The sequence below is a fragment of the Panthera pardus genome, unplaced genomic scaffold (assembly GCF_024362965.1).
Source record: "Panthera pardus isolate Hobbes unplaced genomic scaffold, ASM2436296v1 HiC_scaffold_24, whole genome shotgun sequence".
In the NCBI taxonomy this organism is placed as follows: domain Eukaryota; kingdom Metazoa; phylum Chordata; class Mammalia; order Carnivora; family Felidae; genus Panthera; species Panthera pardus.
The window spans coordinates 138,896,485-139,040,663 of NW_026526810.1; the positions used below are offsets into that span (position 1 = coordinate 138,896,485).

At 43.4% G+C, this 144,179-nt stretch overlaps 3 gene segments (V, D, J or C); all 3 read right to left on the reverse strand.

The window, feature by feature from the left end:
* Window positions 1-216: 216 nt before the first annotated feature.
* On the reverse strand, window positions 217-1,249 carry LOC128772517 (immunoglobulin heavy variable 3-74-like; the record flags this gene model as incomplete). The annotated part of the segment is given in 2 exon segments: window positions 217-252; window positions 941-1,249. Coding segments are annotated over 2 exon segments (345 nt in total), but the record flags the coding sequence as incomplete, so codon positions are not given.
* Window positions 1,250-13,746: 12,497 nt separating this feature from the next.
* On the reverse strand, window positions 13,747-15,715 carry LOC128772851 (immunoglobulin heavy variable 3-48-like; the record flags this gene model as incomplete). The annotated part of the segment is given in 2 exon segments: window positions 13,747-13,871; window positions 15,367-15,715. Coding segments are annotated over 2 exon segments (474 nt in total), but the record flags the coding sequence as incomplete, so codon positions are not given.
* Window positions 15,716-33,878: 18,163 nt separating this feature from the next.
* On the reverse strand, window positions 33,879-98,807 carry LOC109261859 (immunoglobulin heavy variable 3-74-like). The segment is given in 3 exon segments: window positions 33,879-33,989; window positions 35,547-35,857; window positions 98,718-98,807. Coding segments are annotated over 3 exon segments (468 nt in total).
* Between the last annotated feature and the right edge of the window lie 45,372 nt (window positions 98,808-144,179).

The following is a 144,179-nucleotide window of genomic DNA, read 5'->3' on the forward strand; positions in this document are numbered from 1 at the left end:
ATGGGTGCCCAGATTCACCACTGTTTCTGTGGATGTCTGTGATGTGTTTCCAGAAGAGACTGGCATTTCCTTCCATGGTTTCTGTCTGGGCATCACCCATTCCATTAAGGTTGTGAATAGAATCTGATGCAGAGGGAGGAAGAATTACCTCATTTTTACTTCCCATGTGCTTGTTTGAACTGGAATATTGGTCTCCTCTGGCCCTTTTTCTGAGAGTTACATCATCAGCTCTCCACGTTCTGAGACTAGACACTAGTCAGAATCAGACAAGAATTACATCACTGGTTTTCCTGGGTCTTCAGCTTGTGACAGTAGATCATGGGACTTCTCAACATATTTAGTTATGGAAACCAATGACCTTTGGGTTGTGTTCCTCAGGAGAATCTTGACTAATACATGGAGATTGTTTGTCTCTCCTTTAGAGTAATTGAATAAAGCTGTAGCTCATTTAAAGTCCTGAGTAGCAAAGGGCTATGAAGAAAGTGTCACGTTGTTTGACTGGGACAAGGGCTGGGTGAGGATAAGGAGGAGCTGTGGGATCCTGTGGTCCTGGCTGCACAGGGAGCGCATCTGGGAATCCTGTAAAAGTGCAGCTGTTGTGCCTCAGGAAATCTGTAAGTCACTCATATTGAGGGACCAGAGTAAGCAAGTGCAAACAACTGTGTCTTTGTACATGTTCGTCTAGTTTCCCGATGACAACCCAGTAGCTAATTCAGAGAGTTAATAGGTAAACACAGAATCATATAACCAGGGAGGCTCCCTGGGGAAACTGCTGTGTGGAGAGGAAGCCCCAGACCCTGACAGGAAACCTGATTGTAACCTCCATCTGCACCTGCGCCTGGGAACACAAAGGAGAATTGTGCATAGTGTGCGCCCCCTGGTGGTGCTGATCCCCCCTGCAGGGAGGTTTGTGTCTGGGCTCCCAGTGAGGTCCCCTCACCGTGTCACTTGCACAGTAATATGTGGCCGTGTCCTCGGTCTTGAGGTTGTTCATCTGCAGATACAGCGTGTTCTTGGCGTTGTCTCTGGAGATGGTGAATCGGCCCTTCACGGAGTCTGGGTAGTTTGTGCTACTTCCATCAGCATTAATATATGCGACCCACTGCAGCCCCTTCCCTGGAGCCTGCCGGACCCAGTTCATGTCGTAGCCACTGAAGGTGAATCCAGAGGCCACACAGGTGAGTCTCAGGGACCCCCCCGGCTTCACCAGGTCTCCCCCAGACTCCACCAGCTGCACGTCACACTGGACACCTGCAGACACAAGACATGTTGGTCAGGAAACTGTCACACATCCACTCTTTCACTCATATCCATTCACAGACTCAGTGTCCCTCGTTCACCATGAATTACCTTTGAAAAGAGCAACCAGGAACACCCAGCCCAGCACAAACTCCATGGTGAGGTGTGTGTGTTCTGTGCTGATCACAGAATGGGAACACCTGGGACTCCTGGGGCTGGGGCTCGTCTCCCAGCTGCACGGTCAGGCTGGGTTGGTTTTATCAGCATAGAAAGGGCCCCATTTGCATGTCCTCTGACATATATATCAAGTCCAGACTTAGATTTGATTGTGTAAAGGTGAATGACAGGGTTAGGGACGCACTTCTATATTAGTTTGTGTGGATGGCGGTGTGACAATATGAAGAATTCTTTTTTTTTTCAGTTTTGGATCTTTATCTTTATTAATGGAGGCTTCGGCATAATCTTTAAGAAATATTTACCTCAACAGCATGATCACGCATTATTTTCTCTTAAAATATTTTAATTTTTTTATTATTAATTAGTATTTATTTTTAGTTTTAAAAATTAACATCGAAATTAGTTAGCATATAGTGCAACAATGATTTCAGGAGTAGATTCCTTAGTGCCCCTTACCAGTTTAGCCCATCCCCCCTCCCACAACCCCTCCAGTAGCCCTCTGTTTGTTCTCCATATTTATGAGTCTCTTATGCTCTGTCCCCTCCATGTTTTCATGTTATTTTGGTTTCCCTTCCCTTATGTTCATCTGTTTTGTCTCTTAAAGTCCTCATATGAGTGAAGTCGTATGAGTTTTGTCTTTCTCTGACTGACTCATTTCACTTCGCATAATACCCTCCAGTTCCATCCACATAGTTGCAAATGGCAAGATTTCACTCTTTTTGATTGCCGAGTAATACTCCATTGTGTATATTTACCCCTTCTTCTTTATCCATTCATCCATCAATGGACATTTGTCTCTTTCCATACTTTGGCTATTGTTGATAGTGCTGCTATAAACATGGGGGTGCATGTGTCCCTTTGAAACAGAACACCTGTGTCCCCTGGAGAAATGCCTAGTAGTGCAATTGCTGGGTCATAGGGGAGTTGTATTTTTAGTTTTTTGAGGAATCTCCATACAGTTTTCCAGAGTGGCTGCACCAACTTGCATTGCCCCCCAAAATGCAAAAGAGATCCTCTCTCTGCATCCTCGCCAACGTCTGTTGTTGCCTGACTTGTTAATGTTAGCCATTCTGACATGTGTCAGGTAGTATCTCATTAGGGTTTTGATTTGCATTTCCGTGATGATGAGTGATGTGGAGCATTTTTTCATGTGTCGGTTGGCCATCAGGATGTCTTCTTTGGAGAAGTGTCTATTCATGTCTTTTTCCCGTTTCTTCACTGGATTGTGTTTTGGGTGTTGAGTTTGATAAATTCTTTATAGATTTTGGATACTAACTCTTTATCTGAGATGTCATTTGCAAATATCTTCTCCCATTCTGTCAGGTGAATTTTAGTTTTGCTGATTGTTGCCTTCACTATGCAGAAACTTTTGATTTTGATGAGGTCCCAGTAGTTCATTTTTGCTTTTCTTCCCCTTGCCTCCGGGGACGTGTTGAGTAGGAAGTTGGTGTGGCCAAGATCAAAGATGTTTTTGCCTGCTTTCTGCTCGAGGATTTTGATGGCTTCCTGACTTACATTGAGGTCTTTCATCCATTTTGAGTTTATTTTTGTGTATGGTGTAAGAAAGTGGTCCTCGTTCATTCTTCTGCATGTTGCTGTCCAGTTTTCCCAGCACCACCTGCTGAAGACACTGTCTTTATTCCATTGGATAGTCTTTCCTGCTTTGCGAAAGATTAGTTGGCCATACATTTGTGGGTCCATTTCTGGATTTCGTATTCTGTTCCATTGATCTGAGTGTCTGTTCTTGTTTTTTTTTTAATTGTTTTTGGCATTTATTTATTACTTTTCAGAGACAGAGACAGAGCATGAGCGGGGGAGTGTCAGAGAGAGAGGAAGACACAGAATTCCAAGCAGGCTTCAGGCTCTGAGCTGTCAGCACACAGCCTGATGTGGGATCTAACTCACGAACTGCCAGATCGTGACCTGAGTCAAAGTCGGATGCTTAACAGACTGGTCCACTCAGATGCCCCTGAGTGTCTGTTCTTGTGCCAGTACCATACTGTCTTGATTACAGCTTTGAAGTATAGCTTGAAGTCTGGGATTGTGATGCCTCCTGCTTTGGTTTTCTTTTTCAAGATTTCTTTGGCTATTCGGCGGCTTTTCTGGTCCTATACAAATTTTAGGATTATTTTTTCTAGCTCTGTGAAGAATGCTGGTGTCACTTTGATCGGGATTGCATTGAATATGTAGATTACTTTGGGTACTATCAGCATTTTAGCAATATTTGTTCTTCCTATTCAGGAGCGTGGAATCTTTTTCCATATTTTGTCTTCTTCAATTTCTTTCATAAGCTTTCTATAGTTTTCAGTATAAAGATTTTTCACCTCTTTGGTTAGATTTATTCCTGGGTATTTTATGGTTTTTGGTGCTACTGTAAATGGGATAGATTCCTTGATTTCTATTTCTGTTGCTTCATTGTTGGTGTATAGGAATGCAACCGATTTCTCTGCGTTGATGGTATATCCTGCCACTTTGCTGAATTCATGAATCAATCTGTAAATTCACTCATGTTGAGGGACAGGAGAAAGCAATGCAAACAACTGTGTCTTTGTGCATGTTAGGGTAGTTTTCCTAGGAAAACAATGATCTAATTCACACAGGTAATGGTAAACACAGAATCCTGTGTCCAGAGAGGCTCCCTGGAGAAACTGCTGTGTGGACAGGAAGCCCCAGACCCTGAGAGGAAACCTGCCTGTAACCTCCATCTTCACCTGCTCCTGGCAACACAAAGCAGAATTGTGCATAGTGTGCGCCCCCCGGTGGTGCTGATCGCCTCCTGCAGGGAGGTTTGTGTCTGGGCTCCCAGCGAGGTCCCCTCACCCTGTCTCTTGCACAGTAATATGTGGCCTTGTCCTCGGCCTGCAGGTTGTTCATTTGCAGATACAGTGTGTTCTTGGAGTTGTCTCTGGAGATGGGGAGTCGGCCCTTTACCGAGTCTGTGTAGTACGTGCTACTTCCGTCATCATAAATATATGTGAGCCACTACACCCCTTCCCTGGAGCCTGGCGAACCCAGCCCATTGCATAGCTACTGAAGGTGAATCCAGAGGCCACACAGGTGAGTCTCAGGGACCCCCCAGGCTTCACCAGGTCTCCCCCAGACTCCACCAGCTGCACGTCACACTGGACACCTGCAGACGCAAGACATCTTGGTCAGGAAACTGTCACACATCCACTGTTTCGCTCACATCCATTCACAGACTCAGTGTCCCTCGTTCACCATGAATTACCTTTTAAAAGAGCAACCAGGAACACCCAGCCCAGCACAAACTCCATGGTGAGGTGTGTGTGTTCTGTGCTGATCACAGAATGGGAACACCTGGGACTCCCGGGGCTGGGGCTCCTCTCCCAGCTGCAGAGTCTGGGATGGGCTGGTTTTATCAGCACAGAGAGGACCCCATTTGCATGTGCTCTGACATATATATCAAGCTCCAGTCTTAGATTTGATTCTTTAAAAGTGAACTACAGGGTTAGGGACGCACTTGTAGTTTAGTTTGTGTAGATGGTGCTTTGACAATATGAATAATTGTATTCAGTGAGTACAGGTGTATTTGCAGTCCTGTGTGCATTTTTACAGGTCTTTCATCAACATAGATCATTTTCACTCTACAAGTATTTTACATACTTTTTGAAGTTTAACCCAAAATACTTTATTCTGCCATTTTCACTTGTATAATTTTGTTATTTATTTTGCATGTATTTTCATGCTGGTGTGTAGAATCACAGGTGGTTTGTTTTTATTTATTTTCTTTGTTCATTTGGCATCCTGCTCTTTTCCTCATTTAAAAAAACTGGTTCTAATATTTTTCGTGGTATCTCTAGGGTTTTGTTATGTTTAAGATCAATGTCACCTGCAAACAAGTAATTTTCCTTCCTCCTTACTGATTTAAATGTCTTTTATTTTTTTTATTCCCTATTTTTTTCTGGTTACGTCTTCCAGTGGTAGGAGAAGAAAGCTTTTCCCTCTTTTTTTCTGGGATTTAGCCAGTGTAAGGATTCAATTGACATAAGACCTATCTACAGGAGAGAATAAATTTCATTTTGTAAGTGCATGGCCTTCCTATAATGACATGACACCCAGAGAAAGGACAAAGCAGGTGGTACTTGTGTCTTTCAGACAAAAAAAAACATTGGGTTTGGCAAGAGTTAAGTTTGGGGTATTATGTTAGTCACCAAGTAAGTAGGTTTGTTTGCATAGCCTTCTTGTCCCTGTATTCTTTATTCTGGTTCTAACGATGGTTCTTCCCTCTTGGTACATGGGAGGGAGCTTTATATCCTGCTGACAAGGGACGATGGAGAGTCTGAGTGTATTTGGACTCTTTTTCAAGTGACTTTCACCCAAATAAGCAGTGTGACAAGATGACATAGTTTGAGGTGGCATATGTATTCTTCACGTTATCATGGGGAACACTTATGTTAGGGGTGACCATCATTGCCTGGCTCCTGATTTGACAGGAAAGCCTTCAGCATTTTACCGTTCAATATGCTGTCAGGTGTGGGCTTTTCATAGTGGCCATGATCATGTGGAGGTAATTTCCTTCAGTCCCTTTTTAATTGGGTTCTTTTTAAATGATGAACATGTGTTGAATTTTGTCTAATGTTTTTTTGAATCAATTAATGATGGCTTTGATTCAGTCATTCCCTCTGGTAATGGAGGACATCACATTTATGCATCTGTGTATGTTGAAGGATCCTTGCATCCCTGGAGTGAATCCCACTGGATTATGTTGTATGATCCTCTCAATGTTCTGTTGAATTCAGTATGCTCAGATTTTGTGAAGGAATTTTGCATGTATGTTCATTTGAGATAGTGACCTGTAGTTTCCCTTCTTGTGGTGTCTTTCTTTGGTTTTGGTGTGAAAACAATGCTGTCCTCACAAATTTCATTTGGGAGTGCTGTTTTTTTTTTTTATCAGTGTTCTGTAATAGTTTGAGAAATATTAGCATTAATTCCTCTTTAAATACTTAGTAGAAGTTTTAATAAAGCCATGGACTCCTAGGCAGATTTTTTGGAGGGTGAGGTTTTAGATAGAGAAATGTTATTAATTTTTCTTTTGTTCCTTTTGTATTTTTCCATGAAGCAGTCTTGGTGGCCTACATTATGGCATAAAATGTGTAATTTGTTCCTGGTGATCTAATTGTTGGCCTATAAATACCTAAGTTTTTCTTTAATGATCCTTTTCATGTCTTTATTTCAGTTTTGTCTCCATTTTCAATTCTGATTGCATTTGTTTGAGTCTTCCTTATTTCCCCAGGCTACCTATTTGTTTCAAATTTTACATACTTTTCCAAATACAAATTTTTATGTAATTGATTTGTTTTCTGTATTTGTGATAGTCTCTATTTTCTGTCTGCTTTATCTTTTTATGGTATTTTTATGTTTATCTTTTTATGTCAATAAAAATGCCAATGAGTTTTTTAAGGAACCTGAAAAATATACAATTCATGTGAAAGCACACAACACATGGAAGCAACAAAACAATCATGATGTCGAGAGAACCTGGAGACATCACACTTCTCTCTTTCTAAATATATTGCAGAGGTACATTAACCACAACAGTGTGCCTGTGGCATCAAATGAGATATTTAGACCAGTGGTGCTCATTAGGGAGCCCAGAAGTAGAAGTTTGCAGATGCAGTGAGCAAATCCTCCACGAGATTTCGAACAATGCACAGTGGGGAGAGGATAGTGTCTCTTAAACGTGGTGTTGACTAGGGGCACCTGTGTGGCTTGGTAGGGTAAGCATCCCACTTCCACTCAGGTCATGATCTCATGGTTTGTGGGTTCGAGCCTCACATCAGGCTCCTGCTGACAGCTCAGGGCCTGGATTCTGTTTCTGCCTCTATCTCTGTGCCTCCCTACTCATGATCTGTCTCTCCCCCTCAAAAACAAAGTAAAAATTAAAAAATAGTATTGATATATACATGCAAAATAATAACATTTGGCCATAATCTTGCTTCATACATATATGTCGACACAAAAAAAAATCTCAAAATGGATATAGGATTAAGAAGAACACTTGAACCTAAATGCCTTCAAAGAAAACATGAAAGATGAATATGATGACATTCACTTGAGAATGATTGATTTGATATAAAAGCAAAGTCACAGAGAACAAAGCATGCAAGGGGGACTACACCATACTAGAAAAGGGGCAAGCAAATATTTGTAGAGCTAGAAGGAAGTCTATGGGCGGGTAGCCCCTCCCTGCCCACTGGGGCTCTCCAGATGGATTTGACAAATTGGCTTCCTCATTGGTAAATGGCTGCTTGTTTGGTGGATGGACTGATGCTGTGTGACTGGACATGCCATTGCCACGACTGTGGTAAAGAATGTAATGCCTGAAATGGTTCCTGGATTTGCCATTCCATTATGGATTTAGCCAGACCAAGGAACTCACTTCAGCACATAGACAAACTACGTACTTGCAAAGACTTGGGGGTGATAATTAGAATTTTATACCCCACATCATCCTTAATCATCACAGAAGCAGACGATGAGGATATGTGGATTAGGGGAACAGATATGGAACATGAAAAACTAGACACAAAATTCCTTCAGGAAAAATCCACCTGGAAACTGGCCTGGAACATCCAGAATCATTGTCCTTGGCCCTTAATGAGATTTGGAATGCTCCAAATAGCAGGCAGGGACTGACCCCCTTTGCAACAGTATTTTAGAAAGGAGTCCTTAACCCTTTCTTCCCTGATTGAGTGAAATTTATGATAACTCATATGACCAAGTTGATGGCATGCATAGCCATGTCCAAGAAGTAACAGGTGCACTTGGGTTATATCATCCATAGACAATAGGAACATGGCCTCTGCCGCTGCCTAGCCATGCAACCCTTTCTACAGAATATGGGACGCTCATCAGGTCTTCAGAGAGCACCCAGTGCCACCTCGCTGAGAAGGACCTTATGACGAACTGCTAACCGACTACACTGCCATCAGAATTAGGGAAAGATTCTTCTGGATTCATGCCAGCTGCACAAAATAGTTCCAGAAAATGCCATCGTCAAGATCCTGGATGGCCATCCCCACAACGACCATAGGTAAGGATTCCCAGAGCCAATTCCCAGGCTCCGGAACACATGGCATCACATAGTAGGTCATGGATCAAAAAATTGCATTTCTACCTAGTTTCATTTTCCGGCTCTTTCCTGTCAGGAAAAAAAAAAAAACTTTTTAAAATGGAGCCTACCCTTTCCCCCACTATTAAAAGACTGACTACATTTCCTGCTCTCCCTCTGAACCTCTATGACTGTCTGTCTTCAGACTGCATCTGCCCCATTCACCTGTGTAGTTATCTCAGCAGGTCAGACACAGACCCTTACAGCAGTTTTCCAAGTCCCGTCTACAGTAAATAATCAGTCTGATTGTCAATTGTTTTGACATCAGGATAGCAAGTAAGCCCCCAAAGTAGTGGTATTTCCTGCCAATGCAAGCAGGTGAATGCACCATGTGGATGGACAAATGGAAGGGTGTGGTATCCACAACCAGAACGACAATGTCACTCTGCCTTTCCTTCCACTGCATTGATTGGGACCACAACTTTGATGGAAGCTTCAGGATGATCCTTTGCTCAGGTGAAGTATTGGGAGAGAATACTTCCCTTTGTATGAAGACAGTCATGGTGCTAGGTTCTCTCTCTTGGTGACATAGCAAGGCAATCTGTTGCCAGGTGGTCACAAGGTGCTCCAGCATAACCCCCATGGCACAAACATTTTTCAGATCCCAAAATGTTTCATTGGCACTCAGACTACCTGTGCATCAAGTGACATAGCTCAGCCACTTCCAGGTAAGTCTTCCTAACAGCACAAGTCATATGAGAGTAGACCGAAAATCTGGAGTAGCTCAGTCAGGTGACAAAACCCACCTTATAGCTGCTGAAGGACTGCAGGCCTGCCATGTCTCACAAACTTTCAGGAATGCATGATAATTGACCAGTGACAGTGACCCTCAATTGCCCAGACCAGTGGGAACTCATGACAGGCTCTACATGAGCTGGTCAGCCTAACATCTTGGCACTCTTTGGCCTGTTAGGAATTCCCAAGGCAGCAGGGTAGAGATGTACAGGTTGAGAGCAGACTGTGGCTGGGACTCCTTGGTCATCGATGCTGAATGGGACATACTGGCTAGCTCAGTCATGACAGAGTCTCCCCTGTGGCCCTTTAGATACCCTCAAATGCCTAGACAGTCTTGGGAATGTGAGCCATCTTATGGACAGCTGGGCATTTACATTTCAGTAGTCAACTGTAAAGCACCACCTGTTAGGAGGGGCTTTAATGCCCGTCAAGTGGGCAGACTGAAAGGAGAAATGGTGTGTTTAATGTCCCCCCTCCTTCAGCAAATCTTGAATTATGGGGTGCAATTACTCAGTCCTCTATTTCACACAATATTGATGTGCATATACTGTCTTAATTGGATGTAGGGGGGTGCAATTTGCAGTCCTACAGACTCCTGATCTGTAGTTCCCCCCAGGAAAGCCAGGCACTGGGTTTGTTCCCACTGGCCTTGATGGCATGTGAGGGCATCCACATCATTAACAAGACAATGCACGGTCAAAGGGGCCACCATTGCTTAAAGGGATTCAGTAAAGATTCTTCCAATAGTGACATCAAAGGGATGTTGAGACCCTTCTACTATCCCTCCCTTTATACCTAGTAAGCTAAAGGGCACCACACTTATATTTGGAGGGGTTTCTGGGAAGCACTGTACCTTGGCTTCAGGGTCAATGAGAGAAATAAAGTGTTGTCTGTGTCTGTGTCCTACACGGTAATTACAGAAGTATACAGGCAGTTGTCCCAGGAGGAAGGACATACTCCACAAACCTCTGGGTCCCTAGGCAGCGGCCTTGGCATCTCCCCAACCACTGGGATCCCAGATCCCCACTACCAGGGCTTTCATGTCCAGAGAAGTGATGGCACCCACCCAAAGGGTAGGAACAGCATTCTCTTGAAGATCCCAAAGTGTCTGATCAAAGTTTCTGACTTGTGTTCAGGCTGTCCTGAGATTAAGTCACTAGGGACCCCTCTTCTCAGAGCTGTGCATAAAGAGAAGTGTGGGCATCATCTCTAGAGCAAGAGATCTGGGTTGAAGTTCCACCCCTTGAATGGGGCACTGCTGGGACCCTCCTGTGGGCTTCTATCTATGGAGGTGGTGATCCCATCACCATTTGCAGCAAAGAAGTCTTGGGCTTCTTGAAAATTCTCCTTTTCACATCTGACTATGGCATGCATGCTAATGCCTGCTACACTACAGCTGGTATTTCCATGAATTGTATTGACACAAGGCTTAAGGTCAGAGTGGACCTTCAAGAAGAACTCCTTAGATTCTGTTGTCAAGTGCCTCTCCTCCAGGTGGAAATGGACAAGGGCTCATGGGCACATGATATAAGGGAAACAAAACAAAACAAAACCCAAATCCCACACCCATTGAATTGTCCCCATTCTATCTTAGAGTTGGATTGCATCACCTGGCCTTGACCTCTCCCAGTGGGCCTGTGCTGTCGTGCCATAAAAATCCAAGTCCGGAGAATCAGAGCTTCTTTCTTCCTACCTCTGTGGGCTCTGGGGCCCTAAGGAGCCTCTTCCTCAGAGCCTTCCCCTTTTTCCTTGGTGTGTGTCTCTTGCCATGTGCCTTGGGGTGATTGTCAGAGCCTTTTGATACAGTGAAAAGACTGGAAGCTCCGTAGGTTGTCTCTAAGTAAACAGGCCCTTGATACCTTGAGCTTTTCAGTGATTTATGAATCTGGGGCACTTGGACCAATCCAGACAGCTGTAGTATGTCAAGCGCTTAAAGCAACAGCTTGGAGCCAATTGTGAAGACCCACTAGAGCCAATCAATATCCTTGTCTCCCTCCCTTTTGACAAATGATTCCAGGAAACCTTGCATTTTCATGATGGTGTAGTGCCTGTCACCATTTCTCTCTTTCACACTGGTCCTTGGATATGTTGGTGTAGTGAAGACCTGGGATAGAAGTTAACTCTTCCCAGACACGTGTGATTAGGCCTCCCACGCTGCAGTGTCCCCCTCAACACCTGTCAAATAGGGAGCCATTGTCAACAGCAGTGACGAATACAGCCAGTAGGGGGAGGTTGCCTTGGCTGTGTTCTCCGCCCAGGGAGACATGATGCTCCTGGTAGAGTTGCCTCTGTCACTAGGTAGGCATGGCTAAGCAAACACATCACCAGGGTACTGGCTGCAACACAGTGGACCCAGCAGCTGGCGTCTTCTTCGACACTAATCTAGGCATATGGTCTTCGGTGTCCAGCAATATCTCACTTGGAGATGAGTAGGAAATACACACCTCTGGAACCCCAGGACGGTGCCTGATTGTTGGTCTCTGCAGGGAGTCTGACCTTTTATGGCACTGGTAACTTAGGGTAGGGGTTTCTGGCAACACCTGGCATCAGCCCAAAGCAAAGCTACAGACCACCGGCAAGCTCCAGCTCCTTCCCAGAGCAGCTGAGATGTGGGGGTGAGGAACGAGTGAGCCATTCTCAGTGCTAACACATTGTTGGAGGGCACCACCTAGGCCCCCAATCCCATCCCTGGGGACAAATGTGTTGTGGACCCCAGCTGTTGTACAAAATGAAGAACATGTAGACTGTATCCTGATGAAGGAATAGGGAAGAGCCATTGCTCAGGGGGTGGATAGGCAGCTCCCTAGGCATCTGAGCTCTGGCTTTGGATACATGAGATGCATGGGGCCCTCCTGACTCAAGGTGGGGTTTCCGTGCACCCCCAACAAAGGAAATGGAGGCACAGGATTTATGACTCACAGGGCCCAGAAGCAAGGGTACACAAGGACCTTGGGAAGGGCAGGCCTCCTTCCCACAATCCCAGTGATCAGGGCACAGAAAACAGGGTAGCAAGTACCTGATTACTTGAGAATGGATGAGGCTGAAGTCCCTAACTTTTCACAGGCTCACCTCTGTGTGGGTATTCGAGAAGGCTCTCAGAAAACCAGTGGGCATCCTAGGCAGATCCTTATCTAAGGTTAAACTCACTGAAAAGTAGGCAAGAGAAAGAGAGCAGGGATTCACATTGATCGGGCTCCAACTGGATGCCAGAGTCATCCATAGGCACTTTGCCTGCCTTTCTGATTCATTTCATTGGGTGCTCCGTTCAGTCTCACGGTCTCAGTCTCCCACATTTGGAAATTTTGTCTCCAGGGAGGCACAGCTTTTGCTAGGTGGAACCTAATGCCAGTCCCCTTCCCTCACAGCCCACAGACACCCCAGTGTGGAACAGGAGGGTGGTAGCCCTCCATTATCCTGAACCCACATTGGGACTGGGGGAAGACAGATTACCTGGAGAATGAGAAAATGTTAAGTGTGCAAGAGCACAGTTTTGGAGACAACTCATGAATTTGTCCCTGAAAGAGCTTGTGTGAACGTCTCTTAATTCTGGAAGCATATACCTCAGTTCAAGACACAGATGCTGACTCAGGTCCTCTGCACATAATCTCGGTCTCAGTTTGGGCTCTTGGAAGCTTAGATATATACGTAGAGGCCACAAGCATGCAGTGTTTAAGTTTTATTTCAGCGTTCTGGTCAGTGAGCCATGAGAGATGTGTGTCAGAGCCGTGATGTGCCTGTGGACCCCTGTGTCTCCTGCAGACCCCCGAAACGTGGATGTCAGCTCTGCAGCCTCATTACTGTATTTTCACACATGTGCCAGTTGGATTGTCTATACTTGTTCAGCAGTCAGGAGGCTAATTATGGATTGTCGTCAGCAACAATCAGTCCCTTAACTTTCTCGGGGTTGATAATTTGACATTTGTGGCGACACCACAAGGAATGCTGCTATTTTGGCTTAAATGGGACCAAATACTGCTCTGAGATATAACAGGGATTCATCACTTTGCCTCACTGGCCGCATTCTTGTTGGAGGGGTCCACTGCCTGTGCTCCCACCAGTGCCTTTTCTGTGCACCATGGAGGATCCCAGCCTGTGTGGCAGTGGCAGTTCCTGTTATTGTCACCCGACCCTCTGTGACTGCATTTCTCCGGAATACAGTCATAGTTCAGCTGAGCCACACTTCCAGTGCAGTAGGTGTCCTGACAGAGCTTTCCAGAAGCATAGGGGGTACCAGTTCTCACATGACCAATCTCGGTTGTTCCTGTGCTACTATGTGAATTCAGCCGCAAACACCAGAACCCTGAGATCTCAGATGGATGGAATCCAACATGCTCTTGCAGCTGAGGGAGATGTGTGACGATCCTACACTGCAGCCTTCCACACGGCTCGTCTGTGTGGGAACAGGGTTCAGCGTTGAATTCCCCAGGATCTTCTGCAGTGTCCATATCGGCTGCTTTTTTGATTTATGGCATAGCAGACATCTTCACATTTCCAGAATTTTGCAAAGATTTCTTGGCAGCGCATAGTGCGGTCAGTGCAGTTCCCATGATAGCAGCATCCCTCTTCAGTGCATGAGGTTCCATCTTGCCTATGGAAGTCATCAGGGTACGCCAAGGACACCCCACAACCCTGCCTTCATCCTGTCTGTGTCGAAACCATTGGCCCTCCTGGCATCTCAGGGCTCTTATGTTTTATCTCAGGAGCTCTAGCTGGGTTTGAATACACCACATCGTATGAACTCAGTATGACAGTGATCTCACTGATCCTCTGGGAGAGCATCTCGCTATGCTGTGGTTGGAGCTGGTTATCCCAGAAGGGCAGTTGCATGAACACTAGGGCTTGGAGTTCATGGTGAAGAACAACAAGAAGCAGCGTCCATTTAGCTGCTCTCAGCAGAGGCTCCTATGCTAATGACCAGGGCAGTGCAACGGTGCCTGTCAGCTCTCCTGCCCCATGAAAATGCACTCCAAGAAGGTAACTGTCTCACCCGATGTGACTCAGGGATCCTCAAACTATAGCACTCCCTATGGGCCACGGGGCTGCTTCTCCCCAGGAGCACTGCTATGCCCACCAAGTTCCACCCCAGTGATGGCATGGACTTCTAAACCTTCAGTCTTTGAACTGCACATTTACAGAAGGTTGACTTGTCTTGATTACCTTTATGTGTCATCTTGACTGCGTCATGGGTGCCCAGTTTCCCCACTGTTTCTGTGGATGTCTGTTAACTATTCCAGAAGACACTGGCATTTCTATCCATGGTTTCTGTCTGCCTCGGCATCACCCACTCTGTTAAGGTTCTGAAGAAAATCTGATGCAGAGGGAGGAAGCATTCCCTCATTTTTACTTCCCATGTGCTTGTTTGAACTGGAACAGTGGTCTCCTCTGGCCCTTGTTCTGAGAGTTACATCATCAGCTTTCCACGTTGTGAGACTAGAGGGTAGTTCAGAATTAGACGGGAATTACACCTCTGGTTTTCCTGGGTCTCCAGCATGTGAGAGTGGAAGGTGGGGCTTATCAATGTATTCAATCATGTAAACCAATGTGCTTTGGGCCCTGTGCCTCGGGAGAATCCTAATAAATGGAGATGAATTATCTCTTCTTTAGAGGAATGGAATAAAGCTGTAGCTCATTTAAAGTCCTGCGTAGCAACAGCCAGGTGGGAAGTGTCATGTTGTTTTATTGGGACAATGGCTGGGTGAGGATCAGGAGGAGCTGTGGGATCCTGTGGTCCTGGCTGCACTGGGAGTGCATCTGGGACCCCTGTAAATGTTCAGCTGTTGTGCCTCGGGATATCTGCAATTCACTCATATTGAGGGACAGGAGTAAGCAATGCAAAGAACTGTGTCTTTTGTGCACGTTAGTGTAGTTTTCCTATGACAACACAGTTGCTAATTCAGAGAGTTAGTAGGTAAACACAGAATCCTGTGTCCAGAGAGCCTCCCTGGCGAAACTGCTGTGTGGAGAGGAAGCCCCTGACCCTGACAGGAAACCTGCCTGTAACCTCCATCTGCACCTGCCTCTGGAAACACAAACCAGAATTGTGCATAGTGTGTGCCCCCCTGGTTGTGCTGATCCCCTCCTGCAGGGAGGTTTGTGTCTGGGCTTCCATTGGGGTCCCCTCTCTGTGTCTCTTGCACAGTAATATGTGGCCGTGTCCTCGGTCTTGAGGCTGTTCATCTGCAGATACAGCGTGTTCTTGGCGTTGTCTCTGGAGATGGTGAATCGGCCCTTCACGGAATCTGCATAGCTTGTGCTCCTTCCGTCATATCTAATATATGCGACCCACTGCAGCCCCTTCCCTGGAGCCTGGCGGACCCAGTTCATGTCGTAGCCACTGAAGGTGAATCCAGAGGCCACACAGGTGAGTCTCAGGGACCCGCCCGGCTTCACCAGGTCTCCCCCAGACTCCACCAGCTGCACGTCACACTGGACACCTGCAGACACCAGACATCTTGGTCAGGAAACTGTCACACATCCACTGTTTCTCACTCTTATCCACTAACATACTCAGTGTCTCCCGTTCACCAGGAATTACCTTTTAAAAGGGCAACCAGGAACACCCAGCCCAGCACAAACTCCATGGTGAGGTGTCTGTTCTGTCCTGATCAGAGAATGGGAACACCTGGGACTCCTGGGGCTGGGGCTCCTCTCCCAGCTGCAGGCGGCAGAGGGCCTACCGAGGGCTACAGAGAGGGCAGTATTTGCATGTCCTCTGACATATATATCAAGATTCAGACTTAGATTTGATTCTGTAAAAGTGAACGACAGGGTTGGGGACGCATTTCTACATTAGTTTGTGTGGATGGTGCTGCGAAAATATGAATAATTTTAATTGGTGAGCACAGGTATATTTGCAGGCACGTGTGCAGTTTTACATGTCTTTCATCAACATTGGTCATTTTCGCTCTACAATTATTTTACATCCTTTTTGATATTAATCCCAAATACTTTTTTCTGTGAAATTTTCACTTCTACAATTTTGTTATTTGTTTTGCATATATTTCCACGCTGGTGTGTAGAATCACAGGTGGTTTATTTTTTATTTATTTATTTTTGTTCATTATGTATCCTGCACTTGTCCTCATTTTTAAAAACTGGTTCTAATATTTTTTGTGGTATCTCTAGGCTTTTGTTATGTTTAAGATCATGTCATCTGCAAACAGGTAATTTTTCTTCCTTCTCACTGTTTTAAATGTCTTTTATTTCTTTTTATTGCCAAAGTTTGTGAGTAATTCTTTCAGTTGTAGGAAAAGAATGCTTTTCCCTTCTTCTGGGGTTTTACCTGCTGTAAGGATTCAATTGACATAAGACTGATCTCAAGGGGAGGATAAATTTCATTTTGCAAGTGCATGGCCTTCCTAATGATATGACACCCAGAGAATGTACAAAGCAGGTGGCACTTGTGACTTTCAGACAACAAAACATTCGATTTGGCAAGAGTTAAGGCAAAGGTGTGGGTTTGGGGGTATTTAATTCGTCAACAAGTAACTAGGTTTGTTTTCACAGCCTTCTTGTCCCTGTGTTCCTTATTCTGGTGCTAAGGATAGTTCTTCCCTCCTGGAACAGGTAAGGGAGTTTTCCCAAGGGAGATTTATTTCGTGCTGTCAAGGGACAAAGGATGGTCTGAGTGTCCTTGGACTGGCTGTTTCTCATGTGACTTTCATCCAAATCAGCAATGTGACACGTTGATATGGTTTGAGGCAGCATGTTTATTCTTCACGTTATCATGTTGAATACTTACGTTGGGAGTGATCATCATTGTCTGATCTTGATGTAGGAGGAATGGTTTTCGTATTTTTCTGTTCAATATGCTGTCAGATGTCGGCTTTCATAGTGGACATGATCATCTGGAGGTAATTTTCTTCTCCTTTTTTTTTTCATTACCATGTTTGTTTTTTTATGTTTTTTAATTTATATCCAAATTAGTTAGCAAATAGTGCAACAATAATTTCATGAGTTGATTCCTTAGTGCCCCTTACCATTTAGCCCATTCCTCCTCCCACAACCTCTCCAGCAACCCTCAATTTGTTCTCCGTATTTATGAGTCTCTTCTGTTTTGTCCCCCTCCCTGTTTTTATATTATTTTTGTTTTCCTTCCCTTATGTTCATCTGTTTTGTCTCTTAAAGACCTTATATGAGTAAAGTCATATGATTTTGTCTTTCTCTGACTGACTCATTTCACTTAGCATGATACCCTCCCGTTCCATCCACATAGTTGCAAATGGCAAGATTTCATTCATTTTGATTGCCGAGTCATACTCCATTGTATTGATATACCACATCTTCTTTATCCATGATGGATTTTTTTTTGAGTGTTGAGTTTGATAAGTTCTTTATATATTTTGAATACTAACTCTTTATCTGATATGTCATTTTCAAATATCTTCCCCCATTAGTCAGTTGCCTTTAGTTTTGTTGATTATTTCCTTGCTGTGTAGAACCTGTTTATCTTGATGAGATCCCAATAGTTCATTTTTGCTGTTGTTTCCCGTGCCTCTGGGGACAATGTTTAGTAAGAAGTTGCTCTGGTCAAGGTCAAAGACGTTGGTGCCTGTGTCCTCCTCTAGGATTTTTATGGTTTCCTGTCTCACATTTAGGTCTTTCATCCATTTTGAATTTATTTTTGTGTGTATTGTACAAAGTGGTCCAGTTTCATTACAATTCCATGTTGCTGTCCAGTTTTCTCAACACCACTTGTTGAAGGGACTCTCATTTTTCCATTTGATACTCTTTCTTGCTTTGTCGAAGATTAGTTGACCATATAGTTATGGGTCGGTTTCTGGGTTTTACAATCTGTTACGTTAATCTATGTGTGTATTTTTATGCAGGTACTATACTGTCTTGCTGACTATAGCATTGTAATATAGCTTGAAATCCAGAATTGTGATGCCTCCAGTTTTTTTCTTTTTCATGATTGCTTTGCGGATTCAGGGTCTTTTGAGTTTCCATGATAATTTTATTTTTGAAATGTTTTTATTTATTTTTGAGAGAGAGAGAGCATGAGCATGGGAGTGGCAGAGAGAGAGGGAGACACAGAATCTGAAGCAGACTCCAGGCTCTGAGCTGTCAGCACAGAGCCCAATGTGGAGCTCGAACTCAGGGACTGTGAGATCATGACCTGAGCCGAAGTCAGACGCTTAACCAACTGAGCCACCCAGGGGCCTCAACCATTATAAGTTTAGAATTCTTGGTTCTAGCTCTGTGAAAAATTCTGGGATTAGTTGAGAGGGATATTTGCTTTGAATTACTTGCATTGAATGTCTAGATTGCTTTGGGTAGTATAAACATTTTAACAATGTTTTTTTTGAGAGAAAATGGGAGGAGGGGCAGAGGAAGAGGGAAGGAGAATCCGAAGCATTTTCTGTGGTGTCAGTACAGGAACCAATGTGTGGCTCGATCTCAGGAACCATGAGTTCAAGACATGTGCCCAAATCAAGAGTCATGGCTTTAACCCATGGAGCATGTAAGCACACCAATTATACTCTTAAGTATAGAGAACAAACTGATGGTTACCAGAGGGAAGGTGAATGGAGGGTTTGGGGAAGTAGGTGATGGGGATGAAGGGGTGCACTCATAATGAGCACTGGGTGTTGTATGGGAATTTTGAACCACCATATGTTACACATGAATCTAATATTGCATTGCATGTTAACTAACTTGAATTTGAATAAAAAATCAATGTATTTTAAGTGTCTACAAATGGCCTTGTTGGCATACAGCCCACTAGGAATCATTTATTCCAAAAACTATACTGACAAAAGGAACAGCTAGAATTTTGAGCTAAGGTATGTTCCTTTCCTTCCCCACCCCACCTCAGCAAATGGAGAATCCAGTGCAAGTACCTGGGACTATAGGCGTGTGCCACTGAGTCTGGCTGCAACCCCCACGCCAGATTGTTGTAGCCAATACACAGGGTTCCTGGTGCCCAGCTCCTGTTCAGAGGACTCTTTTCCAGAGGGACAGAATGTCAGTGACCCCAAGCTGTTTGCTGTTGACGCCAAGCCCCTGCAGGTGCCACCGAGATGTGGGACTCATTGTATGCAGCCCCACTTCCAGGATGGAGGCTTTGCCCTGGGCACAGTCCACTAGGGATGCTGGGAGCCTGTTCGCCCCAGACCTGACTTATATGGCAGGAGTCTCATGCCACCAGGACAAGCAAGCCACAAGGAAATGAAGGTGCCACCCACCCCTAAACCGATCCCTCCTTTTGTCCCCACCTGCAGCTTCAGAGTTTTGCTCAGGGCAGGGGGGACCTGGAGCAATCCACTAAACCAAGGTGAAAATCTGTTCTGGTACAACCGAGTTCATTTCCAGCTGAGTGTGAGGAAGGTCTGGGCCTCATGTTGTGGGAGAGTCAGGTGCAGGAGACAAATGGCTTCAGTGGAGGATTCCTAACCTACTCCTGCTCACCAGCAGGAGAGAGCAAGAGCCAGGGACAGTGGAGGGAACAGCTGCTGTCAGAACACATTTGAGATTCTGTTCTCAGCAACTCTCCACTCAGAGGAGTCCGAGGTGGTGAGGTTCAGTCTGTGGAGACTCCATACATCAGAGCATTGTTGAACATAGGACAACATTCAACATGCAGCAGAGGAATTTGTCATGTGGGGGTGGGTCAGAAAGTGATAAAGTCTAACCAAACACTGTCGCCTAGGCTGTCACATCTAGGCTGGCTGTGTGAATGTCTCAGGCCACACCACCTCTGTAGTCTTTGAGACTACTTTCATTCCCTCACATCATGTCTTTGAGGTTATCCTAGTTTCAGGTCTGCATCAATAGTGTCACATTTCTGTGGAAAAGCATCCCATTGATGGAAGTTTTATACTTGGTTTATTCCTTTATATTTAGAACGACTTTTGACTTATTCTTAGCTTCTAACACTAAGAAAGATACTATACATATGTACACACCATTTATTTTCAGAGCATGGGATTTCATTCTGGAGAAAATTCTCGGGAGTGGTATTTCCAGGTTACATGTTAAGTCATCCATGTATAATTTCATGAGTAACAGCCAATGATTTTCCAGATCTGGTGTTCATTTTTTATTCCTACCTGCAGTGTTTGAGACCCCCAGAGTGCTGGATGCTCACCTGGATGGTGTTGCCAGTGTTCCCTTCATACCTGAGCCCTCAGGGTGTGTGCATAAGGCATCTATTGCATTCTTGATTAGAATTTCCTTGCCAATCGATGGTGTGAAGAGACTTTTCCTGTCCTTACCAATGTGTCTACAACCTCTAGGATGGGATGTTTACTACGCAAGGCTGTGCTTGTTTTATAGAGGGTTGTTTCCTTTCTTCCTATTGACTGTCGAGGGTTCTTAGCATATTCACGATGCAGGTCCTTGGTGGTTATGCAATTTGTGAATATTGTCTCTTCCTATGTAACTTGTCTTACTGCTATTTCCTCATTGGCAGAAAAAAACATCCGATTTTCACAAAATGTAATTATACCATTTCTTCTTATGGGTCTTGTGTTCTGAGCTTTAATTTTGGTTTTCATGATGATTAATTGTGATTAATATCTATTTTGTAATGTTTATACTTGAGAGAGAGACCGAAGGTGAGTGGTGGAGAGGCAGAGAGAGGGGAGACACAGAATCTGAAACAGGCTCCAGGCTCTGAGCTGTCAGCAGAGAGCTTGACAGGATGCTCAAACTCTTGAACTGTGACATCACGACCTGAGCTGAAGTAGATGCTTACAGTGACTGAATCACCCAGGCACCCGACTTATTTCCTGATTTACAATGTAAATAAAAGCCTTTTTTTCTGGTTTCTCTCAATGTTGACTTGTTCCCTAAGTGGTCTCTGGTGACTTAGTGTTTTGTTGTTTCAGTTTATGGACTCCAGTAACTCAGTTTCATGGCATGGTTTTTTGATAACTATATGGTCAATTCTGTTGTCATGCTGTAATTGAACTTCAAATTTCATAAGAGATTCTGTGCGTGTCTCTTTGGACAGATTGCTCATCACATATGATAGATGTGCTCCTGGGGTCAAAAACGCGTTTACCTTTCCAGGTGTTGGGCTTTCTCTATGTCTCAGGAGCCATTGAGCTCTGTGCACACAACCTAGTTCTTGACACAGGATTTTCCCTTCACAATTCTATGTAAAACCCTGAAAATTCATATTATGCATTGTCACTGTCAGACACTTCATGAATAGAACACACTGCAATGTTATGTCATTTCCTGAAACTATTTCCTAAAATTATTTTACTCTTGCATGTTTGGGGGTATGATTTTTCTTTCTCCTTCAAAGGGGAGTTCATATCTGAATTTGTGGAATTCTTCCAGCCTCCTCATCCCCTAATGCTTTTCCAACGTGCTGTACAGTGTTTCACTAAGTGCATATTTAGGTTTATTTGTACTCTGCCACATTCGGTGATAGGAGTGTAAGACAGGCTGAACCATATAGCTGGGTTTTGGTTTTTTTGTTCGTTTCCCATGTAAGTGATCTGTCATATTGAATGTTTATAGAAAAGATAGCCCCTCACTTTCATACACCACTAACAGGGGACATGGTCCTTTTTAAAAGAAAAGGCAAAGGAAGACAAGGGAGCTGAGACACAAGGTTGGGGAAAGAAACCTACAGGCTGGCAGGAAGGGTCATCTCTCCAGACTTTCCAGTTCTGCAGATGTGGGTCCCTGCTGAAGCCCAACTTGGGTTCTTGTGCAGGTGTCTGGACAAGTGGCCCATGACATATGTGCACATAGGATTTGGAAAGGGTTGCTGTAGTTTGAGTTCCAGCCCGCCTGGCACTGCTGTGAAAATTCATGCATATGTTAACTTATGTCCACGACCAGTTAGGGATAAAATGGGTAAATTCAGGAAGTTAGGCTCACTACCTTAGATTCCATGTTCATGAAAATTTGTGACAACATTTCTCCCTTCCTTTTTTTTTTTTTTACTACTTTAATTATTAAATTTGTGTTTAAATTTTGGTTAGTTAACATATTGGGTGATATTAATTTCATTAGCAGAATTTACTGATTCATCACTTACATTAACACCCAGTACCCATCACAACGCATGGCCTACTTAAACCCCCTCACCCATTATCCCATCCCCCACACACCTGGCCTCTAGCAACCCTTAGTTTGTTCTCTAACATTAGAGTCTTTTATGTTTTTCTTGCTCTTTTTTCCCTTCGCCTATGTTCCTCCGTTGTGTTTCTTAAAATCCCCATATGAGGAAATCATATGATGTTTGTCTTTCTTTGACTGACTTACTTCGCTTAGCAAGATACCCTCTAGCTACATCAACATCTTTGCAAATGGCAAGATTTCATTCTTATTTCTGACTGAGTAATATTCTAGTCTATACATATAGCACATTCATCACTCGGTGGACTTTTGGTCTCTTTCCTCACTTTGGCTCTCATTGGTAATGCTGCTGTAAACATTGGGGCGCATGTACCTCCTCAAATCAGAATTTTTGTATTCTTTGGGTGAATACCTCATAGATCAATTGCTGGAGTGTAAGGTCGTTTCATTTTTAAGATTTTGAACTGTTTTCTGGAATGGCCACACTATGCATTTTCACCAAGAGTATAAAAGTGTTTTCTTTTCTCCTCAGCCTCATCAATATGTCTTGTTTCCAGTTGTTAGTTTAAGACTTTCTGACAGTTTGAGGTTGTTTCTCATTGTAGTTTTCATTTGTATTTCCCTGATGATGAGTGATGTTGAGCATCTTTTTGTGTGTCGGTTAGCCATCTGGATGCTTTGTTTGGAAAAGTGTGTAGTCATGTCTTCTGCCCATTTCTTCACTGGATTAGTTGTATTTTTGGTGTTGAGTTTGATACATTATTTATAGATTTTGGATAGTAAGCCTTTATGAGATTTGTCATTTGCAAATACCTTTTTCAATTCTGTAGTTTGCCTTTTAGTATAGTTGTTTGTTTCTTTAGCGCAGAAGCTTTTTATTTTGATGGAGCCCCAGTGTTGAATGTTTGCTATTGTTTCCTTTGCCTTCTGAGATGCGTCTACTAAGAAGTGGCGATGTCCAGTGTCAAAGAATTTGCTGCCTGAGTTCTCCTCTAGGATTTTGATGGTCTCTTGTCTCACGTTTAGGTCTTTCACCCATTTTGAATTTATTTTTGTGTATGGGGTAAGAAAGTGACTCGGTTTCATTCTTCTGCATCTTCTGGTCTGGTGTGCCCAACACCATTTGTTGACAAAATTGTCTTTTTTCCATTACATACTCTTTCCTGTTTCAGCCAAGATGAGGGGACCATACATTTGAGAGTCCATATCTGGGTTAACCTTTCTGTTCTATTGACCTGTGTGTCTCTTTTGTGCTTGTAGCATACTGTCTTGATGACTACAGCTTTGTAATATAGCATGAAGTCTTCAATCACGAAGTCTCCTGTTTCTTTGTGTAGCATAGACATGTCAATAATATTTGCTCCTTCAATCCTTAACATTGACTGTGTTTCCATTTCTTTCTGTCATCCTCAGTTTCTTTCATCATGTTATATAGTTTTCAGAGTATAGATCTTTGAACTCTTTAGGTATCCTATTATTTTTCGTACAATAGTAAACGGGATGGATTTCTTTTTCTTTCTTTCTTTTTCTTTTTTTTGATTTGTCTTTCTGTTTCTTCACGATTGCTGTATAGAAATGCAATAGAATTCTGTATGTTGATTTTTTATCTTGTGACTTTGCTGAATTGGTGTATCAGTTCTTGCAATGTTTTGGTGGAGTCTTGTGTTTTCTATGTAGAGTGTCATGTCATCTGTGAAGAGTGGAAGTTTGACTTCTTCCTTTCCAATTTGAATGTCCTTGTTTCTTTTTGTTGTCTGTTTGTGTGGATAAAGCTTCCAGGAATATGTTAGGTAGAATTATGAGAGTGGGCATTCTTGTGCTCGTGACATTAGAGGAAATTTGTTTTCCCAGTGAGGATATTAGCTGTGGGGTTTTCATATATGGACTTTAGGGTGTCGAGGTATTTTTCCTCTATCCCTTGTTGAGGGTTTTTATCAAGAAAGGATGTTTTACTTTGTCAAAAGTTATTATTATTTTTGCCTCGATTGAGAGGGTCATCTAGTTGTTATCCTTTCTCTTATTACTGTGATATATTACAGTGATTTATTTGTGAATATTGAACCACCCTTACAGCCAAGGAGTAAATCCCACCCTATCATGGTAAATGATATTTTAATGTATTGTTGGATTCGATTGGAAAGTATTTTCTTGAGAATTGTTGCATCCATGCTCATTAGGGCTAATGGCCTGTAAGTCTCGTTTTTAGTGGGGTTTAATCTGGTTTGGAACCATGGTCATACTGACCTTATAGAATGAGTTTGGAAGTTTTCTTTCCGTTTCTATTATTTGGAATAGTTTGAGAAGACTAGAATATTCTATTCTACTTAAATAGAATATTTACACTCTAATTATCCGGTAGAATTCACCTGTGAAGCCATGAAGCCCTCGACTTTGTGTGTCAGTAGGTTTTTGATTACTGATTCAATTTATTTTCTCCTTTCAGTCTGTTCAGGTTTCCTATTTCTTCACATTTAAGTTTAGTTAGTTTATATCATTCTGGTAATTTATCCATGTCTTTCAGACTGACCAATTTTTTGGCATATAAATTCCAAAATATTTTTTTATAATTGTATTTCTCTGGTGTTAGTTGTGATCTCTCCTCTCAAATTTGTGATTATATTTACTTAGTCCTGGAGGAAGATGGCAGTGTAGGAGGACGTTGGGCTCACTGGGTCCTGCTGATCACTTAGATTCCACTCACATCTGCCTAATTTACCCAGGAAACCACCAGAAGACTAGCAGAATGGACTCTCTGGAGCCAAGCATAGACGAGAGGCCCACAGAAGTGGATAGGAAGGTTGGAGAGGCGGTCCACGCTACATGGACTGGGTGGAGGGAAAAAGGCAGTGGAGGTGCAGCCAGCCCACCCAGCAAGGCAGAGCCCCCGAATCTGGCTTGCAAAAGCAGAGGGGCTGGATGGAGTGTGTTCTGACAGCCAGTGGGAATTAACATCTGGAATGTTACAATTCAACCGCGCTGCTCAGAGAGCGGGAGGGCTAAAGGACAATGGGAGAGAGAGTTGTTGAGCCCCACAGGATAGAGCTCAGCTTGGCGGGGAACAAAGGCACAGGGAAGAGCCATTTCCCTTGCCCATCCCCCAGCCAAAATCCCAAAGGGAACCAGTTCCTGGCACGAACTTGCTTGCACCGCACAAATACCCAACGCTGTGCTTCTGCGGATCCATCCCTCCAATGGGTCTGCCTCCCTCCCAGTGCCACAGGGCTCCTCCTGAAGTGGACCACCAAAGGCAAAGCGAGCTGAACCTGCCTCTCCCGCCCCTGTGCATCTTGTGGATCCATCCAGGCTAATATGGCAGATCCCATCAAAGCAGCGCCCAAGCCTGGAAGTGTGCAAGTAGCCCAGAGGCTACACCACTCCACAGTGAGTCCTGCCCCTGGGAAAGGGGAAGATAAGGTACACAGTAGTCTGACTGTGGCCCCAGTGGTGGGCTGGGGGCAGATATCCGGTCTGACTGCAGCCCCGCCCACCAATGGAAGTTACTCCAGACAGCACAGGGGAAGAACCCTGCAGTTCTGCGCCACTCCAGGGACTCTCCAAAATGATGAATCGGAAGAATTCTACCCATCAGAAACTACAGGAAATAGCGACAACTAATGAACTGATCAAAAACAATTTAAGCAGTATAGTAGAAAATGAATTTAAAATAATAGTCATAAAATTAATCGCTGGTCTTGAAAAAAGTATAGAGGACAGCAGAGAATCTACTAATACAGAGATCAAGAGACTAAGAAACAGTCAGGAGGAGCTAAAAATGCTATAAATGAGCTGCAAAACAAAATGGAGGCGACCACAGCTCAGATTGAAGAGGCAGAGGAGAGAATAGGTGAATTAGAAGATAAAATTATAGGCAAAGAAGAAGCTGAGAAAGAGAGATCAAAAAATCCAGGAGTATGAGGGGAGACTTAGAGAACTATGTGACATAATTAAATGAAATAATATATGCATAATTGGGATTCTAGAGGAGGAAGAGGCAAAGGTGCTGAAGGTGTACTTGAAGGAATTATAGCTGAGAACTTCCTTTATGTGGGGAAGGAAAAAGGCATTGAAATCCAAGAGGCACAGAGAACTCCCTTCAGATGTAACTTGAATCGATCTTCTTCATGACATATCATAGTGAAACTGGCAAAATACAAGGAGAAAGAGAGAATTCTGAAAGCAGCTAGAGATAAACATGCTCTAACATATAAAGGGAGACCAAAAGACTAGTGACGGATCTCTCTACTGAAACGTGGCAGGCCAGAAAGGAATGGCAAGAAATCTTCAGTGTAATGAACAGAAAAATAATGCAGCTGAGAATCCTTTATCCAGCAAGTCTGTCATGTAGAATAGAAGAAGAGAAAGAGGTCTTCCCAAACAAAGAGAAACTGAAGGAATTCATCACCACTAAACCAGCTCTAAAGAGATCCTAGGGGGGATCATGTGAGACAAAGTACCAGAGACATCACTACAAGTATGAAACCTACAGATATCACAATGACTCTAAACCTATATCTTTCTATAATAACGCTGAATGTAAATGGACTAAATGCTCCAACCAAAAGACATAGGGTATCAGAATGGATAAAAAAAACAAGACCCATCTATTTGCTGTCTACAGCAGACTCATTTTATACCTGAGGATACCTTCAGATTGAAAGTGAGGGGATAGAGAACCAACTATCATGCTATTGGAAGTCAAAAGAAAGCTGGAGTAGCCATACTTATAACAGACAGACTAGACTTTAAAGGCTGTAACAAGAGATGAAGAAGGGCATTATATAATAATTACAGGGTCTATCCATCAGGAAGAGCTAACAATTATAAATGTCTATGAACCAAATACGGGAGCCCCCAAATATATAAAACAATCACAAACATAAGCAACTTTATTGATAAGAATGTGGTAATTGCAGGGGACTTTAATACTCCACTTACAACAGAGCATAGATCATCTAGACACAGGATCAATAAAGAAACAAGGGCCCTGAACGATACACTGGATCAGATGGTCTTGACAGATATATGTAGAACTCTGCACCCCAAAGCAACGGAATATACCTTCTTCTTGAGTGCACATGGAACCTTCTCGAAGATAGATCATATACTGGGTCATAAAAGAGCCCTTCATAAGTATACAAGAATTGAGATCATACCATGCATACTTTCAGACCACAATGTGATGAAATGAAACTTGAAATCAACCACAAGAAAAAGTCTGGAAAGCCTCCAAAAGCATGGAGGTTAAAGAACACCCTACTAAAGAATGAATGGATCAACCAGGCAATTAGAGAAGAAATTTAAAAATATATGGAAACAAATGAAAATGAAAATTCAACAAACCAAACACTTTGGGATGCAGCAAGGGCAGTCCTGAGAGGAAAATACATTGCAATCCAGGCCTATCTCAAGAAACAAGAAAAATCCCAAATACAAAATCTAACAGCACATCTAAAGGAAAAGAAGCAGAACAGCAAAGACACCCCAAACCCAGCAGAAGGAGAGAAATAATAAAGATCAGAGTAGAAATAAACAATACAGAATCTAAAAAATCTGTAGAGCTAATCAATGAAACCAAGAGTTGTTTTTTTTTGAAAAAAATAAACAAAATTGATACACCTGGAGCCAGTCTTCTCTAAAAGAAAGGGAGATGACCCAAATAGATAAAATCATGAATGAAAATGGAATTATTACAACCACTCCCTCAGAAACACAAGCAATTATCAGGGAATACTATGAAAAATGATATGCCAACAAACTGGACAACCTGGAAGAAATGGACAAATTCCTAAGCACCCACACACTTCCAAAACTCAAACAGGAAAAAATAGAAAGCTTGAACAGACCCAAAACCAGCGAAGTAACTGAATCAGTTATCAAAAATCTCCCAATAAATAAGAGTTCAGGACCAGATGGCTTCCCAGGGGAATTCTACCAGACATTAAAGCAGAGATAATACCTATCCTTCTCAATCTATTCCAAAAAATAGAAAGGGAAGGAAAACTTCCAGACTCATTCTATGAAATCAGCATTACTTTGATTCCTAAACCAGACAGAGACCCAGGAAAAAAAGAGTACAGGCCAATATCCCTGATGAATATGGATGCAAAAGTTCTCAATAAGATACTAGCAAATCGAATTCAACAGCATATAAAAATAATTATTTATCATGATCAAGTGGGATTCATCACTGGGCTGCAGCGCTGGTTCAACATTCGCAAATCAATCAATGTGATACATCACATTAAGAAAAGAAAAGATAAGAACCATATGATCCTGTCAATCGATGTAGAAAGAGCATTTGACAAAATTCAACATCGTTTCTTAAAAAAAAAAACCCTCAGGATACTCGGGATAGAAGGAACCTACTTAAGCATCATAAAAGGCATTTATGAAAATCCCACAGCTGATATCATCCTCATTGGGGAAAAACAGAGCTTTCTCCCTGAGATCAGCAACACGACAGGGATGTCCACTCTCACCGCTGTTGTTTAACATAGTGTTGGAAGTTCTAGCATCAGCAACCAGACAAGAAAAGAAAATCAAGGCATCAAAATTGGCAAAGATGGAGTTAAGGTTTCGCATTTTGCAGATGACATGATATTATATATGGAAAACCTGATGACTCCACCAAAAGTCTGCTAGAACTGATACATGAGTTCAGTAAAATCTCAGGATACAAAATCAGTGTACAGAAATCAGTTGCATTCTCATCCACTAATAATGAAGCAACAGAAAGACAAATAAAGAAACTGACCCCATTCACAATTGCACCAAGAATCATAAAATACCTTGGAATAAACCTAACCAAAGATGTAAAAGATCTGTATGCTGAAAACTATAGAAAGTTTATGAAGGAAATTGAAGAAGATATAAAGAAATGGAAAAACATTCCGTGCTCATGGATTGGAAGAATAAATATTGTTAAAATGTCAATACTACCCAAAGCTATCTACACATTCAATGCAATCCCAATCAAAACCGCACCAGCATTCTTCTCGAAGGTAGAACCAGCAATCCTAAAATTTGTATGGAACCACGCAAGGCCCCAAATAGCCAAAGTAATTTTGAAGAAGAATACCAAAGCAGGTATCACAATCCCAGACTTTACCCTCTACCACAAAGCTATAATCATCAAGACAGCATGGTATTGGCACAAAAAGAGACACATAGACCAATGGAATAGAATAGAAACCCCAAAGATAGACCCACAAAACTAATCTAGACCTGCGAACTAATCTTTGACAAAGCAGGATACAATATCCAATGGAAAAAAAAAGAGTCTCTTTAACAAATGATGGTGGGAGAACTGAGCAGCAACATGCATCAGGATGAAACTAGACCACTTTCTTACACCATTCAAAAAAAAAAACTAACAATGGATAAAGAACCTGAGTCTGAGACAGGAGACTCAGACTTTCTCCTAGAGGAGAAAGCAGGGAAAAACTCTGACCTCAGCTGCAGCAATTTCTTACTTGACCCAACCCCAAAGGCAAGGGAATTAAAAGCAAAAAGGAACTATTGGGACCTCATGAAGATAAAAAGCTTCTGCACCACAAAGTAAACAATCAACAAAACTAAAAGGAAACCAATGGAATGGGAAAAGATATTTGCAAGAGACATATTGGACAAAGGGCTAGTATCCAAAATGTATAAAGAGCTCACCAAACTCCCACCTGAAAAACAAATAATCCAGTGAAGAAATGGGCAGAAAACATGAATAGACACTTCTCTAAAGAAGACATCCAGATGGGCATCAGGCACATGAAAAGATGCTCAAAGTCACTCCTCATCAGGGAAATACAAATCAAAACCACACTCAGATATCACCTCATGCCAGTCAAAGTGGTCAAAATGAACAAAACAGGAGACTATAGATGCTGGAGAGGATGTGGAGAAACGGGAACACTTTTGCACTGTTGGTGGGAATGCAAACTGGTGCAGCCTCTCTGGAAAACAGTGTGGAGTTTCCTCAAAAAATTAAAAATAGACCTACCCTATGACCCAGCAGTAGCACTGCTAGGAATGTACCGAAGGGGTACAGGAGTGCTGATGCATAGGGGCACTTGTCCCCCAACGTTTATAGCAGCACTGTCAACAATAGCTAAATTATGGAAAGAGCCTAAATGTCCATCAACTGACAAATGGATAAAGAAATTGTGGTTTATATACACAATGGAATACTACGTGGCAATGAGAAAGAGTGAAATATGGCCTTTTGTAGCAACATGGATGGAACTGGACAGTGTTATGCTAAGTGAAATAAGTCATACAGATAAGGACATATGTTTTCACTCCTATGTGGATCCTGAGAAACTTAACAGACGACCATGGGGGTGGGGAAGGCAAATAATGGTTGGAGAGGGAGGGAGCCAAAACAGAAGAGACTCCTCAAGACTGAGAACAAACTGAGGGTACATGGTGGGTGGGACGAGGGGAGGGTGGGTGATGGCCACTGAGGAGGGCACTTGTTGGGATGAGCACTGGGTGTTGTATGGAAACAAATTTGAAAATAAATTTCATATTAAAAAAATTTACTTCGTCCTTTCTCTTTTGTTTTTGCTAAGTATGGCCTCGGTTTATCATTTTTAGTTATGCTTCCAAAACCCAGCTTATAGTTTCATTGATCTGTTCTACTGTTTTTGTTTGTTTCTTTATCATTTATTTCTGGTCTAGTGTTCTTTATTTATCTTCTCCTGCTGGCTTCAGCGTTCATTTTCTGTTCATTTCCTAGCTTGTTTAGGTGTAACATGGTTGTGTGTTTGAGATTTTTCTTCTTTCTTGAGTTTGGCCTGTATTGCTATATATTTCCCTCTTCCAACCAGTTTTGCTGCATCCAGATGGTTTGGCACTGGCATGTTTCCGTTTTCATTTGCTTCCATGTATTTTTTACTGTTTCCTTAATTTCCTGAAAATCTCATACAATCTTTACTACAGTGTCTTTAACTTCATGTATTAGTGGTGTTGCCAAAGGTTTCTTGTGGTTGACTTCAAGTTTCATAGTGTCCTGGTCTGAACATATGCTTGGTATTATGTCAATCTTTTTGTACTTGTAGAGGGCTGATTTGTGACATAGTATGTGATCTGTTCTGGGGAATGTTCTATGTTCACTCAAAAGGAATGTGTATTCTGCTGTTTAGAATGGAATGTTCTGAATATATCTGTTAAGTCCATTTGGTCCAGTGTGTCTTCCTTAGCCGTTGTTTCCTTATTGATTTTCAGCTTAGATGATGTGTCCATTGTTGTAAGTGGAGCGTTAAAGTTCTCTATTATTATTATTGTATTATTATCAATTAGTTTCTTTATGTTTCTTATTAACTGATTTATATATATCAGTGGTTACAATTTTAGCATATAAAGATTTAAAGCTTTGTATCTTCTCATTGGATAGACCAGTTTATGATGATATACTGCCTTCCTCATCTCTTGTAACAGATTTTGGTTAAAATCTAGTTAGTGTCATACGTGTATGGTACTACAACTTGCTTTCGACGTCCGTTAGCATGATAAATTGCTATCCCTCCCCTCACTTTCAATCTACAGGTGTTTGGGTTGAAGATGAGTCTATTGTATGCAGTGTATAGAAGGTCTTTTATTTTTTTATCCATTCTGTTTTCCTATGCCTTTTGATTGGAGCATGTTGCCCTTTTACATTCACAGTGGTTATTGATAGATATAAACTTAGTGCCATTGTGTTACCTCTCAAGTCACTATTTATGGAGATTTTCTCTGCTAATTTCTAGTCTTTGTTTCTTTTAGTCTTCCTTACCCACTCAAAGAGTCCCATTTAATATTTCTCAAAGGGTTGGTTTAGATGCCACGAACTCCTTTGGTTTTTGTTTGGGAAATTCTCTCTCTCCTTGTATCTGAATGACAGCCTTGATGGGTAAGGATTCTTGGCTGCATATTTTTGAATTGGGCATGTTGAGGATATCATGCCACTCCTTTCTTGCCTGCAGGTTTCTGTGGAGACATCTGCCATAATCTTTTATGTCTTCCCTTTTTAGTTAGCGACTTCTTTGGACTTGCTGCTTTTAGTGTTTTTCTTTCTATGTGTATTTTGCTAATTTTACTGTTATATGTCTCTCTGTTGCCTGCTTTTTTTAATTTTAATGGGAGTTCTCTGTGACTCATAGATGTGGACGACTGTTTCTTTCCCCAGTTTGTGGACATTTTCCACTATAATGCACTCAGATAAAACTTTTCCTTTTTTTTCTCCCTCTCGTTTTGCTCAGGGACTCCTTTTTTTTTTCACTATATGAAGTTTATTGTCAAATTGGTTTCTATACAACACCCAGTGCTCATCCCAAAAGGTGCCCTCCTCAATACCCATCACCCACCCTCCCCTCCCTCCCACCCCCCATCAACCCTCAGTGTGTTCTGTTTTTAAGAGTCTCTTACACTTTGGCTCTCTCCCACTCTCACCTCCTTTTTTTTCCTTCCCCTCCCCCATGGGTTTCTGTTAAGTTTTTCAGGATCCACATAAGAGTGAAACATATGGTATCTGTCTTTTTCTGTATGGCTTATTTCACTTAGCATAACACTCTCCAGTTCCATCCATGTTGCTACAAAAGGCCATATTTCATTCTTTCTCATTGCCACGTAGTAATCCTTTGTGTATATAAACCACAATTTCTCAGGGACTCCTTTGAAAAGAATTTTATTTCACTTTTTGGAGTTGCTGAGTTCCCGAAGTATACGTTTGAGATGCAATATTTAGTTTTCCTCTTCTTTCCTGCTTCATTTCCCCCATAATTTTATCTTCTATGTCACTTACTCACTCATCTGCTTCTTTCCACCTTAGGTCATTATATACAATCAGTTTCACATCCCGTTTATAGCATTTGTAACGTTTCAGACTGACAAGTTTTTAGGTCTTTTCTATATGTAGACAGGGTATCCTCCTGTCTTGTTTGCTTTCTTGAAGCACAGCTAGTGTCCTTATGATAGTTTTTAAAAATTCTTTTTACTTATTATAGTTTTTAAAAATTCTGTTTGAGGCATATTTGTTATATGTGTTTTAATTATATCCGTTACAATGACCTTTTATCGTTTATTCTTTTGGAATGCATTCCTCCATCAGTCTGTATGTCTGTCTCTGCTTTCTTAAGTTTTTCGGAAAATCCTGTTAGGTTTTCTGCTTCTAGAGTAGTGTCTTCATGAGAAGTGTTTACATACTGTTGAGGACCTGATATTCTGGAAGCATTTCTTGCATGTGCTGTGTGCACTGTGCTGTCATGTATTGGCTGCTGTGTCCCTCAAGTCAGTCCTCTGCAGGTTTCTCCTTGCCTCCAGTAGGGAGTTTTTCAACTTTGTCCAGTGTTGTGTATTAACTAAGTGAGTTTTCTCTGACTGTTAAAAGAGGCTAATTCCTATCTCCCCTAGAAGTGAAGCTTTGCCTCACTCTATGGTCAGTAGACTTGGTGCCTGTGGGGGTATATGGTGGTCTTTGGAGGGAGGGGCGTGGTGCTGGTCTGGGTTCCAGGCAGTCTTTTCCTAGTAAGGAAGCATCTGAGTAAGACAAGGGGGGTGGATCTTGGTGTCAGTGGCTCAGCTTCTACTGGGGGGTGCTGTGCTGCTCACTGAACTCTGTCCATGCTGATTGGCGGGAGGAAATATTGGCATCAGCAACCCCTCTAGTCCCTGCAGTTGGAGTTCCCAGCCGCCCCTGTTCAGGAAGCCCTCCCACAGAGAGAAAAATCTGTACTCATTGGTCCCAGTCAGAACCCTGCCTTCACCCTGCCTGTGTCCAAGCCATTGGCCCACCTGGTGGCACAGAGCTCTTATATTTTATATCAGGAGCTCTAGCTGGGTTTCAAAAGTCCAAACTGTATGAACTCAATATTATAGGGACCCCACCGATCCTGTGGGAGAGGGTTTTTCTGTGCTGTGGCTGGAGCTGGTTATCCCAGAAGGGCAGTTGCATGAACATTAGGGGCTTGGAGTTCATGGTAAAGAACATCAAGAAGGCAGCGTCCAGTTAGGTGCTCTTAGCAGAGGCTCCAATGCTAATGACCAGGGCAGTGCAATGGTGCCTGTCAGCTCTCGTGTCCCATGAGAGGCAATGCCCCCTCTCACAAATGCACTCCAAGAAGGGACTGTCTCTCCCTATGCCAGCCAGGGGACCCTCAGATCGCAGTGCCCCCCCATTGGTCTCTGCTCTCCTTCTTCACAGGAGCACTGCCATGCCCACCAGGCTCCACCCCCGTGACAGCATGGACTTCTAAATCTTTAGTCTTTGAAGTCCACATTTACAGGAGGTTGACTTCATGATTACCTTATTTTAATCTTGACTGCGTCATGGGTGCCCAGATTAACCACTCCTTCTGAGTATGTCTGATATGTGTTTCCAGAAGAGATTGGCATTTCCATCCATGTTTTCTTTCTGCCTAGGCATCACCCATTCCATTATAGTTCTGAGTAGAACCCGATGCAGAGGGAGGAAGAATTCCCTCATTTTTACTTCCCATGTGCTTGTTTGAACTGGACATTGGTCTCCTCTTGCCCTTGTTCTGAGAGCTACATCATCAGCTCTGCAGGTTCTGAGACTAGAGTATATCATAATCAGGTGAGAATTACACCATTGGTTTTCCTGGGTCCCCAAATTGTGGCAGTAGATCATGGGACTTCTCAACATATTTTGTCATGGAAACCAATGTGCTTTGGATTCTGTTGCTCAAGGGAATCCTGACTAATACATGGAGATGATTCATCTCTTGTTTAGAGGAATTGAATAAAGCTGTAGCTCATTGAATGTCCTGAGTAGCAAATGCCAGGAGGGAAGAGTCACGTTGTTTGATTGGGACAAGCGATGGGTGAAGATAATGGGGAGCTGTGGGATCCTGTGGTCCTGGCTGCACAGGGAGTGCATCTGGGACTGCTTTAAGGTTCAGCTGTTGTGCCTCAGGAAATCTGTAATTCACTCACGTTGAGGGACAGGAGTAAGCAATGCAAACAACTGTGTCTTTGTGCATGTTAGTGCAGTTTTCCTATGACAACACAGTTGCTAATTCAGAAAGTTAATAGGTACGCACAGAATCCTGTGTCCAGGAACTGCTGTGTTGAGAGGAAACCCCAGACCCTGACAGGAAACCTGCCTGTAACCTCCATCTGCACCTGCTCATGGGAACACAAAGGAGAATTGTGCATAGTGTGCGCCCCCTGGTGGTGCTGATCCCCTCCTGCAGGGAGGTTTGTGTCTGGGCTCCCAGTGAGGTCCCCTCACTGTGTCTCTCGCACAGCAATATGTGGCCGTGTCCTCGGTCTTGAGGCTGTTCATCTGCAGATACAGCGTGTTCTTGGCGTTGTCTATGGAGATGGTGAATCGGCCCTTCACGGAGTCTGCGTAGCCTGTGCTACTTCCATCAGTGTAAATGCGTGCGACCCACTGCAGCCCCTTCCCTGGAGCCTGGCGGACCCAGTGCATGTAGTTGCTACTGAAGGTGAATCCAGAGGCCACACAGGTGAGTCTCAGGGACCCACCAGGCTTCACCAGGTCTCCTCCAGACTCCACCAGCTGCTCGTCACACAGGACACCTGCAGACACAAGACATCTTGGTCAGGAAACTGTCACACATCCACTGTCTCACTCATATCCACTCACAGACTCAGTGTCCCTCGTTCACCATGAATTACCTTTTAAAAGAGCAACCAGGAAAACCCAGCCCAGCACAAACTCCATGGTGAGGTGTGTGTGTTCTGTGCTGATCACAGAATGGGAACACCTGGGACTCCCGGGGCTGGGGCTCCTCTCCCAGCTGCAGGGATGGAGCTGGACTGGTTTAATCAGCACAGGGAGGGCCTTATTTGCATATCCTCTGACTATATATCAGGCTCCAGACTTAGATTTGTTTCAAATTTAAAACCAGTGTTTGAGAGGCACTTCTAGATCACTTCTTGCAGAAGGGACTGTGACAGTATAAATAATCTAATCTGTGAACACAGTGATCTTTTCATCTGTGTTTGCCATTTTACATGTCTTTCTCCCAGCACGTCATGTTTGGTATGCTATTTTACTTTTTAGTGAAATTTAATCCTAAATACTTTATTTTGTGCCATATATTTTAATGTGTGTTTATTTTTTTGTGACAGATAGAGGGAAGGAGAGAGAGATCAGAGAGAGAGAAGGGGACAGAGAATCCCAAGCAGGCTCTGCACAATCATTGCAGACCCTGCCTTAGAATTAAACTCAGGAACCATGAGATCATGACCTGAGCCAAAATCAACAGTAGGCCCTTAACGGATTGAGCCACACAGATGCTCCATTTTGTGCCATTTTCAATTGTGTGATTTTGTTATTTTTTTTATATACTATGTTTTAGGTGTGTGGAAATACAACATATTTTTGTATGTTGATTTGTACCCTGAACTTTTCCTGAGTTTATTAGTTCTAATACTTTTTTTATGGAGTTTCTAAGATTTTACTATAAGTTCATGTGATTCTCAAACAAATAATTTTCTTCCTACTGATTTGCATGTCTTTATTTCATTTTCTTACCTAATTTTTATGGGTACACCTTCAACTTCTAGGACCAGAAAGGGTTTTCCTTCTTTGCTTCTGTGTTCTTTGTCTGGCCTAAGGATTCAACTGACATAAGACAGATCTAGAGAAGAGAATAAATTTCATTTTGCATGTGCACAAGCTTCCTAATAATATGACACCCAGAGAATGAAGAACGTAGGTGGCACTTGTGCCTTTTAGAAAAAAAAAAAAAACAATGGATTTGTGAAGAGTTAACAAGACAGAGATTTGGGTTTGGGCAAGTCAATTAGTGAGGAATTAACAAGGCTTGTTTGCACAGCTTTCTTGGTGCTAAAGTTCCCATTTCTGGTGTAAGGATGGTTCTTCCATTCTGGTAGAGGGAAAGGAAGTTTCCCAGAAGAGATTTATTTCCTGCCCCCAAGGGGACAAAGGAGGGTCACAGTTTCCTTAGACTAGCTGTTACTCAAGTGACTTTCCTCCAAAGAAGCCATGTGACAAGATGACATACATTGGGTGCCATATTTTACTGGTCTTCATGTTACCATGCGGAATACCTATGTAGGGAATGAGAATCCTTGCCCGGCTCCTAATATGACAGGAAAAGCGTCAGTTTTTCACTGTTAAATATGCTGTCAGCTGTGGGCTTTTCATCTACGGCCACAATTTTGTGGAGGTAATTTCTTTCTTTCCCTCAGTTGCTGAGATTTTTTAATAATGACAATTTGATGAATTTTGTCTAGTTTTATATATATCAATAGATGATGATATAGGTGATCAATAGATGTGACTGCATTGTCACATATGACCCTTTCATTGTGCTGTTGCATTCACTATGCTAGGAGTTTTGCATGTATGTCCATCTGAGATATTGGCCTTTAGTTTCTCTTAAGGTGTCTTTTGATTTCACATCATAGTAAGGTTGGTCTTGTAGATGAGTTGGGGCCTATTCCTTTCTTTTCAGTTTTTGGTAAGAGTCTGAGAGGTATTGGCATTAAATATCCTTTATATTTTGATACAATTCATAGATAAAGTCCTCCGTTACCAAGCTGAATTTTTTCCTTTAGGGGCGGGATATGATTAGATTATAGATTCAATCTTACTTGCTTTAATTCTGTTAATTTTCTATTTCTTCATGTACAGTCTTGTGGATTGTATAACTCTAGAAACTGCCTAGTTGCCCCTTAGTAATCAAATAATGGGTCTATAATTATCTAGGCATTTTCTGTTATTGTTCTTCACTTCTTTGGTATCAGTTATGTCCCCTCCTTAATTCTGATTGTATCTGTTTGAGTTTTACTTATTTCCTAGTAGAGATGCTTTTTCAATTGCATTTAGCTTTCCAGATATCAATTTCGATTTGTTAATTTTTTGTATTATTACACTCCTTATTCCTTTTATCTGTTCTAATAATTTCTAATGTTAGTTGAGTTAATAAAAATGCCAATGAATGTATCTGGGAAATTCTTATTTATATGGTACCACAAAGCACACAGAAGTGAGAAAACAATCCTGAGAAAGAAGAACAAACCTGGAGACAGCACACATCCTCCTTTCTAAGTATATTGCAGAGGTACATTGTCTATAACACTGTGCTGCTGGCACAGAGTCAGACACACAGACCAGTGGAGCAGATTACAGAGACCAGAGTGAAATGTGTCTGGATGCAGTCAGCATCCAGGTGGTGTCAGGTGGTGTAGACCAGTGGAACAGCCCATGTAAACATGCATCCTCAAGGCTGAGCTTGTTCCCTAGTGAGGAATGGGAAGTACAAGGAATGCCAGCTGACACTAGTCTGTGCTTTCTGAGTACCCAGCAGACGTGGGTGAACGGGCCTGTTCCAGGAGCAAGAACTTCTACACACAGGCAATACATAGATGCCAGCTGTTTAGACAGACTGCCCATGAGATGTGGTCACAGAGGAGCTGGGAAGGGAAGCTGGGGTTTGAATTCCAACTTACGTGGCACCAACATTGGGAATCATGAGTATGTTTGTTAATTAATGTCCACTACCAGTTAGGGATAAAATGGGTAAATGCAAGTTGTTAGACTCACTGCCCTAGATGCCATTGGTTATGACCATTTGTAACATTTGTCCCTTTCCTTTTTTTCCCCTGTTTTTTAATGTCTGAAGATTTTATTTATTTACATCTTTGTTAGTTAACATGTAGTGTAGTTTTAGTTTTGGGAATAAAATTTAGTGATTCATGATATACATTAACACCCAGTGCGCATCACAACAAGTGACCTACATAATCTCCATCACCCGTTTAGCTATTGAATCAGAATTTTTGTGTCCTTTGTGTAAATACCTTGTAGAGAAATTGGTGGGACATAAGGCAATTCTATTTTAACTTTTTAAACTCTTCTCCAGTGTGGTCACACCACTTTGCATTCCCACCAAGAGTATAGGAAGGTTCCTCTGTCTCCACATCCTTGCCCATATCTGTTGTTTCCTGAATTGTTCATTTTAGCCATTCTGACAGGTGTGAGGTGGTATCTTATCATGATTTTGAATTGATTTTCCCCAATGATGAGTGATGTTGAGCATCTTTTCATGTGTCTCTTAGCCATCCAGATGTTTTCTTTGGAAAAGTGTCTGCTCATGTCTTTTTATCATTCACTGGATATTTGTTCTTCTGTGTTTGTTAAGTTCTTACAGATTTTGGATACTAACTCTTACCACGTATGTCATTTTCAAATATCTTCACTCCTCTGTCAGTTGCTACTTAACATTGTTGATTGTTTCCTTCACTGTGCAGAAGCTTTTTATCTTGATGAGGTCCCAATAGTTCATTTTTTGCTTTTGTTTTCCTTGCCTCTAGAGGCATGTCTATTAAGAAGTTGCCGAGGTCAAGGTCAAAAAGTTTTCTGCTTGTTTTCTCTTATAGATGTTGATGCTTTTTGGTCTTACATTTAGGTTTTTCATCCATTTTGAATATATTTTTGTGTTTGCTGTAGGAAAGTGTTCCAGATTCATTCTTCTGCATGTTACTATCCAGTTTTCCCAGCACCATTTGCTGAACAGACTGTTCAGCAAATCTGGTTCTCTATTCTGTCCCATTCATGCATGTGTCTATTTTTGTGCCAGTACCATACTTTCTTGATGATTACAGCTTCATAATACAGCTTGAAGTCTAGAATTGTGATGCCTCCAGCTTTGGATTTCTTTTTCAACATTGCTCTGCCTATTCGGTGTTTTCTGGTTTTATACAAATTTTAAAATTCTTTGTTCTTTTTCTGTGAAGAATGTTGGTGTTATTTTGGTAAGGATCACAATGAATGTGTAGATTGCTTTGGGTAGTGTTGATATTTTAACAATATTTGTTTCCCAATCCATGACCATGGAATGTTCTTCCTTTGTGTCTTGTGTAATTTGCTTCATATGCTTTCTATAGTTTTTAGCATACAGATCTCTAACATGTTTGGTTAGGTTTATTCCTAGGTATGTTATGATTTTTGGTGCAATTGTCAATGGGTCTGATTCCTTAATGTCTCTCTTTTCTGCTTCATTTTTGGTGTATGTATATAGTGCCAATAACTTGATGTTGTCTTTGTATCCTACAACTTTTCTGAGTTTTGTCTCCGTCCTAGAAGTCTTTTGGTGGAATCTTTTGGATTTTCCACAGAGTATCATGCTATCTGCAACGAGTGAAAGTTTGACTTACTCCTGTCACATGTCTATGCGTTTTATTCCTTTTCCTTGTTTGATTGCAGAGGCTAAGCCTTCTAGTACTACGTTGAACAAAATTAGTGACAGTGGATATCCCTGTCATGTTCCTGACCATATGTGGAGAGCACTCAGTGTTTCCCCTTTGAGGATGATGTTAACAGTGTGTGTTTTGTATATGGCCTTTATGTCGTTGAAGAATTTTCCATCTATCTTTACTTGCTTGATGGTTTTTATCAAGAAAAGATAGTGTAGTTTATCAAATGCTTCTCTGCATTTATTGAAAGGATCATTTGGGTCTTATCCTATTATTGATATGGTGTATAACTTTGATTGATTGTTAATATTGATCCATCCTTGCACCCCAGGAATAAATCCGACTTCATCCTGGTAAATGATTCTTTTAATGTACTGTTGGATTCAATTTGTAAGTATGTTGTTGATAATTTTTGCGTCCATGTTCACTTGGGCAATTGGTCTACCCCTACCTGCGCCTGCTCCTGGGAACACAGAATAGTGCATAGTGTGCACCCCCTGGCGGTCCTGATCTTCTTCTACAGGGTGGTTTGTGTCTGGGCTCACAATGACAACCCCTCACTGTGTCCTTGCACAGTAATACATGGCCGTGTCTGCAGACCTCAGACTGCTTAGCTCCATGTAGGCTGTGTTTGTGGATGTGTCTGCCGTCAGAGTGAGTCTGCCCTGGAACTTCTGTGCATAGCTTGTAGCACCATCTTCAGGGTCAATGCTTCCCATCCACTCAAGCCCTTGTGCAGGAGCCTGTCGCACCCAGTACATATAGTAATCAGTGAAGCTGTGTCCAGATGCTTTGCAGAAGATCTTCACTGATGCCCCAGGCTTCCTCACTTCAGCCCCAGACTCCACCAGCAAAACCTGGGAGTGCACGCCTGTAGAGAGGGGACAAGAGTGGATGAAATCAATGTTGACTGGTCCTGGTCCTCTCCTGTGTCCAGGGACTTGGCTGACCCTTACTGTAGCCACCACCACCAGGTAGAGGATTCTCCAGCTCCAGTCCATTGTGAGGAAATGTGTCTCCGGGTCTCCGGTAGAGGATGGCGTTTTAGGGTGATGCTCTCAGGGCACAGACACACCCATACTTAACCTAGTGCTCTGAGGACTATTTGCATAGCCATGAGACAGAGTATTTCATACACAGGACCAGAACCATCTGGAGACGGTCCCAGAGACCGTGTACATTGTGACTCAGAGAGCACCAGTCTAATCCTTGTTTGAGGACATGGGTCCTTGGCCAGGTTCCTGAACTGTGTGCAGACTGAGCTCCTGCCACTGAGTGATAAGACCTTACAGAAAATTCTCCCCATTGTGGAGCAGTATTGAATGAGGCAGAGACCACCTGAACCTGTTGTTGGCTCTGATATCTGTACGTCTTATTCCTGGATAAGCATGACTCCAAACTGTTGCACAAAATGGGGTAATAAATGCATCCTGGCTTCCATCCCTTAGATGAAGATATCTAAAAGCCCTGGACTAGCAGCGTCTTCAAGTGTCTTCTCACTGCCTGAGTTCATTAAATGCTCTGATGGAACAGGATATTTAAACACCCTTTAGCATCCATCATCCTGCTCATATTTTAGATTGCTTTCTGGAAAAGGAAACACTGGCTTCTACAGAAAAGCCTTCCTCACCCCTTGTGCACCTACTCACCTGGGGTAGCAGCCTGGTGCTGGGTAGTACTGAAAGCTCCCTGCAGTCTAGGCCCGGCCCTGCAGGGAGGTTCCTGTCAAGACTCACAGGGCATTTATTCCCGTGTCTCTACTCCAGCATTACATGGTGGAGGGGAGCAGAATGTGCCACCCCAAATATGCCGCTGGAATGAAACATGCTTGAGAAACAGCCAGTGCAGAGATGCACTGACCATCCTTTGTTCCCTAAACAGAATATAAATCTCCTATGTGAAATACACCCTTTGTGTACCAGGAGGGGAGAAATGTCCTTAGCACCAGAAAAAGGAATTTAGGCCCCAGAATGCTGTGCAGAGAAACCTTAGTTCTTCACTATTGTAGTAACACTAAGCACATTGAAACTCTCACTTTTTCCCCATTGAGGATGATATTAGTGTTGGGTCCTTCATATATGGCTTTTATGATCTCGAGGTGTGCTCCTTCTATCCCTACTTCTTGAGGGTTTTTATCAAGAAAGGATGATGTATTTTGTCGAATGCTTTCTCTGCATCTATGGAGAGGATCATGTGGTTCTTGTCCTTTCTTTTATTGATGGGATGAATCACGTTAATTGCTTTGCAGATATTGAACCAGCCCTGCATCCCAGGTATAAATCCCACTTGGTCGTGGTGAATAATTTTTTTAATGTATTGTAGTATCTGGTAGGCTAATATCTTGTTGAGGATTTTTGCATCCATGTTCATCAGGGAAATTGGTCTATAGTTCTCCTTTTAATGTGGTCTCTGTCTGCTTTTGGAATCAAGGTAAATCTGGCTTCAGAAAGAGTCTGGAAGTTTTCCTTCCGTTTCTATATTTTGGAACAGCTTCAAGAGAAGAGGTGTTAACTCTTCCTTAAATGTTTGGTAGAATCCCCTGGAAAGCCATCTGGCCCTGGTCTCTTGTTTTTGACAGACTTTTGATTAGTAATACTATTTCCTTACTGGTTATGGGTCTGTTCAAATTTTTATATTTCTTCCTGTTTCAGTTTGGTAGTGTGTATGTTTCTAGGAATTTGCCCATTTCTTCCAGATTACCCATTTTATTGGCATATAATTGCTCATAATATTCTCTTATTATTGTTTTTATTTCTGTTGTGTTGGTTGTGATATTTCCTCTGTCATTCTTGATTTTACTTATTTGCATCCTTTATTTTTCTTTTTGATCAAACTGGCTAGTAGTTTATAATTCAGTTCATTTTTTCAAGGAACCTGCTTCCGGTTTCATTGATTTGTTCTTCTGTTTTTTTTTTTTTGTTTTTTTTTTTTTGGTTTCGATAGCATTAATTTCTTTTGTAATCTTTATTATTTCCTGTCTTCTGCTGGTTTTGGGTTCTATTTGCTGTTCTTTTTCCAGCTCCTTAAGGTGTAAGGTTAGGTTGTGTATCTGAGATCTTTTCTTCCTTCTTTAGGAAGGCCTGGAATGCTATATACTTTCATCTTATGACCACTTTTGCTGCGACCCAGAGGTTTTGGGTTGTGGTGTTATCATTTTAATTGACTTCCATATACTTTTTAATTTCCTCTTAACTGCTAGGTTAGCCCATTCATTCTTTAGTAGGATGTTCTTTAGTCTCCAGGTATTTTTTACCTTTCCAAATTTTTTCTTGTGGTTGATTTCCAGTTTCATAGCATTGTGATCTGAAAATATGCACAGTATGATCGATCTTTTTGTACTTTTTGTACTTTTTACTTACTTAGGGCTGATTTGTGTCCCAGTATATGGTCTATTCTGGAGAACGTTCCATGTGCCCTGGAGAAGAATGCATATTCTGATGCTTTAGGATGAAATATTCTGAATATACCTGTTAAGTCCATCTGGTCCAGTGTGTCATTCAAAGCCATTCTTTCCTTGTCGATTTTTTGTTGAGATGATCTGTCCATTGCTGTGAGTGGGGTGTTGAAGTCTCCTAATATTATGGTATTACTATTGGTGAGTTTCTTTATGTTTGTGATTAACTGATTTATATATTTGTGTGCTCTCCCATTTGGCGCATGAATGTTTACAATTATTAGGTCTTCTTCATCTATAGACCCCTTGATCATGATATAATGCCCTTCTGCATCTCTTGATACAGTATTTTTAAGTCTAGATTGTCTGATATAAGTATGGCTACTTGGGCTTTCTTTCGTTGACCATCAGCATGATAGATGGTTCTCCATCCACTTATGTTCAATCTGAAGGTGTCTTTAGGTCTAAAGTGGGTCTCTTGTGAACAGCATATAGATGGATCTTGTTTTCTTATCCATTCCGTTACCCTATGTCTTTTGATTGGGGCATTGAGTCCATCAAGGTTTAGAGTGAGTGTTGAAAGATATGAGTTTATTGCTATGATGATGCGTGTAGAGCTGGAGTTTCTGATGGTGTTCTCTGGTCCTTTCTAATCTTTCTTGCTTTTGATATATATATATATATATATATATATATATATATATATATATATATATATATATTTTTTTTTTTTTTTTTTTTTTTTTTTTTTCATCTTTTGTCCCCTGAGAGAGTCCCCCTTAAAATTTTTTTCAGGGCTGGTTTAGTGGTCAAAACTTTTAATTTTTGTTTGTCTGGGAAACTTTTATCTCTCCTTCTATTTTGAATGACAGCCTTCCTGGATAAAGAATTCTTGTCTGCATATTTTTTCTGATTCAGCACACTGAATACACTCCGCCACTCCTTTCTGGCCTGCCAAGATTCTGTGGATAGGTCTGCTGCAAACCTGATCTGTCTTCCCTTGTATGTTAGGGACTTTTTTTGTCCTTTCTGCTTTCATGATTCTCTCCTTGCCTGAGTATTTTGTGCATTTGACTATGATATGCCTTGTTGCTGGCCAGTTTTTGTTGAATCTAATGGGGGTCCTCTGTGCTTCCTGGATTTTGATGTCTGTGTCTTTCCCCAGATTAGGAAAGTTTTCCGCTATGATTGGCTCACATAACCCTTCTACCCCTATTTCTCTTTCTTCCTCTTCTGGGACTCCTATGATTCTGACGTTCCTTTTTAATGAGTCACTGATTTCTCTAATTCTTAAATCATGCTCTTTTGCCTTAATCTCCCTCTTTTTTCTGATTCATTATTTTCTATAAGTTTGTCCTCTATGTCACTGATTCTCTGTTCTGCCTCATTCATCCTTACCACAGCTGCATCCATCTGTGATTGCAGTTCAGGTATAGCATTTTTAATTTCATTCTGGCTATTTTTTTTTACTTCTTTTATCTCTTCAGAAAGGGATTCTAATCTATTTTTGACTCCAGCTAGTATTCTTATTATCGTGATTCTAAATTCTGGTTCAGACATCTTTCTTGTACCTGTGATGGTTAAATCCCTGGCTGTCGTTTCTTCGTGGTTTTCTTTTGGGGTGAATTCCTTTGTTTTGTCATTTTGAAGAGAGAAAAGGAATTAATGAAGTAGAAATATTGAAATAAAACAATAAAATTACAAAAATATCAAAATTAATAATTAAACATACACACAAATCTAATAGTTAATGCTAGATCCTAGGTATGTTTTGTTTGGGTGTTGAAAGTGGTTTGACAGATTAGGGGGAAAACAGGGGGCAAAGTAAATCATTTGAGAATTTGAAAAAATGAATACACTGAAGTAGAGTAAATAGGGTAGATGGGAGTAAAATAGAATTTGAAAATAATATACACAAAAGTAAAGAATATAGTAGAAAAGATTAAAGAAAATATTTTTAATAAAAATTAAAAATAAATATGAATTTTTTGTTCTGTAATTAAGAAAAAGGTAAAGAAATGAAAAAGAGAATAAAGATAACGAAAAGAAAAAAATCATTTGATAATTTGAAAAAGTGAATATACTGTAGTAGACTAAAGTAAAATGATGGAAATAAAATAGAATTTGAAAAATTTTACATAAAACTAAAAAAAAAACATAGTAATGACAATTAAATGAGATTATTTTGTAAATATGAAATTTATTGTCAAATAGGTTTCTATACAACACCCAATGCTCATCTCAACAGGGGCCCTCCTCAATACCCATCACCCACCCTCCCCTCCCTCCCAACCCTCATCAACCCTCAGTTTATTCAGTTTTTAAGAGTCTTTTACGGTTTGACTCCCTCCCTCTCTAACTTTTTTTTTCTTCCCCTTCCCCATGGTCTTCTGTCAAGTTTCTCAGTATCCAAATAAGAGTGAAAACATACGGTATCTGTCTTTCTCCATATGACTAATTTCACTCAGCACAACACTCTGCAGATCCATCCACGTTGCTGCAAAAGGCCACATTTCATTCTTTCTCAATGCCAGGTAGTATTCCATTTTGAATAGATCCCACAATTTCTTTATTCATTCATTAGTTGATGGACATTTAGACCCTTTCCATAATTTGACTATTGTTCAAAGTGCTGCTGTAAATATTGGGGTACAAGTGCCCCTATGCATCAGCACTCCTGTATCCTTTGGGTGAGTTCCTAGCAGTGCTATTGCTGGGACATAGGGTAGACCTATTTTTAATTATTTAGGAACATCCACACTATTTTCCAGAATGGCTGCACCAGTTTCCATTCCCACCAACAGTGCAAGAGGGCTCCCGTTTCTTCACATCCTCTCCAGCATGTATAGTCTCCTGATTTGTTCATTTTAGCCACTCAGACTGGCGTGAGGTGGTATCTCAGTGTGGTTTTCATTTGTATTTCCCTGATGAGGAGCGACATTGAGTATCTTCTCATGTGCCTGTTGGGTGTCTGGATGTCTTCTTTAGAGAAGTGTCTATTCATGTCTTCTGCCCATTTCGTCACTGGATTATTTATCAGGTGTGGAATTTGATGAGTTCTTTATAGATTTTGGATACTAGTCCTTTGTCTGATATGTCATTTGCAAATATCTTTTCCCATTCCATTGGCTGCCTTTAATTTGGCTGATTGTTTCCTTTGCAGTGCAGCTTTTTATCTTCATGAAGTCCCAAGAGTTCATTTTTGTTCTTAATTCCCTTGCCTCTGGAGATGTGTCAAGTAAGAATTTGCTGTGGCTGACGTCAGAGGTCAGAGAGGTTTTTTCCTGCTCTCTCCTCTAGGGTTTTGATGGTTTCCTGTCTCACATTCAGGTCCTTTATCCGTTTTGAGTTTATTTTTGTGAATGGTGTAAGAAAGTGGTCTAGATTCATTCTTCTGCATGTTGCTGTCCAGTTCTCCCAGCACCATTTGTTAAAGAGACTGTCTTTTTTTCCATTGGATATTCTTTCCTGCTTTGTCAAAGATTAGTTGGCCATACATTTGTGGGTCCAATTCTGGAGTCTCTATTCTATTCCATTGGTCTATGTGTCTGTTTTTGTGCCAATACCATGCTGTCTTGATGATGACAGCTTTGTAGTAGAGGCTAAAGTCTGGGATTGTGATGCCTCCCGCTTTGGTCTTCTTGTTCAATATTTGGCTATTCTGGGTCTTTTGTGGTTCCATACAAGTTTTAGGATTGCTTGCCCTAGCTTCGAGAAGAATGCTGGTGCAATTTCGATTGGGATTACGATTTCGATTGTGTAGATTGATTTGGGTAGTATTGACATTTTAACAATATTTACACTTCCAATCCATGAGCATGGAATGTTTCTTCATTTCTTTGCATCTTCTTCAGTTTCCTTCATAAGCTTTCTATAGTTTTCAGCATACAGATCTTTTACATCTTTGGTTGGATTTATTCCTAGGTATTTTATGAGTCTTGGTACAAGTGTGAATGGGATCAGTTTCTTTATTGGCCTTTCTGTTGCTTCACTGTTACTGTATAAGAATGCAACTGATTTCTGTACATTGCTTTTGTATCTTGCGACTTTTCTGATTTCATGTATCAGTTCTAGCAGACTCTTGGTGGAGTCTATTGGGTTTTCCATGTGTAGTATCATGTCATCTGCAAAAAGTGAAAGCCTGACTTCATCCTTGCCAATTTTGATACCTTTGATTTCCTTTTGTTGTCTGATTGCTGATGCTAGAACTTCCAACAGTATGTTAAACAACAGCAGACAGAGTGAACATCCCTGTTGTGTTCCTGATCTCAGGTGGAAATATCTCAGTTTTTCCCCATTGAGGATGATATTAGCTGTGGGGTTTTCATAAATGGCTTTTATGATGTTTAATTGTGTTCCTTCTATCCCGAGTGTCTTGAGGGTTTTTATTAAGAAAGGATGCTGAATTTTGTCAAATGCTTTCTCTTCATCAGTTGACAAGATCATATGGTTCTTATCTTTTCTTTTATTAATGTGATGTATCACACTGATTGATTTGTGAATGTTGAACCAGGCCTGCAGCCCAGGAATGAACCCATTGATCATGGTGAATAATTCTTTTTATATGCTGTTGAATTCGATTTGCTAGTATCTTACTGAGAATATTTGCATCCATATTCATCAGGGATATTGGGCTGTAGTTGTCTTTGTTGTAGGGTCTTTGTCGGGTTTAGGAATCAAAGTAATACTGGCTTCATAGAATGAGTCTGGAAGTTTTCCTTCCCTTTCTATTTTTTTGGAACAGCTTGAGAAGGATAGGTATTATCTCTGCTTTAAATGTCTGGTAGAATTCACCAGGGAAGCCATCTGGTCCTGGACTCTTGTTTGTTGGGAGATTTTTAATGACTGATTCAATTTCTTCACTGATTATGGGTCTGTTCAAATTTTCTATTTCTTCCTGTTTGAGTTTTGGACGTGTGTGGGTGCTTAGGAATTTGTCCATTTCTTCCAGGTTGTCCAGTTTGTTGGCATATAATTTTTCATAGTATTCCCTGATAATTGCTTGTATTTCTAAGGGTTTGGTTGTAATAATTCTATTTTCATTCATGATTTTATCTATTGGTGTCATCTCCCTTTTCTTTTTGAGAAGGCTGGCTAGAGGTTTATCAATTTTGTTTATTTTTTCAAAAAACCAACTCTTGGTTTCATTAATCTGCTCTTCAGTTTTTTAGATTCTATATTGTTTATTTCTGCTCTGATCTTTATTATGTCTCTTCTTCTGCTGGGTTTAGGGTGTCATTGCCGTTCTGCTTCTATTTCCTTTAGGTGTGCTGTTAGATTTTGTATTTGGGATTTTTCTTGTTTCTTGAGATAGGCTTGGATTACAATGTATTTTCCTCTCAGGACTGCCTTTGCTGCATCCCAAATCATTTGGATTGTTGTATTTTCTTTTCTTTTAATGTTTATTTATTGTTGAGAGAGACAGAGACAGAATGCGAGTGGGTTAGGGGCAGAGAGGGAGGCACACAATCTAAAGCAGGCTTCAGACTCTGAGCTGTCAGCACAGACCCGGACGTGGGGCTCGGACTCACAAGCTGGGAAATTGTGACCTGAGCCGAAGTTGGAATCTCAACCGAGTGAGCCACCTAAGTGCCCCTGGAGTGTTGTATTTTCATTTTCATTTGTTTCCATATATTTTTTAATTTCTTCTCTAATTGCCTGGGTGACCCATTCATTATTTAGTAGGGTGTTCTTTAACCTCCATGCTTTTGCAAGTGTTCTAGACTTTTTCCTGTGGTTGATTTCAAGTTTCATAGCATTTTGGTCTGAAACTGTGCATGGTATGATCTGAGTTCTTTTATACTTATGAAGGGCTGTTTTGTGACTCAGTATGTGATCTATCTTGGAGAATGTTCCATGTGCACTCAAGAAGAAAGTATATTCTGTTGCTTGGGATGCAGAGTTCTAAGTATATCTTTTAAGTCCATCTGATCCAATGTATCATTCAGGGCCCTTGTTTCTTAATTGATCCTGTGTCTAGATGATCTATCCATTGTTGTATGTGGGGTGTTAAAGTCCCCTGCAGTGATCACATTCTTATCAATAAGGTTGCTTATGCTTGTAATTATTTTATATATTTGGGTGCTCTCATATTCGGTGCATAGACGTTTATAATTGTTAGCTCTTTCTGATGGATAGACCCTGTAATTATTATATAATGCCCTTGTTCACCTCTTGTTACAGCCTTTAATTTAAAGTCTAGCTTGTCTGATATACGTATGGCTACTCCAGCTTTCTTTTGACTTCCAGTAGCATGATAGCTATCCATCCCCTCAATTTCAATCTGAAGGTGTCCTCAGGTCTCAAATGAGTCTCTTGTAGACAGCAAATAGATGTCTCTTTTTTTTATCCATTATTATACCCTATGTCTTTTGGTTGGAGCAGTTAGTCCATTTACATTCAGTCTTATTATGGAAAGTTATGTGTTTAGAGTCATTGTGGTATCTGTAGGTTTCATGCTTGTAATGATGTCTCTGGTTCTTTGTGGTCCTTGCAACATTTCACTTACAGAATCCCCCTTAGGATCTCTTGTAGGGCTGGTTTAGTGGTGATGAATTCCTTCCATTTTTGTTTGTTTGGGAAGACCTTTATCTTTCCTATTCTGAATGACGGACTTGCTGGATAAAGGATTCTTGGCTGCATTTCTGTTCTTCACATTGAAGATTTCGTGCCATTCCTTTCTGGCCTGCCAAGTTTCAGTAGATAGGTCTGCCACTACTCTTATGGCTCTAACTTTGTAAGTTAGAGCATGTTTATCTCTAGCTGCTTTCAGAATTTTCTCTTTATCCTTGTATTTTGCCAGTTTCATTATGATATATCGTGCAGAAGATCGATTCAAGTTACAACTGAAGGGAGTTCTCTGTGCCTCTTGGATTTCAATGCCCTTTTCCTTCCCCAGATCAGGGAAGTTCTCAGCTATGATTTGTTCAAGTACTCCTTCAGCCCCTTTCTCTCTCTCTTCCTCTTCTGGAATTCCTATGATACAGATATTGTTCCATTTGATTGCATCACTTAGTTCTCTAATTCTCCCCTCATACTCCTGGATTTTTTTCTCTCTCTTTTTCTCAGCTTCCTCTTTTTCCATAATTGTATCCTCTAATTCACCTATTCTCTCCCCTGCCTCTTCAGTCCATGCTACGGCCACCTCCATTTTATTTTGCACCTCATTTATAGTATTTTTTAGCTCCTCATGACTATTTCTTAGTCCCTTGATCTCTGTAGTAATCGATTCTCTGCTTTCTTCTGTGCTTTTTTCAAGCCCAGTGATTACTTTTATGACTATTATTCTAAATTCTTGTTGTGTTGTAGTGCTTAAATCGTTTTTGATCAATTCGTTAGGTGTCGCTACTTCCTGGAGTTTCTTTTGAGGCGAGTTCTTCCGTTTCACCATTTTTGGTAGTCCCTGTGGTGGCTCCAAACTGCAGGGCACTTCCCCTGTGCTGTCTGGTGTCACTTGTGTTGGTGGGCGGGGCTGCAGTCAGACCCAATGTCTGCCGCCAGCCCACCACTGGGACCACAGTCACACTGGTGTGTACCTTATCTTACCCTCTCCCAGGGGCAAGATTCACTGTGGAGTGGTGTGGCCCCTGTCTGTGCTGCTTGCACACTTCCAGGCTTGGGGTGCTGCTTTCATAGGATCTGGCATATTAGCCAGGGTGGATCCGCAAGGTGCACAGTGGTGGGAGGGGTAGGCTTAGCTCGCTTTGCCATCAGTGGTCCCCTGTGGTAGGGGCCCTGAAGCACCAGGATTGAGGCAGACCCGTCAGAGGGATGGATCCATAGAAGCACAGTGTTGGGCGTTTGCCTGAGGCAAGCAAGTTTGGTGACAGGAACTGGTTCCCTTTGGGATTTCAGTTGGGGGATGGGAGGGGAGATGGCGCTGGCACTGCCTTTGTTCCTGCTGAGCTGAGCTCTGTCTTCCGGGACTCATCAACTCTGCCTCCAGGTGTCCTCTTACTCTCCCCGCTCTCTGAGAGTAGAGCTGTTGACTTTTAGCATCCCAGATGTTAAGCCCTGCTGGCTGTCAGAACTCATAGAGTCTGACCCCTCAGCTTTTTCAAGCCAGACTTTGGGGGCTGTGCCTTACCGGGCGGTCTCCCCCTCCACTGCCCTGGCTCCCTCCCTCCCGTCCGTATAGCATGCACCTCCTCTCTGCCCTTAATACCCTCTTCCGTAGGCTTCTTGTGTGTGCTTGGCTCTGGAGAGTCCATTCTGCTAGTCTTCTGGAAGTTTTCTGGGTTATTTAGGCAGATGTGGGTGGAATCTAAGCGATCAGCATGATAAGGTGTTCTCCTAAGCTTCCATCTTCCCCTCTCTCCCCAAATAGGAATATTTTTAATAGAAATTGAAAGTAAAAATGAAGTTTTGTCTCTTGCCCCCCAAACGCAGGCTATCGGACAGCCAGCGAGGCATCTGAATGCCCTTGCTGTGGTTCAGCTCCTTTTTGGGAAATACCACCTCAGAGGAGATGTAGCGCCATGAGGGACGACCTTGAGAACCTTGGACAAGAGCCAGCACTGCCCAGAGTGCAAAAAGCAAGAGGGACACCTCAGGGTGACCTGGCCCTCTGCCAGCCTCATGCCCCTGCTCAGGGACATCTGCCAGTGAGAATGGATAAATGGAGGATCGTCAGCAAAGCCAGATCTAGACCATCTGACAGAACAGAGGGCTGTACCAGGTGGCCAGCACCCTTCACCTCGGGGCCACCTGTGGGGTTAGGTAACAGTCACAGGGTGTGGCATTGGGTGACACTGCTCATCAGTTCACCTGGGGTGGATGTGGGAGAGTCAAGTGGGCCATGGTCAACAGTGCTCACATGGACATGGGTAGGGACTTGGACCCAGAAACACGGCTCTATTCAACACATTCCATCTTTTCTCCTTCTACTTGGATACGGGATATGCAATTATAACACAGTGAACTTCTCTACCAATTCCATGTCCTGTGGTACTGCTGGGTCACTTTCTCTGGATGACTGCTTTTCCTCATTATGGAGACCAATGCTTCCTACTTCCATGGGATATGGAGGTAGACTGTCAATTTTACCTTTGTACGTATTGAAAAACATCGCTTTGTAATTTTACATGTCTTATTCTGGTTGGCTATTAGTTTGCAAGCCATTTGATCCTTTTGGTTGTTGCTTTGAAGCTTCCTCTGAGTTTACTGAGGAAATTTTTCCCAGTATTCTGTGTCATGATTGGTGAAGTACAAGGTTATATTTTAGTTTTTTCTTATGCCATCTGGTGAGAACAGAAAGTACTGCTGAACATGTGTGAGCCCCAGGGGATTTCCCCTCTAATCCCTTATTGTGGTTCTTTCCTGGCCTCTGGCAGTCTTCTCCCATGCCTGTGAGTTTCTCTCCTCAGGTGGAGATAGATGCAGGGGAGTTGAGGTTACCTTGGCAGCTTGCACCATGGAGGCTGCACATGATCGAAAATGGTATCCACCATGGAACTCCCTTGTTTAAGTACCGTCTAGTCCTTTAAAACCCCCTGAGTTGGGTAGAAACCCTCAGAGTTGGCTTTTGGAGAAGAGTCTGCCTTTTCTCCGGGAGGCTGGCCTCCTAAATAAAGCTCAACTTCTTTTCCCACCAAAACTAAAACTTTGAACATTGACCTTTCCAGAAATACTCAGCTGAATTTGGGATTTGATAACAATAAAATGGAGAGTGGAATGGCAGTTGTCTGGGGCTGGCAGGGTGGGGCAATGAGGAGTAGATCTCAAGGGCTATGATTTTCTGTTATGCAAGATGATTAAGTTCTAGAGGTGTCTCCACAACATTACCCCTGTAATTAACAGTACTGTACTGTATGGTTCAAATTTTGTGAAGAGTGTTGGTCTCATGTTCAGTGAGATCCTAACACAAAACACAAGTGGAAGACACGAATTTTGCTTCTCACATGACAGTATGCTGAACTGCATGGACACACTCTCTACTGATAATGTGAAAATAATTTAAAAACATTTGCATAGTTTGAATACTAACCCTGAGGATATGTCATTTACAAATATCTTCTTCCATTCCATAGTTTGCCTTTTACTTTTGTTGATTTTTTCCCTCACGCAGAAGCATGCTATTTTGAGGTAGTCCCAATAGTTCATATATGTATGTATTTAATTTTCTTGTTTTATTTTTAATTTAAATTCAAGTCTTCAGGCTTTGAGCTCCACGTTTACAGGAAGTTGACTTGTCATGATTAACTTTATGGGTTATCTGGACTGAGTCATGGGTGCCCAGATTCACCACTGTTTCTGTGGATGTCTGTGATGTGTTTCCAGAAGAGACTGGCATTTCCTTCCATGGTTTCTGTCTGGGCATCACCGATTCCATTAAGGTTGTGAATAGAATCTGATGCAGAGGGAGGAAGAATTCCCTCATTTTTACTTCCCATGTGCTTGTTTGAACTGGAAGAGTGGTCCCCTCTGGCCCTTGTTATGAGAGTTATATCATCAGATCTCTACGTTCTGAGACTAGACCCTAGTTCAGAATCAGACCTATTACACCACTGGTTTTCCTGGGTCTCCAGCTTGTGACAGTAGATCATGGGACTTCCGAACCTCTTTAGTCATGGAAACCAATGTGCTTTGGGTTCTGCTCCTCAGGAGAATTCAGACTAATACATGGAGATGATTTATCTCTTGTTTAGAGGAATTGAATAAAGCTGTAGCTCATTGAACGTCCTGAGTAGCAAGTGCCAGGAGGGAAGTCTCACGTTGTTTGATTAGGACAAGGGCTGGGTGAAGATAATGGGGAGCTGAGGGAGCTTGTGGTCCTGGCTGCACAGGGAGTGCATTTGGGACTCCTCTAATGGTTCGGCTGTTATGCCTCAGGAAATCTGTAATTCACTCATGTTGAGGGTCAGAAGTAAGCAATGCAAACAACTGTGTCTTTTGTGCATGTTAGTGCAGTTTTCCTATGACAACAGGTATCTAATTTAGCGAGTTAATAGGTAAGCACAGAATCCTGTGTCCAGAGAGGCTCCCTGGGGAAACTGCTGTGTGGACAGGAAGCCCCAGACCCTGACAGGAAACCTGCCTGTAACCTCCATCTGCACCTGCTCCTGGCAACACAAAGCAGAATTGTGCATAGTGTGCATCCCCTGGTGGTGCTGATCCCCTCCTGCAGGGAGGTTTGCGTGTGGGCTCCCAGCGAGGTCCCCTCACCCAGTCTCTTGCACAGTAATATGTGGCCATGTCTTCGGCCCTCAGGTTCATCTGCAGATACAGCGTGTTCTTGGCGTTGTCTCTGGAGATGGTGAATCGGCCCTTCACGGAATCTGCGTAGTATGTGCCGCCTCCATCAGTATCAATCCGTCAGACCCACTGCAGCCCCTTCCCTGGAGCCCGGCGGACCCCGTTCATGCTGGAACTACTGAAGGTGAATCCAGAGGCTACAACGGTGAGTCTCAGGGACCCCCCCGGCTGCACCAGGTCTCCCCCAGACTCCACCAGCTGCACGTCACACTGGACACCTGCAGACGCAAGACATCTTGGTCAGGAAACTGTCACACATCCACTCTTTCTCAGTCATGTCCACTCACATACTCAGTGTCTCCCATTCACCGTGAATTACCTTTTAAAAAAGCAACAAGGAAAACCAAGCCAAGCACATACTCCATGGTGAGGTGTCTGTGTTCTGTCCTGATCACAGAATGGGAACACCTTGGACCCCTGGAGCTGGGGCTCCTCTCCCAGCTGCACGGTCGGGCTGGGCTGGTTTTATCAGCACACAGAGCGCCCTATTTGCATGTCCTCTTACATATATATCACACTGCAGACTTAGATTTGATTCTTTCAAAGTGAATGGCAGGTTTAGGGATGCACTTGTACATTAGTTTGTGTGGATGGTGCTGTGACAATATGAATAATTCTAATCAGTGAGCACAGGTATGTTTGCGGAACTCGTGCATTTTTACATGTCTTTCATCAACAAAGGTCATTTTCGCTCTACAATTATTTTACATAATTTATGAAGTTTAATCCCAAGTACTTTATTCTGTGCCATTTTCAGTTGTATAATTTTGTTATTTGTTTTGCATATATTTCCATGCTGGTGTGTAGAATCACAGGTGGTTTATTTTTATTTATTTTCTTTGGTCATTGTGGTCACTGTGCATCCTGCACTTTCCCTCATTTTAAAAAACTGGTTCTAATAGTTTTTCTGGTATCTCTAGGGTTTTGTTATGTTTAAGATCATGTCATCTGCAAACAAATAATTTTCCTTCCTCCTTACTGAGTTAAATGTCTTTTATTTCTTCTTATTGCCAAAGTTTGTGGGTACTTCTTCCAGTTGTAGGAGAAGAATGCCTTTCCCTTCTTTTCTTCTGGGTTTTCACCAGGTGTAAGGATTCAGTTGACATAAGACTGATCTAAAGGGAGAATAAATATCATTTTGCAAGTGCCTGGTCTTCCTAATAATATGACACCCAGAGAATGAACAAAGCAGGTGGCACTTGTGACTTTCAGACAACAAAACATTGGATTCGGCAAGAGTCAAGGCAAAGGTGTGGTTTTGGGGTATTTAATTAGTCAACAAATAACTAGGTTTCTTTGCACATCCTTCTTGTCCCTGTGTTCCTTATTTTGGTGCTAAGGATGGTTTTCTCCTCCTGGAGAGGGAAGGGAGTTTTCCCAAGGGAGATTTATATCCTGCTGTCAAGGGACAAAGGAGGGTCTGAGTGTCCTTGGACTGGCTGTTTCTCCCATGACTTTCATCCAAATAAGGACTGTGACACGATGATATGGTTTGAGGCAGCATAGTTATTCTTCACGTTATCATGTGGAATACTTATGTTGGGGATGATCATCAATTCCTGGCTCCTGATATGGCAGAAATGGTTTTAGTATTTTATGTTCAATATGCTGTCAGGTGTGGGCTTTCATAGTGGCCATGATCATGTGGAGGTAATTTCCTTCTCCTTTTTAATTGAGTTATTTTTAAATGATGAACATGTGTTTTTTGTTCATGAAAAAACTTTCTCTAATGATTTTATGCATAAATTATGGATGGCTTTGATTTAATCATTCCCTCTGTTAATGGAGGACATCACATTTTTGCATTTGTGTATGTTGAAGGAAACTTGCATCTCAGGGATGCATCACACTGGATTATCATGTGTGATCCTTTCAGTGTGCTGTTGAATTCAGTAGGCTCGGACTTAATCAAGGAATTTTGCATGTATGTGTATCTGAGACACTGGCCTGTAGTCTCCCTTCTTGTGGTGTGTTTCTCTGGCTTTGATGTGAGAGTAAAAGTGTCCTCATAAAGTGCATCTGGGAGTGGTCTTTTTCATCAGCAATTTGTAGTAGTTTGAGAAGTATTGGCATTAATTATTCTTTAAATATTGTGGAATTTTAATAAAGCCTTGTTTTTTTTGGAGGGTGAAGGTTTATATTAAGGATATCTTCTTACTAATTTTTGTTTTGTTCCTCTGTATTTTGCATGAAAGAGTATTGGTGGATCATATAATGCTAGAAAATGTGTAATTTGTTCTTGGTGATCTAATTGTTGACTTCTAAATACCTAAGTTTTTCATTTATGATCCTTTTCATGTGTTTAGTTCAGTTATGTCTCCTTTCTCAGTTCTGATCGTATTTGTTTAAATCTTACCTATTTCCCTAGGCTACCTATATTTTTTAAATTTCACTTATCTTTCCAAATTCAAATTTTAATGAAGTTGATTTGTTTTCTGTATTTGTGATAGTCTTTTTTTCTCTGTTTTTTCTCTTTATGTTAATTTTATATTTATGTTTTTATCTCAATGAAAGTACCAATGCCTTTTTTTTAAAGGAATCTGAGAAATATACTATTTCATAGGGAACCACAAAACACATGGAAGTAAAAAAAACTCATGAAGAGGAGAGAACCTGGAAGAAGGAGAACACTTCTTCCTTCTAAATATATTGCAGAGGTACATTAACTCCAACAGTGTACTGCTGGCATGAAATGAGGCATATAGACCAGTGGAGCTCATTATGGAGCCCAGAAGTAGAATTGTGTAGATGCAGTCAGCAAATCTTCTATGAGATTTCCAACAATGCACAGTGGGGAAAGGATTGTGTCTCTTAAACATGGTGTTGACTAGGGGCGCCTGGGTGGTTCAGTCAGGTAAGCATCCAACTTCCAGTCACGTATTGTTGTCATGATTTGTGGGTTTGAGCCCCACATCAGGCTCTGTGCTGACAGCTCAGAGCCTGGATTCTGTGTCTGCCTCTATCCCTGTGCCTCCCCTGATCATGATCTGTCTCTCTCCCTCAAAAATAAAAGAAACATTAAAAAATGGCATTGATATACACATGTAAAATAATGACATTTGGCTTTAATCTTGCATCATACATATACATCAACACAAAAAATCTCAAAATGGATTCAAGATTAAGCAGAACAGCTGACCCAAAATGCCTTTGAAGAAAACACACAGGATAATCATCATGACATTCTCCTGACAATGATTTATTTGATACAAAAGCAAAATCACAGAGAACCATGGCAGACAAGGGGGACTGCATCAAACTAGAAAGGGGGAAAATCAAACAGTAGCAGGGTGAGAAGGCAGTCTATGAAATGGGAGACATTACAGTAAAAATACTGAAAAGGAGTTAATATCCAAAATACAGGAGGGAGTCCTTCACATCAATACCAAAAATCACAATTATAATCATAACAATAAACACATCACCTGATTAAAATTTGGGTCAAACATGTAAATATCCATTTTGCTATTAAGGTTGAAAAAATGTCCATCCAGCATATGACTTGCTGTTCATCATCACTAATCATCAGAGAATTCCACCCCCGATCCACTGAGATATCACCTGACAACAAAAGGCTATTATAAAATAAGGCAAACACAACGAGAACATCTCAAGTGTTGCTGAGGATGTGGAGAACAGGCAATCCTAGAATTCACCTGATGGGAGTGCAACATAGTGTAGCTACTTTGGATAACTGTGGTGAAATAACTCACTAAACTGAGTTCCTAATCTGCTCCCATACAGTTGACTTCATGTCCAGCTGAGTGTGAGGAAGGTCTGGGCCTCATGTTCTGTGGAGAGGAGGTGCAGAGACAGGTGGATCCAGTGGATGATTCCTTAACTACTTAAGTAGAATGGACCCCTGGCTGACCGTTTTGTAAGACTTGACTCAGTGTGCCTCCCCACTGGTTGTCTCTGGCTTCCTGAACTGGATAGAGAACAAAGGGAGTGAAGGGTAGAAACTACTCTTTTCTCTCACAGGAACGTGTATATACTGAGAATCCTTGAGAGAAAATCGTGGAGTTGATGAAGACGCTGTGGGGTTTCAACAACCACAAGGGTCTTTACTCATGGTCTCTCTTCATGGGCATCAAAGGAAAACCTTAAGGAAAATAAAAGGAGAGAGGAGCTGCTCAAATATATTAAATTTAGATCACTTGAATGAGTCAGTCTCCTCTGTTTGAAAATCACTTACATGTATCTTAAATGGTGGCCCGTGTACTTGTGAGGCACAGGTCTGATCATATGAGAGTTAATTTATCCCCGAGCTTGGTCTCTGTCAAGGTCGGCACTACTATATGACTGTTCACTCTAAATGTTAGAAGACATCTGTGTTTGTAAATGGTTTAGGAAACAGTGTGTACTGTTTGCTGGTCAGGTTGAAGTTTGCAGGGCCTGATGAGAAAGATGCTTCACAGGAAACCTGACCCTGTAACTCTGGTTCTGGATATGAATTCTGAGATCTTGGGTGCCCCCTGGAGACCTGTGAACCTCCAGGTTCCCTACATGGCTCCTGGTGTCTTGTGTGTTCCTGATGACCTGAGTGCCCCCAGGTGAACTGAGTGGCAACTAGTGACCTCAATGCCCCATGGAGACCTGAGCATCCCCCTGGAGGTCTGAGTGCTCCATGCAGAACTGAGCGATCCTGGTGTCCTCAGCTCCCCCTGGTAACCTGAGCACCCCAGGAGATGTCAGTTACCCCTGCTGTCCTGAATGCCCCCTCGTGACTTTTAGGTAACCTAAGGGCAAATTGCAATTTTTGGGCCCATGCTCAGCTCTCAGAAGTCCTTTGTGGTGTTTGAGCCAGCTCTGTGGCTAGGCCTATTCTGTCCTGTTCACCCTTAGAGGGGGTTCTGATTGTGTTGCTGTTAATCCTGGGAGAACCTCCAAGGGGGTGGCCAGCACCTGCTTTATCCCTCATCCTCTTGCCTAACAAACTGCCTAACTCTTGGACATGTGGCTCTTGTGGTCTGGACCCTAGTATGTGATATAGAATATATGATAGTATGTGAACCATCCACTGCATCCACTCTGCTGGGGTCGGTGGATCCAATTCCACCAGAAATTACTGGTTGAGATGGAGAACCCCAAGATGCTGCTAGTGAGGTGCAGAGTGTGCAAGGCACTCACCAGTTGGGCACAACCCCTGCAGCTGCACCTGGGACAGGACCCCTGGGGACAAGGAGACTCAGCCTGGGCCAGTCACCAGCAGTCACAACCATTCCCATCATCCCACATCTGACATCTGAAACCCTCACCTTTGGGACCTCTCACCAGGCACAAGGAAGGCCCTGCAGTCTCTTCTGTTTCTCGAATACAGTTCTGCCTTCCTTAGGGACTTCAGCCGTGTCTGAGGAGACAGCTGTGGGCTCCCACACCCTGAGATTGGAGTTCACTCTAGATCTTGAGAAGTTTGCCTGTGTGGGAGGGAGCATGTCCTGATGAGTGGACAAAAATTGAGTCAGGCTCCCCTTGTCCTTCCAGGTCCACCTGTGGGCATCTCTTTGTGGATCCACAGGCTTGCAGTCCTCGGTCAAGGCAACACTTGGTCTATGAATTGTGTTGGAGGCAGGTCAACTGATGGCCTCACCTTTCTGATCAGATAGTGAACAAATGAGTGGACCACAATTCACTATACTCTATCTGTCCGAAAGATATTTGAAGGGATCCATATTTTCTCCAGAAAACTTTCCAAATCAAGTCTTTAAGTACATTCCATTTTCACAGTCATTCCACACATAACTGCATAGGAAAAATCTATATTGATGTCCAGTCTGGTGTAAATATAACAAGGAAAGGACACTTGTTCCCAGGATCATATTTCTTTTAGTTTCCACACTGATGTATTAACCTCACCTGACAACCACCTGCAAAGCATGGGCACACCTGGAGACTTCTGATCTTGATGGTTCTCTGCTGAGAGGGTTTGCTTCCTCAGTCATCTGCAAAGCTTGGAAGCAGTGCCAACATCTTTAAGTGCACAGACACCAAGACATGGACACCTTTCTGTCACCTGCAGATATGATTCCCATGCATGGCTGTTGTCTCCATCTCCTGAGAAATCCCCATCCAACACAAGGGGCTGTTAACTCAGGGAGGAGGCACAGATGTCACAGAAAAGTGGGGGACTCTTCACTGATATGGACAGAGACCATCAGTATCTGAGGTAGGAAGTTATTGGCACTAAAACAACCACATTAATGAAAATGGATTGGCTGACCTGGACATCATTGGAATCTAAATATCCGGAGCCTAAAGAAATGGTAGAAAATGTGTTCATAGTCCTGAAGGCATGTGCCAAGAGGATAAATGCTGAGTTAGCTGAATAGACTTCAAATAGAGATCAGAATGCTAGATAGTAAATAGATGATAAGTGGATAGGTGATGGATGATAGAGGGTAGATAGATGATAGATAGATAATAGATACTTTTATGTTATATAAAAGTCATTATAGAGGATTCCCATCATTATGAATGTATTTGAATGAAATAACCCACTATTGGCAATATTTTTTAAAAGACCATAATTTCATACGGAAAAGAATATTTGACACCAACTTGGGTTATAGAAAAGAAATAATTATGACTTCAATATTTTCTGAATACAGCTTCCACATAGGGTAGCACATGCCTGCTTGTAGATTCCTCCTCCCTCTGGGGCTTTGGCTTCCACTCCCATTTGTTCCCAGGGTCTCCTTTCCCAGGATGTCCTGAGCTCTGGGATGTGCAGGGACAAGAGCTCTGTCCTGCATCTGGACCATGGTCCCTCTGGCCTAACATTTACAGCTCCTTCCAGGCCCTTGCTCAACCACCAGGCTTCTACCCACCAGGCTCCCTCCCTGCCTCCACCACCTGCCAGCTTCCTTCTGGACTCTTCCATTCATTTCCTGTGGATTTAACAACAGTTTATTAGGTTGGCAGGTCTCCTAATAATAATTCGCATTGAGGAAAGAACTGTATAGGTAAAACATGACAGACTCTCTCCACAATAGCCTTGAGTTCATTCCCATGATGTTATTATTTTGCACCCCATCTCAGCCCCTTGACCCCACAGTCTTGCCTTAGAAACTGTCACTTTCATGATCGGAACTAAATCTGTCCCCCCTACACAACTGGTCCATCCTATCTATCTACTCTATATGGTCATCAGACAACCACCAAGCTAAGAAGGAACACAATACAGAGTGTGAAGACATAAGTATTTATAGAAATAATTTTATAAAATTTTATCTAATAATCAAAGTAATGAGATATTTACAGAAGTAACTTAAATATGGTAAATGACCATGTTTATTATAAGATTCTATGAGTTTAGATGAACATAATCAAGTTACAGGACAACCGAGTAACCACAGGTCAAAGAAATGTATCCTTCTCAGGTCTATCCAAACCCTTTCCTTTGCACACCAATCAGTTTCCTATCTCTCCCTTTCTCTCTGGGCCTTGCATGTTCTCTGTCTCAAAAATAAATAAACATTACAAAATAAAGACACGTACAGATCAGTGATATTTAATGGAGAACCCAGAAATAATCCCCTTCATCTTTAGTCAACTGAATTTTGACAAGAGCAGACAACATGACATTGGGGAGCAAATGGTCTTTTTAATAAAGGGTGCTAGACAGCTGGCTATCCATGTGCAGAGGAATGAAATTGCGTCCATATCTCACACCATATACAAACATCAAATCAAAATGGATCAACAGTTTAAATGTAAAATTATGACCTCTGGAAGCAATATATCGAGATAAATCTTCATGACCATTGGGTTTAGCAATGCTGTTAGAGATGACACCAAAGCACAAGCAAGGAAAGAAAAGAAGATAAATTTAGTTTTCTCAACATTAGAAACCTTTGTACACCAGAAGATGCTATCCCCAAAGTGAAAAGCCAAAGCCTAATGGAAGACAATATTTCCACAGTATTTGTCTGGTAAGAGCCTGTTATGCAGAATGTATAAAGAGTTTTTACAACTCATCAACAAAAACACAACCCAATTTTTAATATGGACAAAGGATTTGGATATATCTTTCCCCAGTGCAATCATACAAATGGTGAATACCACTTGAAAAGATATTAAACATCAATAGTCCTTATGGAAATGGAGATTAGAACCACAGTGAGATACCCTTTTACACGCACTAAAAATGCTCTAATCAATACAACTATAAAATAACAAATGTTGGTAAAGATGTTGAGAAATTGGAACCCTTCAACCTTGCTTGTGGAAATGTAAAATGGTGGAGACTATGTGTAAAAGAGTTTGACAATTCCCCCCCCCCAAAAAAAAGATAAAAACATAGAATTACCATATGGCCCAACAATACTACTCCTAGATGTATATCTCGAAGATTGAAAACAGTTGTTTAAACAAAGTGCATGTGCACATACATAGCAGTACTGTTCACAATAGCCACATTGTAGAAACTATGCAAATGCCTATCGGTGTGTGAATGGATAAACAACCTGGGGCAGACCCTTAAACAGGAATATTATTCTGTCATACAAAGAAATAAAGTAAAATGTTGTGGCTGTAGAGAATACTGGTTTCTCAGAAAGCTATCACAGAACTCCACATCTGCACTTACATCTGGAAATTTAAAGCAAAGCCTTGAGCAGGTATTCATGTTCCCGTATTCATAGCAGCTTCTTCACAACAGCCAAAAGATGGAAGCAACCCAAGTAAGTATTCACAGGTGAGTAAATAAACAAAATGTAGTATATACACAATGGAATATAATTCAGCCTTCAAAAGGAAGAGAGTTCTGACACACACCTGCACACCGACTGAACTTGGCAGTCATTATGCTGAGTGAAATGAGCCAGTGACAGAAGGAAAATACACTATGGTTCCACTTAAGTGAGGTGTCCAGAAAAGTCATACTCAGAGACACCAAGTAGAATATGGCTGTAGGGGCGGAGGGGAAAAGGGAATTGGGATTTAGGGTTTAATAGATACACAGTTTCCCTAGGGGAACATGACAACGTTCTGGAGATGGATGTACAACAGTGTGAATGCAGTTAATGCCAGACAACTGTATGCTTAAAGTGACTTACGTGGTAAGTGTTATGTTACATACATTCAATCAGAATTTAAAAAGGAAGGACTGATACACGTCACAACATGGGTGAATGCAGAAAACATCCTCAGTGACAGAAGCCATCCAGAAAAGGCCACTCAGGAACCATTTTGCTCTTTTTTTTTTTAACATTTATTATTTATTGTTGAAAAAGAGAGACAGAGACAGGTCATGATAGGGGGAGGGGTTAGCAAGAGGGAGACACAGAATCTCAAGCAATCTGTAGGCTCTGAGCTGTTAGCACACAGCGAGAAGCAGGTGCTCCTACCCATCAACTTCAAGATCACGACCTGATGTGAACTCGGCGTTTAGCAGACTTGAGACCCCAGGAGCCCCAGGAACCACCTTGCTCTTTAAATCCCCCCAGGTTACACAGATAGGGGAAAGTCTCAGGAGCACTTCCCCAAAAGAACCCAGATCAGATTGGGAAAAGACATTTCACAGTGGGGCAGGTGGGGACACTTGAAGTGGGCGTGTGGTCTGGGGTCTAATGTGGAAAGGCAGGGATTTCATCATTTGGGGTTCTGTGGTGGTTTCTCGGGAGGGTGTCCCTGTTTGGGGTAAAACGCACCAAAGTATCTCGTGTGAAGTGGCAAACGCGGTAAAGAAACGAGCCTCCAGGTAAAGCGTATTTGCGCTGCTGAGACACGTTCACTGCACGTCTGAAATCACAGAGTAAGGTACTCCTGCAAACAACAGTGTCAGCCCCACACGATAGAAGCAAGAGAGGGGTCAAACGCTGTGACGTAGGCCCACGCCCAGACCCAGCTCACCCAGGCGGAGAGGCCACGGGCCCTGCAGGAGGCAGCACGTGAGCCAGAGGCACGTGGGAGGGTTCTATTGGTGGCCACGTGTCTTGGGTGCAGCGGAAGCAGTGGGATTTGGAATTCCCGTTGTCCACAAGACGCCACTAAGAAGCTGTTAGAACTGCGAAAACCAATGAAGGGACATCTCCCGGAAGTGGACTCGGGAGGCGGGGAGGGGAGGCTGGAAGGCGGAGCCCACCACCCAGGGTCAGGCTCTGGAACAACCCACCTCTGCAGACCCAAGATTAGAACCCTCCGCGGAGAGAAGCCCCAGGCTCAGGCCCCACCAGGGGAAGCCTTGCCCTGCGGCCCCTGCAGGAAACCCACCGCGCCTGCAGCTGGGCCCGGGAGGCGCCTGCTTGCCCTGCAGCCCTGCTTTCCTCCTGCGGACTTCGCTTCAAAACCACGCTCCCAACTTCCTCTTCTCCGCGAAACAGCGCTCCTCTCCGTGTGCTCCCCGCTCGGCCGCGGTTTTGCCACAGCTTGCTGGGCCCGGATGGCAATTCTCCGCTACTCCTGAAGAAACCCACTTTGGCTGGTAACATAACTGGCGGGTTATTTCCAAGGGCAACGGAAGGAGCAACGAGGACACTCGCAGGATAGGAGAGCAGCACACACACACCACGTGCACGTCTGCACGCTCCTGACGACCCGTCGGAAAGAGAAAGGAAGAGACGGTGCCATTTGCAAGCGCGGCAGAAGGAACGACGTGCCCCAGAGGAAATCTCAGCAAGGAGGTGGCAGGCCTGCTGTCCCAGGACAGGGCACTGGGGACAGAAACGGAGGAAGACGCACGGGGGCGGAGAGCTGCTCTGTGCTCCTGGCCGCGGAGGAACCGCCCCTGTGAGCACGTCTGTCCTGCCCGGAGCCATCTGCAGCTCCGGGGTGTCGCACAGAAGTCCCCACGGCGCCGTCGCAGACTCGGGAGGGACACCCCGCCCCGCGCGGAGGCCTAAGGGACCCGCGAGGCCAGAGCGGCGGGAGTGCGAGCTCCGCCAGGGGAGCCCGCTCCTGGACCGCGAACCGCATGAGGCAGCGGCGGGAACCGAGTGGGCGCGGAGCAGGAAGACGGCCGCGCGGCCCCGCCGCCCGGCGCCGGTGAGGTAAGCCCCGCGGGGGACACAGTGTCACCGCGCACGAAGCCGCGCAGGGTCCTTTCCCCCCAGGGTCTGGCGAACAGCGCCCCCCTCAGCCTCCAGGTTCCGGAAGCTCCTCTTCCCGGGGCCTGGCTTTCTCCTCGCCTGCTTCTCCCTTGGCGGGACCTGAGGGGACCGGGTTGTTGTCAGTGTGGACGCGGGGCCACGTCCCCCTGAATCCTCCACAGTGGGTCCTGAGGAGACCGGGTTCTTGTCGGTGTGGACGCGGGGCCATGTACCTCTGAATCCGCCACTGCGGGTCCTGAGGAGACCGGGTTCTTGTCAGTGTGGACGCAGGGTCACGTCCCCCAGTGTGGACGCAGGGCCACGTCCCCCTGTATTCTCCACAGTGGGTCCTGAGGAGACCGGGTTCTTGTCACTGTGGACGCAGGGCCACGTCTTCCTGAATCCTCCACAGTGGGTCCTGAGGAGACTGGGTTCTTGTCAGTGTGGACGCGGGGCCACGTCCCCCAGTGTGGACGCAGGGCCACGTCCCCCTGTATCCTCCACAGTGGGCCCTAGGAGACCGGGTTCTTGTCAGTGTGGACGCGGGGCCACGTCCCCCTGAATCCTCCACAGCGGGTCCTGAGGACACCGGGTTCTTTTCTGTGTGGACGCGGGGCCACGTCCCCCTGAATCCTCCATAGTGGGTCCTGATGAAACCGGGTTCTTGTCGGTGTGGACCTGGGCCCTCGTCCTCTGGAATCCTGCACAGGGGGTCCTGATGAAACCGGTTCTTATCAGCATGGATGCATGCCCTCCTCTCCCCAAATTCTCCACAGTGGGTCTTGAGGATATCAGGTTCTTGTCACGTGGACAGGCACCTATGTCGTCCTGTTCCCCCACTGTGAATGTAATGGCACAGACTTAAGGTCGAGTGGTCCTTCATGAAGAGCTCCTTAGATGGTGTTGTCAAGGGCCTCTCCTCCAGGTTGGAAATGGTCAAGGGTCTTGGGCGCATGACACAAGGCAAAAACAAAAAACAAAAACCCCACACTCCTTGAATTGTCCCCATTCTATCTTAGAGTTGGATGGCGTCACCTGGGCTTGACCTCTCCCAGTGGGCCTGTGCTGCCATGCGATAAAAATCCAGGTCCCAGGAATCAGAGCTTCTTTCTTCCTACCTCTGTGGGCTCTGGGGGCTTGGGGAGTGTCTTCCTCAGAGACTTCCCCCTTTTTTTTTTTTTGCCTGTGTCTCCTGCCCTGTGCCTTGGTGTGCTTGTCATGGTCTTTTGATAGAGTGAAAAGTCTGGAGGCTCCTCTAAGGTGTCTCTGTAAACAGGCTGTGGATACTTTGAATTTTTCAGTGAATGATGACTTTGGCGGTCTTGGACCAATCCAGCGAGCTGCAGCATGTCAAGTACTGTAAGCAACAGCTCGGAGCCAGTGACGAAGACCCACAAAAGCCAATCAGTGTCCTTGTCTCCCTCCCTTTGGACAAATGATTCCAGGAAGCCTTGCATTTCCATGATGGTATAGTGCCTGTCACCCTTTCTGTCTCTCACGCTGGTCCTTGGACATGTAGGTGTAGTGGATCGTGACAGGGAAAATCTGGGATAGAAGTTATTTCTTCCCAGACTCGTGTTCTGTGGCCTCCCACACTGAGGTGTCCCACTCAACACCTGACAAGTGGGGAGCCATTGGTGACAGCAGCGAGGATTGCAGCCACTAGGGGGAGCTTGCCTTGGCCAAGACCTCCACCCTGAGTGCCATGATGCTCCTTGTAGATTTGCCTCCATCACTAGCTAGGCCTGGCTAATCAAGCACAACACCACGGTGCTGGCCGCAACACAGTGGACCAACCAGCTGGCGTCTTCTTCGACACTAATCTAGGAACACTGTTCTCGGTGTCCACCTCCTTTGGAGGTGAATAGGAAGTACACACCCCTGTACCCCCAGACTGGTGCCTGCTTGTTGGTCTCTGCAGGGAGTCTGACCTTTTATGGCACTGATGATTTAGGGTGAGGGTTTCTGGCAACACCTGGCATAAGCCCAAATCAAAGCTACAGACCACCAGCAAGCACCAGCTCCTTCCCACAGCAGCTGAGACGTGAGGGTGAGGAATGAGTGAGCCATTCTTAGGTCTAAGGCATTGTGGGGGGGCATCAGCTAGGCTCCCAATCCCATCCTTGAGGATAAATGTATTGTGGGACTTCAGCTTCTGGACTGAATTAAGAACATGAAGACTGTGACCTGCTGAAGGAAGTGGCAACAGCAAGTCACAGTGGGTGACAGGCAGCTCCCTAGGCATCTGAGCTCTCGTTTGGGGTACATGAGATGTGTGGGCCCCTTGTGACTGAAGGTGGGGTTTCAGTACACCCCCAACAAAGGAAATGGAAGCACAGGATTTATAACTTACAGAGCCTGGAACAAGAGGGCACAAGGACCCAGGGAAGGGCAGGCCTCCATCCCACATTCGCCATGATCAGGACATAGAAAACAGGGTAGCAAGTACAGGATTTCTTGGGAGCGGATGGGGCTGAATTCGCTAACTTTCACAGGCTCACCTCTGTGTTATTGTAGAAGGTGCTTGGGAAACCAAAGTGGGAACCCTAGGCAGATTCTTATCTACGGTTAAACTCACTGAAAAGTAGGCAAGAGAAAGAGAGCAGGGATTCACCTTTCCCGGTCTCCCTCTGGATGCCAGAGTCATCCATAGACACTTGTGCCTACCTTTCTGATTGATGTATGGGGTGCTCCTTTCAGCTTCATGGTCTCCGTCTCCCACATTTGGAAATTTGCTCTCCAGAGAGGCACAGCTTGCGCTAGTGGAACCTAATGCCAGTCCCCTTCCCTCACAGCCCGCAGACACGCCCGTGTGGACAGGCAGTATGGGTGGGTGGTAGCCCTCCATTATCCTGAGCCCACATGGGACTGGGGGAAGACAGATTACCTGGAGAATGAGAAACTTTTCAGTCCACAACAGCGTAGTTTTGGAGAAAACTCATGAAGTTGCCAATAAAGGAGCTTGTGTCAACTTCTCTTAATTCTGGAACCAGACACTTCTGCTCAAGACACAGCTCTGACTCCGTTCCTCTTCCCAGAAACTAAGGCTCAGTTTGGGCTCTTACAGGCTTAAAAACTACATAAAGGACACAAGCATGCAGTTTTCAAGTTTTATTTCAGAGTGCTGGTCGGTGACCCATGAGAGACCTGGTGTCAGAGCTGTGATGTGCCTGAGGACCCCTGTGTCTCCCGCAGACCCTTGGAAACATGGATGTCAGCTGTGCCGCCTCAATACTGTATTTTTACAGATGCACCAGATGCATTGTGTATAGTTGTTCAGGGGTCTGGAGGCTAAATTATGGATTGTCTTCTCCAAAAATCTCTTCCTTAACTTTCTCTGTGTTTATATTTCTGACATTTCCAGAAACAACAAAGAGGAATGCAGCTATTATGGCATAAATGTGACCAAAACCCACTCTGAGATATACCATGGATTCATGACTTTGCCTGACTGGCTGAATTCTTCTGGGAGGGTCCACAGTCTGTGCTCCCACCAGTGCCTTGTCCGTGCACCATGGAGGATCCCAGCCTGTGTGGCAGTGGCAGTTCCTGTTATGGTTGCACATCCCTCTGTGACTGCATTTCTCTGGGATACAGTCATAATTCAGCTGAGCCCCACTGCCAGTGCAGTAGGTATCCTGACAGAACTTTCCAGGAGCACAGGAAGTACCAGTTCTCACATGACCGATCTGGGTTGTTCCTGTGCTACGATGTGAATCCAGCCCCAAACATGAGAACCCTGGATCTCAGACAGATGGAATCCAACATGTTCTTGCAGCTGAGGGAGATGTGTGACATTCCTACACTGCAGCCTTCCACACGGCACGCCTGTATGGGAACAGGTTCAGCGTTGACTTCCCCGGGGTGTTCTGCGGTGTCCATGTCGGCTGCCTTTGTGATTTATGGTATAGCAGACATCTTCACCTTTCCCAGAATTTCTGCCAAAGATTTCTTGGCAGTGAATAGTGCGGTCAGTGCAGTTTCCATGATAGCAGCAGCCCTCTTCAGTGCACCCGGTTCCATCTTGCATATGGAAGTCACAGGGTACGCCAAGGTCACCCCATGGCAGAACTCTGGAAGATCACGTATATTTTGGATTGGTCTGCAGAGTGTCCTAGCAGCGGAGTTGGTGCAGTCTGTATAGCATCTGCCTGTATTCCATTTGCCCCCAGGGGTTCAGATACAATCACGCATACAGCCTAGATTGCTGTAGCACTGGTTGAATGAGCCGCAGTCACACTGCTTTCCTGGATCCACTATGTAGTTTCCATAATGATAGTGGGTCAGGCTTTTATTTAAATGCACCCTTTCATTGTTGAACATGCACTTGCCTGTTCCACAATTCATTATGTGCTGCATATGAATGAAGGAACAGTTACTGAAAGCTTCCATTATACCAGTTATTTGGGTCCTAAGGCAGCTGGACCTTTTTTGGCAAGCACATTCATCAGTGTCAATGCACGAGCCACAATTTCTTGCCATCTGATGTGTTACTATGACAGACAAGAGTAAATAATGTCTGCCTAAATAACCCAGAATGATGGCATATAAGCCATTGGTGGATGGCATATAGAATATACAACTGGACTGCCATGAACCTCATGGGGCCCATCTCAAATCACATTAAGGGTGAATGTGTTTTAAGAAATCGAAAATACTTTCACTCATACTATTGAAGAGGAAAAAAAAGGGGCTCTGATACAACACATTATTGCCTGTGTGAGCTTGATGTCTCTCACTATAAATGACCATGAAACCAATAACTTACATCAATAGCATGAAATATGGACTCAATTAAGCTAACTAGCCTTACTAGGAATTGGGCACTTTTTTCCACGTGGTTAACACACTATACATTGTTTTGAAACTGAAAGCAAGTCCTTTGAAAATTCTGTGATGGGATGAACAGCACTTACTAGAGATCCTTGGGGCTGCACTGGCATTTCCTTGAGGAACAGGGGGTCCCCTGTCCTCCTTATATCCCAGGTTATAAGTAGTTCCCATTGCACAGATGTCTGCGACTATGTGAGAAACAAACTGTTCAAACCATTGGAAGTCACTGAGGGGTCTCATATCATAGGCAAGTTAATCCAGCTTCATGATAGCTTCAAGGCTGCCATAACCTAGGTCAATTGTGACCATGGAAAAAGGAATCTCCTCCAGGTAGCTGAGGTAGTAACAGTCTGGACACATGAAGGGGTAGTCCACCTGCAAGGCTCCCTGAGCATCCTGAGTCATCATCAGCAGAGTCTGGACCAAAAGAGTTTCTTGTGCCACATGTACATAACATGTCTCTTGCCCCAAAACGCAGGCTATAGGACAGACAGCCAGGCATCTGAATGCCTTTGCTGTGGTGCGGCTCCTTCTTGGGAATTACCACCTCAGAGGAGATGTAGCGCCATGACGGATGCCCTTGAGAACCCTGCACAGGAGCCAGCACTGCCCATAGTGCAAAGAGCAAGAGGGGCGCCCTCAGGGTGACCTGGCCCTCTGCCAGCCTCATGCCCCTGCTCAGAGACATCTGCCAGTGAGAATGGATAAATGGAGGATCCTCAGCAAAGCCAGGTCTAGACCATCAGACAGAATAGAGGGCTGTGCCAGGTGGCCAGCACCCTGCACCTGGGGGCCCCCTGTGGGGTTCGGCAACAGTCCCAGGGTGTGGCATTGGGTGACCCTGCACATCAGTTCGGCTGGGGTGGATGTGGGAGGGGCAGGTGGGCCATGGTCAAGAGTGGTCACATGGACATGGGTAGGGATTTGGACCCAGAGGCATGGCTCTAGTCAACACCTTCAATCTTTCCTCCAGCTACTTGCATATGGGCTATGCAGTTATAACACCCTGAACTTCTCTACCAATTCCATGTCCTGTGGTACTGCTGGCTCACTTTCTTTGGATGACTACTTTTTCTCATTACAGAGACCACTGCTTTTGCTTCCTTGTGATGCGGAGGCAAACATTGTCAATTTTACCTTTAGGGGTGATGCTAAAAATCTCTTTGTAGTGTTGTGTGTCTTATTCTCCTTGGCTATTAGTTTACAAGCCATTTGATCCTTTTGGTTTTTGCTTTGAAGGTTCCTCTGAGTTCACTGAGGAAAACATTTGTCAGTATTCTGAGTGATGATTGGTGAACTACAAGGTTGTATTTTAGTATTTTCTTATGCCAGCTGGGGAGAACAGAAAGTACTGCTGACCATGTGTGAGCCCCAGGGGATTTCTCCTCTAATCCCTTATGGGGGTTCTTTCCTGGCCTCTGGCAGTCTCCTCCCATGTAGTTTGGTTCCCTCTTCAGCTGGAGATGGAGGGGAGTTGAGGTTACTTTGGCAGCTTGCACCATGGAGTCTGCCCATGATCAAAAGATGGTATTGACCATGGCACTGCCTTGCTTGTTTAAGTACCCTCTACTGCTTTCAAACGCCCTGGGTCAGGGAGAAACCTCAGAGGTGACGTTTGGACAAGAGTTTGCCTTCTCCCCAGTGGCTGGCCTTCTGAATATAGCTCAAATTCCTTTGCCACCCAAACTAAAACTTTGAACATTGACCTTTCCAGTAACAGGCAGCTGAATTTGGGTTTTGATACCAATGAAATGGAGAGTGAAATGGCAGTTTCCAGGGCCTGGCAGGGAGGGTCAATGAGGAGTAGATCTCAAGGGCTATGATTTTGTGTTATGCAAGATGACAAGTTTTAAAGGGGTCTCCACATCATTACCCCTGTAATTATCAATACTGTAATGTATGGTTAAAATTTTGTGAAGAGTGTGGGTCTCATTTTCAGTGAGATCTTACCACAATATAAAAGTGGAAGACACGAGTTTTGCTTCTCACACAACAGTGTGCTGAACTGCATGGACACACTCTACTGATAATTTGAAAACAATTAAAAAAAACTTATATGTTTTGAAAACTAACCCTGAGGATATGTCATTTACAGATATCTTCTTCCATTCCATAGGTTGCTTTTTTGTTTTGTTGATTGTTTCCTTCACTGTGCAGAAGCTTGCTATTTTGAGGCAGTCTCTCTCTATATATAATTTTCTTGTATTATATTAATGTAAATTCAATCTGTTAACATACAGCGTAGTACTCATTTTAGGGGTAGAATATAGAGAACCATCGCATACATATAACACCCAGTTCTCATTTCACCCCGTGCCCTCCTTAATGGCCACATGCCATTTAGCCCACCTCCCCCACTTCCCCTCAGTTTGTTCTCTGTATTTAAGAGTGTCTTCTGGTTTCCTCCCTCTCTGTTTTCATTTATTTTATTTTTCCTTTCTGTATGTTGTGTTTCTTATATTCCACTAATGTGTGAAATCATAGGATATTTGACTTTTTCTGACTGACTTGTTCCACTTAGCATAATACACTGTAGTTCCATCCACATTATTGTAATTGGCAAGATGTCATTCTTTTTGATGGCTAAGTAATATTGCATTGTATATATTTACCACCTCTTCTTTATGCATTCATGTGTTGATGAATATTTGGGCTGTTCCACAATTTGTTTTTTGTTGATAAGGCTGCCATAAAGATTGGGATGCACGTGCCCTTTCGAATCAGCATTTTGGTATCCTTTGGATACCTTTGGTATCCTTGGATAAATGCAATTGCTTGATCACAGGATAGTTCCGTTTTTCATTTTTTGAGGAATCTCCACACTGTTTTCCAGAGTGGCTGCGCCAGTTTGCATTACCATCAACAGTGCGAAAGGGTTTCGCTTTCTCTGCATCCTTGCTGACATTTTGTGTGTTCTGAATTGTTAATTTTAGTCATTGTGACAGGTGTGAGTTGGTATCTCATTGTGGTTTTGCTTTATATTTCACTGATGAAGAGTGTTGATGAGCATCTTTATTCGTGTCTTTTTGCCATCTGGATGTCTTCTTTGGAAAAATATGTATTCATGTCTTCTGCCCATTTCTTCACTGGATTATTTGTTTTTTGAGTGTTGAGTTTGGTAAGTTCTTTATAGATTTTGGATACTAACCCATTGTCTGAGATGTCATACAAATATCCTCCCCCATTTTGTCAGTTGCCTTTTAGTGTTGTTGATTTGTTCTTTGCTGTGCAGAAGCTTTTTATCTTGATGAGATCCCAATAGTTTATTTTTGCTATTGTTTCCCTTGCCTCTGGGGACATGTCTAGTAAGAACTTGTTCTGGCCAAGGTCAAAGAGGTTGGTGCCTGTGTTGTCCTCTAGGATTTTGATGGTTTCCTGTCTCCCATTTAGGTCTTTCATTTAATTTGTATTTATTTTGGTGTGTACTGTAAGAAAGTGGTCCAGGTTCATTACAAGTTCACGATGCTGTCCAGTTTTCTCAACACCAGTTTTTGAAGGGAATTTTTCCATTTGATAGTCTTTCCTGCTCTGTCAAAGATTAGTTGATCATATAGTGATGTGTCCATTTCAGGGTTTTCTAATCTTTTCCATCAATCTATGTGTCTATTTTTTGCCAGTATCATCCTGTCTTGATGACTACAGCATTGTAATATAGCTTGATATCCAGAATTGTGATGCCTCCAGGTTTTTTTCTTTTTCAAGATCTTTGGTTATTTGGGGTCTTCTGTGGTTCCATGATAATTTTAGAGTTATTTGTTCTAGCTCTGGGAAAAATGCTGGTATTATTTGACAGGAAATTGAATTATTTGCATTGAATGTCTAGGTTGCTTTGGATAGTATTGTCATTTAACAATGATTTTTCTTTTGATCCATGTGCATGGAATATTTTTTTCCATTTCTTTGTGTTTTCTTCAATTTCTTCCATAAATGTCCCAGACTTTTCAGAGTACAGATCTTGTACCTCTTTACTTAGGTTTATTTCTAGTATATTATGGTTTTGGTGTAATTTTAAATGGGATTGATTCCTTGATTTCTCTTTCTCCTGCTTCATTATTGGTGTATAGAAATGTAACAAATTTCTATATGTTGATTTTGTATGCTACAAATTTACAGGTTTATTGTACCAGTTCTAGCGGGGTTTTTTTTGGTGGAGTCTTTAAGGTTTCTATATATGGTATAAAGTTCAACTCCAGAACTGAATAATCCTATTAAAAAATGGCCACAAGACATGAATAAGCATTTTTCCAAATGTGACCTATAGATTGTCACTAAACACATGAAAAGATGGTCAACATGACTCCTCATCAGGGAAATATAAATCCAAACTACAATGAAATATCAACTCACACTGGTCAGAAAGGCTGAACTCAACAGCACAAGAAACAACAGGTGTTGGTGAGGATGCAGAGAAAGAGGATCCTTTTGGAGGTGCTGGTGGGAATGCACACTGGCACAGCCACTATGGAAAACAGCATGGAGGTTCCTTAGAAAGCTAAAAATACAACTACGTTACGATAGAACAAATGCACTACTAGGTATTTACCCAAAGCATACAAAAATGCTAATTTAAGGGAATTGTACTTCTATGTTTATAGCAGCTATGTCACAAACAGCCCAGCTATGGAAACAACCCAGCCGAAGTATGCATTGATTGATGAATGGGTATAGAATACGTGGTATATCTACATAACCCCATCCACGCACACTGGAATTTTTCTCAGCCGTAAAAGGAATGACATTAGCTATTGTTAAGGACAGGGATGGGCCTAGAGAGTATTATATTTATGGAAATAAGTCAGAGAAAGACAAATATATGATTTCATCCATATGTAGAATTTAAGAAACAACAAATGGGCAAAGGGACAAATAAGAGAGAAGAGGCAAACCAAGAAATAGGCGATTTTTTCAATGTTCACTTATTTATTTAGAGAGAGAATGGGAGGTGGGGCAGAGGCAGATGGGAAGAGAAATCCAAGGAAACGTCGTGCTGTCAGTGCAGAAACCAAAGTGGGGCTCGGTCTCAGGAATGATGAGATCAAGACAAGAGCCCAGATCAAGAGTCGTGGGCCTAACCCATGGAACCATGTAATCCCCACGAAACAGATACTTAACTATTGGGGAAAAACTGATGGTTACCCTGGGGAGGGTGTGTGGAGGCATGGGGAGGTAGTTGATGGGGATTAAGGGGAGCGCTCATCACGAACACTGGGTGCTGTATTGCAATGTTGAATCACTATATTTTACACCTGAAAGTAATAGTACATTGCATGTTAACTAACTGGAATTTGAAGAAAAACTCAAATAATGTATTTATAGTGCCTGCAAATGGCCATGTTGGCATACAGCCCATGAAGAAGCATTTATTGCAGAAAATATACTACCAGAAAGAATACCTAGACTATTTGAACTAAGGTATGTTCTTTTCCTTTCCCACCCCAGATCAGCAAGTAGAAACTCCAGTGCAAGTAACTGGGACTATAGGCATGTGCCACTGAGACTGACTGCAATCTCCCCTCCAGACTGCTGTAGCCAATACACACGGTTCCCAGTGACCAGCTCCTGTTCAGAGGACTCTTTCCCAGAGGGACAGGATGTCAGTGACCCTAAGCTGTTTGCTGTTGAGGCCAAGCCCCAGCAGGTGCCACTGAGATGTGCGACTCACTCATTGTTGGCAGCCCCACTCCCAGGAAGGAAGCTCTGCCCTGGGCACAGTCCACTAGGGATGCTGGGAACCTGATCACCCCAGATCTGACTTGTATGGCAGGAGTCTCATGCCACCAGGACAAGCAAGCCACAAGGCAGTGAAGCTGACAGCCACCCCTAAACAGAGCCCTCAGTTTCCAAAATGTTTGGAATCCTGTTTGTCCCCGACACCCCCTGCAGCTGCAGACCTTTGCCCAGAGTATTGCCCAGGGTAAGGGGGAGATGGAGTAATCCTCTAATCCAAGGAGCAAATCTATTCCTATAGAACTGACTTCATTTCCAGCTAAGTGTGAGGAAGAAGGTCTGGGCCTCATGTTGTGGGAGAGTCAGGTGCAGGAGACAGATGGTTTCAGTGGAGGATTCCTAACCTACTCCCCCTCACCTGCAGGAGAGAGCCACAGCCAGGGACAGTGGAGGGAACAGCTCCTGTCAGAACACATATCAGACTATGGTCTCAACTACTCTCCATTCAGAGGAGTCCGAGGTTGTAGGGTTCAGTCTGTGGAGACTCCATACATCAGAGGGTGGTTGAACATAGGAGTGCTGTCAAATGAAGCAGAGTATCTCATCATGTGGTTTGGGAAAGAAAGAGATAAGGAATGCCCAACCAAACCACTGTCACCATGGTCTGGCTGTGTGAATGTCCCAGGTCACACCACCTCTGTAATTATGGGACTACCGCCCTTCCCTCCACATCATGTCTTTGAGTTTCACCTGATTTCAGGTGTGCATCAGTAGTGTCACAGTTCTCTGGCAAAGCATCCCATTGATGGGAGTTTTGTAGTTGGTTTATTCCTTTATATTTAGAAAGACTTTTGCCTTATTCTGAGCTTCTAACACTAAGAAAGATGCTGTAAATATTTACACACCATTTATTTTCTGAGCATGGGATTTCATTCTTCAGGGACAAATACTCGGGAGTGGTATTTCCAGGTTCCTTTTTATGTCATCCATGTATAATTTCAGAAGCAACAGCCAACGGTTTTCCAGAGCTGGTGTTTGTTTGTCAACCTTCCTGCATTGTTTGAGGCCCCACGTATGCTGGATGCTCACCTGGATGTTGTTGTCAGAGTTGTTCCTACCTGAGCCATTGGGATGTGTGTATAGGGCATCTATTGCGTTCTTGATTTGAATTTCCCTGACAGTCGATGGTGTGAAGAGTCTTCTCCAGTCAGTAACTAATGTGTCTATAACCTCAAGGATAGGATGTCTACTACACAAGGCTGTGCTTGTTTTATGGAGGTTTGTTTCCTTTCTTCCTATTGACTGTTGAGGGTTGTTAGCATATTCAAGATGCAGGTCCCTTGGTGGTTATGCAATTTGTGAATGTTGTCTCTTACTCTGTAACTTATCTTACTATTGGTATTCACGTGGGCAGATAAGCGGAATTGATTTTCACAAAGTCTATTTATACCATTTCTTTTTATGGGTGTTGTGTTCTTAGCTATAGTTTTCATTTTCTTGATGATTGATTGCTTATGACTAATATTTTATTTAAAATATTTATTCTTGATAGAGAGAGAGAGAGACAGAACGTGAGCGGGGAAAAGCAGAGAGAGAGGGAGACACAGAATCTGAAGCAGGCTCCAGGTTCTGAGCTGTCAGCATAGGGCCTGACAACGGGGCTCAAACCCTCAAATTGTGACACCGAGACCTGAGCTGAAGTGAGACACTTAACTGACTCAACCATCCAGGCACCCCACTGATTTCTTGACTTACAATGTAACTAAAAGTCTTGTTTTTTTTTCTGGTTTCTCTCAATATTGACATGTTCCCTATTTGGTCTCTGGTGACTTAGAGTTTTGTCGTTTGTTTTTAAATTTATAGACTCTAGCAAATCATTTTCGTGGCATGGTTTTTCCTAATATATGGAAATTAAGTGGAAATATAGGAAATTGAAGTTCAAATTTCACAAGAGTTGCCATTCTGTGTCTCTTTGGCCAGACTGCTCATCAGATTTGATAGATATGCTCCTGGGGTCCAAAAACACGTTTACCTTTTCAGGTGGTGGGCTTTCTATATGTCTCAGGAGCCGCTGAGCTCTGTGCACACAACTGCGTTCTTGACACAATTTTTCCTTCGCAATTCTATGTGAAACCCTCAAAATCCATTTTTTGCATTGCCAATTTTAGACACTTCATGAATAGAATGCATTGAAGCTCTTGTATCATTTCCTAAAATTATTTTACTCTTGCGTGTTTGGGACTGTAATTTTTCTTCTTCCTCCCAAGGGGAGCTCATATCTGCATTTGTGGAATTCTTTCAGGCTTCTCATCTCTTAATACTTTCCCAACGTGCTGTGCAATTTTTGACCAAATGAATACTTAGGTTTATCTGTACTCTACCACATTGGGTGATAGGAGCCGCGAGAGAGGCTGCATCATATGGGTTTTTTTTTTGTCCCCTTATATGTTACCTGTCATATTGAATGTGTATAGAACATCTAGCCCCTCACTTTCATGAACCACTAACAGGAGACATGGTTCTCTTCAAGAGACAGGAAAGGAAGACCAGGGAGCTGAGAAAGCAAGTCGGGGAAGGAAACCCAGAGCTTCTCAGGAAGCGTCAACTGTCCACACTTTCCAGTTCTGCAGATGTGGGTCCCTGCTGAGGCCCAACCTGGGTTCTTGTGCAGGTGTCTGGACAAGCTGCCCATGATGTGTGGGCACAGGGGAGTTGGGAAGGGCAGCTGTGGTTTGAATTCCAGCCCACCTGGCACTGCTGTGAAAATTCATGAGTATGTTAATTTATGTCCACCATCAGTTAGGGATATAATGAGTAAATGCAAGACGTTAGACTCACTACCTTAGATTCCATGTTCATGACAATTTGTGACAACAATTCTCCCTTCCTTTTTTCCACTTTTTAAATTTTTCAAGTTTGTGTTTAAATATTTGTTAGTTAACATATTGTGTAATATTAATTTCAGTAGTAGAATTTATTGGTTCATCACTTACATTAACACCCAGTACTCATCACAACACGTGGCCTCCTTCATCCCCAACACCCATTATCCCATCCCCCACACACCTGCCCTCCAACAACCCTCAGTTTGGTCTCTAACCCTAGAGTTTTTTTTATTTTATGATTTCTTGCTCTTTTTCCCCTTCCCCTAGATCTAAATTCCCCATATGAGGAAATCATATGGTGGTTGTCATCTTTGACTGACTTACTTTGCTTAGCATGATGCCCTGTAGCTGCATCAACATCTTTGCAAATGGCAAGATTTCATTCTTTTTTATGACTGAGTAAAATGCCATTCTATACATATAGCAGATTAATCACATGGTAGACTTTTGGTCTCTTTCCTCAGTTTGGCTGTCATAGTTAATGCTGCTGTACACATTGGGGTGCATGTACTTCCTCAAATCAGAAGTTTTGTATGTTTTGGATGAATTCCTAGCAGAGCAATTGCTGGAGTAGAAGGTTGTTTAATTTTTACTTTTTAAACTGTTTTCTGGAATGGTCCGGGCACTTTGCATTCCCACCAAGAGTGTAAAAGGGTTCCCTTCTCTCCTCATCCTCATCAATATCTGTTGTTTCCTGAGTTGTTAATTGTAGCCATTCTGACAGGTGTGCAGTCATCTCTCATTGTAGTTTTGATTTGTAATTCTCTGATGATGAGTGATGTTGAGCATATGTTCGTCTGTGTCGGTTAGCCATCGGAATGCTTTGTTTGGAAAAGTATCTCCTCATGTCTTCTGCCCATTTCTCCACTGGATTCTTTGTATTTTGGGTGTTGAGTTTGAGAAGTTTTTTTAATAGATTTTGGATAGTAAGCCTTTATCAGATATGTGGTTTGCAAATACCTTTTTAATTTCTGTAGAATGCCTTTTAGAGTACTTGACTTTTTCTTTAGCTGTGCAGAAGGTTTTCATTTTGATGAGGTCCCAGTAGTTCAAGTTTGCTGTTGTTTCCCTTGCCTCTCTAGACACGTCTAGTAAGAAGTTGCTATGTCCCAAGTCCAGGAGGTTGCTGCCTGTTCTCCTCTAGGATTTGATGGTCTCCTGTCTCACATTTAGGTCTTTCACCCATTTGGATTTATTTTTGTGTATGGAGTAAGAAAGTGGTTCAGTTTCATTCTTCTGCATGTTCTGGTCCAGTTTTCCCAACACCCTCTGTTGACAAGGCTGTCTTTTTTCCCATTACATAGTCTTTCCTACTTCATCCAAGATGAGGTGGCCATACATTTGTGAGTCCATATCTGGGTTTACTCTTCTGTTCTCTTGATCTATGTGTCTCTTTTGTGCTTGGAGCTTACTGTCTTGATAAGTACAGCTTTGTAATATAGCATGAAATCCATAATCATGAAGTCTCCCCTTTCTTTGTGTAGCATAGACATTTCAACACTACTTGCTCCTTAAATCCATGAACATTCAAGGTGTTTCCACTTCCTTGTGTCATCCTCAGTTTCTTTCACCGTTTTTAGAGTGTTCAGAGTATAGATATTTTAACTCTTTAGGTATCCTATTATATTTGGTGCAATTGTAAACGGGATGGATAGTTTTTTAATTTTTCTTTCTGTTTCTTCATTATTGCTGTGTAGAAATGCAGCCGATTTCAGTATGTTGATACTGTATCTTGTGACTTTGCTGAATTTGTGTATCATTTCTTGCAATATTTTGGTGGAGTCTTGAGTTTTTTATATAGAGTGTCATGTCATCTGTGAAGAGGGAATGTTTGACTTCTTCTTTTCCAACTTGTATGCCTTTATTTTTTGTTGTTGTCTGTTTTTGAGGATAAGACTTCCACTGCTGTGTTAAGTAGAATGATGGGTGTGGACATCCCTCTTGTGTTCCTGACAGTAGAGGAAAAGGTTTTTTTTTCCCCACTGAGGATATTAGCTGTGGGGTTTTCATGTACGGACTTTATGATGTTGAGGTGTGTTTCCTCTACCCCTTGTTGAGGGTTTTATCAAGAAAGGATGCTGTACTATGTCAATTTTTTTTTTTGCATCTATTGAGAGGGTCATATCATTCGTATCCTTTCTCTGATTGATGGTATGTATTACATTGATTTATTTGTGACTATTGAACCACCCTTACAGCCAAGGAATAAATCCCACCTGGTCACGTTAAAGGATCCTTTTAATGTCTTTTTGGATGCAATTTGCAAGTATTTTCTTTCTTTTTTTATAACGTTTATTTATTTTTGAGACAGAGAGAGACAGAGCATGAATGGGGGAGGGCCAGAGAGAGGGAGACACAGAATCTGAAACAGGCTCCAGGCTCTGAGCTGTCAGCACAGAGCCTGACACGGGGCTCGAACTCACGGACGGCAAGATTACGACCTGAGCCAAAGTTGGACGCTTAACCGACTGAGCCACCCAGGCGCCCCTGCATGTATTTTCTTGACAATTGTTGTATTCTTGCTCATTAGGGCTAGTGGCATGTAAGTCTCATTTTTAGTGGGGTTTAATCTGGTTGGAACCGTGATCATACTCATCTTGTAGAATGAATTTGGAAGTTTTCTTTCCATTTCTATTATTTGGAACAGTTTGTGAAGACAGGAATATTCTATTCTACTTAAATAGAATATTTTACACTCTTCTTAAATATCTGGTAGAATTCACCTGTGAACCTGTCGGGCCCTGGATTTTTGTATGTCAGTAGATTTTTGATTAATGATTCAATTTCTTTGCTCATTATCAGTCTGTTCACGTTTTCTCTTTCTTCCTTTTTCAGTTTAGGTAGTTTACATTATTCTGGGAATTTATCCATTTCTTCCAGATTGCCCAATTTGTTGGCATATAAATCTCCAAACTATTTTCTCATAGTTGTATTTCTGTGGTGTCAGTCGCGATGTCTCCTCTCAAATTCTGATTATATTTACTTTCGTCCCTTCTCTTTTGTTTTTGCCAAGTCTGCCCATGGGTTTATCATTTTTATTTCTTCTTACAAAAACCAACTTATAGTTTCATTCATCTGTTCTACTGTTTTTCTTTGTTTCTATATCATTTATTTCTGCTCTAATCTTTTTTGTTTACCTGTTCCTGCTGGCTTTAGGGTTCATTTGTTCTTTTTCTAGCTCCTTTAGTTGTAAAGTGGTTGTGTGTTTCAGACCTTTCTTCTTTCTTGAGTTTGGCCTGTACTGCTATATGTTTCACTCTTCCATCAACTTTGCTGCATACAGATGGTTTGGAACTGGCATGTTTTCATTTTCATTTGCTTCCATGTATTTTTTATTGCTTCCGTAATTTCCTGAAAATCTCATTCCGCTTTTACTACAATGTTCTTTAACCTAATGTATTGGCAGTGTTGCTCAAATTTTTCTTGTGGTCGACTTCAAGTTTCATAGTGTTGTGGTTTGAAAATACGCATGGAATGATCTCAGTCTTTTTGTACTTGTAGAGGGCTGATTTGTGACATAGTATGTGATCTGTTCTGGAGAATGTTCCATGCACACTCAGAAAGAATGTGTATTTTGGTGCTTTAGGATGGAATATTGTGAATATATCTGTTAAGTCCATTCAGTCCATGTGTCTTTCAAAGCCATTGTTTCCTTATTGATTTTCAGCTTAGATTGTCTTTCCATTGTTGTAAGTGGAGTGTTAATGTTCTCTATTATTACTATTGTCTATTATCAATGAGTTTCTTTATGTTTCTTATTGAGTTATATATTTCAGTGCTTACATTTTTGGGGTATAAATATTTAAAGCTTCAGATCTTCTTGTTGGATAGACCCCTTTATGATGATATACTGCCTTCCTGATCTCTTGTAACAAACTTTGGTTTGAAAACTAGTTAGTGTGATATGAGTGTGGTACTACAACTTTCTTTTGACGTCCGTTAGCATGATAAATTGTTCACCCTCCCCTCACTTTCAATCTACAGGTGTTTTAGGTTGAAAATGAGTCAATAGTATGCAGTGTATAGAAGGATCTTGTATTTGTTTTTATCCATTCCGGTGTTCTATGTCTTTTGATTGGAGCATTTTTCCCATTTACATTCACAATAATTATTGATAGATATAAACTTAGTGCCATAGTGTTACCTCCAAAGTCATTGTTTCTGGAGATTTTCTCTGTTTATTTCTAGTCTTTGTTACTTTTAGTCTTCCTTTCCCACTCAAAGAGTCCCCTTTAATTTCTCGCAGGGCTGATTTAGAGACCATGAACTCCTTTGGTTTTTGTTTGTCTGGGAAATTCTATCACTCCTTGTATCTGAATGACTGCCTAACTGGAGAAAGTATTCTTAGCTGCAAAATTTTCAATTGCGCATGTTGAGGATATGATGCCACTCCCTACTTGCATGAAGGTTTCTGTAGAGACATTTGCCATAGTTTTTTTTTTTTTTTAATCTTCCCTTGTTAGTTAGCAACTTCTTTTGTGTTGATGCTTTTATGGTTTTTCTTTATCTGGATATTTTGCCATTTTCCTATGATATGTCTCAGTGTTGGCCTGCTTTTTTTTTTTTTTTATTTTAATGGGTGTTCTCTCTGCCTTCTAGAGGTGGATGTCTGTTTCCTTCCCCAGCTTGTGGAAATTTTCACTATATTCACTCAGCTAAATTGTATCCCCTTTTTCTCCCTCTTATTCTTTTGGACTCCTTTCAAAAGAATGCTATTACAGTTTATGGAGTTGCTGATTTCCCTAAGTGTATGTTTGTGATGCAATATTTTAATTTTCGTCTTCTTTCCAGCTTCATTTCCCCCATACTTTTATCTTCTATGTCCCTTCCTCATTCATCTCCTTTTTTCCGCCTTGAGGTCATTATATCCAATCAGTTTCACATCTCGGTTACAACATTTAAAATTTCATCCTGACTAGTTTTTAGGTCTTTTCTGTTTGCAGTAAGCATATCCTTCATGTCTCATATATTTTCCTCAAGCACAGCTAGTATCCTTATGATACTTTTTGAAAATCCTGTTTCATTATGAGAGTTTTTAGAAATTCTGTTTGAGCCACATTAGTTTATGTGTTTTAATTATATCCTTCACAATGACCTTTTATCGTTTTTTCTTTTAGGATGAGTTCCTCCATCATGTTGTTGTCTATGTCTCTGCTTTCTTAAATGTTTTAGAAAATCCTGTTATCTTTTCTGCTTCTAGGGTAGTATCTTTATTGAGCAGTGTTCACATACTGTCCAGGGCCTGACACTTCATGAAGCATTTGTTTTATGTTCCGTGGCACTGTGCTGTCGTGTTTTGGCTGCTCTGTCCCTCAGGAGAGTGCTCTGCAGATTTTCTCCTTGCCTCCAGTGGGGAGTGTTGGACTTTGTGCCCAGTGTTGTGAGTTTTAACTAGGTGAGTTTGGTCTGCTTGTTAAAAGAGGCTAATTCCTATCTCCCCTAGAGGTGAGGATATGCGTCACTGTATGATCAGCTGACTTGGTGCGTGTGGGGGTTTACAATGGTCTTTGGAGGAAGGGGTGCAGTGGTGGTCTGGTTGCCAGGCACTCTTTCCTAGTAAGCAAGCACTTGATGGGGGCTGGAGTAGGTGGAGCTTGGTGTTAGTGGCTCAGCTTGCACTGGGGATGCTGTGCTGCTGAGTGAAATCTGTCCATGCTGATTGGTGGGAGGAAATATTGGCATCAGCTCCCTCTCTAGTCCCTGGAGTTGGAGTTCCCAGCCTCCCCTGTTCAGGAAGCTCTCACACAGAGAGAACACTTGTGGGTCCCAGGCTTCCATCAGAATTTCTTTCACCCTCTCTGTGTCCAAGCCATTGACACATCTGGTGGCACAGGGCTCTTATGTTTTATCTCAGGAGCTCTAGCTGGGTTTGAAAACTCCAAATTGTGTGAACTCAATATGACAGGGACCCCACTGATCCTCTGGGAAAGGGTCTTGATGTGCTGTGCCTGGAGCTGATTTACCCCAGATGGGCAGCTGCATCAATACTAGGGGCTTGGAGTACATGGTGAAGAACAACCAGAAGGCAGTGTCCAGCTAGCTGCTCTCAGAAGAGGCTCCTATGCTAATGATCAGGGAACTTTAATGGTGCCTGTCAGCTATCCTGTCCTATCAGAGGCAATGCCCCGTCTCCCAAATGCACTCCACGAAGGGAATTGTCTCTCCCCATGTGACCCAGGGGCTACTCAGACCACAGTTCCCCTTATGGGCCTCTGCCCTCCTCCACAGGAGCACTGCTGTGCCCACCAGACTCCACCCCAATGATGGGATTGACTTTTAAATCTTCAGTCTTTGAGCTCCACGTTTACAGGGGGTTGACTTGTCATGATTAACTTTATAGGTTATCTTGACTGTGTCATGGGTGCCCAGATTCACCACTGTTTCTGTGGATGTCTGTGATGTGTTCCAGAAGAGATTGGCATTTCCATCCATGGCTTCTTTCTCCCTGGGCACCACCCATTCCATTAAATTTGTGAATAGAATCTGATGCAGATTGAGGACGAATTCCCTCATTTTTACTTCCCATGTGCTTGTTTGAACTGGAATATTGGTCTTCTCTGGCCCTTTTTCTGAGAGTTACATCATCAGCTCTCCACGATCTGACACTAGACACTAGTCAGAATTAGACAAGAATTACGTCACTGGTTTTCCTGGGTCTTCAGCTTGTGACAGTAGATCATGGGACTTCTCAACATATTTAGTTATGGAAACCAATGACCTTTGGGTTGTGTTCCTCAGGAGAATCTTGACTAATACATGGAGATTGTTTGTCTCTCCTTTAGAGTAATTGAATAAAGCTGTAGCTCATTTAAAGTCCTGAGTAGCAAAGGGCTATGAAGAAAGTGTCACGTTGTTTGACTCGGACAAGGGCTGGATGAGGATAAGGAGGAGGAGCTGTGGGATCCTGTGGTCCTGGCTGCACAGGGAGCGCATCTGGGAATCCTGTAAATGTGCAGCTGTTGTGCCTCAGGAAATCTGTAAGTCACTCATATTGAGGGATCAGAGTAAGCAAGTGCAAACAACTGTGTCTTTGTGCATGTTAGTCTAGTTTCCCTATGACAACCCAGTTGCTAATTCAGAGAGTTAATAGGTAAAAACAGAATCATATAACCAGGGAGGCTCCCTGGGGAAACTGCTGTGTGGAGAGGAAGCCCCAGACCCTGACAGGAAACCTGCCTGTAACCTCCATGTGCACCTGCGCCTGGGAACACAAAGGAGAATTGTGCATAGCGTGCGCCCCCTGGTGGTGCTGATCCCCTCCTGCAGGGAGGTTTGTGTCTGGGCTCCCAGTGAGGTCCCCTCACTGTGTCTTTCGCACAGTAATATGTGGCCGTGTCCTCGGTCTTGAGGTTGTTCATCTGCAGATACAGCGTGTTCTTGGCGTTGTCTATGGAGATGGTGAATCGGCCCTTCACGGAGTCTGCATAGTATGTGCTACCTGTACTACCAATTGCTGCGACCCACTGCAGCCCCTTTCCTGGAGCCTGGCGGACCCAGTGCATGTAGTAGCTACTGAAGGTGAATCCAGAGGCCACACAGGTGAGTCTCAGGGACCCCCCAGGCTTCACCAGGTCTCCTCCAGTCTCCTCCAGCTGCTCGTCACACAGGACACCTGCAGACACAAGACATGTTGGTCAGGAAACTGTCACACATCCACTGTTTCGATCATATCCATTCACAGACTCAGTGTCCCTCGTTCACCATGAATTACCTTTGAAAAGAGCAACCAGGAACACCCAGCCCAGCACAAACTCCATGGTGAGGTGTGTGTGTTCTGTGCTGATCACAGAATGGGAACACCTGGGACTCCTGGGGCTGGGGCTCGTCTCCCAGCTGCACGGTCGGGCTGGGTTGGTTTTATCAGCACAGAAAGGGCCCCATTTGCATGTCCTCTGACATATATATCAAGCTCCAGACTTAGGTTTGATTGTGTAAAAGTGAATGACAGGGTTAGGGATGCACTTCTACATTAGTTTGTGTGGATGGCGGTGTGACAATATGAAGAATTCTTTTTTTTTTCAGTTTTGGATTTTTACCTTTATTAATGGAGGCTTCGCATAATCTTTAAGAAACATTTACCTCAACAGCATGATCACGCAATATTTTCTCTTAAAATATTTTAATTTTTTTATTATTAATTAGTATTTATTTTTAGTTTTAAAAATTAACATCGAAATTAGTTAGCATATAGTGCAACAATGATTTCAGGAGTAGATTCCTTAGTGCCCCTTACCAGTTTAGCCCATCCCCCCTCCCACAACCCCTCCAGTAGCCCTCTGTTTGTTCTCCATATTTATGAGTCTCTTATGCTCTGTCCCCTCCATGTTTTCATGTTATTTTGGTTTCCCTTCCCTTATGTTCATCTGTTTTGTCTCTTAAAGTCCTCATATGAGTGAAGTCGTATGAGTTTTGTCTTTCTCTGACTGACTCATTTCACTTCGCATAATACCCTCCAGTTCCATCCACATAGTTGCAAATGGCAAGATTTCACTCTTTTTGATTGCCAAGTAATACTCCACTGTATATGTTTACCCCTTCTTCTTTATCCATTCATCCATCGATGGACATTTGGCTCTTTCCATACTTTGGCTATTGTTGATAGTGCTGCTATAAACATGGGGGTGCATGTGTCCCTTTGAAACAGAACACCTGTGTCCCGTGGAGAAATGCCTAGTAGTGCAATTGCTGGTTCATAGGGGATTTCTATTTTTAGTTTTTTGAGGAATCTCCATACAGTTTTCCAGAGTGGCTGCACCAACTTGCATTGCCCCCAAAAATGCAAAAGAGATCCTCTCTCTGCATCCTCGCCAACGTCTGTTGTTGACTGAGTTGTTAAGGTAGCCATTCTGACAGGTGTCAGGTGGTATCTCATTAGGGTTTTGATTGGCATTTCTATGATGATGAGTGATGTGGAGCATTTTTTCATGTGTCGGTTGGCCATCTGGATGTCTTCTTTGGAGAAGTGTCTATTCATGTCTTTTTCCCGTTTCTTCACTGGATTGTGTTTTGGGTGTTGAGTTTGATAAATTCTTTATAGATTTTGGATACTAACTCTTTATCTGAGATGTCATTTGCAAGTATCTTCTCCCATTCTGTCAGTTGAATTTTAGTTTTGCTGATTGTTGCTTTCACTGTGCAGAAACTTTTGATTTTGATGAGGTCCCAGTAGTTCATTTTTGCTTTTGTTTCCCTTGCCTCTGGGGACGTGTTGAGTAGGAAGTTGGTGTGGCCAAGATCAAAGATGTTTTTGCCTGCTTTCTGCTCGAGGATTTTGATGGCTTCCTGACTTACATTGAGGTCTTTCATCCATTTTGAATTTCATTTTTGTGTATGGTGTAAGAAAGTGGTCCTGGTTCATTCTTCTGCCTGTCGCAGTCCAGTTTTCCCAGCACCACCTGCTGAAGACACTGTCTTTATTCCATTGGATAGTCTTTCCTGCTTTGCGAAAGATTAGTTGGCCATACATTTGTGGGTCCATTTCTGGATTTCGTATTCTGTTCCATTGATCTGAGTGTCTGTTCTTGTTTTTTTTTTTTATTGTTTTTGGCATTTATTTATTACTTTTCAGAGACAGAGACAGAGCATGAGCGGGGGAGTGTCAGAGAGAGAGGAGGACACAGAATTCCAAGCAGGCTTCAGGCTCTGAGCTGTCGGCACACAGCCTGATGTGGGACTCTAACTCACGAACTGCCAGATCGTGACCTGAGTCAAAGTCGGATGCGTAACAGACTGATCCACTCAGATGCCCCTGAGTGTCTGTTCTTGTGCCATTACCATACTGTCTTGATGATTACAGCTTTGAAGTACAGCTTGAAGTGTGGGATTGTGATGCCTCCTGCTTTGGTTTTGTTTTTCAAGATCGCCTTGGCTATTCGGGGTCTTTTCTGTTCCATACAAATTTTAGGATTATTTTTTCTAGCTCTGTGAAAAATGCTGGTGTCACTTTGATCGGGATTGCATTGAATATGTAGATTGATTTTGGTAGTATTGGCATTTTAACAATATTTGTTCTTCCTATTCAGGAGCATGGAATCTTTTTCCATATTTTGTCTTCTTCAATTTCTTTTATAAGCTTTCTATAGTTTTCAGTGTAAAGATTTTTCACCTCTTTGGTTAGATTTATTCCTGGGTATTTTATGGTTTTTGTGCTACTGTAAATGGGATAGATTCCTTGATTTCTCTTTCTGTTGCTTCATTGTTGGTGTATAGGAATGCAACCGATTTCTCTGTGTTGATTGTATATCCTGCCACTTTGCTGAATTCATGAATCAATTCTAGCAGTTTTTTGGTGGGGTCTTTTGGGTTTTCCATATAGAGTATCATGACATCTGTGAAGAGTGAAAGTTTGACCGCCTCCTGGCTGATTTGGATGCCTTTTATTTATTTGTGTTTTCTGATTGCAGAGGCTATGTCTTCCAATACTATGTTGAATAAAAGTGGCGAGAGTGGACATCCCTGTCTTGTTCCTGACCTTAGGGAGAAAGCTCTTAGTTTTTCCCCATTGAGGATGATATTAGCATTGGGTCATTCGTAGATGGCTTTTATGATCTCGAGGTATGGTCCTTCTATCCCTACTTTCTTGAGGGTTTTTATCAAGAAAGGATGTTGTATTTTGTCAAATGCTTTCTCTGCATCTATGGAGAGGATCATATGGTTCCTGTCCTTTTATCAATGTTATAAATCACGTTAATTGTTTTACAGATATTGAGCCAGCCCTGCATCTCAGGTATAAATCCCACTTGGTCGTGGTGAATAATTTTTTAATGTATTATTGTTTCCGGTTGGATAATATCTTGTTGAGGATTTTTGCATCCATGTTCATCAGTGAAATTGGTGTATAGTTGTCTTTTTAAGTGTTGTCTCTGTCTGTTTTTGGAATCAAGGTAATGCTGGCTTCATAGAAAGAGCTGGGAAGTTTTCCTTCCATTTCTATTTTTTGGAACACCTTCAAGAGAATAGGTGTTAACTCTTCCTTAAATGTTTGGTAGAATTCCCCTGGAAAGCCATCTGGTCCTGGACTGTTGTCTTTTGGCAGATTTTTGATTACTAATTCGATTTCCTTACTGGTTAGGGGTCTGTTCAAATTTTCTATTTCTTCCTGTTTCAGTTTTGGTAGTGTATATGTTTCTTGGAATTTGTCCATTTCTTCCAGATTGCCCATTTTATTGGCATATAATTGCTCATAACTTTCTCTTATTACTGTTTTTATTTCTGTTGTGTTGGTTGTGATCTCTCCTCTGTCATTCTTGATTTTATTCATTTGGGTCCTTTCCTTTTTCTTTTTGATCAAACTGAATAGTGGTTTATCAATTTTGTTAATTCTTTCAAAGCACCAGCTTTTAGTTTCATTGATCTGTTCTACTGTGTTTTGGTTTCAATAGCACTAATTTCTGCTCTAATCTTTATTATTTCCTGCCTTCTGCTGGTTTTGGGTTTTATTTGCTGTTTTTTTTCCCAGCTCTTTAGTCATAAGGTTAGGTTGTGTATCTGAGATCTTTCTTCCTTCTTTAGGAAGGCCTGGATTGCTATATACTTTCCACTTATGACCGCCTTTGCTGCATCCTAGAGGTTATCATTGTGGTGTTATCATTTTCATTGACTTCCATATACTTTTTAATTTCTTCTTTAACTGCTTGGTTAGCCCATTCATTCTTTAGTAGGTTCTTCAGTCTCTAATTATTTGTTACCTTTCCAAATTTTTTTCCTGTGGTTGATTTGAGTTCATGGCATTCTGGTCTGAAAATATACATGGTATGATCTCGATCTTTTTGTACTTACTTAGGGCTGATTTGTGTCCCAGTATATGGTCTATTCTGGAGAAAGCTCCATGTGCACTGGAGAGAATGCATATTCTGTTGCTTTAGGATGAAATGTTCTGAATATATTTGTTAAGTCCTTCTGGTCGAGTGTGTCATTGAAAGCCATTGTTTTCTTGTTGATTTTTTGATCAGGTGATGTGTTCATTATTGTGAGTGAGGTGTTGAAGTCTCCTACTATTATGGTATTCTTATAGGTGAGTTTCTTTATGTTTCTGATTAATTGGTTTCTATATTTGGGTGCTCTCACAATTGGCCCATAAATGGTTACAATCGTTAGGTCTTCTTGGTGGATAGACCCTTTGATTATGAATGATGTAATGCCATTCTGCATCTCTTGATGCAGTCTTTATTTTAAAGTCTAGATTGTCTGATATCAATATGGCTACTCCGGCTTTCTTTTGTTGAACATTAGCATGATAGATGGTTCTCCATCCCCTTATTTTCAATCTGGAGGCGTGTTTAGGTCTAAAGTGGGTCTCTTGTAAAAAGCATATAGATGGATCTTGTTTTCTTCTCCATTCTGTTACCCTATGTCTTTTGATTGGGGCATTGAGTCCATTGACGTTTAGAGTGAGTACTGAAAGATATGAGTTTATTGCTATTATGATGCTTGTAGAGTTGGAGTTTATGTTGGTGTTCTTTGGTCTTTCTAATCTTTGTTGATTTTGGTATTTATTTATTTATACAGATATATTTTCATCTTTTCTCCCCTCAGAGAGTCTCCCTTAAAATTTCTTGCAGGGCTGGTTTAGTGGTCACAAACTCATTTAATTTTTGTTTGTATCAGAATCTTTTCATGTGCCTTCTATTTTGAATGACATCCTTGCTGGATACAGAATTCTTGGCTGCATATTTTTCTGATTTAGCACACTGAATACATCCCGCCACTCCTTTGTGGCCTGCCAACTTTCTGTGGATAGGTCTGCTAAACCTGATCTGTCTTCCCTTGTAAGTTATGGACTTTGTTTCCCTGTTGGTTTTATGATTCTCTCCTTGCCTGAGTACTTTGTCAATTTGACTATGATGTGCCTTGTTGATGGTCGGTTTTGGTGGAATCTAATTGGAGTCCTCCGTGTTTCCTGGATTTTGATGTCTGTGTCTTTGCCCAGGTTAGAAAAGATTTCCGCTATGATTTGCTCACATAACCCTTCCACCCCTATTTCTCTCTTCCACTTCTGGGACCCCTATGATTCTCATGTTGTTCCTTTTTAATGAGTCACTGATTTCTCTAATTCTTAAATCTTGCTCTTTTGCCTTAATCTCCCTCTTTTTTTCTGCTTCATTATTCTCTATAAGGTTGTCCTCTATCAAGCTGATTCTCTGTTCTGCCTAATCTATCTGTGCCACCGCTGCATCCATCTGTGATTGCAGCCCAGTTATAGCATTTTAAATTTCATTCTGGCTATTTTTTACTTCTTTTATCTCTGCAGAAAGAGATTCTAATCTATTTTTGACTGCAGCTAGTATTCTTATTATTGTGATTCTAAATTCTGGTTCAGAAATCTTGCTTATATCTGTGTTGGTTAAATCCCTGGCTGTCGTTTCTTTGTGGTCTTTCTTTTGGGGTGAATTCCTTCGTTTTGTCATTTTGAAGGGAGAAAAGGAATTAATGAGGTCGCAAAAGTGAAATAAAAAGATAAAATTACAAAAATATTAAAATTAAAAATTAAACACACGGAAGCAAATTGAATGGAATATGCTAGATCCTAGGTGTGTTTTGTTCTGAGTGTTGAAATTGGTTTGACAGAGAAAAATATGGGAGGGGGAGAAAAAAAAGGAAATAATTAGAGAATTTGAAAAAATGAATACACTGAAGTAGACTGAAATGAGAGGATGGGAGTAAAATATAGTTTGAAAAAATATAAAGAAAAGTAAAGAATATAATAGAAAAAATAAAGAAAAATATTTTTAATAAAAATTAAAAATAAATGTGATTTTTTTCTTTTTCTGTATTCTAGAAAAAAGAGAGGAATCAAAAAAGAGAAAAAAGATAAAAAAAGTAAAAAAAGGAAATCATTTGAAAATTCAAAAAGTGAATACACCATAGTAGACTAAAATAAAATGATGGAAGTAAAATAGAATTTGAGAAAATTTACATAAAAGCAATCAATATAGTAAAAAAATTAAAATATTTTTAATAGAAATTGAAAGTAAAATCAAGTTTTTCTCATTTTGCATTCCAGAAAAACTACAGAAACGAAGAAGAGAAAAAAAGAAAAAGAAAGAAAAAATAAAAAGGAAATTGTTTGGAAATTTGAAAACGAGAATACACTGACGTAGGGTAAAATAAAATGATGGAAGTAAAATAGAACTTTTACTAAAATTCAGAAATGTAAAAAATATAGTAATAAAAATTAAAGAAAATATTTTTAATAATAATTGATAATAAAAATAATTTTTTCTGTTTCCACATTCAAGAAAAAGAAAAGTGTATAAGAGAGAAAGAAAAAAAAGAAAAATTGACTAGATGAATCGGCTAACAGATTGAAGTAGGACTGAAATTACTTCCTTATCCCCTAGATGTCAGTCTATGTAGCTCTTTATAGTCCATAAAGTAAGTGGCAGTGAGACTTGTATTCCTGAAGAGCCCTGTTGGCCCAGTTGGGCGGGGTTCAGTGTAATGGCTCTGCTGTCCACTAGATGGCGCTTTCAGGCTCCTTGGGTGGATTGTTGCGGCGCTTGTAGGTGCGAATGCACATGCGCGGGAGAAGTGAAAATGGCGCCACTCAGGTATCCAGTCTCTTCTCCTGGATCAGCAATCGGCACCCATCCTCTGTCTTCAGCCCTTGTCCACTCCCTGCTCCTTCACTCTCCGTGACCAGGCCCCAGGCCGCACCTCTGTCCCAAGTTTTGTCACAGACGCGGCTGTTTTCCCCGGTCCCTTACGTCCAAAGGACCGCAGCTTTGACCTGTTCTGCCCCTCTGTGGGAGGGTCTCACCAAGCAATGTCCGAATGAGCAATGGCCGAGTATCAGCAGCACCTAGGAACGCTTGCTGGACCCTGTTGTTGTCAGTGCCCCGAGACTTTGGCCAGGTGCAAGCCCGCCCCAGAAAAAATTCGCAAGAGAGTGTAGCAGCAGCGTTTCATGGATTATGGAAAATCACAACACACGTCTGGCATCAGGCTTCACCCTAAACGACCTTGTTCCAGCAGCAGCGAATGTGGCCGTTTTCCGGGGTCTGCTGGGACCAGATGGCTTTGGCAGTCTCCTCCAAATGTCCTTCCAGCAGTGCAACTGCCTCTCCCCGTGTGGCCTGAGAACATCCCGGACCCCACTCTGTTCCTGGGATTCTCCCTTCCCACCAGAGCACCTCCAGGTATCGAGCTGTGGAGTTGCAGCCTTTGCACTCCCCTTGTTTACAGTCTTAGTGGAATTTACATACTCTCCTTTCTCCTTTCTCCCTTTTTAGTTTAGTCCCTGTGGCTGTTTCCAATTTTCCACGTCCTCTCCAGCTGCTTTTGGGGAGGGGTGCTTTTCCTTTATTCTCCCCCACTCCCCAGTCTCCGTCCTCTCTCCGCCTGCAAAAGCACCTCCCTTCCTGCAGCTTCGTGCTCCCCAAGGTCCCCTCTCCACGCCACGTACTTGTTGAATTCTGTGGTTCAGGTTGTGCAGATTGTTGTGTTAATCCTCAATCAGTTTTCTAGGTGTGTAGGATGGTTTAGTGTTGGTCTGGCTGTATTTCATGGACGCGAGACACACAAAAGTCTTCCATGTTGTTCCGCCATCTTGTCTCCTCCCCCATTGACTGCCTGATTTTCATTTGAACATTTGAGGATATTATGCCACTCCCTTCTTTCCTGCAGGTTTCTGTGAACACTTCTGCCATAATCTTTTATCTTCCTGTATTCATTAGCAAACTCTTTTGTCTTCATGTTTATAGGTTTTTTTAATCTGTGTATTTTGTGAGTTTTACTATGTTATGTCTCAGAGTCAGCCTGCTTTTTTTTTTTTAATTTTAATGGGAGTTCTCTGTGACTCATAGATGTGGACGTCTGTTTCCTTCACCATTTAGTGGAAATTTTCCACTCTAATGCACTCAGACAAAACTTCTCCCCTTTTTCTCCCTCTCTTCTTCTTCTGGGACTCCTTTGAAAATAATTTTATTACACTTTATGGAGTTGCTGATTCCCTAAGTATACGTATGTGATGCAATGTTTTAATTTTCCTCTTCTTTCCTGCTTCATTTCTCACAAAATTTTATCTTCCATGTCATTTACTCATTCATCTGCTTCTTTCTGCCTTGAGTTCATTATATCCAATCAGGTTCACGTCTCGGTTACAGCATTTTAAATATTTCAGCCTGACTGGGTTTTAGGTCTTTTCCATCTGTAGTCAGCGTATTCTCATGTCTTCTAGACTTTCTCAAGCATAGCTAGTATCCTTATGATAGTTTTTAAAAGTTCATTTTCCTTATGATAGGTATTAAATTTTGTTTGAGGCTTATTATTTATATGTGTTTTAATTATATCCCAGGCAATGTCCTTTATGGCTTTTTCTTTTGGCATGAATTCCTCCATCATTCTGTATGTCCATGTCTCCGCTTTTTTTTTTTAAACATTTTATTTTTATTTTTGAGACAGAGACAGAGCATGAATGGGGGAGGGTCAGAGAGAGGGAAACACAGAATCTGAAACAGGCTCCAGGCTCTGAGCTGTTAGCACAGAGCCCGACGCGGGGCTCGAACTCACGGACCGCGAGATCATGACCTGAGCCGAAGTCGGCTGCTTAACTGACTGAGCCACCCAGGTGCCCCTCTCCGCTTTCTTAAGTGTTTTAGTAAAATCCTGTTATGTTTTCTGCTTCTAGAGTAGTGTCTTTTTTGAGAAATGTTTACATACTGTTGACAACCTGACATTCTGGAAGCATTTCTTGCATGTGCTGTGTGCACTGTGCTGTCATGTATTGGCTGCTCTGTCCCTCAGGTCAGTCCTCTGCAGAGTTCTCCTTGCCTCCAGGGGAGAGTTTTTCAACTTTGTCCATAGTGTTGTGAGTTTTAACTAGGTGAGTTTGGTCTCCTTATTAAAAGAGGCTAATTCCTATTTCCCCTAGAGGTGAAGCTATGCCTCACTCTATGGTCAGTAGACTTGGTGCCTGTGGGGGTATATGGTGGTCTTTGGAGGGAGGGGTGCAATGGTGGTCTGGGTTCTAGGCACTCTTTCCCTAGTAAGGAAGCACCTGAGGAAGGAAAGGTGGGTATGTCTTGGTGTCAGTGGCTCAGCTTCTACTGGGGGGTGTTGTGCTGCTCACTGAATTCTGTCCATGATAATTGGTGGGAGGAAATATTGGCATCAGCTCCTTCTCTAGTCCCTGCAGTTGGAGTTTCCAACCACCCCTGTTCAGGAAGCCCTCACATAGAACAATCTGTACTCATGGGTCCAGGGCTTCCTTCAGAACCCGGCCTTCACCCTGCCTTTGTCCAATCCATTGGCACACCTGGCAGCTCAGGGCTCTTCTGTTTTATCTAAGGAGCTCTAGCTGGGTGTGAGTACACCAAATTGTATGTACTCAATGTGACAGGGACCCCACTGATCCTCTGGGACAGTGTCTTGGTGTGATGTGGTTGGAGCTGGTTATCCCAGAAGGGCAGTTGCATGAACACTAGGAGCTTGGAGTTCATGGTGAGGAAGAACAAGAAGGCAGCATTCAGTTAGCTTCTCTCAGCAGAGGCTCCTATGCTAATGACCAGGGCAGTGCAATGGTGCCTGTCAGCTCTCCTGCCCCATGAGGGGCAATGCCCTGTCTCCCAAATGCACTCCAAGAAGGTAACTGTCTCACCCGATATGACCCAGGGGATCCTCAAACCGCAGCAGTCCCTATGGGCCTCGGGGCTCCTTCTCCACAGGAGCACTGCTATACCCACCAGGGTCCACCCCAGTGATGGCATGGAGTTCTAAATCTTCAGTTTTTGAACTGGACATTTACAGCAGGCTGACTTGTCATGATTACGTTTATGTGTCATCTTCACTGCGTCATGGGTGTCCAGATTCACGACTGTTTCTGTGTATGTCTGTGATGAGTTTCCAGAAGAGATTGGCATTTCCATCCATGGTTTCTTTCTGCCTGGGCATCACCCATTCCATCATAGTTCTGAGTAGAATCCGATGCAGAGGGAGGAAGATTTCCCTCATTTTTACTTCCCATGTGCTTGGTTGAACTGGAACAATTGGAATTGGTCTCCTCCTGCCCTTGTTCTTAGAGTTACATCCTAGGCTCTGCAGGTTCTGAGACTACACACTAGTTCAGAATCAGGCGAGAATTATACCACAGGTTTTCCTGGCTCCCCAACTTGTGACAGTAGATCATGGGACTTCTCCACATATTTTGTCATGGAAACCAATGTGCCTTGGGTTCTGTTGTTCGAGGGAATCCTGACTAATACATACAGATGATTTATCTCTTGTTTAGAGGAATTGAATAAAGCTGTAGCTCATTTAAAGTCCTGAGTAGCAAAGTGTCATGAAGGAAGTTTCACGTTGTTTCATTGGGACAAGGGCTGGGTGAAGATAATGGGGAGCTGTGGGAGCTTGTGGTCCTGGCTGCACAGGGAGTGCATCTGGGACTCATGTAAAGGTGCAGCTGTTGTGCCTCAGGAAATCTGTAATTCACTCATGTTGAGGGACAGGAGTAAGGAATGCAAACAACTGTGTCTTTGTGCATGTTAGGGTAGTTTTCCTAGGAAAACAATGATCTAATTCACACAGGTAATAGGTAAACACAGAATCCTGTGTCCAGAGAGGCTCCCTGGAGAAACTGCTGTGTGGACAGGAAGCCCCAGACCCTGAGAGGAAACCTGCCTGTAACCTCCATCTTCACCTGCTCCTGGCAACACAAAGCAGAATTGTACATAGTGTGCGCCCCCCGGTGGTGCTGATCGCCTCCTGCAGGGAGGTTTGTGTCTGGGCTCCCAGCGAGGTCCCCTCGCCCTGTCTCTTGCATAGTAATATGTGGCCTTGTCCTCGGCCTGCAGGTTGTTCATTTGCAGATACAGCGTGTTCTTGGAGTTGTCTCTGGAGATGGGGAGTCGGCCCTTTACTGAGTCTGTGTAGTACGTGCTACTTCCGTCATCATAAATATATGTGAGCCACTACACCCCTTCCCTGGAGCCTGGCGAACCCAGCTCATTCCATATCTACTGAAGGTGAATCCAGAGGCCACACAGGTGAGTCTCAGGGACCCCCCAAGCTGCACCAGGTCTCCCCCAGACTCCACCAGCTGCACGTCACTCTGGACACCTGCAGACACAAGACATCTTGGTCAGGAAACTGTCACACATCTACTGGTCACTCATATCCACTCACAGACTCAGTGTCTCCCATTCACCATGAATTACCTTTTAAAAGGGCAACCAGGAACACCCAGCCAAGCACAAACTCCATGGTGAGGTGTCTGTTCTGTCCTGATCAGAGAATGGGAACACCTGGGACTCCGGGGGCTGGGGGTGTTCTCCCAGCTGCAGAGTCTGGGATGGGCTGGTTTTATCAGCACAGAGAGGACCCCATTTGCATGTGCTCTGACATATATATCAAGCTCCAGTCTTAGATTTGATTCTTTAAAAGTGAACTACAGGGTTAGGGACGCACTTGTAGTTTAGTTTGTGTAGATGGTGCTGTGACAATTTGAATAATTGTATTCAGTGAGTACAGGTGTATTTGCAGTCCTGTGTGCATTTTTACAGGTCTTTCATCAACATAGATCATTTTCACTCTACAAGTGTTTTACATACTTTTTGAAGTTTAACCCAAAATACTTTATTCTGTGCCATTTTCACTTGTATAATTTTGTTATTTATTTTGCATGTATTTTCATGCTGGTGTGTAGAATCACAGGTGGTTTATTTTTATTTATTTTCTTTGTTCATTTTGCATCCTGCTCTTTTCCTCATTTAAAAAAACTGGTTCTAATATTTTTTGTGGAATCTCTAGGGTTTTGTTATGTTTAAGATCAATGTCACCTGCAAACAAGTAGTTTTCCTTCTTCCTTACTGATTTAAATGTCTTTTATTTTTTTTATTCCATATTTTTTTTCTGGTTACATATTCCACTTGTAGGAGAAGAAAGCCTTTCCCTTTTTTCTTCTGGGATTTAGCCAGTGTAAGGATTCAATTGACATAAGACATATCTACAGGAGAGAATAAATTTCATTTTGTAAGTGCATGGCCTTCCTAATGACATGACACCCAGAGAAAGGACAAAGCAGGTGGCACTTGTGTCTTTCAGACAACAAAACATTGGATTTGGCAAGAGTTAAGTTTGGGGTATTATGTTAGTCACCAAGTAAGTAGGTTTGTTTGCATAGCCTTCTTGTCCCTGTATTCTTTATTGTGGTGCTAAAGATGGTTCTTCCCTCTTGGTACACGGGAGGGAGATTTATATCCTGCTGTCAAGGGACGATGGAGAGTCTGAGTGTACTTGGGCTCTGTCTCAAGTGACTTTCACCCAAATAAGCAGTGTGACAAGATGACATAGTTTGAGGTGGCATATGTATTCTTCACGTTAGCATGGGGAACACTTATGTTAGGGGTGACCATCATTGCCTGGCTCCTGATATGACAGGAAAGCCTTCTGCATTTTACCGTTCAATATGCTGTCAGGTGTGGGCTTTTCATAGTGGCCATGATCATGTGGAGGTAATTTCCTTCAGTTCCTTTTTAATTGGGTTCTTTTTAAATGATGAACATGTGTTGATTTTTGTGTAATGTTTTTTTGAATCAATTAATGATGGCTTTGATTCACTCATTCCCTTTGTTAATGGAGGATATCACATTTATGCATCTGTGTATGTTGAAGGATCCTTGCATCCCTGGAGTGAATCCCACTGGATTATGTTGTATGATCCTCTCAATGTTCTGTTGAATTCAGTATGCTCAGATTTTGTGAAGGAATTTTGCATGTATGTTCATTTGAGATAGTGACCTGTAGTTTCCCTTCTTGTGGTGTCTTTCTTTGGTTTTGGTGTGAAAACAATGCTGTCCTCACAAATTTCATTTGGGAGTGCTGTTTTTTTTTTATCAGTGTTCTCTAATAGTTTGAGAAATATTAGCATTAATTCCTCTTTAAATACTTAGTAGAAGTTTTAATAAAGCCATGGACTCCTAGGCAGATTTTTTGGAGGGTGAGGTTTTAGATAGACAAATGTTATTAATTTTTCTTTTGTTCATTTTGTATTTTTCCATGAAGCAGTCTTGGTGGCCTACATTATGGCATAAAATATGTAATTTGTTCCTGGTGATCTAATTGTTGGCCTATAAATACCTAAGTTTTTCTTTAATGATCCTTTTCATGTCTTTATTTCAGTTTTGTCTCCATTTTCAATTCTGATTGCATTTGTTTGAGTCTTCCTTATTTCCCCAGGCTACGTATTTTTTTCAAATTTTACATACTTTTCCAAATACAAATTTTTATGTAATTGATTTGTTTTCTGTATTTGTGATAGTCTCTATTTTCTGTCTGCTTTATGTTTTTATGGTATTTTCATGTTTATCTTGTTATGTCAATAAAAATGCCAATGAGTTTTTTAAGGAATCTGAAAAATATACAATTCATGTGAAAGCACACAACACATGGAAGCAACAAAACAATCATGACGTCGAGAGAACCTGGAGACATCACACTTCTCTCTTTCTAAAGATATTGCAGAGGTACATTAACCACAACAGTGTGCTGCTGGCATCAAATGAGACATTTAGGCCAGTGGAGCTCATTACGGAGCCCAGAAGTAGAAGTTTGCAGATGCAGTGAGCAAATCCTCCATGAGATTTCCAACAATGCACAGTGGGGGGAGGATAGTGTCTCTTAAACATGGTGTTGACTAGGGGCTCCTGTGTGGCTCCGTAAGTTAAGCATCCCACTTCCACTCAGGTCATGATCTCACGGTTTGTGGTTCGAGCCTCACATCAGGCTCCTGCTGACAGCTCAGGGCCTGGATTCTGTTTCTGCCTCTATCTCTGTGCCTCCCTACTCATGATCTGTCTCTCTCCCTCAAAACCAAAGTAAGAATTAAAAAATAGTATTGATATATACATGCCAAATAATAACATTTGGCCATAATCTTGCTTCATACATATACGTCGACACAAAAAAATCTCAAAATGGATGAAGGATTAAGAAGAACACTTGAACCTAAATGCCTTCAAAGAAAACATGAAAGATAAACATGATGACATTCACTTGAGAATGATTGATTTGATATAAAAGCAAAGTCACAGAGAACAAAGTAGGCAAGGGGGACTACATCATACCAGAAAAGGGGCAAGCAAATATTTGCAGAGCGAGAAGGCAGTCTATGGGAGGGTAGACATTACAATAAAAAATATTGAAAAGGAGTTAATATCCAAAATGCAGGAGGGACAATAAGGTGTTCTCATTTCCCTGCCATGAGACCACACCTCAAGCTTCCCCCTTTCCCTGTTGGAGACCCACCTCCATTCAAAGTGCTCCTCAGAGGATGAGTCTTAAAGATGTGCCCACTGGTGTCTGGGCCTCACATGCACAAGAGGATGGATTGCCCCAATTGCAGAGCCTGTGCTCAGGGGGCCTGAGAAAGGAACTGCCCCCACCCATCAGTAGCCAGATGCCCTGTCTTGCAGCAGAGGGAGGACCTGACCCTGTAATAGACTCTGTTACCGCAGGATGTTCTTGCTTTACCTCCTCACCGTGTAACACCCCGATCTTGTGAGTAAAGAAAGAACAGAATTTGATTCAGATGGAAATCAAAGCTACTGATTTGTACAATGTAGGAACCATAAAGTCTTTTGTCATCTATTACCCCCCCCCCATCTTTTGTCCCTAACCAGGCTGCCGCTCATGCCTCAATTCCTGGTGATGAAGATGCATTCCTGGGATGAACATCTGCTCAACTTTCTTGTCAATGCCATTGCACTCTGATTCACAAGTTCTCTTTTCATGTATGCTTGGGGAAGGCAACTAAGTTGGGCTCAATAGTACTCCTAGTTCTTGAAGCCAACTTACATTCTGTGCCTTCACCCAAGGCTGCACTCTTGTTTCGTATGTCTGTGACTTGTCACTCTATTACCAAAGGAGTCAGAGAGCCCTTGCAGACTCCCCCACCCTCCTAAAGCACCAGCCGGTCAGGGCCATACACCCTCCTGTCTTCTTAATGTCCATGGTTGCAAACAGCTACTGCCAACGAGGACTATGTCACAGTGCTTCGAAAATCACCACAAAGTGTCTTGTCAGTTTTTCACATCCCTCTCACCTGTACAAAAATGCAGTTGCATAAGCTTCTAAGGAAACCTGGCTACTGCTTCCCAAGGACCCCTAACTTCACTGCCTTTGTCTCTGTGAGCCCCTCACCCCTACCTGATGCGGCCACAGATTTCTTTTCGTGGCTTTCAGAGTCATTAACCTATTTTAAAGTGTTAATATTAGCTCTGTGCACACCCCAAACTCTCAACTGTATATCAACAACATGTTTCACCTTTCATTCCATGGAAATGGAGTGGCTGCAGGTATCCTGTGACAACCTGTGCCTCTCAGATATGTCCTATAACTTTCTTCCCATGAAAATTAGACCTTGGGCCATCAGGCCCCACTGCATGCTTGGGGTCTGGATACATTTGGATCCCCACTCACCTCTGTATTCCTCTCTGACAAGTTTGTAATTTCCAGGCCCACCACCTACCTACCAGCAGGCCACTGACCAACCCCTCCATCATCTTGTGTCATGTTAACAGTTTAAGTTGGGCTATCCCACTCCCCTCCCTAAAAAGGGAGACCCAGGACACCTGGGTGGCTCAGTTGGTGGGAATCCTACATCAGCTCAGGTCATGATTTCGTGGTTTGTGAGTTTGAGCCCTGCATCGGGCTCTGTGCTGTCAGCTGAGAGCCTGGAGCCTGCTTCAGATTCTGTGTCCCCCTCCCTCTCTGCTCCTCCCAACTCACACTCTTTCTCTCAAAAATAAATAAACATTAAAAACATTTAAAAGGGGAGACCCTACTTCATTCCACATGATTGCCCTCAGCTACAGGAATGGTTTCCGGGACATCTGGTGGTCAACCCTGAGTTCTATTTTTTAAAAAAAAATTTTTTCTTTAACATTTATTTCTTATTGAGAGACAGAGAGACACAGAGCGTGAGCAGGGGAGGGGTAGAGAAAGGGGGAGACATAGAATCTGAAGTAGGCTCCAGGCTCTGAGCTGTCAGTACAGAGCCCGATGTGGGGCTTGAACTCACAAACTGCGAGATCATGACCTGAGCTGAGGTCCATAGCTTAACCAACTGAGCCACCCAGGTGCCCCACCCTGACTTCTGTTTTGTGACAGCTTCTGTATGTGGGGAAACATAGGAGCCACTCAGGCCAGTGTCCCTACTAGAAGTACTCCAGGCGTCCTCTCTGCCTGCTGTGAAATCAGCCTAAGCCACTGCACTCCCAGGTTTTCCCAAGCTTGCACATCTGCAAAGGGAAAGACCGCCACTATTCACAGCCATTCCAGACATTCCCTGGAGTCTTCAGGGCTGTTGGCACCCTCTGGAGATCCCACAGGTCCTAACCGCCATGAGTACCAGAGGACAGAGGACATTTTTCCAGCAGGCCTATAATTGCTGCCCTATTATACGCAACTGATCTTTCTGCTAAAATTGCTAACAGTCACTCTCCAGCCCAAACCGTGAGGAGACTGTCACTATCTCTCCAGCGACTGACAGAGCTCACAAGGCTGTCAAATACACAGCGAAGATCAGAGGCCCCTGTCCTTTCCTTCATTTTAGAAGCCTGCCTTTTTCCCTGACTTGGACTATTGTTTATCATGTAAGTTCCTCACAATGGGAAAAGACAGGTGGACAGATAATGATCAGATGGGGTGTACATCGGGGTTGAGTGGGCCTCCTGAGGCCCCTTTCTTCTCTCCTTTGGTCTTGCACCAGCCCCATCAGATGGGATAATTAAGAAACAGAGAGACAGCGGGTTCTTCCCAGGCATCCACTAAACCTCTGACTAAATTATTTCCCAGGGCACTACTTGTAAATCTCTCCAAGTTTTGTATAATATCAGCAGGCCACAGGGAGTCCCTCTATCCCCTCCCTGCCCCCGGGGCTCTCCAGATGGATTTGACAAATTGGCTTCCTCTTTGGTTAATGGCTGCATGTTTGGTGGATGGATTGATGCTGTCTGACTGGACATGCCAATGCCACGACTGTGGTAAAGAATGTAATGCCTGAAATGGTTCCTGGATTTGCCATTCCATTATGGATTTAGCCAGACCAAGGAACTCACTTCAGCACATAGACAAACTCGGGGGTGATACAAAGACTTGGGGGTGATAATTAGAATTTCATACCCCACATCATCCTTAATCATCACAGAAGAGGATGATGAGGATATGTGGATTAGGGGAACAGATATGGAACATGAAAAACTAGACACAAAATTCCTTCAGGGAAAATCTGCCTGGAAACTGGCCTGGAACATCCAGAATAATTGTCCTTGGCCCTTAATGAGATTTGGAATGCTCCAAATAGCAGGCAGGGACTGATCACCCTTTGCAACAGTATTTTCGAAAGGAATCCTTAACCCTTTCTTTACTGATTGGGTGAACTTCATGATAACTTATATGACCAAGTTGATGCCATGCATAGCCATGTCCAAGAACTAACAGGTACACTTGGGTCATATCATCCACAGACAATAAGAACATGGCCTCTGTCACTGACTAGCCTTGCCACCCTTTCTACAGAATATGGGACGCTCATCAGGTCTTCAGAGAGCACCCAGTGCCACCTCACTGAGAGGGACCTTATGACGAACTCCTAACCGACTACACTGCCATCAGAATAAGGGAAAGATTCTTCTGGATTCACGCAAGCTGCACAAAATAGTTCCAAATCGCCATTGTCAAGACCGTGGATGACCATCCCCATGATGACCATTGGTAAGGATTCCCAGAGCCAATTCCCAGGCTTCAGAAGCACATGGCATCACATAGTAGGTCACGGATCAAAAAACTGCATTTCCACCTAGTTTTATTTTCTGGCTCTTTCCTGTCAGGAAAAAAAAAAAACTTTTTAAAATGGAGCCTCCCCTTTCCCCCACTATTAAAAGACTGACTACATTTCCTGCTCTCCCTCTGAACCTCTATGACTGTCTGTCTTCAGACTGCATCTGCCCCATTCACCTGCGTAGTTATCTCAGCAGGTCAGACACAGACCCTTACACCAGTTTTCCAAGTCCCGTCTACAGTAAGTAATCAGTCTGATTGTCAATTGTTTTGTCATCAGGATAGCAAGTAAGCACCCAAAGTAGTGTTATTTCCTGCCAATGTAAGCAGGTGAATGCACCATGTGGATGGACAAATGGAAGGGTGTGGTATCCACAACCAGAACGACAATGTCTCTCTGCATTTCCTTCCACTGCATTGATTGGGACCACAACTTTGATGGAAGCTTCAGGATGGTCCTTTGCTCAGGTGAAGTATTGGGAGAGAATATTTCCCTTTGTATGAAGACAGTCATGGTGCTAGGTTCTCTCTCTCGGTGACATAGCAAGGCAATCTGGTGCCAGATGGTCTCTAGGTACTCCAGCATAACCCCCATGGCACAAACACTTTCCAGATCCCAAAATGTTTCATTGGCACTCAGACTACCTGTGCATCAAGTGGCATAGCTCAGCCATTTCCAGGTAAGGCTGCCTAACAGCACAAGTCATATGAAAGTAGACCGAAAATCTGGAGTAGCTCAGTCAGGTGACAAAACCCACCTTATAGCTGCTGAAGGACTGCAGGCCTCCCATGTCTCACAAACTTTCAGGAATGTATGATAATTCACCAGTGACAGTGACCATCAATTGCCCAGACCAGTGGGAACTCATGACAGGCTCTACATGAGCTGGTCAGCCTAACATCTTGGCACTCTTTGGCCTGTTAGGAATTCCCAAGGCAGCAGGGTAGAGATGTACAGGTTGAGAGCAGACTGTGGCTGGGACTCCTTGGTCATCGATGCTGAATGGGACATACTGGCTAGCTCAGTCATGACAGAGTCTCCCCTGTGGCCCTTGAGATACCCTCAACTGTCTAGACAGTTGGGAAGCTGAGCCATCTTATGGACAGCTGGGAGTTTACATTTCGGTAGTCAACTGTAAAGCACCACCTGTTAGGAGGGGGCTTTAATGCCCGTCAAGTGGGTAGACTGAAAGGAGAAATGGTGTGCTTAATGTCCCCGCTCCTTTAGTAAATCTTGAATTATGGGGTGCAATTACTCAGTCCTCTATTGCACACAATCTTGATGTCCATATACTGTCTTAATTGGATGTAGGGGGGTGCAATATGCAGTCCTACAGACTCCTGATATGTAGTTCCCACCAGGAAAGCCAGGCACTGGGTTTGTTCCCACTGGCCTTGATGGCATGTGAGGGCATCCACATCATTAACAAGACAATGCAGGGTCAAAGGGGCCATCATTGCTAAAAGGGATTCAGTAAAGATTCTTCCAATAGTGCCATTAAAGGGATGTTGAGACCCTTCTACTATCCCTCCCTTTATACCTTGTAAGCTAAAGGGCACCACACTTATATTTGGAGGGCTTCCTGGGAAGCACTGTACCTTGGCTTCAGGGTCAATGAGAGAAATAAAGTGTTGTCTGTGTCTGTGTCCTACACGGTAATTATAGAAGTATATAGGCAATTGTCCCAGGAGGAAGGACATACACCACAAACCTCCGGGTCCCTAGGCAGGGGCCTTGGCATCTCCCCACCCACTGGGATCCCAGCACCCCACTATCAGGGCTGTCATGTCAAGAGAAGTGATGGCACCCACCCGAAGGGTAGGAACAGCATTCTCTCGAAGATCCCAAAGTGTCTGATCAAAGTTTCTGACTTGTGTTCAGGCTGTCCTGAGATTAAGTCACTAGGGACCCCTCTTCTCAGAGCTGTGCATAAAGAGAAGTGTGGGCATCATCTCTAGAGCAAGAGATCTGGGTTGAAGTTCCACCCATTGGTGGGGCACTGCTGGGACCCTCCTGTAGGCTCCTATCTATGGAGGTGGTGATCCCATCAGCATTTGCAGCAAAGAAGTCTTGGGCTTCTTGAAAATTCTCCTTTTCACATCTGACTATGGCATGCATGCTAATGCCTGCTACACTACAGCTGGTATTTCCATGAATTGTAATGTCACAAGGCTTAAGATCAGAGTGGTCCTTCAAGAAGAACTCCTTAGATTCTGTTGTCAAGTGCCTCTCCTCCAGGTGGAAATGGACAAGGGCTCATGGGCGCATGACATAAGGCAAAAACAAAACAAAGCAAAGCAAAACCCAAATCCCACACCCATTGAATTGTCCCCATTCGATCTTAGAGTTGGATTGCATCACCTGGGCTTGACCTCTCCCAGTGGGCCTGTGCTGTCGTGCCATAAAAATCCAAGTCCGGAGAATCAGAGCTTCTTTCTTCCTACCTCTGTGGACTCTGGGGCCCTAGGGAGCCTCTTCCTCAGAGCCCTCCCCTTTTTCCTTGGTGTGTGTCTCTTGCCATGTGCCTTGGGGTGATTGTCAGAGCCTTTTGATACAGTGAAAAGACTGGAGGGTCCGTAGTTTGTCTCTAAGTAAACAGTCCGTTGATACCTTGATCTTTTCAGTGATTTATGAATCTGGGGCACTAGGACCAATCCAGACAGCTGTAGTATGTCAAGTGTTTCAAGCAACAGCTTGGAGCCAATTGTGAAGACCCAGTAGAGCCAATCAATATCCTTGTCTCCCTCCCTTTGGACAAATGATTCCAGGAGACCTTGCATTTTCATGATGGTGTAGTGCCTGTCACCATTTCTCTCTTTCACACTGGTCCGAGGATATGTTGGTGTAGTGGTCTTAACAGGGAGGACCTGGGATAGAAGTTAGCTCTTCCCAGACACGTGTGCTGAGGCCCCCCACACTGAGGTGTCCCCCACAACACCTGTCAAATAGGGAGCGATTGTCAACAGCAGTGAGGAATACAGCCAGTAGGGGGAGGTTGCCTTGACCATGTCCTCCACCCAGGGAGACATGATGCTCCTGGTCGAGTTGCCTCTGTCACTAGGTAGGCATGGCTAAGCAAACACAACACCAGGGTACTGGCTGCAACACAGTGGACCCAGCAGCTGGCGTCTTCTTCAACACTAATCTAGGGATATGGTCTTCGGTGTCCAGCAATATCTCACTTGGAGATGAGTAGGAAATACACACCTCTAGAACCCCAGGATGGTGCCTGATTGTTGGTCTCTGCAGGGAGTCTGACCTTTTATGGCACTGGTAACTTAGGTTGGGGGTTTCTGGCAACACCTGGCATCAGCCCAAAGCAAAGCTACAGACCACCGGCAAGCTCCAGCTCCTTCCCAGAGCAGCTGAGATGTGGGGGTGAGGAACGAGTGAGCCATTCTCAGTGCTAACACATTGTTGGAGGGCACCACCTAGGCCCCCAATCCCATCCCTGGGGACAAATGTGTTGGAGACCCCAGCTGTTGTACAGAATTAAGAACATGTAGACTGTGTCCTGCTGAAGGATTAGGCAAGAGCCATTGCTCAGGGGGTGGACAGGTGGCTCCCTAGGCATCTAAGCTCTGGCTTTGGATACCTGAGATGCATGGGGCCCTCCTGACTCAAGGTGGCATTTCAGTGCATCCCCAACAAAGGAAATGGAGGCACAGGATTTATGACTCACAGGGCCCAGAAGCAAGGGTACACAAGGTCCTTGGGAAGGGAAGGCCTCCTTCCCACAGTCCCAGTGATCAGGGCATAGAAAACAGGGTACCAAGTACCTAATTTCCTAAGAATGGATGGGGCTGAAGTCCCTAACTTTTCACAGGCTCACCTCTGTGTGGTTATTCGAGAAGGCTCTCAGAAAACCAGTGGGAATCCTAGGCAGATCCTTATCTAAGTTTAAACTCACTGAAAGGTAGGCAAGAGAAAGAGAGCAGGAATTCACATTTATCGGGCTCCAACTGGGTGCCAGGTCATCCATAGGCACTTGTGCCTGCCTTTCTGATTCATTTCATTTGGTGCTCCTTTAAATCTCATGGTCTCAGTCTCCCACATTTGGAAATTTGCTCTCCAGGGAGGCACAGGTTGTGCCAGGTGGAACCTAATGCCAGTCCCATTCCCTCACAGCCCACAGACACCCCAGTGTGGAACAGGCAGTGTGGGTGGGTGGTAGCCCTCCATTATCCTGAACCCACATTGGGACTGGGGGAAGACAGATTACCTGAGAATGAGAAAATGTTCAGTTTGCAACAGCACAGTTTTGGAGACAACTAATTAATTTGTCCCGGAAAGAGCTTGTGTGAACGTCTCTTAATTCTGGAAGCTTATACCTCAGTTCAAGACCCAGATGCTGACTCAGATCCTCTGCACATAATCTCGGGCTCAGTTTGGGCTCTTGGAAGCTTAGATATATACGTAGAGGCCACAAGCATGCAGTGTTTAAGTTTTATTTCAGCGTTCTGGTCAGTGAGCCATGAGAGATGTGTGTCAGAGCCGTGATGTGCCTGTGGACCCCTGTGTCTCCTGCAGACCCCCGAAACGTGGATGTCAGCTCTGCAGCCTCATTACTGTATTTTCACACATGTGCCAGTTGGATTGCCTATAGTTGTTCGGCAGTCAGGAGGCTAATTATGGATTGTCGTCAGCAACAATCAGTCCCTTAACTTTCTCGGGGTTGATAATTTGACATTTGTGGCGACACCACAAGGAATGCAGCTATTATGGCTTAAATGGGACCAAAAACCGCTCTGAGATATAACAGGGATTCATGACTTTTCCTCACTGGCCGCATTCTTGTTGGAGGGGTCCACTGCCTGTGCTCCCACCAGTGCCTCGTCCAGTGCACCATGGAGGATCCCAGCTTATGTGGCAATGGCAGTTCCTGTCATTGTCACACGACCCTCTGTGACTGCATCTCCGGGATACAGTCATAATTCAGCTGAGCCACACTGCCAGTGCAGTAGGTGTCCTGACAGAGCTTTCCAGAAGCATAGGGGGTACCAGTTCTCACATGACCAATATCAGTTTTGCTATGAAATGACCCAGCCGCAAACACCAGAACCCTGAGATCTCAGACGGATGGAATCCAACATGCTTTTGCAGCTGAGGGAGATGTGTGATATTGCTACACTGCAGCCTTCCACACGGCACGTCTGTGTGGGAACAGGGTTCAGTGTTGAATTCCCCGGGGTCTTCTGCAGTGTCCATGTCGGCTGCTTTTTTGATTTATGGTCTAGCAGACATCTTCACCTTTCCAGAATTTTTGCAAAGATTTCTTGACAGTGCATAATGCAGTGAGTGCAGTTCCCATGATAGCAGCAGCCCTCTTCAGTGCACGGGGTTCCATCTTGCATATGGAAGTCATCAGGGCCCGACAAGGACACCCCACGGCAGGACTCTGGAAGATCACATATATTTTGGATTGGCCTGCCAAGTGTCCCAGCATCGAAATCGGTGCAGTTTGTATAGCATCTGCATGTATTACATTTGTCCCGAGGGGTTAAAATACAATCACTCATACAGCATAGATTGCTATAGAACTGCTCTAAGGAGCTGCAGTCACAATGCTTGCCTGGGTCAGCTAAGTAGTTTCCGAAATGATTGTGGGTCAGGCTTTTATTTCAATGCAGCATTTAGATGTTGAAGAGGCACTTGCCTAATCTGCCACTCATTTTGTGCTGCATGTGAATGAAGAAACACTTCCTGAAAGCTTCAGGTATACAAGGGAATTGGGTCCTAATGCAGTTGGACCTTTTCTGGCAAGCATATTCATCAGTGTCAACCCACAAACCAATATTTTTTGCAATCTGATGTGTTGCTATGACAGACAAGAGTAAATAATATCTGCCTAAATAACCCATCACGATGGGGCTTTGTGGATGGCATATACTACATACAACTGGATTGAAATTAACTTCATGGGATCCATTTCGAATCGCAACTAAGGATGAATGTGGTTTAAGAATTCGAAAACCCTTGGACTCATAGTATCGAAAAAAACGGACTCTGATGCAACACGTATTTGCCCATGTTAGCTGGATCTCTCTCATTATAAATTATCATGAAACCAATATAGTAACTTACATGAATCCCATGAAACAATGAGTCAATTAAGCTAACTAGCCTTATTAGGAATTGGGCACCTTTTGACCCGTGGTTGAACACACTATATATTGTTTTGGAACTGAGAGCAGAATTCCGTGATGGGATGACTACAACTTACTAGAGATCCTGAGGACTGTACTGGCAGTTCCTTGAGGAACAGGGGTCCCTATGCTCCTTATATCCCAGGTTATAAGTAGGTCCCGTTGCATTGGTGTCTGCCACTATCTGAGAAACAATGTGTTCAAATGTTGGGAATCGCTGATGTGTCTGATTTCATAGGCAAGGTCATCCTACTTCATGATACCTTCAAGGCCCTGATAGCACGTGTCCATGGAGACCATGGAAAGAGGAATCTCCTCCAGGTAGCCGAGGTAGCAACAGTCTGAAGGCATGGAGGGGTAGTCCATCTGCAAGTCTCCCTGATCATCCTGAGTGATCATCAGCAGATGTCTGGACCTAAAGGGTTTCTTTGGCCACATGTGGATAACGGGTCTCTTGTCCCAAAACACAGGCTACAGGACAGCCAACCAGTCATCTGAATTCCCTTGCCATTGTGCAGCTCCTTCTTTGTAATTACCACCTCAAGGAGATGTAGAGCCATGAGGGACGACCTTGAGAACCCTGGACAGGAGCCAGCACTGCCCAGAGTGCAAACTGCAAGAGGGATGCCCTCAAGGTGACCTGGCCCTCTGCCACCCTCATGCCCCTGCTCAGGGACATCTGCCAGTGAGAGTGGATAAGTGGAGGATCCTCAGCAAAGTGAGGTCTAGGCCATCTGACAGAACAGAGGGCTGTACCGGGTGGCCAGCCCCCTGCACCTGGGATCCACTTGTGGGGTAATTAACAGTCCCAGGGTGTGGCATTGTGTGACCCTGCACAACAGTTCAGCTGGGGTGGATGTGGGAGAAGCAGGTGAGCCAGTTCAAGCCGTGCTCACATGGACATAGTAAGGACTTGGACCCAGAGACATGGCTGTATTCAACACATTCCATCTTTCCTCCAGCTAGTGAATATGGGATATGAAATTTTAACACCCTGAACTTCTCTACCAATTCCATGTCCTGTGGTACTGCTGGGTCACTTTCTATGGACGACTGCTTTTCCTCATTATGGAGACCAATGCTTCCTACTTCCTTGGGATGTGGAGGTGGACATTGTCAATTTTACTTTTATAGGTGACTAAAAAAATAGCTTTGTCGTTTTTCATGTCTCATTCTGGTTAGACTTTAGTTTTCAAGCCATTTGATCCTTTGGTTTTTGGTTTGAAGATTCCTCTGAGTTTACTGAGGAAACATTTCCCAGTATTCTGTGTCATGATTGGTGAAGTACAAGGTTGTATTTTAGTATTTTTTTATGCCAGCTTGGGAGAACAGAAAGTACTGCTGACCATGTGTGAGTCCCCGGGGGTTTCCGCTCTAATCCCTTATTGGGGTTCTTTCCTGGCCTCTGGCAGTCTCCTCCCATGCATGTGTGGTTCCCTCCTCAGCTGGAGATGCCAGGGAGTGGAGGCAACTTTGGCAGCTTGCACCATGGAGTCTGCACATGATCAAAACACGTTATCAACCATGGAACCCCCTTGTTTGATTAAATATGCTCTCCTCCTTTAAAACCCCCTGCGTCAGGGAGAAACCTCAGAGTTGGCTTTTGGACAGGAGTCTGCATTCTCACCAGTGGCTGGCCTTGTGCATAAGGCTCAAATTCCTTTCCTACCAAAACTAAAACTTTGAACGTTGACCTTTCCAGCAACAGGCAGCTGAATTTGGGTTTTGATAACAATAAAACAGAGAGTGGAGTGGCAGTTGCCAGGGGCTGGCAGCGAGGCGCAATGAGGGTTAGATATCAAGGGGTGTGATTTTCTGTTATGCAAGACGACTAATTTCTAGAGGTCTTCTCCACAACATTACATGTGTAGTTAACTATATTGTACTGTACAGTTAAAATTTAGTGAAGAGGGTGGATCTCAGTTTCAGTGAGATCTTACCGCAATACACGAGTTTTGCTTCTCACACAAAGTATGCATGGACACACACTCTTTACTGATAAGTGAAAATAATTTTAAAAAATTTACATACTTTGGATCCTAACCCTGAGTATATGCCATTTATAAATATCTTCTTCCATTCCATAGGTTGCCTTTTAGTTTTGTTTATTGTTTCCTTCACTGTGCAGAAGCTTGCTATTTTGAGGTACTCCCAAGAGTTCATATATGTATGTATTTAATTTTCTTGTAATATTTTTAATTTAAATTTAAGTGTGTTAACCTACAGTGTAGTATTGATTTCAGGTGTAGAATTTAGTGATTCATCACGTACATATAACACGAAGTTCTCATTTCAACAAGTGCCCTTCTTAATCCCACCTCCCTTTTAGCCCACCTTACCCCCCTCCCCTTGGTTTGTTCTCTGTATTTAAGAGTCTCTTCCAGTTTCCTGTTCTCTGTTTTTATCTTATTTTATGTTGCCTTCCCCTATGTTGTGTTTCTTATATTCCACATATGAATGAAATCATATGATATTTGACTTTTTCTTAGTGACTTATTTCACTTAGGTTAATACGTTGTTGTTCCACCCACATTGTTGTAAATGACAAGATTTCATTCTTTTTGATGGCTGAGTAATATTCCATTGTATATATTTACCACCTCTTCTTTATGCATTCATCTTCTGATGGATATTTGGGCTCTCCCACAATTTGCTTATTGTTGATAGGGCTGCTGTAAACATTGGGGTCCATGTGCCCCTTCGAATCAGCATTTTGGTATCCTTTGGATAAATCCTAGTAAAACAATTGCTCGATCACAGGATAGTTCTATTTTTAATTTTTTTCTGGAATCTCCACACTATTTTCCAGAATGGCTGCACCAGTTTGCATTCCCACCATGTTAATTTTAGCCATCCTGACAGGTGTAGGTGTTATCTCATTGTGGTTTTGATGTATGTCCCTGACGAGGAGTGACAATGAGCTTCATTACACGTGTCTTTTCGCTATCTGGAAGTCTTATTTGAAAAATGTCTATTCATGTCTTCTGACCATTTCTTCACCAGATTATTTGTTTTTTTCAGTGTCGAGTTTGAGAGGTTCTTTATAGATTTTGGATACTAAGCCTTTATCTGATATGCCTTTTGCAAATATCTTCTATTTTGTCAGTTGCCTTTTAGTTTTGTTGATTGTGTCTTTGCTGTACAGAAGCTGTTTATCTTGAGGTCCCAATAGTTCATTTTTGCTTTTGTTTCCCTTGCATCTGGGACATGTCCAGTAAGAAGTTGTTCTGACTGTGCTCAAAGAGTTTGGTGCCTGTGTTTTCCTCTAGGATTTTGATGGTTTCCTGTCTCACATTTAGGTCTTTCAGGCATTTTGAATTTGTTTTTGTGTATATTGTAAGAAAGTGGTCTGGTTCCATTAGAGTTTCCTGTTGCTGTCCAGTTTTCCCAACACCCTTTGTTGAAGGGACTGTCATTTTTCCATTTGATACTGTTTCCTGTTTTGTTGAAGATTAGTTGACCATTTATGGGTTTTCTACTCTGTTCCATTAATCTATGTGTCTCTTTTTGTGCCAGGAGCATACTGTCTTGATGACTACAGCATTGTAACATAGCTTGAAATCCAGAATTGTGATGCCTCCATTTTTTCCTTTTTTAGGCTCGCTTTGGGTGTTCAAGGTCTTTTGTGGTTCCATGATAATTTTAGAATTATTTGTTTTAGGTCTGTGAGGAATGCTTGTATTATTTGACAGGGATATTTGCATTGAATTATTTGCATTGAATGTCTAGATTGCTTTGGGTAGTATCAACATTTTAACAATGTTTTTTTGTTTTAATCCATGTGCATGGAATATTTTTCCATTTCTTTGTGTCTTCTTCAATTTGTACCATAAATGTCCCAGGTTTTTCAGAGTAAAGCTCTTGTAACTCTTTAGTGAGGGTTATTTCTAGGTATCTTATGGTTTTTGGTGTAATTGTAAATGGGATAAATTCCTTGATTTCTCTTTCTCCTGCTTCATTATTGTTGTATCGAAATGCACAAATTTCTGTATGTTGATTTTGTATGCTGCAGCTTTACTGGTTTATTGTATCAGTTCTAGTGGGGTTTTTTTTTTGGTGGAGTTTTTTAGGTTTTCTATATATAGTATAAAATCCAACTCCAAAACTGAATAATCCTATTAAAAAATGAGCAGAAGGCATGAATACACTTTCCAAAATGCAACATACAGATGGCCAATAAACACATGAAATGATGCTCAACATCACTCATCATCAGGGAAATATAAATCAAAACTACAATGAAATATCAACTCACTCCTGTCAGAATGACTAAACTCAACTACACAAGGAACAACAGGTGTTTGTGAGGATACAGAGAAAGAGGAACACTTTTGCACTGCTTGTGGGAATGGAAACTGGTGCAGCTTGTCTGGAAAACAGCATGGGCATTCCTCAAAATGCTAAAAATATAACTACCTTATGATTGATCAATTGAACTGCTAGGTATTTACCCAAAGGATACAAAAATACTAATTTAAAGGGGATTGCAACTCTATGTTTGTAGCAGCCCTATCAAAAACAGCCCAGCTATGGAAACAGTCCAAGTAAGCATTGACTCATAAATGGGTAAAGTGTATGTGGTGTATCTACACACACACACACACACACACACACACACACTCATACTCATACACTGGAATGTTTCTCAGTCCTGAAAGGAATGACATTTGCTATTTGCAATGATATGGATGGAGTTAGAGAGTATTATGCTAACTGAAACAAGTGAGAGAAAGACAAATATATGCTTTCATTCATATGTAGAATTTAAGAAACTTCAAATGGGAAATGGGACAAAGAAGAGAGAAGAGCTACACCAAGAAATAAACGTTTTTCAATGTTTTAAAATTTATGTTGAGATAGAGTGGGGGGAGGGGCAGAGGAAGCGGGAAGGAGAATCCCAAGCAGTCTCTTTGCTGTCAGTGCAGAAACCAAAATGGGGCTTGATCTCAGGATCCATGAAATCAAGACAGGAACCCAAATCAAGAGTCTTAGGCTTAAGCCATGGAACATATAAACCCAACAAAACAGATTCTTACCTATACAAAACAAACTTATGGTTACCAGAAGAAAGTGGGAGGAGGTTTGGGGAAGTAGGTGATGGGGTTGGAGGGCCGCACTAATAATGAGCACTGGGTGTTGTATGGAAATGTTGAATCACTATATTTTACACCTGAAAATAATACTACATTGAATGTTTACTATGTAGAATATGAATAAAATCTCAAATGATGTATTTACAGTGTCTGCAAATGGCCTTGTTGGCATACAGCCCATGAAGAAACATTTATTCCAGAAAATATACTGACAGACGGCAAAGCTAGAATTTTGAGCTAAGGTATGTGCCTTTCCTTCCCCACCCCAGCTCAGCAAATGGAAACTCCAGTGCAAGGAGCTGGGACTATAGGCATGTGCCACTGAGCCTGGCTGCAACCTCCCCTCCAGACTGTTGCAACCAATACCAGGGTTCCTGGTGACCAGCTCCTGTTCAGAGGACTCTTTCCCAGAGGGACAGGATGTCAGTGGCCCTAAGCTGTTTGCTGTTGAGGCCAAGCCCCAGCAGGTGCCACTGAGATGTGGGACTCACTCATTGTTTGCAGCCCCACTCCCAGGAAGGAAGCTCTGCTCTGGGCACAGTCCACTAGGGACGCTGGGAGCCTGGTCGCCCCAGACCTGACTTGTACGGCAGGGGTCTCATGCCAGCAGGACAAGCAATCCTCAAAGAAGTGCAGCTGCCACTCACCCCTAAACTGAGCCCTTATTTTGTCCCCACCTCCAGCTGCAGAGTTTTGCCCAGGGCAGGGGGGAGCTGGAGCAATTCCCTAAACCAAGGTGCAGATCTGTTCTGGCACAACTGACTTCATTTCCTGCTGAGTGTGGGAAGGTCTGGGCCTCATGTTGTGGGAGAGTCAGGTGCAGGAGACAGATGGTTTCAGCGGAGGATTCCTAACCTACTCCTCCTCACCTGCAGGAGAGAGCCAGAGCCAGGGACAGTGGAGGGAACAGCTCCTGTCAGAACACATGTGAGATTATGGCCTCAACAACTCTCCATTCAGAGGGGTCCGAATTTGTAGGGTTTAGTCTGTGGAGAGTTGAAACATCTTGGTTACAACATTTAAAATTTCAACATGACTAGGTTTTAGGTCATTTCTATCTGCAGTAAGGGTTACTTTCATGTCTCTTATGCTTTCCTCAAGCACAGCAAGTATCCTTATGATAGTTTTTAAAAATTCTATTTCCTTGTGAGAGTTTTTAGAAATTCTGTTTGAGGCATATTAGTTATACGTGCTTTAATAATATCCCTGGTAATGACCTTTTATCGTTTTTTCTTTTGGGATGAATTCCACCATCATGGTGTATGTCTATGACTCTGCTTTCTTAAGTGTTTTGGAAAATCCTGTTTTGTTTTCTGCTTCTACAGTAGTGTCTTTATTGAGAAGTGTTCAATTGCTGTTGAGGGCTTGAAGCTTTAGGAAGCATTTGTTGCATATTCTGTGTGCACTGTGCTGTCCTTTATTGGCTGCTCTGTCCCTCAGCTAAGTCCTCTGCAGAGCTTCTCCTTGTCTCCAGTGATGAGTGTTTAGACATTGTCCACAATGTTGTGAGTTTTAACTAGGTGAGTTTGTTCTGCCTGTTAAAAGAGGCTAATTCCTATTTCCCCTAGAAGTGAAGCTATGCCTCACTATATGGTCAGTAGACTTGGTGCCTTTGGGGTATATGCCATCTTTTGAAGGAGGGGCGCAGTGCTGATCTGGTTTCCAGGCCCTCTTTCTCTAGTAAGGAAGCACCTGAGGAAGGCAAGGGGGGGGTATAGCTTGGTGTCAGTGGCTCAGCTTCTACTGGGAGGTTCTGTGCTGCTCACTGAATTCTGTCCATGCTGATTGGTGGGAGGAAATATTGGCATCAGCTCCATGTCTAGTCCCTTGAGTTGGTGTTCCCAGCCTCCCCTGTTCAGGAAGCCCTCACACAGAACAATCTGTACCTGTGGGTCCCAGGCTTCCATCAGAACCCTGCTTTCACCCTGTCTGTGTCCAAACCATTGGCCCACCTGGTGGCACAGGGCTCTTATGTTTTATCTCAGGAGCTCTAGCTGGATTTCAAAACTCCAAATTATATGAACTCAATATGACTGGGACCCCACTGATCCTCTGTGAGAGGGTCTTGCTGTGCTGTGCCTGGAGCTAGTTATCCCAGAAGGGCAGTTGCATGAACACTAGGGGCTTGGAGTTCATGGTGAAGAACAACAAGAAGGCAGCGTTCAGTTAGCTGCTCTCAACAGAGACACCTATGAAATGACAATGGCAGTGCAATGGTGCCTGTCAGCTCTCCTGCCCCACGAGAGGCAATACACCTTTTACGAAATGCACCCTGAGAAGGGAACTGTCTCTCCCCAAGTCCCCCAGGGGATTTCAGACCACAATGCCCCCTATGCAACTCTGCCTTCCTTCTCCACAGAAGCACAGCTATGCCCACCGGGCTCCATGCCAGTCATGGCATGGACTTCTAAATCTTCAGTCTTTGAACTGCACATTTACAGGAGGTTGACTTGTCATGATTACTTTATGTGTCATCTTGACTGCATCATCGGTGCCCAGACTCCCCACTGTTTCTGTGGATGTCTATGATGTGTTCCAGAAGAGACTGGCATTTCTATCCGTGGTTTCTGTCTGCCTGGGCATCACCCATTCCATTAAGGTTCTGTATAGAAACTGATGCAGAGGGAGGAGGAATTCCCTCAGTTTTACTTCACATGTGCATGTTTGAATTGGAACATTGGTCTCCTCTGGGCCTTGTTCTGAGAGTTACATGATCAGCTCTTCACATTCTGAGACTAGAAACTAGTTCAGAATCAGATGAGAATTACACCACTGGTTTTCCTGGGTCTCCAGCATGTGAGAGTGGAATGTGGGGCTTATCAATGTATTTGGTCATGGAAACCAAGGTTCTTTGGTTTCTGTTCCTGGGGAGAATCCTGACTAATACATGGAGATGAATTATCTCTTGTTTAGAGGAATTGAATAAAGCTGTAGCTCTTTTAAAGCCCTGAGTAGCAAGTGCCAGGAGGGAAGTGTCACGTTGTTTGGGACAAGTGCTGGGTGACGATAATGGGGGCCTGGGGGATTCTGTAGGCCTGGGTGCACAGTGAGTGCATCTGGGACTCCTCTTGGGGCTCCTGGGTGGCTCAGTCGGTTAAGCAGCTGACTTTGGCTCAGGTCATGATCTCGCGGTCCGTGAGTTCACGCCCCGCATCGGGCTCTGTGCTGACAGCTCCGAGCCTGGAGCCCTGTTTCAGATTCTGTGTCTCCCTCTATCCGACACTCCCCCGTTCACGCTCTGTTTCTCTGTCTCAAAAATAAATAAACGTTAAAAATACTTTATAAAAAAAAGGTTCAGCCGTTGTGCATCAGGAAATCTGCAATTCACTCATACTGAGTGACAGGAGTAAGCAATGCAAACAACTGTGTCTTTGTGCATGTTAGGGTACTTTTCCTATGAAAACACAGTTGCTAATTCAGAGAGTTAATAGATAAACACAGAATCCTGTGACCAGAGAGGCTCCCTAGAGAAACTGTTGTGTGGAGAGGAAGCCCCAGACCCTGACAGGAAAGCTTCCTTTAACCTCCATCTGCACCTGCTCCTGGGAACACAAAGCAAAATTGTGCATAGTGTGCGCCCCCTGGTGGTGCTGATCCCCTCCTGCAGGGAGGTTTGCGTGTGGGCTCCCAGTGAGGTCCTCTCACCGTGTCTCTTGCACAGTAATATGTGGCCGTGTCCTCGGTCTTGAGGCTATTCATCTGCAGATACAGCGTGTTCTTGGCGTTGTCTCTGGAGATGGTGAATCGGCCCTTCACGGGGTCTGCGTAGTATGTGCTACTTCCATCACTATAAATGCTTGCGACCCCTTCCCTGGAGCCTTATGCCCCTTCCCTGGAGCCTGGCGAACCCAGCTCATTCCATAGCTACTGAAGGTGAATCCAGAGGCCACACAGGTGAGTCTCAGGGACCCCCCAGGCTTCACCAGGTCTCCCCCAGACTCCACCAGCTGCTCGTCACACTGGATACCTGCAGACACAAGACATGTTGGTCAGGAAACTGTCACACATCCACTGTCTCACTCATATCCATTCACAGACTCAGTGTCCCTCGTTCACCATGAATTACCTTTTAAAAGAGCAACCAGAAAAACCCAGCCCAGCACAAACTCCATGGTGAGGTGTGTGTGTTCTGTGCTGATCACAGAATGGGAACACCTGGGACTCCCGGGGCTGGGGCTCCTCTCCCAGCTGCAGTGATGGAGCTGGACTGGTTTAATCAGCACAGGGAGGGCCTTATTTGCATATCCTCTGACTATATATCAGGCTCCAGACTTAGATTTGTTTCAAATTTAAAACTAGTTTTTGAGAGGCACTTCTAGATCACTTCTTGCAGAAGGCGCGGTGATAATATAAATAATTCTAATCTGTGAACACAGTGATCTTTTCATCTGTGTTTGCCATTTTACATGTCTTTCTCCCAGCACATCATGTTTGGTATGCTATTTTACTTTTTAGTGAAATTTAATCCTAAATACTTTATTTTGTGCCATATAATTTTAATGTGTGTTTATTTTTGTGTGACAGATAGAGGGAAGGAGAGAGAGATCAGAGAGAGAGAAAGGGACAGAGAATCCCAAGCAGGCTGTAAACAATCATTGCAGACCCTGCCTCAGAATTAAACTCAGGAACCATGAGATCATGACCTGAGCCAAAATCAACAGTAGGCACTTAACGGATTGAGCCACACAGGTGCTCCATTTTGTGCCATTTTCAATTGTGTGATGTTGTTAGTTTTTTCACATACTATGTTTTTGGTGTATGGAAATACAACATATTTTTGTTTGTTGATTTGTATCCTGAACTTTTCCTGAGTTTATTAGTTCTGATACTTTTTATGTGGAGTTTCTAAGGTTTCACTGTATGTAAGTTCGTGTGATTCTCAAACAAATAATTTTCTTCTTACTGATTTACATGTCTTTATTTCATTTTCTTACCTAATTTTTATGGGTACATCTGCAACTTGTAGGAGCAGAAAGCTTTTTCCTTCTTTGCTTCTGTGTTCTTTGTCTGGTCTAAGGATTCAATTGACATAAGACAGATCTACAGAATATAATAAATTTCATTTTGCATGTGTCCCAGTATATGGTCTATTCTGGAGAACCTTCCATGTGCGCTGGAGAAGAATGCATATTCTGCTGCTTTAGGATGAAATATTCTGAATATATCTGTTAAGTCCATCTGGTCCAGTGTGTCATTCAAAGCCATTCTTTCCTTGTCGATTTTTTGTTGAGATGATCTGTCCATTGCTGTGAGTGGGGTGTTGAAGTCTCCTAATATTATGGTATTACTATCGGTGAGTTTCTTTATGTTTGTGATTAATTGATTTATATATTTGTGTGCTCTCCCATTTGGCGCATAAATGTTTACAATTATTAGGTCTTCTTCATCTATAGACTCCTTGATCATGATATAATGCCCTTCTGCATCTCTTGATACAGTATTTTTAAGTCTAGGTTGTCTGATATAAGTATGGCTACTCGGGCTTTCTTTTGTTGACCATTAGCATGATAGATGGTTCTCCATCCCCTTATGTTCAATCCGAAGGTGTCTTTAGGTCTAAAGTGGGTCTCTTTTGAACAGCATGTAGATGAATCTTGTTTTCTTATCCATTCTGTTACCCTATGTCTTTTGATTGGGGCATTGAGTCCATCGAGGTTTAGAGTGAGTGTTGAAAGATATGAGTTTATTGCTATGATGATGTGTGTAGAGCTGGAGTTTCTGATGGTGTTCTCTGGTCCTTTCTAATCTTTCTTGCTTTTGATATACATATATATATATATATATATATATATATATATATATATATATATATATTTTTTTTTTTTTTTTTCCATCTTTTGTCCCCTGGGAGAGTCCCCCTTAAAATTTTTTTCAGGGCTGGTTTAGTGGTCAAAAACTTTTAATTTTTGTTTGTCTGGGAAACTTTTATCTCTCCTTCTATTTTGAATGACAACCTTCCTGGATAAAGAATTCTTGTCTGCATACTTTTCTGATTCAGCACACTGAATAGACTCCGCCACTCCTTTCTGGCCTGCCAAGATTCTGTGGATAGGTCTGCTGCAAACTTGATCTGTCTTCCCTTGTATGTTAGGGACTTTTTTGTCCTTGCTGCTTTCATGATTCTCTCCTTGCCTGAGTATTTTGTGAATTTGACTATGATATGTCTTGTTGCTGGCCAGTTTTTGTTGAATCTAATGGGGGTCCTCTGTGCTTCCTGGATTTTGATGTCTGTGTCTTTCCCCAGATTAGGAAAGTTTTCCGCTATGATTGGCTCACATCACCCTTCTACCCCTATTTCTCTTTCTTCCTCTTCTGGGACTCCTATGATTCTGATGTTCCTTTTTAATGAGTCACTGATTTCTCAAATTCTTAAATCATGCTCTTTTGCCTTAATCTCCCTCTTTTTTCTGCTTCATTATTTTCTATAAGTTTGTCCTCTATATCGCTGATTCTCTGTTCTGCCTCATCCATCCTTACCACAGCTGCATTCATCTGTGATTGCAGTTCAGGTATAGCATTTTTAATTTGATTCTGGCAATTTTTTTACTTCTTTTATCTCTTCAGAAAGGGATTCTAATCTATTTTTGACTCCAGCTAGTATTCTTATTATCGTGATTCTAAATTCTGGTTCAGACATCTTGCTTGTACCTGTGGTGGTTAAATCCCTGGCTGTCGTTTCTTCATGGTCTTTTTATGGGGTGAATTCCTTCGTTTTGTCATTTTGAAGAGACAAAAGGAATTAATGAAGTAGAAATATTGAAATAAAACAATAAAATTACAAAAATATCAAAATTAAAAATTAAACACACACACACAAATCTAATAGTTAATGCTAGATCCTAGGTATGTTTTGTTTGGGTGTTGAAAGTGGTTTGACAGATTAGGGGAAAAACAGGGGGCAAAGTAAATCATTTGAGAATTTGAAAAAATGAATACACTGAAGTAGAGTAAAATGGGTAGATGGGAGTAAAATAGAATTTGAAAATAATATACACAAAAGTAAAGAATATAGTAGAAAAGATTAAAGAAAATATTTTTAATAAAAATTAAAAATAAATATGAATTTTTCGTTCTGTAATTAAGAAAAAGGTAAAGAAATGAAAAAGAGAATAAAGATAACGAAAAGAAAAAAAATCATTTGATAATTTGAAAAAGTGAATATACTGTAGTAGACTAAAGTAAAATGATGGAAATAAAATAGAATTTGAAAAATTTTACATAAAACTAAAAAAAAACATAGTAATGACAATTAAATAAGATTATTTTGTAAATATGAAATTTAAGGTCAGATAGGTTTCTATACAACATCCAATGCTCATCCCAACAGGGGCCCTCCTCAATACCCATCACCCACCCTCCCCTCCCTCCGAACCCTCATCAACCCTCAGTTTATTCAGTTTTTAAGAGTCTTTTACGGTTTGACTCCCTCCCTCTCTAACTTTTTTTTTCTTCCCCTTCCCCATGGTCTTCTGTCAAGTTTCTCAGGATCCAAATAAGAGTGAAAACATACGGTATCTGTCTTTCTCCATATGACTAATTTGACTCAGCACAACACTCTGCAGATCCATCCACATTGCTGCAAAAGGCCACATTTCATTCTTTCTCAATGCCAGGTAGTATTCCATTGTGAATAGATCCCACAATTTCTTTATTCATTCATTAGTTGATGGACATTTAGACCCTTTCCATAATTTGACTATTGTTCAAAGTGGTGCTATAAATATTGGGGTACAAGTGCCCCTATGCGTCAGCACTCCTGTACCCTTTGGGTGAATTCCTAGCAGTGCTATTGCTGGGACATAGGGTAGACCTATTTTTAATTTTTTAGGAACATCCACACTATTTTCCAGAATGGCTGCACCAGTTTCCATTCCCACCAACAGTGCAAGAGGGCTCCCGTTTCTTCACATCCTCTCCAGCATGTATAGTCTCCTGATTTGTTCATTTTAGCCACTCAGACTGGCGTGAGGTGGTATCTCAGTGTGGTTTTCATTTGTATTTCCCTGATGAGGAACGACATTGAGTATCTTCTCATGTGCCTGTTGGCTGACTGGATGTCTTCTTTAGAGAAGTGTCTATTCATGTCTTCTGCCCATTTCGTCACTGGATTATTTGTTTATCAGGTGTGGAATTTGATGAGTTCTTTATAGATTTTGGATACTAACCCTTTGTCTGTTATGTCATTTGCAAATATCTTTTCCCATTCCGTTGGCTGCCTTTTAATTTGGCTGATTGTTTCCTTTGCAGTGCAGCTTTTTATCTTCATGAAGTCCCAATAGTTCATTTTTGTTCTTAATTCCCTTGCCTCTGGAGATGTGTCAAGTAAGAATTTGCTGTGGCTGACGTCAGAGAGGTTTTTTCCTGCTCTCTCCTCTAGGGTTTTGATGGTTTCCTGTCTCGCATTCAGGTCCTTTATCCATTTTGAGTTTATTTTTGTGAATGGTGTAAGAAAGTGGTCTAGATTCATTCTTCTGCATGTTGCTGTCCAGTTCTCCCAGCACCATTTGTTAAAGAGACTGTCTTTTTTCCATTGGATATTCTTTCCTGCTTTGTCAAAGATTAGTTGGCCATACATTTGTGGGTCCAATTCTGGAGTCTCTATTCTATTCCATTGGTCTATGTGTCTGTTTTTGTGCCAATACCATGCTGTCTTGACGATGACAGCTTTGTAGTAGAGGCTAAAGTCTGGGATTGTGATGCCTCCCGCTTTGGTCTTCTTGTTCAATATTTGGCTATTCTGGGTCTTTTGTGGTTCCATACAAGTTTTAGGATTGCTTGCTCTAGCTTCGAGAAGAATGCTGGTGCAATTTCGATTGGGATTGCAATTTCGATTGTGTAGATTGATTTGGGTAGTATTGACATTTTAACAATATTTATTCTTCCAATCCATGAGCATGGAATGTTTCTTCATTTCTTTGCATCTTCTTCAGTTTCATTCATAAGCTTTCTATAGTTTTCAGCATACAGATATTTTACATCTTTGGTTAGGTTTATTCTTAGGTATTTTATGAATCTTGGTGCAATTGTGAATGGGATAAGTTTCTCCATTGGTCTTTCTGTTGCTTCACTGTTAGTGTATAAGAATGTAACTGATTTCTGTACATTGCTTTTGTATCTTGCGACTTTTCTGATTTCATGTATCAGTTCTAGCAGACTTTTGGTGGAGTCTATTGGGTTTTCCATGTGTAGTATCGTGTCATCTGCAAAAAGTGAAAGCCTGACTTCATCTTTGCCAATTTTGATACCTTTGATTTCCTTTTGTTGTCTGATTGCTGATGCTAGAACTTCCAACAGTATGTTAAACAACAGCAGACAGAGTGAACATCCCTGTTGTGTTCCTGATCTCAGGTGGAAATATCTCAATTTTTCCCCATTGAGGATGATATTAGCTGTGGGGTTTTCATAAATGGCTTTTATGATGTTTAATTGTGTTCCTTCTATCCCGAGTGTCTTGAGGGTTTTTATTAAGAAAGGATGCTGAATTTTGTCAAATGCTTTCTCTGCATCAGTTGACAAGATCATATGGTTCTTATCTTTTCTTTTATTAATGTGATGTATCACACCGATTGATTTGTGAATGTTGAACCAGGCCTGCAGCCCAGGAATGAACCCGTTGATCATGGTGAATAATTCTTTTTATATGCTGTTGAATTCGATTTGCTAGTATCTTATTGAGAATATTTGCATCCATATTCATCAGGGATATTGGGCTGTAGTTGTCTTTGTTGTAGGGTCTTTGTCGGGTTTAGGAATCAAAGTAATACTGGCTTCATAGAATGAGTCTGGAAGTTTTCCTTCCCTTTCTATTTTTTTGGAACAGCTTGAGAAGGATAGGTATTATCTCTGCTTTAAATGTCTGGTAGAATTCCCCAGGGAAGCCATTTGGTCCTGGACTCTTGTTTGTTGGGAGATTTTTAATGACTGATTCAATTTCTTCACTGATTATGGGTCTGTTCAAATTTTGTATTTCTTCCTGTTTGAGTTTTGGACGTGTGTGGGTGCTTAGGAATTTGTCCATTTCTTCCAGGTTGTCCAGTTTGTTGGCATATAATTTTTCATAGTATTCCCTGATAATTGCTTGTATTTCTAAGGGTTTGGTTGTAATAATTCCATTTTCATTCATGATTTTATCTATTGGTGTCATCTCCCTTTTCTTTTTGAGAGGGCTGGCTAGAGGTTTATCAATTTTGTTTATTTTTTCAAAAAACCAACTCTTGGTTTCATTGATCTGCTCTTCAGTTTTTTAGATTCTATATTGTTTATTTCTGCTCTGGTCTTTATTATTTCTCTTCTTCTGCTGGGTTTAGGGTGTCTTTGCCATTCTGCTTCTATTTCCTTTATGTGTGCTGTTAGATTTTGTATTTGGGATTTTTCTTGTTTCTTGAGATAGGCTTGGATTACAATGTATTTTCCTCTCAGGACTGCCTTTGCTGCATCCCAAATCATTTGGATTGTTGTATTTTCTTTTCTTTTAATGTTTATTTATTGTTGAGAGAGACAGAGACAGAATGCGAGTGGGTTAGGGGCAGAGAGAGAGGGAGGCACACAATCTAAAGCAGGCTCCAGATTCTGAGCTGTCAGCACAGACCCGGACATGGGGTTCAGACTCACAAGCTGGGAAATTGTGACCTGAGCCGAAGTTGGAATCTCAACCGACTGAGCCACCTAGGTGCCCCTGGAGTGTTGTATTTTCATTTTCATTTGTTTCCATATATTTTTTAATTTCTTCTCTAATTTCCTAGGTGGCCCATTCATTATTTAGTAGGGTGTTCTTTAACCTCCATGCTTTTGGAAGTGTTCCAGACTTTTTCCTGTGGTTGATTTCAAGTTTCATAGCATTTTGTTCTGAAACTGTGCATGGTATGATCTGAGTTCTTTTGTACTTATGAAGGGCTGTTTTATGACCCAGTATGTGATCTATCTTGGAGAATGTTCCATGTGCACTCGAGAAGAAAGTATATTCTGTTGCTTGGGATGGAGAGTTCTAAGTATATCTGTTAAGTCCATCTGATCCAATGTATCATTCAGGGCCCTTGTTTCTTTATTGATCCTGTGTCTAGATGATCTATCCGTTGTTGTATGTGGGGTGTTAAAGTCCCCTGCAGTGATCACATTCTTATCAATAAGGTTGCTTATGTTTGTAATTATTTTATATATTTGGGTGCCAGCATATTCGGTGCATAGACATTTATAATTATTAGCTCTTTCTGATGGATAGACCCTGTAATTATTATATAATGCCCTTGTTCACCTCTTGTTACAGCCTTTAATTTAAAGTCTAGCTTGTCTGATATATGTATGGCTACTCCAGCTTTCTTTTGACTTCCAGTAGCGTGATAGCTATCCATCCCCTCAATTTCAATCTGAAGGTGTCCTCAGGTCTCAAATGAGTCTCTTGTAGACAGCAAATAGATGGCTCTTTTTTTTTTAATCCATTATGATACCCTATGTCTTTTGGTTGGAGCAGTTAGTCCATTTTCATTCAGTCTTATTATGGAAAGTTATGTGTTTAGAGTCATTGTGATATATGTGATATATGTAGGTTTCATGCTTGTAGTGATGTCTCTGGTTCTTTGTGGTCAACATTTCACTTACAGAATCCCTCTTAGGATCTCTTGTAGGGCTGGTTTAGTGGTGATGAATTCCTTCCATTTTTGTTTGTTTGGGAAGACCTTTATCTTTCCTATTCTGAATGACGGACTTGCTGGATAAAGGATTCTTGGCTGCATTTCTGTTCTTCACATTGAAGATTTCGTGCCATTCCTTTCTGGCCTGCCAAGTTTCAGTAGATAGGTCTGCCACTACTCTCATGGCTCTAACTTTGTAAGTTAGAGCATGTTTATCTCTAGCTGCTTTCAGAATATTCTCTTTATCCTTGTATTTTGCCAGTTTCATTATGATATATCGTGCAGAAGATCGATTCAAGTTACAACTGAAGGGAGTTCTCTGTGCCTCTTGGATTTCAATGCCTTTTTCCTTCCCCAGATCAGGGAAGTTCTCAGCTATGATTTGTTCAAGTACTCCTTCAGCCCCTTTCTCTCTCTCTTCCTCTTCTGGAATTCCTATGATACAGATATTGTTCCATTTGATTGCATCACTTAGTTCTCTAATTCTCCCCTCATACTCCTGGATTTTTTTCTCTCTCTTTTTCTCAGCTTCCTCTTTTTCCATAATTGTATCCTCTAATTCACCTATTCTCTCCCCTGCCTCTTCAGTCCATGCTACGGCCACCTCCATTTTATTTTGCACCTCATTTATAGTATTTTTTAGCTCCTCATGACTATTTCTTAGTCCCTTGATCTCTGTAGTAATCGATTCTCTGCTTTCTTCTGTGCTTTTTTCAAGCCCAGTGATTACTTATATGACTATTATTCTAAATTCTTGTTGTGTTGTAGTGCTTAAATCGTTTTTGATCAATTCGTTAGGTGTCGCTACTTCCTGGAGTTTCTTTTGAGGCGAGTTCTTCCGTTTCACCATTTTTGGTAGTCCCTGTGGTGGCTCCAAACTGCAGGGCACTTCCGCTGTGCTGTCTGGTGTCACTTGTGTTGGTGGGCGGGGCTGTAGTCAGACCCAATGTCTGCCGCCAGCCCACCGCTGGGGCCACAGTCACACTGGTGTGTACCTTATCTTACCCTCTCCCAGGGGCAAGATTCACTGTGGAGTGGTGTGGCCCCTGTCTGTGCTGCTTGCACACTTCCAGGCTTGGGGTGCTGCTTCGATAGGATCTGGCATATTAGCCAGGGTGGATCCGCAAGGTGCACAGTGGTGGGAGGGGTAGGCTTAGCTTGCTTTGCCATCAGTGGTCCCCTGTGGTAGGGGCCCTGAAGCACCAGGATTGAGGCAGACCCGTCAGAGGGATGGATCCATAGAAGCACAGTGTTGGGCGTTTGCCTGAGGCAAGCAAGTTTGGTGACAGGAACTGGTTCCCTTTGGGATTTCAGTTGGGGGATGGGAGGGGGAGATGGCACTGGCCTCTGCCTTTGTTCCTGCTGAGCTGAGCTCTGTCTCCCGGGACTCATCAACTCTGCCTCCAGGTGTCCTCTTACTCTCCCCGCTCTCTGAGAGTAGAGCTGTTGACTTTTAGCATCCCAGATGTTAAGCCCTGCTGGCTGTCAGAACTCACAGAGTCCGGCCCCTCAGCTTTTTCAAGCCAGACTTTGGGGGCTGTGCCTTACCGGGCGGTCTCCCCCTCCACTGCCCTGGCTCCCTCCCTCCCGTCCGTATAGCATGCACCTCCTCTCTGCCCTTACTACCCGCTTCCGTAGGCTTCTTGTGTGTGCTTGGCTCTGGAGAGTCCGTTCTGCTAGTCTTCTGGAAGTTTTCTGGGTTATTTAGGCAGATGTGGGTGGAATCTAAGCGATCAGCATGATAAGGTGTTCTCCTAAGCTTCCATCTTCCCCTCTCTCCCCAAATAGGAATATTTTTAATAGAAATTGAAAGTAAAAATGAAGTTTTGTCTCTTGCGCCCCAAACGCAGGCTGTCAGACAGCCAGAGAGGCATCTGAACGCCTTGCTGTGGTTCAGCTCCTTCTTGGGAAATACCACCTCAGAGGAGATGTAGCGCCATGAGGGACGACTTTGAGAACCTTGGACAGGAGCCAGCACTGCCCAGAGTGCAAAAAGCAAGAGGGACACCCTCAGGGTGACCTGGTCCTCTGCCAGCCTCATGCCCCTGCTCAGAGACATCTGCCACTGAGAATGGATAAATGGAGGATCCTCAGCAAAACCAGGTCTAGACCATCTGACAGAACAGAGGGCTGTACCAGGTGGCCAGCACCCTACACCTTGGGGCCACCTGTGGGGTTAGGTAACAGTCACAGTGTGTGGCATTGGGTGACCCTGCTCATCAGTTCACCTGGGGTGGATGTGGGAGAGTCAGGTGGGCCATGGTCAACAGTGCTCACATGGACATGGGTAGGGACTTGGACCCAGAAACATGGCTCTATTCAACACATTCCATCTTTTCTCCTTCTACTTGGATACGGGATATGCAATCATAACACACTGAACTTCTCTACCAATTCCATGTCCTGTGGTATTGCTGGTTCACTTTCTCTGGATGACTGCTTTTCCTCATTATGGAGACCAATGCTTCCTACTTCCATGGGATATGGAGATAGACTGTCAATTTTACCTTTGTACCTACTGAAAAACATCGCTTTGTAATTTTACATGTCTTATTCTGGTTGGCTATTAGTTTGCAAGCCATTTGATCCTTTTGGTTGTTGCTTTGAAGCTTCCTCTGAGTTTACTGAGGAAACATTTCCCAGTATTCTGTGTCATGATTGGTGAAGTACAAGGTTGTATTTTAGTTTTTTCTTATGCCGTCTCGTGAGAACAGAAGGTACTGCTGTACATGTGTGAGCCCCAGGGGATTTCCCCTCTAATCCCTTATTGTGGTTCTTTCCTGGCCTCTGGCAGTCTTCTCCCATGCCTGTGAGTTTCTCTCCTCAGGTGGAGATAGATGCAGGGGAGTTCAGGTTACCTTGGCAGCTTGCACCATGGAGGCTGCACATGATCGAAAATGGTATCCACCATGGAACTCCCTTGTTTAAGTACCGTCTAGTCCTTTAAAACCCCCTGAGTTGAGTAGAAACCCTCAGAGTTGGCTTTTGGAGAAGAGTCTGCCTTTTCTGCAGGTGGCTGGCCTCCTGAATAAAGCTCAACTTCTTTTCCCACCAAAACTAAAACTTTGAACATTGACCTTTCCAGAAATACTCAGCTGAATTTGGGATTTGATAACAATAAAATGGAGAGTGGAATGGCAGTTGTCAGGGGCTGGCAGGGAGGGGCAATGAGGAGTAGATCTCAAGGGCTATGATTTTCTGTTATGCAAGATGATTAAGTTCTAGAGGGGTCTCCACAACATTACCCCTGTAATTAACAGTACTGTACTGTATGGTTCAAATTTTGTGAAGACTGTTGGTCTCATGTTCAGTGAGATCCTAACACAAAACACAAGTGGAAGACACGAATTTTGCTTCTCACATGACAGTATGCTGAACGGCATGGACACACTCTCTATTGATAATGTGAAAATAATTTAAAAACATTTGCATAGTTTGAATACTAACCCTGAGGATATGTCATTTACAAATATCTTCTTCCATTCCATAGGTTGCCTTTTAGTTTTGTTGATTTTTTCCCTCACTGTGCAGAAGCATGCTATTTTGAGGTAGTGCCAATAGTTCATATATGTATGTATTTAATTTTCTTGTTTTATTTTTAATTTAAATTCAAGTCTTCAGTCTTTGAGCTCCACGTTTACAGGAAGTTGACTTGTCATGATTAACTTTATGGGTTATCTGGACTGAGTCATGGGTGCCCAGATTCACCACTGTTTCTGTGGATGTCTGTGATGTGTTTCCAGAAGAGACTGGCATTTCCTTCCATGGTTTCTGTCTGGGCATCACCGATTCCATTAAGGTTGTGAATAGAATCTGATGCAGAGGGAGGAAGAATTCCCTCATTTTTACTTCCCATGTGCTTGTTTGAACTGGAAGAGTGGTCCCCTCTGGCCCTTGTTATGAGAGTTATATCATCAGATCCCTACGTTCTGAGGCTAGACCCTAGTTCAGAATCAGACCTATTACACCACTGGTTTTCCTGGGTCTCCAGCTTGTGACAGTAGATCATGGGACTTCCCAACCTCTTTAGTCATGGAAACCAATGTGCTTTGGGTTCTGTTCCTCAGGAGAATCCAGACTAATACATGGAGATGATTTATCTCTTGTTTAGAGGAATTGAATAAAGCTGTAGCTCATGTAACGTCCTGAGTAGCAAGTGCCAGGAGGGAAGTCTCACGTTGTTTGATTGGGACAAGGGCTGGGTGAAGATAATGGGGAGCTGTGGGATCCTGTGGTCCTGGCTGCACAGGGAGTGCATTTGGGACTCCTGTAATGGTTCAGCTGTTGTGCCTCAGGAAATCTGTAATTCACTCATGTTGAGGGACAGGAGTAAGCAATGGAAACATCTGTGTCTTTTGTGCATGTTAGTGCAGTTTTCCTATGACAACAGGTATCTAATTCAGCGAGTTAATAGGTACGCACAGAATCCCGTGTCCAGAGAGGCTCCCTGGGGAAGCTGCTGTGTGGACAGGAAGCCCCAGACCCTGACAGGAAACCTGCCTGTAACCTCCATCTGCACCTGCTCCTGGCAACACAACGCAGAATTGTGCATAGTGTGCGCCCCCTGGTGGTGCTGATCCCCTCCTACAGGGAGATTTGCGTGTGGGCTCCCAGTGATGTCCCCTCACCCAGTCTCTTGCACAGTAATATGTGGCCATGTCTTCGGCCCTCAGGTTCATCTGCAAATACAGCGTGTTCTTGGCGTTGTCTCTGGAGATGGTGAATCGGCCCTTCACGGAATCTGCGTAGTATGTGCCACTTCCATCAGTATCAATCCGTCAGACCCACTGCAGCCCCTTCCCTGGAGCCTGGCGGACCCCGTTCATGCTGGAACTACTGAAGGTGAATCCAGAGGCCACACAGGTGAGTCTCAGGGACCCCACAGGCTTCACCAGGTCTCCCCCAGACTCCACCAGCTGCACGTCACACTGGACACCTGCAGACGCAAGACATCTTGGTGAGGAAACTGTCACACATCCACTCTTTCTCAGTCATGTCCACTCACATACTCAGTGTCTCCCATTCACCGTGAATTACCTTTTTAAAAAGCAACAAGGAAAACCAAGCCAAGCACATACTCCATGGTGAGGTGTCTGTGTTCTGTCCTGATCACAGAATGGGAACACCTGGGACCCCTGGAGCTGGGGCTCCTCTCCCAGCTGCACGGTCGGGCTGGGCTGGTTTTATCAGCACAGAGAGGGCCCTATTTGCATGTCCTCTCACATATATATCACACTGCAGACTTCGATTTGATTCTTTAAAAGTGAATGGCAGCTTTAGGGATGCACTTCTACATTAGTTTGTGTGGATGGTGCTGTGACAATATGAATAATTCTAATCAGTGAGCACATGTATGTTTGCGGAACTCGTGCATTTTTACATGTCTTTCATCAACAAAGGTCATTTTCGCTCTACAATTATTTTACATAATTTATGAAGTTTAATCCCAAGTACTTTATTCTGTGCCATTTTCAGTTGTATAATTTTCTTATTTGTTTTGCATATATTTCCATGCTGGTGTGTAGAATCATAGGTGGTTTATTTTTATTTATTTTCTTCGTTCATTGTGCTCATTGTGCATCCTGCACTTTTCCTCATTTTAAAAAACTGGTTCTAATATTTTTTGTGGTATCTCTAGGGTTTTGTTATGTTTAAGATCATGTCATCTGCAAACAAATAATTTTCCTTCCTCCTTACTGATTTAAATGTCTTTTATTTCTTCTTATTGCCAAAGTTTGTGGGTACTTCTTCCAGTTGTAGGAGAAGAATGCCTTTCCCTTCTTTTCTTCTGGGTTTTCACCAGGTGTAAGGATTCAATTGACATAAGACTGATCTAAAGGGAAGAATAAATTTAATTTTGCAAGTGCCTGGGCTTGCTAATAATATGACACCCAGAGAATGAACAAAGCAGGTGGCACTTGTGACTTTCAGACAACGAAATATTGGATTTGGCAAGAGTCAAGGCAAAGGTGTGGTTTTCGGGTATTTAATTCGTCAACAAATAACTAGGTTTGTTTGCACAACCTTCTTGTCCCTGAGTTCCTTATTCTGGTGCTAAGGATGGTTCTCCCCTCCTGGTACAGGGAAGGGGAGTTTCCCAAGGGAGATTTATATCCTGCTGTCAAGGGACAAAGGAGGGTCTGAGAGTCCTTGGACTGGCTGTTTCTCCCGTGACTTTCATCCAAATAAGGACTGTGACACGATGATATGGTTTGAGGCAGCATAGTTATTCTTCACGTTATCATGTGGAATACTTATGTTGGGGAGGAGCATCATTTCCTGGCTCCTGATATGGCAGAAATGGTTTTAGTATTTTATGTTCAATATGCTGTCAGGTGTGGGCTTTCATAGTGGCCATGATCATGTGGAGGCAGTTTCCTTCTCCTTTTTAATTGAGTTATTTTTAAATGATGAACATGTGTTTTTTGTTCATGAAAAAACTTTCTCTAATGATTTTATGAATAAATTATGGATGGCTTTGATTTAATCATTCCCTCTGTTAATGGAGGGCATCACATTTTTGCATTTGTGTATGTTGAAGGAAACTTGCATCTCAGGGATGCATCACACTGGATTATCATGTGTGATCCTTTCAGTGTGCTGTTGAATTCAGTAGGCTCGGACTTAATCAAGGAATTTTGCATGTATGTGTATCTGAGACACTGGCCTGTAGTTTCCCTTCTTGTGGTGTGTTTCTCTGGCTTTGTTGTGAGAGTAAAAGTGTCCTCATAAAGTGCATCTGGGAGTGGTCTTTTTCATCAGCAATTTGTAGTAGTTTGAGAAGTATTGGCATTAATTATTCTTTAAATATCGTGGAATTTTAATAAAGCCTTGGTTTTTTTTGGAGGGTGAAGGTTTATATTAAGGATATCTTCTTACTAATTTTTGTTTTGTTCCTCTGTATTTTGCATGAAAGAGTATTGGTGGATCATATAATGCTAGAAAATGTGTAAAATTTGTTCTTGGTGATCTAATTGTTGACCTATAAATATCTAAGTTTTTCCTTTATGATCCTTGTCATGTGTTTAGTTCAGTTATGTCTCCTTTTCCAGTTCCGATCGCATTTGTTTGAATCTTACCTATTTCCCTAGGCTACCTATGTTTTTTAAATTTCACTTATCTTTCCAAATTCAAATTTTAATGAAGTTGATTAGTTTTCTGTATTTGTGATAGTCTTTTTTTCTCTGCTGTATCTTTTTATGTTAATTTTATATTTATCTTTTTATCTCAATGAAAATACCAATGCCTTTTTTTTAAAGGAATGTGAAAAATATACTAATTCATATGTAACCACAAAACACATGGAAGTAAAAAAAAATCATGAAGAGGAGAGAACCTGGAAGAAGGAGAACACTTCTTCCTTCTAAATATATTGCAGAGATACATTAGCTCCAACAGTGTACTGCTGGCATGAAATGAGGCATATAGACCAGTGGAGCTCATTACGGGGCCAAGATGTAGAATTGTGCAGATGCAGTCAGCAGATCCTCCATGAGATTTCCAACAATGCACAGTGGGGAAAGGATTGTGTCTCTTAAACATGGTTTTGACTAGGGGCGCCTGGGTGGCTCAGTCAGCTAAGCATCCAACTTCCAGTCACGTATTGTTGTCATGATTTGTGGGTTTGAGCCCCACATCAGGCTCTGTGCTGACAGCTCAGAGCCTGGATTCTGTGTCTGCCTCTATCCCTGTGCCTCCCCTGATCATGATCTGTCTCTCTCCCTCAAAAATAAAAGAAACATTAAAAAATGGTGTTGATATACACATGCAAAATAATGACATTTGGCCGTACTCTTGCATCATACATATACGTCAACACAAAAAAATCTCAAAATGGATTAAAGATTAAGCAGAACAGCTGACCCAAAATGCCTTCGAAGAAAACACAGAGGATAACCATCATGACATTCTCTTGACAATGATTTATTTGATACAAAAGCAAAATCACAGAGAACCATGGCAGACAAGGGGGACTGCATCAAACTAGAAAGGGGGCAAATCAAACAGTAGCAGGGTGAGAAGGCAGTCTATGAAATGGGAGACATTACATTAAAAATATTGAAAAGGAGTCAATATCCAAAATACAGGAGGGACTCGTTCACGTCAATAGCAAAAATCACAATTATAATAATAAACGCATCACCTGATTAAAATTTGGGTCAAACATGTAAATATCCATTTTGCTATTAAGGTTGAAAAAATGTCCATCCAGCATATGACTTGCTGTTCATCATCACTAATCATCAGAGAATTCCACCCCCGATCCACTGAGATATCACCTCACAACTGATAGCAAGGCTATTATAAAATAAGGCAAACACAACGAGAACATCTCAAGTGTTGCTGAGGATATGGAGAACAGGCAATCCTAGAATTCACTTGATGGGAGTGCAACATAGTGTAGCTACTATGGAAAACTGAGAGGGGTCAAACGCTGTGACATAGGCCCACGCCCAGACCCAGCTCACCCAGGCGGAGAGGTCACGGGCCCTGCAGGAGGCAGCACGTGAGCCAGAGGCACGTGGGAGGGTTCTATTGGTGGCCACGTGTCTTGGGTGCAGGGGAAGCAGTGGGATTTGGAATTCCCATTGTCCACAAGACACCACTAAGAAGCTGTTAGAACTGCGAAAACCAATGAAGGGAAATCTCCCGGAAGTGGACTCGGGAGGCAGGGAGGGGAGGCTGGAAGGCGGAGCCTACCACCCAGGGTCAGGCTCGGGAACAACCCAGGGCTACAGACGCAAGATTAGAACCCTCCGCGGAGAGAACGCCCCGGCTCAGGCCCCACCAGGGGAAGCCTTGCCCTGCGGCCCCTACAGGAAACCCACCGCCCCTGCAGCTGGGCCCGGGAGGCGCCTGCTCGCCCTGCAGCCCTGCTTTCCTCCTGCGGACTTCGCTTCAAAACCACGCTCCCAACTTCCTCTTCTCCGCGAAACAGCGCTCCTCTCCGTGTGCTCCCCGCTCGGCCGCGGTTTTGCCACAGCTTGCTGGGCCCGGATGGCAATTCTCCGCTACTCCTGAAGAAACCCACTTTGGCTGGTAACATAACTGGCGGGTTATTTCCAAGGGCAACGGAAGGAGCAACGAGGACACTCGCAGGATAGGAGAGCAGCACACACACACCACGTGCACGTCTGCACGCTCCTGACGACCGGTCGGAAAGAGAAAGGAAGAGACGGTGCCATTTGCAAGCGCGGCAGAAGGAACGACGTGCCCCAGAGGAAATCTCAGCAAGGAGGTGGCAGGCCTGCTGTCCCAGGACAGGGCACTGGGGACAGAAACCCAGGAAGACGCACGGGGGCGGAGAGCTGCTCTGTGCTCCTGGCCGCGGAGGAACCGCCCCTGTGAGCACGTCTGTCCTGCCCGGAGCCATCTGCAGCTCCGGGGTGTCGCACAGAAGTCCCCACGGCGCCGTGGCAGACTCGGGAGGGACACCGCGCCCCGCCCGGAGGCCGAAGGGCCCCGCGAGGCCAGAGCGGCGGGAGTGCGAGCTCCGCCAGGGGAGCCCGCTCCTGGACCGCGAACCGCATGAGGCAGCGGCGGGAACCGAGTGGGCGCGGAGCAGGAACACGGCCGCGCGGCCCCGCCGCCCGGCGCCGGTGAGGTAAGCCCCGCGGGGGACACAGTGTCACCGCGCACGAAGCCGCGCAGGGTCCTTTCCCCCCAGGGTCTGGCGAACAGCGCCCCCCTCAGCCTCCAGGTTCCGGAAGCTCCTCTTCCCGGGGCCTGGCTTTCTCCTCGCCTGCTCCTCCCTTGGCGGGAGCTGAGGGGACCGGGTTGTTGTCAGTGAGGACGCGGGGCCACGTCCCGCAGTGTGGACGCAGGGCCACGTCCCTCTGAATCCTCCACAGTGGGCCCTAGGAGACCGGGTTCTTGTCAGTGTGGACGCGGGGGCACGTCCCCGTGAATCCTCCACAGTGGGCCCTAGGAGACCGGGTTGTTGTCAGTGTGGACGCGGGGCCACGTCCCCCAGTGTGGACGCAGGGCCACGTCCCTCTGAATCCTCCACAGTGGGCCCTAGGAGACCGGGTTCTTGTCAGTGTGGACGCGGGGGCACGTCCCCGTGAATCCTCCACAGTGGGCCCTAGGAGACCGGGTTGTTGTCAGTGTGGACGCGGGGCCACGTCCCCCAGTGTGGACGCAGGGCCACGTCCCCTTGAATCCTCCACAGTGGGCCCTAGGAGACCGGGTTGTTGTCAGTGTGGACGCGGGGCCACGTCCCCCAGTGTGGACGCAGGGCCACGTCCCTCTGAATCCTCCACAGTGGGCCCTAGGAGACCGGGTTCTTGTCAGTGTGGACGCGGGGGCACGTCCCCGTGAATCCTCCACAGTGGGCCCTAGGAGACCGGGTTGTTGTCAGTGTGGACGCGGGGCCACGTCCCCCAGTGTGGACGCAGGGCCACGTCCCCCTGAATCCTCCACAGTGGGCCCTAGGAGACCGGGTTCTTGTCAGTGTGGACGCCGGGCCACGTCCCACAGTGTGGACGCAGGGCCACGTCCCCCTGAATCCTCCACAGGGGGCCCTAGGAGACCGGGTTCTTGTCAGTGTGGACGCGGGGCCACGTCCCCCAGTGTGGACGCAGGGCCACGTCCCCCTGAATCCTCCACAGTGGGCCCTAGGAGACCGGGTTCTTGTCAGTGTGGACGCGGGGCCACGTCCCCCAGTGTGGACGCAGGGCCACGTCCCCCTGAATCCTCCACAGCGGGCCCTAGGAGACCGGGTTCTTGTCAGTGTGGACGCGGGGCCACGTCCCCCTGAATCCTCCACAGTGGGTCCTGAGGAGACCGGGATCTTGTCAGTGTGGACGCAGGGCCACGTCCCCCAGTGTGGACGCAGGGCCACGTCCCCCTGAATCCTCCACAGTGGGTCCTGAGGACTGGGTTCTTGTCAGTGTTGACGCAGGCACTCATCCACCTGAAGTCTCCCCAGCGGGTCGTGAGGACACCAGGTTCTTGTCTGTGTGGACGCAGGGCCACGTCCCCCAGTGTGGACGCGGGGCACGTCCCCCTGAATCCGCCACTGCGGGTACTGAGGAGACCGGGTTCTTGTCTGTGTGGACGCAGGCCCAAGTCCTCCCGAATCCTCCACAGCAGGTTCTGACGAAACCGGGTCTTGTCGGTGTGGACACGGGCCCTCGTCTCCCCGAAGTCTCCACAGAAGGTCCTGTGGAGACCGGGTTCTTGTCGGTGTGGACACGGGCCGTCGTCTCCCCGAAGTCTCCCCAGCGGGACCTGAGGAGACCGGGTTCTTGTTGGTGTGGACGTGGGCCCTAGCCCTCCCGAATCCTCCACAGCGGGTTCTGACGAAACCGGGTTCTTTTCGGTGTGGACCTGGGCCCTCGTCCTCTGGAATCCTCCACATGGGGTCCTGATGAAACCGGTTCTTATCAGCATGGATGCATGCCCTCCTCCGCCGGAAGTCTCCACAGTGGGTGCTGAGATCAGGTTCTTGTCACGTGGACAGGAACCTATGTCGTCCTGTTCCCCCACTGCGAATGTAATGGCACAGACTTAAGGTCAGAGTGGTCCTTCATGAAGAGCTCCTTAGATGGTGTTGTCAAGGGCCTCTCCTCCAGGTTGGAAATGGTCAAGGATCTTGGGCGCATGACACAAGGCAAAAACAAAAAACAAAAACCCCACACTCTTTGAATTGTCCCCATTCTATCTTAGAGGTGGATGGCGTCACCTGGGCTTGACCTCTCCCAGTGGGCCTGTGCTGCCATGCCATAAAAATCCAAGTCCCAGGAATCAGAGCTTATTTCTTCCTACCTCTGTGGGCTCTGGGGGCTTGGGGAGTGTCTTCCTCAGAGCCTTCCCCCTTTTTTTTTTTTGCCTGTGTCTCCTGCCCTGTGCCTTGGCGTGCTTGTCATGGTCTTTTGATAGAGTGAAAAGTCTGGAGGCTCCTCTAGGGTGTCTCTGTAAACAGGCTGTGGATACTTTGAGTTTTTCAGTGAATGATGACTTTGGCGGTCTTGGACCAATCCAGCGAGCTGCAGCATGTCAAGTACTGTAAGCAACAGCTCGGAGCCAGTGATGAAGACCCACAAAAGCCAATCAGTGTCCTTGTCTCCCTCCCTTTGGACAAATGATTCCAGGAAGCCTTGCATTTCCATGATGGTATAGTGCCTGTCACCCTTTCTGTCTCTCACGCTGGTCCTTGGACATGTAGGTGTAGTGGATCGTGACAGGGAAAATCTGGGATAGAAGTTATTTCTTCCCAGAGTTGTGTTCTGTGGCCTCCCACACTGAGGTGTCCCACCCAATACCTGACAGGTGGGGAGCCATTGGTGACAGCAGCGACGATTGCAGCCACTAGGGGGAGCTTGCATTGGCCAAGACCTCCACCCTAGGTGCCATGATGCTCCCTGTAGATTTGCCTCCATCCCTAGCTAGGCCTGGCTAATCAAGCACAACACCACGGTGCTGGCCGCAACACAGTGGACCAACCAGCTGGCCTCTTCTTCGACACTATTCTAGGAACACTGTCCTCGGTGTCCACCTCCTTTGGAGGTGAATAGGAAATACACACCCCTGTACCCCCAGACTGGTGCCTGCTTGTTGGTCTCTGCAGGGAGCCTGACCTTTTATGGCACTGATAATTTAGGGTGAGGGTTTCTGGCAACACCTGGCATAAGCCCAAATCAAAGCTACAGACCACCAGCAAGCACCAGCTCCTTCCCACAGCAGCTGAGACGTGAGGGTGAGGAATGAGTGAGCCATTCTTAGGTCTAAGGCATTGTAGGGGGCATCAGCTAGGCTCCCAATCCCATCCGTGGGGATAAATGTATTGTGGGACCTCAGCTTCTGGACTGAATTAAGAACATGTAGACTGTGACCTGCTGAAGGAAGTGGCAACAGCAAGTCACAGTGGGTGACAGGCAGCTCCCTAGGCATCTGAGCTCTCGCTTGGGGTACATGAGATGTGTGGGCCCCTTGTGACTGAAGGTGGGGTTTCAGTACACCCCCAACAAAGGAAATGGAAGCACAGGATTTATGACTTACAGAGCCCGGAACAAGAGGGCACAAGGACCCAGGGAAGGGCAGGCCTCCATCCCACATTCGCCATGATCAGGACATAGAAAACAGGGTAACAAGTACAGGATTTCTTGGGAGTGGATGGGGCTGAATTCGCTAACTTTCACAGGCTCATCACTGTGTTATTGTAGAAGGTGCTTGGAAAACTAAAGTGGGAACCCTAGGCAGATTCTTATTTAAGGTTAAACTCACTGAAAAGTAGGCAAGAGAAAGAGAGCAGGGATTCACCTTTCCCGGTCTCCCTCTGGATGCCAGAGTCATCCATAGACACTTGTGCCTACCCTTCTGATTGACTTATGGGGTGCTCCTTTCAGCCTCATGGTCTCAGTCTCCCACATTTGGAAATTTGCTCTCCAGAGAGGCACAGCTTGCGCTAGGTGGAACATAATGGCAGTCCCCTTCCCTCACAGCCCACAGACACCCCCGTGTGGACAGGCAGTATGGGTGGGTGGTAGTCCTCCATTATCCTGAGCCCACATGGGACTGGGGGAAGACAGATTACCTGGAGAATGAGAAACTTTTCAGTCCACAACAGCGTAGTTTTGGAGAAAACTCATGAAGTTGCCAATAAAGGAGCTTGTGTCAACTTCTCTTAATTCTGGAACCAGACACTTCTGCTCAAGACACAGCTCTGACTCCGTTCCTCTTCCCAGAAACTAAGGCTCAGTTTGGGCTCTTACAGGCTTAAAAACTACATAAAAGCCAGAAGCATGCAGTTTTCAAGTTTTATTTCAGAGTGCTGGTCGGTGACCCATGAGAGACCTGGTGTCAGAGCTGTGATGTGCCTGAGGACCCCTGTGTCTCCCGCAGACCCTTGGAAACATGGATGTCAGCTGTGCCGCCTCAATACTGTATTTTTACAGATGCACCAGATGCATTGTGTATAGTTGTTCAGGGGTCTGGAGGCTAAATTATGGATTGTCTTCTCAAAAAATCTCTTCCTTAACTTTCTCTGTGTCTATAGTTCTGACATTTACAGAAACAACAAAGAGGAATGCAGTTATTATGGCATAAATGTGACCAAAACCCACTCTGAGATATACCATGGATTCATGACTTTGCCTGACTTACTGAATTCTTCTTGGAGGGGTCCACAGTCTGTGCTCCCACCAGTGCCTTGTCCGTGCACCATGGAGGATCCCAGTCTGTGTGGCAGTGGCAGTTCCTGTTATGGTTGCACATCCCTCTGTGACTGCATTTCTCTGGGATACAGTCATAATTCAGCTGAGCCCCACTGCCAGTGCAGTAGGTATCCCGACAGAACTATCCAGAAGCACAGGAAGTACCAGTTCTCACATGAGGAATCTGGGTTGTTCCTGTGCTACGATGTGAATCCAGCCCCAAACATGAGAACCCTGGATCTCAGACAGATGGAATCCAACATGTTCTTGCAGCTGAGGGAGATGTGTGACATTCCTACACTGCAGCCTTCCACACGGCACGCCTGTATGGGAACAGGTTCAGCGTTGACTTCCCCAGGGTGTTCTGCGGTGTCCATGTCGGCTGCCTTTGTGATTTATGGTATAGGAGACATCTTCACCTTTCCCAGAATTTCTGCCAAAGCTTTCTTGGCAGTGAATAGTGCGGTCAGTGCAGTTTCCATGATAGCAGCAGCCCTCTTCAGTGCACCCGGTTCCATCTTGCATATGGAAGTCACAGGGTACGCCAAGGTCACCCCATGGCAGAACTCTGGAAGATCACGTATATTTTGGATTGGTCTGCAGAGTGTCCAAGCAGCGGAGTTGGTGCAGTCTGTATAGCATCTGCCTGTATTCCATTTGCCCCCAGGGGTTCAGATACAATCACGCATACAGCCTAGATTGCTGTAGCACTGGTTGAATGAGCCGCAGTCACACTGCTTTCCTGGATCCACTATGTAGTTTCCATAATGATAGTGGGTCAGGCTTTTTTTTTTTTTTTTTTTTTTTTATTTATTTATTTTTTTAATATATGAAATTTACTGTCAAATTGGTTTCCATACAACACCCAGTGCTCATCCCAAAAGGTGCCCTCCTCAATACCCATCACCCACCCTGCCCTCCCTCCCACCCTGCCCTCCCTCCCACCCCCCATCAACCCTCAGTTTGTTCTCAGTTTTTAACAGTCTCTTATGCTTTGGCTCTCTCCCACTCTAACCTCTCTTTTTTTTTTTTCCTTCCCCTCCCCCATGGGTTTCTGTTATGTTTCTCAGGATCCACATAAGAGTGAAACCATATGGTATCTGTCTTTCTCTGTATGGCTTATCTCACTTAGCATCACACTCTCCAGTTCCATCCATGTTGCTACAAAAGGCCATATTTCATTTTTTCTCATTGCCACGTAGTATTCCATTGTGTATATAAACCACAATTTCTTTATCCATTCATCAGTTGATGGACATTTAGGCTCTTTCCATAATTTGGCTATTGTTGAGAGTGCCGCTATAAACATTGGGGTACAGGTGCCCCTATGCATCAGTACTCCTGTATCCCTTGGATAAATTCCTAGCAGTGCTATTGCTGGGTCATAGGGTAGGTCTATTTTTAATTTTCTGAGGAACCTCCACACTGCTTTCCAGAGCGGCTGCACCAATTTGCATTCCCACCAACAGTGCAAGAGGGTTCCTGTTTCTCCACATCCTCTCCAGCATCTATAGTCTCCTGATTTCTTCATTTTGGCCACTCTGACTGGCGTGAGGTGGTATCTGAGTGTGGTTTTGATTTGTATTTCCCTGATAAGGAGCGACGTTGAACATCTTTTCATGTGCCTGTTGGCCATCCGGATGTCTTCTTTAGAGAAGTGTCTATTCATGTTTTCTGCCCATTTCTTCACTGGGTTATTTGTTTTTCGGGTGTGGAGTTTGATGAGCTCTTTATAGATTTTGGATACTAGCCCTTTGTCCGATGTGTCATTTGCAAATATCTTTTCCCATTCCGTTGGTTGCCTTTTAGTTTTGTTG